At 43.0% G+C, this 112904-nt stretch overlaps 5 protein-coding genes and 1 long non-coding RNA gene across 10 annotated transcripts; 1 reads left to right on the forward strand and 5 right to left on the reverse strand.

The window, feature by feature from the left end:
- The first annotated feature begins 31023 nt into the window (after nt 1-31023).
- LOC112842953 (uncharacterized) lies at nt 31024-33203 on the forward strand. Its single transcript, XM_025900607.1, has 2 exons — nt 31024-32719; nt 32985-33203. Exon 1 carries the CDS (start codon nt 31324-31326, stop codon nt 32305-32307), a length of 984 nt encoding a protein of 327 aa, XP_025756392.1. The 5' UTR covers nt 31024-31323; the 3' UTR covers nt 32308-32719; nt 32985-33203.
- Nucleotides 33204-37578: 4375 nt separating this feature from the next.
- On the reverse strand, nt 37579-77504 carry LOC100703580 (fibrous sheath CABYR-binding protein). 5 transcript variants are annotated; one of them, XM_019348096.2, is made up of 12 exons: nt 77318-77504; nt 58431-58592; nt 57743-57787; nt 56876-56944; nt 46217-46306; nt 43983-44066; nt 43791-43849; nt 43627-43704; nt 41053-41821; nt 40185-40220; nt 40022-40069; nt 37579-39285 (listed from the first exon to the last, which is right to left on the reverse strand). In XM_019348096.2, exons 1-12 carry the CDS (start codon nt 77358-77360, stop codon nt 39278-39280), a joined length of 1491 nt encoding a protein of 496 aa, XP_019203641.1. In that variant the 5' UTR covers nt 77361-77504; the 3' UTR covers nt 37579-39277. The 5 variants fall into 5 exon arrangements, with proteins under 5 accessions (XP_019203641.1, XP_019203643.1, XP_019203639.1 ...); XM_019348098.2 differs by lacking the exon at nt 77318-77504 and adding an exon at nt 69125-69265; XM_019348094.2 differs by lacking the exon at nt 77318-77504 and adding an exon at nt 60009-60220.
- Nucleotides 47242-48583, reverse strand: LOC112842735 (cyclic nucleotide-gated cation channel beta-1). Its single transcript, XM_025900014.1, has one exon. The coding sequence runs from the start codon at nt 48121-48123 to the stop codon at nt 47728-47730; it is 396 nt and encodes a 131-aa protein (XP_025755799.1). The 5' UTR covers nt 48124-48583; the 3' UTR covers nt 47242-47727.
- An 8030-nt stretch (nt 77505-85534) lies between the features above and the next one.
- LOC106097132 (general transcription factor II-I repeat domain-containing protein 2-like) lies at nt 85535-88134 on the reverse strand. The gene is made up of 2 exons (XM_019348352.2): nt 86015-88134; nt 85535-85833 (listed from the first exon to the last, which is right to left on the reverse strand). The coding sequence occupies exon 1, from the start codon at nt 87842-87844 to the stop codon at nt 86033-86035; it is 1812 nt and encodes a 603-aa protein (XP_019203897.1). The 5' UTR covers nt 87845-88134; the 3' UTR covers nt 85535-85833; nt 86015-86032.
- A 5448-nt stretch (nt 88135-93582) lies between these two features.
- On the reverse strand, nt 93583-101786 carry ttpa (tocopherol (alpha) transfer protein). The gene is made up of 5 exons (XM_003459185.5): nt 100797-101786; nt 98260-98413; nt 97153-97346; nt 95284-95394; nt 93583-95190 (listed from the first exon to the last, which is right to left on the reverse strand). Exons 1-5 carry the CDS (start codon nt 100974-100976, stop codon nt 94957-94959), a joined length of 873 nt encoding a protein of 290 aa, XP_003459233.1. The 5' UTR covers nt 100977-101786; the 3' UTR covers nt 93583-94956.
- On the reverse strand, nt 98454-100790 carry LOC112842891 (uncharacterized). Its single transcript, XR_003214936.1, has 2 exons — nt 100520-100790; nt 98454-98618 (listed from the first exon to the last, which is right to left on the reverse strand). It is a non-coding gene; the product is annotated as an uncharacterized LOC112842891 (long non-coding RNA).
- Nucleotides 101787-112904: the final 11118 nt, after the last annotated feature.

Raw genomic sequence — 112904 nt, forward strand, 5'->3', positions numbered from 1 at the left:
GCTGAAAAGAGGTGAATGAGCAGAATTTCTGCTGAAAAGAGTTTTTTTTCTGAAAACAGCAGAAAAAACTGAAATTTTGCTGAAAGGGGGTAAAGATGCTGAAATTTGTGTTGAAAAGAGTTAAAAAAGTTTAACCTTGCACTGAAAAAATTGTTGCCATGAGCGGGATTTGAACCCCGGTCTCCCAGTCTGAAAACGGCTGTTCATCTCATACAATTTGTGCTGAAACATTATGTATGATTTATGATTTAGCAGAAACACTGGGACTTGGTAGAAATACTATGATTTACATGAAATACTTTGACTTAGCAGAAATACTATAATCTAGCAAAAAGTACTACAGCATAGCAGAAATTCTATCATTGAGCAAATTACTAGAATTTAGCAGAATACTATGATTTGGCACAAAAAATATGTTTTGGCTCAAAACTTATTTTGCAGTTATACTATGATTTGGAAGAAATACTATGCTTGGAAGAAATACTATGCTTTGGAACAAATACCATGATTTGGCAGAAATTCTATGAGCAGTAACAATATAACATAGCAGAAATACTATTATTTGGGTGAATGCAATTGCAAAACACTATGATTTAGCACTGTACAGAATGGTGTACGTCAGTTTAATGCTGGGTGGTGCTGCAACAGTAGCTATCCTCGGTCAGAAGGAGAGGCTGACATCCAGGAATTAGATTACCACAGGTGGAGTTTATTGGCAGTCAGATGGATGTTACAGGGAGATATGGCATACAGTAGGAGGATGTGGAGGGTGATATGGTGTGGTTTCTATGATTAAGAACAGGGTATACATTACAACAAGAATACGGATTAAGATTAAGAAACTGGCAACAAATTCCTCCACTACAAACCAGTCTGATACCACTTCTTGCAGTGTTCACATTTACTAAGCACTACCCAAAGGCGCCACAAGAGGGCACTCCAACACAAGAGATGACCTATGTACACTGATGCACTTAGTAACAGTCAACCTCCTACTTAGCCACTACGTAATACAGCGATATTACAGTGTACAAATTCACATAAATTTACAGGGGGAACAAACAAAGCAGGAACAAGCCCAAAACAATCAAATAACTGGGCTGCCATAGCTATCGCTAACTAGCACATACACTAAGGTAACTAAACCAATACACACAAGTAGCAGGGTAAACATCTTAAGCATGGAACATTAACTCACGTTATGTGACACACACCATCCCCAACAAATACAGGATGGGCTATTTGCTCCCTTCCCAGCAGCTCTCTCCTCAATCGTTAGCACAGGAACAAAGGAAGACCATCTAGCTCAGAAGTCCCATGAATCCCCTCACTGCTCAGAGGCTGCTGGGTAATGTAGCTCACACTAACACAGGCTTTTCTACAAGCACAAATACTATAACATAGCAGAAATACTGTGATTTGTTGAAATACTATGATTTGGGACAAATACTATGATTTGGCAGAAATACTATGTTTTAGGACATATACTATGATTTGGCTCAAATACTATTATATAGCAGCAATACTATGTTTTGGTACAAATGCTGCGCTTAGGCACAAAAATTATCATTTGGCAGACACTATGATTTAGCAGAGATAATATGATTTGGCAGAAATACTAAACTTTGGCACAATACTATAATTGAGTACAAGTACTTTAAGATAACAGAAATACTATGATTTAGCAGAAATACAATGTTTTTGCAGAAACACTGTAATTTCACTCAAATACTATGAAATAGCAGTAATACTATGATTTGGCAGAAATACTGCGTTTTAGTACAAATACTATGACAAAGCAGAAATACTATGACTTAGAAGTAATACTATCACAAAAGGGATTCCTCAAAATACTATGAAAATGCAGTAATTCTATGATTTGGCAGAAATACGGTACTTCATACAAATACAATGCTTTGGTACAAATACTATATTTTGGTTTGAATACTATGATTCGCAACAATACTATGATTTGGCACGAGTAGTATGATTTAGTACAAATACTACGAATTGGCAGAAATACTGTGACTTAGTAGTAATACTATAACATAACAGATATACTGTGATGTTGCAGACAGTCTGTTTTTGCACAAATACCACAATATGGCAGAAATACTATGTTTTAGCACAAATACTATGATTTGGTATAAATACTATGTTTTGGCACATATACCTTAGTCAGCAGATATCCTATAACATAACAGAAATTCTACGACTTAGTAGTAATACTATAACATAACAGAAATATTAATTGGGCACAAATACTATAATTTGGCACAAGTACCATGTTTTGGCAAAATCCCATAATTTGGCACAAATACTATGATATGGCAGAAATACTATGATTGGGTACAAATACTATGATTAGGCAGAAATACTATGTTTCAGTACAAATACTATGATTTAGCAGAAATACTATGTTTTAACATAAATATTATTTTTTGGCAGAAATTTCTGCTAAAAGGTACTATTTCTGCCTTTTGGCAGAAATACTGTAATTTGGCATAAATACTATGATTTGGGATAAATACTATGATTTGGCAGATATACTATATTTAGCATATATACTATAACATAACAGAAATACTTCCACCTAGTAGTAATACTATAACATATCAGAAATATTCTGATTTGGCCCCAAAACCATGATTTGGCACAAATACCATGATTTTCAAAATACTATGATTTACCAGAAATACTATGGTTGAGCAGAAGTACTAAGATGTAGTAGAAGTACTTTGATTTAGCAGAAATACTATTATGGAGGAGTAATACTTCAACATGGGAGAAATATTGATACACACACACATACACAGAGCGCAAAGTGAACAGGAGCTGTTAAGAGTCTGGGCTTGGTATATCTAGGTCAGTTAAATTAGCTGCACCTGCTGTAATCAGCCCTCACACACACAGACACAGAGAGAGGTATAAGTTTTCTGCAGTGTATTTCTCACATTCAGGATTCCCCTCGAACAAATGGCCATAATTTCCTAACCGTAGGGGCTAGAATGCTCGTTCTGACACCGTTTTGTTCAGAAGAGATGGGGGAATTTGCAGGTCTTCTTAATTCAGAGATAAAATATAAATTATTGAAGATATATGACTTGTAATACACTGTAACTGAGTAGAGGCGAAGCAAAACTGCCTTGACTTGCCCTCAAACAACGTTTTGTAACTCTAAATCTATATGGAGCATCAAAATCATTCTTTCACCGTAAGAAACAGCAGGCTTTGGTGAACAGTCATGGAAATTTTCAGGTCTCTGTGGAAATCCATCAAAAAGATATGACGAGAGAAAAAAGTGCCTCATTTCCAGAGTTTGAAATCTGAAGAGATCTGAGCAAGGCACGAATTTCCTACTCTCAAACAAGTGTAATTCATGGCCAAACGGTAATAGGTGATAAAAAACTTTTTGAATTGTGAGCATCAGGAGTGTCTGAAGATATATTTGCACAAGCCTCATGTCTCAACTTTGTTTCATTAAGGAGATATGACGATTTGAAAATGCCTCTCATTAGAGAAATACAGCGGTGATTTTGAACAAACTCTCCATTGACTTTCTATGGAGAATTTTCAGACTTTGTGTTACTCTGAGGAGATTTGCATAAAATCTATAACTCCCACAACAATGATAGTGACATTTTCTGAAAGCCAGCAAAAATACCTACGTTTTGATGTATAATTTGTGGAGCTTCAGTGGAAATTGGGCGAGTAGCAAGAAGTTGTTTAGACATGAAGAGAAAATTCAGAACGGACCAGCACTCACTCTGACTTAATTGCATAGCAACCATAGCAACGCATGTATTTTCTGAAAAATCACAATTTTGCAACTGAAAACTTAAAGAGGTATAAAATTAAAACGGTAGAAGATCTGAAAAAGCTGAATCAGACAGGAATAGCCCAATAATCTGAGAACATTTTAAAGTTTGAATGGAGTTTCTAGGTGATAGTATGAGAATGTAGTTAAGTTTCAAAAACAAGCAAGTTTTAGCAGAATTGCGGAAGTTTCCCATTCATTTCAATGGGACAAATTAAAGGAAAAAAGTGTAATATTTTAAAAAGTATAACAGTAATAAACACCAAAAGATATAGCCGGCATTAGCAGAAATAGCAGAACAGTTTAGAGTTTGAACGGAGAAAATCGGCTGAAAACTGAAGGAGTAGATCCACGGCGAAAAACGGGGGAGCAACTTGAAGAATAAAGTTTAAAGAGAAACAGGAACTCAATAGTGTGGATGCCTCCAGCATCCACACAACTAGAAAAATTTGCATTTCCTGCGAAAATGCTGTGTGGATGCCTTAATGCTGAAGCTGTCTGCTGAAAAGCTGAAAAAGCTGAAAAGTTGCAAAAAGTTGTATGGTAGTGAAAAAAAAACATGTCACCCTGAGCAGGATTCGAACCTGGCCCTCCTGGTCTCAAGGCAGAAGCTGCTGAGAATTGTGCTGAGAAGAGGTGAAAAGGCTGAAAATTTTGCAGAAAAGAGGTAAATCAGCAGAATTTCTGCAGAAAAGAGGCAAAGGAGCAGAAACTTGCGCTGAAAAGAGATGAATCAGCAGAGTTTCTGCTGAAAAGAGTTTTTTTTTCTGAAAACAGCCCAAAAAATGGAATTTGTGCTGAAAAGGGGTGAAAGAAATGAAAATTTTGCTGAAAAGGGGTGAAGAAGCTAAAGTATACCAAATCAAAGTATTTGTGCCAAAACATAGTGTTTCTGCCATATTGTGGTATTTGTGCCACAAAAGTTACTACATTACAACATGAATACGGATTAAAGATGAAAGAAACTGGCAACAAATTCCTCCACTACAAACCAGTCTGATACCACTTCTTTGCAGTGTTCACGTTTACTAAGGCACTACCCAAAAGGCGCCACAAGAGGGCACTCCAACACAAGAGAAGAGGTGAATGAGCAGAATTTCTGCTGAAAAGAGGCAGAAGGTTCTGTATGTAGAAAAAGAAACACTGTTGAACCATGTGTGAAATAAATAAAGAAATGAAATGAAAGAACAACCTGGTTCTGCTCAAATTAACCAACAGGCACGTGCAGAGGGGGGGGCGGAAGGGGCTTGAGCACCCGCCCCTTTCCTGATGGGTGCCCAAAGTGGCCTTTTGTTGAGGTAATTTTTAAAAAAAAATTTAATTGTTTTTTTTTAAATGTGTGCGTGCGTGCGGAGTCCTGTCTGTGCCCCTCAACAATAATATTTAACTATTAATCACAATTTGCTAAATAAAAGGATCTGGCTTGCATCAGTCACATGATCACCATTAACCAATGATCGCCCTTGACGGCAGAACGCGCTGGTTACGAGCTGGGAACGAGCTCACAAAGAGCACGCGCATTTTTTGCGGTCCGGAGCTGTAGGAATCTGAAGGCTAGACCGTCCCATTTCACAGCCTCGCACTTCCGGCCTTCTCGGACTTCGAAGGACCCGGCCCATGTAGACCGCGAAGGCCGGGTCCTTCGATGGATGCAGCCAACGTTTTGGGACACAGCTACAACTTACCTCAGACACACAGACTGATGCGACAAAACCAGTAAGTAGCTGTACAGCGCACACTGTAGTCTACAGCACATAGGAGTATTAGCTTATTACGTACACGTTGGTAAGCTGTCTTGTGACAACTGACGAACTGAAACAAACGAGCGTGCTGTGTGTGCAACAGCGCGACAAACTTTACCTGTCCTTTTATTAACTGCACAAGTAGTGCTGGTCATAGCTGCTGGCTCACTGGGTAAGGCTGTCATGGGTCTGTAGCTCTGTCACCGTTTTAGGGAACATATTTAGTTTTAAAGTAAGTTACAGGGCTTTTCCTGCCTTTCTGGAGGGCTTATATTTCACTTAAAACGATCTAATATGCATGTCCACATAATGATAGATTATTATAATGATAATATTTAAAAAAAAACACATGCTGTATTTTAAAGAACATACATTAAGAAACAGATTATATTAGATTTATATTTTAAATAAGACAAAATGCTGATTTTACAGCAGCAAAATTATTGTATCTCTACAGTTTAAAAATGTAATAAGCTTTCTGCCTGCACAGAGTGGATAGTGTAACAAATGGAATCGTCATAACTACATTATTTCATATTTATTACTTTTTATCCCTCATTGCTTTATTATTGTAGCTCTAGTAATAAATAATAAGGGAAGGATTCTGGATCAGCACCATGATGGAAACTTGTGCCCACAGTATATACAGTATTCTGAAGAAGGTCTAAAATGTCACTGTGTGTGCATGTGTGTGTTTTATGTATATGGATTTTTTAAATTATTACTCATAATATAACATTGTCCAGACATGGCTGGTAAGGACATGAGGGGGAAACAGTAGGAGCTGTGTGAGGCTACTAAAGGCAGTGGATCCCTCAGCAGCTGGATTACAAAGAGCACAGGTAACATTAACACATGTACCAGTTGTTGGAGAGGTATTCCAGTAAAAAAATAATAATAAGCACAACTGAAATGTTTTGCTTCTATAACATTTTTCTGTCATCATTTTATTATAGATTAAGTTTAAGAGTTGTTAAGTGTGGATAATTAAATAATAGTTTATTGCAATAGCAAGTTGTGCCTTGTTCTCAGATGGACAGCAAGTGGAGAGTGATAGATGAGATGAGGGGATGGAAGGAGGAAGAGAGGCAAAGAGTGATTCACAGGCAGAACCTTGTTTGTTTCTCAGTTTTTTGTTGCCTTATGGTTCCAAGCGCTGTCACCAATCTTTGCATTTTGTTATTATCTCATAACACTTGTTTAATCAGCTGCCATCTCTCCTATGGACTTTTTAATGTCTACAGTCTCAGATCAACACAGCCCTGCCCTCCAGTACTATCAGCAGCAGGAGCAGCAGCAATACAGGCTACGTTTGCTTTGCCTCACAACAGTGATATAGTATGATGCGATCCCATATTAGATTCTTGATGAATGTGTGTTGTTGTTGTTATTCAGCCTGGTTCAATGTGCCCCTTTTTAGCTTTGAGCACTTGCCCCTTTAAACGTCTCTGCACGGCCCTGTTAACCAATCAGAGGTACTGCCTCAGTCTGCTTCATCAGGCTGTGTACTTGTTTCTGCCATGGAGCGTTAACAAGAATCTGAGGTCCATATTAGAAAAGCTGCTAAAATCATAAAACTTTGCAGAATTGTAATAAATTAGCAATATAAATTACAGGTCTGTGATAGTGTATAAATTTGTAGTGAAAAAAAAAAAAAAACATGGACCAAGGTGGGATTGAACCCACGACCTTTGAGCTGCAGAGCCGTGTCATTACTGATTGCGCCACCTGGAAAGGGGGCGGCGGTCTGAAAGACAGATACTTGGGCAGTCAGAAAATAGATCGCGGTGAGAGGCGAAAAACGCCGTTTTTTGGAGTTACAAAACGTCGTGTAACTCAAAAACTAGGAGGGCTAGCAGCATAATTCTTGTACTGGGTGAATCAGCGGACTTTGGTGTATTTTGACTGCGATTTTCATAGCTCGTTCTACCTCCGTCGCGGAGATATGACGAGAGAAGAAACGGCTTCATTTCCAGAGTTTGAAGACTGAGAGAAGGACAGATTTCCACCCCTCAAACAAACGTAATTCATTGCTCAACGGTAAGATAATTGTAAAAACTGCTTCCACTGTGAGTGTCAGCAGTGTCTGAAGATATATTGGCACAAGCCTCATGTCCTAACTTTGCTTTGTTAAAGAGATATGGCAATTTGAAAATGCCTCCCGTTACAGAATTTCAGCTCTGAATTTCAAAACCTCCCCATAGACTTTGAATGGGGAGTATTGAGACCTTGTGTCACTCCGAGGCAAATTGCGAAAAAACGGTAAACCTCACAATAAAGATAGTGACATTTTCTGAAAGCCAGCAAAAATACCTACGTTTTGAGGTATAATTTGTGGGGGTTGAGTGGAAATTGTGTGAGTAGCAAGAAGTTGTTCAGACATGAAGAGAAAATTCAGAACGGACCAGCCCTCACTCTGAGTTAATTGCATAGCAACCATAGCAACGCATGTATTTTCTGAAAAATCACAATTTTGCAACTGAAAACTTAAAGAGGTATAAAATTAAAACGGTAGAAGATCTGAAAAAGCTGAATCATACAGTAATAGCCCAATAATTTGAGAACATTTTAAAGGTTGAATGGAGTTTCTAGGTGAAAGTATGAGGAAGTAGTTAGGTTTCAAAAACAAGCAAGTTTGAGCAGAATTGTGGAAGTTTTCCATTCATTTCAATGGGACAAAAAAAAGGAAAAAAGTGTAATTTTTAAAAAGTATAATAGTAATAAACACCAAAAGATATACCTGGAATTAGCAGAAGTAGCAGAACAGTTTAGAGTTTGAACGGAGAAAATCGGCTGAAAACTGAGGGAGTAGTTAAGTGCCGAAAAACGGGGGAGCAACTTGAAGAATAAAGTTTAAAGAGAAACAGGAACTCAATAGTGTGGATGCCTCCAGCATCCACACAATAAAGAGAAACAGGAACTCAATAGTGTGGAAGCCCTTTTAGGGCATCCACACAATAAACACCAAAAGTCATAGCAGTCATTAGCAGAAAGAGCAGAACAGTTTAGAGTTTGAACGGTGAAAATCGGCTGAAAACTGAGGGAGTAGTTAAGTGCCAAAAAACGGAGTAACTAGAAGAATAAAGATAAAGAATAAAGAGAAACAGGAACTCAATAGTGTGGAAGCCCTTTGAGGGCATCCACACAATAAAGAGAAACAGGAACTCAATAGTGTGGAAGCCCTTTGAGGGTATCCACACAATAATAATAAGAATAATAAATCCGAGGAATAGTAATAAGTGTGCCTCTTGGCATAGGCACACTTAATAAATAATAAAATTGTTTGATAGTGTTAATTGGAAAGCCAAAACTCTAGCGGGTCCACCAGACCCATGAACACTGGCTGAGTAACAAAAATACGAACACCACACAAGGGTTAATTGGCTACAGTTGCTCTAAGGCATTAGCTCCAAAGCAGGTCATCTTAGGAGGCGAGAACGACCCTATGTAGTTTGCACAGCATTGGGCTGGAGTATTGTAGGCCCGACATCATCTTATGGTGACTCTTCTAGCATGAGTACTGTGTGTCACAGAGTTGCAGTTAAAGAGCTTCCCCTAGTGACTCCAGCTGATGTGATCAAGCTCCTTGAGTCTGACTTTAAGGATGACAACAAGGATAACAAGTCAGTGTCTCAAGATGGCATTCTCTTTCTGAATATGTTAAAGGAAGGCATTTACAAAAACACTGAAGGACATTATGAAATGCCTCTTCCATTTAAGGAGAGACCCCTCCTACCAGACAATAAGCAAATGGCCACTGTGCGACTTCAAAGCCTCAAAACCAAACTGTCAAAAGACCGAAGGTACAAGGAACAGTATATAAAGTTTATGAGTGAAATATTGGAAAAAGGTGATGCAGAGGAAGTGCAGAATGAAGCTAAAGAAGGTGAAAGATGGTATATCCCTCACCACGGGATATATCACCCCCAAAAACCAGACAAACTCAGAGTAGTGTTTGACGTCTCTGCAAAATACAGAGGTAACAGTCTTAATGATCATTTGTTGTCAGGCCCAGATTTGCTGAATAGCCTTAACGGTGTTCTCATCAGGTTTAGAAGGCATCAAGTTGCATTATTATGTGACATTGAAAAAATGTTCCACCAATTTCAAGTGTATGAAGCAGACAGAGACTATTTAAGATTTTTATGGTGGAAAAATGGCGCAATGAACACTGAGCCCCAAGAGTTTCGGATGAAGGTGCACCTTTTCAGTGCTACGTCCTCGCCAGGGTGTGCAAATTATGGATTAAAGGATCGTGCTAAAGAAAACGAGACACAGTTTCCTCTTGCATCTCAATTCATAATGAAGGATTTCTACGTGGACGATGGTGTGACGAGCACTGCAAGCATCAAAGAAGCAATACAGCTCGCTCAGGAGGCTCAAACACTCTGTGCGTCAGGTGGCCTCAGACTACACAAGTTTATAAGTAATGAAAAACTGTTAGAAAGCATTCCAGCATCTGAACGTGCCTCCCCACAGCAAGCATGTGACCTGGCATTTAATGACTCTAAACTTGAAAGAGCGCTAGGCATTCACTGGCACATTGACTCAGACACACTCAGGTTTCGTTTTCACCCTAATGTTCAACCAGCTACAAGGCGTGGCATCCTATCTATGGTTGCATCCCTTTACGACCCATTAGGATTCATCTCTCCTTTTGTACTTACAGGCAAAAGAGTGCTTCAAGAGACATGCAAACAAGGCACAGGCTGGGATGACCCCCTTCCAAGCGAATTAAGGCCAATGTGTGATAACTGGAATAGTGACTTGAAGAAATTAGAGAAAATCGTAATACCACACTGTTATGTAATAATAATAATAATAATAAACTTTATTTATAAAGCACACTTAAAAACCAAGGGTATGCCAAGGTGCTTAACAAGTAAAATAGAGAGTAGGAGGAAGATAATAGAAATAGGACCAAAGCAAGTACTAGGTATGCAAGCAGGTAGCTGTCACTGATACATAGGAAAGCAACAGGTACAGAACAAACAAGAAATTAAATGAGCATAAAAGTGCATAATATAAAATCATAAAAGAAATATTAACTAGAGGGAAAGGCAAGATTGAATAAGTGGGTTTTTAGTCGTGATTTAAACAGTGCAATGGAATCAGATGTGCGGAGGTCGAGAGGAAGGGTATTCCACAGTACCGGGGCAGCCAGAGCAAACGCACGGTCACCCCGGGACTTCGGCCGAGATCTGGGTTGGGTCAGAAGTAGTTGAGTGGCAGATCTAAGTGTTCTAGCAGGAGTATGTGGTTTGAGAAGTTCACTAAGATAACTTGGCGCTAATTTATTAATAGTTTTGAATGTAAGGAGTAATATTTTAAATTGAATACGGTACTTTATGGGCAGCCAATGCAAGCTAGCTAGAACAGGAGTAATAGGGCAAAATTTCCTGGTACCAGTCAAGAGGCGGGCTGCTGCATTTTGGACTGTTTGCAGTCTAAGAAGAAGAGAAGAGGGAAGACCATAGTACAAGGAGTTACAATAATCCAACCTGGAGGTCACAAAAGCGTGAATAAGCTTCTCCAGGTCCTCATGTGGAACATAATGCCTAGCCTTAGAGATAAGGCGCAGTTGGTGGAAGCTAGATCTCACTACAGCAGAGACCTGCTTATCAAGTTTGAGCGAGCTATCCAGCAGCACACCCAAGTTACTGACATAGTCACAAGAGAAGCTAGCAAAGGTACCCAGGGCAGCACAGAGTCGGGCACGAGGGATTTTACTATTGAACATAGAGCTGGGCGATATAAGATTTTTTCATATCACGATATGTTTTTTTAATTTCAGGCGATAACGATATACAGGGTGGGCCATTTATATGGATACACTGTAATACAATGGGAGTGGTTGGTGATATTAAAGTCCTGTTTGTGGCACATTAGTATATGTGAGGGGGCAAACTCCTCAAGATGGGTGGTGACCATGGTGGCCATTTAGAAGTTGGCCATCTTGGATACAACTTTTGTTTTTTCAATAGGAAGAGGGCCATGTGACACATCAAACTTATTGGTAATGTCACAAGAAAAACAATGGTGTGCTTGGTTTCAACGTAACTTTATTCTTTCATGAGTTATTTACAAGTTTCTCTTTGTTCACAGCCATTGACATGTCGAAGAGGTTAACACGTGAGGAGCGGATCGAAATTGTGTTGATATCTGGTGAACGCATTAACCGGGTCATTGCAGCAGATTTCAATGCAAGACACCCTACGAGACCACCCATCTCCCATGCTACAGTTAGCAAACTGTGAGGGGTCTGACAAAATGCTTTTGCCATTATGTAATCTGTAACTTCCACATAGTAGGCTGATCAGTGTAATTTTCAATGATTAAACTGTAGTAGAGACGAGCAAACATATTGGCAGATCTGAGAAGAAAGAACCTTTGTTATGAAAATGATTTTAATCTTTTATACATGATTGCATTTGAGCTTATTAAAGAGCTGTGGCTCCTGGTCAACTGAGGGTCAGAAACTCTTGGCAGGCGTTAAGGATCAGCCAATACACGGTGAGGAGAACAGGAGCTCTGAAAGGAATTGCAACACACCTGCTTACATGACATACGCCTGGAGTTATTTTTATCTTTTATTACTTATATCCTTTAGAGCTAAGATTTAAGTTTGTATCATTTATCACTTATATCCTTTGAAGTAAGTTTTAAGTTTCATTTATGTTCAGTTTAAGTAAGTTTCTTCATGGTTTGAGTATCATCATTTGAGTGTGACATTTAGTCTAGAAGTCACACATAGTTCAGCTATGTATGAGCTCAGGCCTTATGTCTGGCTAGGACGAGAGGTGTGAAGTGAGACGGGGTGCAGGAGAGGTCATGACACATACATAGCATACACAGCAGGCACCCACACACTCACACACACACATACACACCATAGTAGATTCACTTTAGTAGGTAAGAAGTTAAGATGTATTTTTGCTGCAATTGCAAACTGCGCCGGCATATTGTCAGATGGTTACAGGAAGTGCACCTGATGTTCTGGGAGATAAGAAGGCGCTCATGGTGCGACACCGGGATGGAGATGAGACGTAATGTTCGTAAAACTATGTTAAAGTTAACGGAACATTTTGTGGTTTAGGTTGACGTATGTTGTATTGTGTCTGTTTTTGCAAAAGAGGGGGCTTTGTTGTCTTACCCATATAAAACCTTTGTCTAATTATTGTAAGTTTAGTTCGATTGCTGACTTTGCCCAGCGTCGGACTCCGCGCGTGTAATCATTAAATCTTTGCTTTGATCACATCTTCTGGACCAGAGTTGTTATTTGCTTGTGAGCCCTCCGTACTCCTTTTCTCCAATTTTTGAACCTTAACATTTGGGGGCTCCTTCCGGTGGTTGGAGAAGGAGAAGATCAGTGGAGGCGCTGGACAGGGTCCGAGGTGGTCAGGCGGACAGACGGTAATCAGTGGTGGAAGTGAGGGGACATTCGCCGGCGAATTAAAAAGGTAAGACACTACCTGTTGAATTGAATTTCCAAAAGGTGTCAAATTGAATATGACAAAAAATTAAAGTCTACTCACTGAAATTACTGGTGAATGTCTGTTTTGATTTTGGTGAAGTTTTCATGAGGTTTACCGGTTGAAGTAATGATAATGAAGTATAAGTGACAGTACTGAGTAATGAGAATGAAGGAATGAAAAGAGAAAACAGTTGGACTGTTAAGTAATTATAGTATGATAGGTAATTGGCATGTCTGTGAATATGCAGTTTTGATTGACTATAAAGCTGGGCTTGAACATTAATAAGATTACTTGTAATTTTATGTAGTGTTTTCAGAAGTTTTACTAAATTCTCTTAGGACAAGGAGTCTGGGACCCTTAAGAAGTGCATTTTCTCGGAGGTAACGCTCCCTCCTAGGTAGAGACCTTTGACCTAGCGGCGACTAGGGGTAGTACGGTCGACGGCCGGGGAGGACTGGGGAATCTCCAAAATCGCTAGGGGATCGATCGAGTCCCCTATTTGCGCTTTTTTGGCTACGATAAATTTGGTTAGGGCATTAGCAATCGGGCCACCGTCAGGGACGGAATACTGGCTAAAATTGGTCGCAAAAAAGTCAGGGACTTTATCGGTCGGACCGTTATGTGAAATTTGTCGAAACTTCGTAGGATTTAAGAGGCCTAAAAACCTGTGCAGTTGTAAAAATAAGACGTCTGTGTAATATAAATAAGAAATCCTCACGTGAAGGGAGTCTCTGCATCAGAAGCACTGCCTGTTGACTTCTATTGTTAGATGGTGTGTTCATGTAAATGAGGAGCAGTGACGCATAGTGATTGTTGCTTTCGGTTTCGAGCTTTGTAACTATTGTTTGAAAATTTTGCTAAATGCCTGTAACTAAGAGGTTGGTTTTGCTTATTACGAGAGGATAAATAGAGTTTGAATTAATTGCGGTGAATGTGTGATCAGTGACCGAGCTTAAGGGTCACTGTTTAAGTGTGTGAGTGCGTGATGAGTTTGACTGAGGGAGAGAATGCTGCAGGTCTGTGAGTTATTTTTAGATAACCTGTGTTTATGTAAATGAAGTGGCTGCTACTGTGAGTGCACAAAGGGGTTTTAACAGCTGTTTAATAAAGAACGTGGCTGCGAAATCCCTAGAGTTTTGGGGATTCTATAGAAACTGTTACGCATTGCTGAATGCCTGTATTTAAGACGCTGGTTTTGTTTATTACAATTTTGGGAGTAAAGCTTTAATTTTTGACAGAAGTGCATGACTGTTTCGCTGAGTTTTGAGATAGAATATATGAACTGTGATTTGATTTTTCTTAGATAAGAGGGATGTTTGTTTCTGGATCTTGTCAGATTGAATATTCACGTACAGGGAGTGTTATTCATATGACATGCATTTGTTGGGCTGAAACGTTGGAGAACCAGTATGGTTTTACAGTGTCTGCAGAAATAAGACGGTCAGAGTTATTTAGCTTTCTGTTTCGTAGTTTCCTGATATTCCGGTGCTTGGAAAAATACATTGAGAGACACGAAAGGGACCCACGTGAAGCTGCCAGTGCGTTTTCCTTGTTCTGCGAACGTGCCTTTAGTCCCTTTGACATAGAGTACCAGTGGACCGGGTAACGGACGGTGAAATTACGAGTATATGCAAATGAGCTGGCTGCTGTGAAACGCACAAGGATTCCTGTTTTGGTTTAAAGTGTTTTTGAGGTCATAAGCATGATTTACACATATTGTTAACTGACTGTAAATATTACGTTGTTTTGTTTGTTATGGGGATATTCATGGGGCTTTGTTTTATTGCTGTGATGAGGTAATTGATGAGCTGGGTTTGGAATATTGTTGTTGTGATGCAAAGCTGGATGTTTTGAAGTTTAAGCTGTTTTAATTTAGGCAATACATAACTGGTGATATTGACGTTTGAGTTTTCTTGTGTTTTTTACCTGAGGCTTAAATAAACAAATAAGCACCTCTGAGAAACCCGGCCAAATTTTACTGTGCATAATAACACATGGTGCATTTAGGTATAACTCACTGCGGCCTATGCTGTGGTTATAGGACTGATTATAAAAATTGATGAACTTTGGAGATTAAATTGTGGAGATAAGATAAAGTACACAAAATTTAATCGGATGATTTGAGTTTGTTAAGCACATGGCCATATAATAATGTCGACCTGTAGTATGCTGACATATCAATAGAGAACTGTTAAAGACGAATGAGCTGTCTTGATGCAGAGAAAATGGAGTGGTCGTCCTGTTAGGATCGAATGATGCTCCGGCTCGGTGGTCAAGTTCAGACATAAGCCTTAAGCAATCATGAGCCACTAATAAGCGAGACAGATTAACAGATATAAAATTACAGGATTGAGTTTTAAAAGATCACAGTGAAATGAGCACGCAATAAAGTGGACTTATTAGGAGTAAAGAATTATACAATAGAGGGGAGTTGGTGTTAATTTACCAGTAAAGTAAAAAAAAAACAAAAAAACAAAACAAAAAAAAAAACGGGTTGGTTGAAATAACAAGGTTTATAATTGAAGAGTGTTAATCTGGACTTGAGGTTTACATAGGGGACAATCAGCTGGAAAATAACCAAAATGCTGTTGGAGGCGTTCTGTAAAGTGGATATTTTGCTTGTGGAAGGGGTCTTTGAAGTTAACTGTGTTTGCCATGGAGAAACGGAGGACGCCCCGTATGATTTGTCCATATCCGCAGAAGCTGAGTTAGATGATTTGGATGAGTATGTAAATAAATGTTTGCTATTGTTTACGGGATTAATGGAATTGGCGGACAATGAAGATAACCCGGGGTGGGTGCCATCTAACGCGGCGGCGTTTCTTTTCTCCCTGGTAGAAGCGGCGGAGACGGGTTCCGATTTTGACATGCTTGGATGAGGGTGTGTTAAGGTGGAACCCGGGTCAGAACAAATGAAGTGTGTTGTGATGAACGGGTGGCCAAGTCACGGATGGCTTATGATAAGTTGGGTTAAACTGTGTGTCGCCAAGCAGGAGAAGACGAGGAAGTGGCTGACAGAGTGGTGAGACGGGTTGTGGAAACCGAAAGGGAAAGTACAACAGAGTGACCCAGGAGGAGGAGTCAGAAACGTCACTGGAGGAGGTAAGTGAGTGTGTGGCAGAATGGGTGACAGGGCGACCTCTGGTGAAATAAAAGGGTATAAGCCCTTGAAGGCTCAGCTTGAACAGCTGAAGAAAGCTGTTCGACTGGCTAATGCTGGGGCATTAAAGGCGGCTGAAAAAGAATGTCAGGTTATGGAGCTTGAGGTAAGTAAGCTCATCACATCTCAACAAAAGAAACTGAGTGATGAAATAGCTCTGAGCTTGGTGTTCCAAACTGAAGGAAAAAGATGTGAAGGACAACTGAAGCAACTGGAAGAGGAGTCTGTGGGTCACTCAGTGAATAGAAAGACCAAAGCAGCAATGAAAGATCTTAGAGAAGTGCATGACAAGTGCTCTAAGTGGCTGTTTTTGTGGAATGCCGCAAAATCTTGGATGAAGGAGGATGACACGGCCAGAGCAGGGGACATGGTGAGTATAATGGCCTCAGTAAAACAACTGAAAGAGGAAAATAAGAAGTTGGAGGATCAAATGAAGAACTGGACCACAAAAACAGAGGAAACTGCTAGACTCTCCACACCCAAAATATACCCATGGGCTACTTTAATGCCAAGTGCCCCACCCCCACCCTATGTCATGCCGGTGATGACTTTGGATGGAGGACAGGTTCGTGGGCCTGAAGGACAAACAGGAACAGTCCTGGGAGGAGTGGTGAATGTTGACTACACTGGTGGACACATAGGGAGTCAAGAGGAAAAAGTAAGAGCAGGGGGGCGTCAGCCCTTTAGCGAAGGTGGGAGACTGGAGGCCTCAGCTGCAGATGAAGGCCCAACCTGGCCACAAAGGGGGATCATGAGTGATGAGCTGACGCCGTCCGAGGAACACCTGCTAGAACAGCCAAGACAGGACAGACAGGTGGAGGGGACGCACACCCGAGAGGAGGGGCGGCCCATGACGGAGCTGGGAGCCCGGCCCAAGCACAGGGGATCGCCAGGTCCGCAGAAGGAAGGACAGACCCAGATGAGGAGATCGGGTGGAGCAGAAAAAACGCCCGACCGGGAACGCTGGGAAGGAGAAGTGCATGGTCCTATGTATGAGGAGCCTGAGGCATTGTTGAAAGTGTTCAGAGCATTGGAAATGGTGAAGCGGAAAATACTTAAGGACGGGTCAAAGGACAAAATAGAGGACGAGGTCTCCTGGAGTGATGAAGAGGAGGAAGGCGATGAAGAGGAAGCAGCCGAAGAGGGAGAAGTTGAGTCAGACCCAGGGCCAAGCATAATGCTGAGAAACCGCGAAGTAAAAAAGGATGAAGGTGGAAAACAGAAGCAGGTCACTGCAGGTCGGAGAAGATCAATGTTTGGGCAGTCAAAGGGAAAGACACAGGTGGTGAAAAATAGAAAAGTGATTTTTGACAGAGGAGTACAGGACGGACAACTGAATATGCCTCTGATGTCTGGTCCATGTGGTGAACCAGTGTATAGAGGATATAAAGTCAGAGATTTGGAAGCATTGGTTAAACAACTTCCACCCATTACAGAAGGAGGGGCTAGTTGGCTGAGGAAACTGACCACACTGACCGAAGGAGAAGAGCTTGCTATTGGTGATTTCCGCGCTGTGGCTGGACGCTGCCTCCTGGGGGGGGGATTAGCTGATGTAGAGGGGCTAGCACGTACCACTACGTATGCTAATGACCTACCTCTCTGTGAGGTCCAAAGTGCCCTATCTAATGCCGTTCGCGAAAAGTATCCAACACGCAACACTGGGACGATACCTAAAATAATTTGGGACCCTAAAGATACACCAGGGGAGTTTTTAGCCAAGGCTAAGGAGCAGTGGCTAACCGAAACAGGCATACATCCGGGTAAAGAGGGCGAAAGTAGAGCGTGGTTCCGTTCCGCCGTGCTAGCGGGGCTGCCAAAACAGGTCACAGCAGACTTAGAGAAGAATCCAGACTTTGCAGTAGCAGACTCTGCGCAGTGGGAAAGGCACGTGGCGCATCGGGTCCAGCAGGAACAGGATCTGGTGAATAAACAAAAGAAGGAGCTCGAGGAAGCACAGGCTCTGCTTGTCAAGCTACAGTTGGGGGAGGCTCGCGAAAAATTTAACAATAAGAAAAAGGAACTGAAAGAACCAACCAAAACAGTAATGGTGGCAAGGCCCGGGGCTGACCCGGTGCCTGACTGGCCGGATTTGGATCCGAATCTCTATCCTGATGACCGCTGGCCCGGCAATGCACCAGGGCAACGTAGACCCGCTGGGAATTGGGGGACCGGGGGATCGCAAAGGGGGCGTGGTGGATCCGGCAGGGGTGGATTAAGAGCTCAGAGTACGGGGTCTCCATACAACAATGCCAGTTGGGGCAGCTGCTTTATCTATGGAGCAGAGGGGCACTGGGCTCGTAATTGCCCAGAGGGTCCCAATAACTACCCGAGGCGGGGCTACCCACGCCAGGCACGTGGAAACATCAGAGGAGGAGCTGCGTACAGGGGGGCGCACCAAGCTCCGAATCCCAGTGCAGCGCCTGTCGCCCAGTATCCAGTCGCTGACTGGGGCTGGGACGGGGAGCAATACTGACGCCGCCCGGAGAGACCGAACAGTGTGGGTGTGGCAGAACCCATGCTGTCGATGACCGTGGAAGGTACAGAACTACCCTTCCTGGTGGACACTGGAGCAACCTATTCCACATTGAGAGACACACCTGACTGTGCAACACTCTCAAGTAGCACAGTTAGTGTTGTGGGTTTTTCCGGGATCCCGATGACTCTGCCACTGACTGATCCAGCTTTGACGCAGCTGGGAAAACAGACTTTGAAACACCAATATGTGGTGTCACCACAGGTGCCTGTAAATCTCATGGGCAGGGATCTGCTTGTGAAACTGGGAGCAACTATTATGTGTTCGGCAGACGGCCTGACGGTCACTCTGCCAGGAGGAAAAGAATTCCCGTGCCTGGGATCGCCTTCAAAGACTCAATATCTGGTCAGAGACTCTGAGCAGTCCACAGCAGACATATACTGGGGACGGCTGGTGGAGGAAGGCATTCTGAGAACATACCAGCAATGGAGACCCTGGATAATGAGCTTGGCCGTCTACTCTGAGCCTAGAGATCCTTACCACGTCACCCTTTTTTATGATAAGGAAGAAGACGACACCTATAGGGAACAATTTGAGAGTGATCTAGAGGGAGAAACTTGGAATGTAAAAACACACAATATTTACGTTGGACCAGAAGGTGTCGCCGCGGCTGTCAAATTAACGGATGAACAATTGCCCTGGTACAATGTGGGAGAGGATTCAGCCCCTCACATTACTTTGGCGGTCCATGTTGGTCATGAGGCACGAGAACTAGGGCCAATGGTCAAGCAGGCGCTGGACAACTCTTGGTGGCAAGGTACGCAAATTCCAAATGTTTGGTATGCTCCTAAATGCAAAATCTATCGTATACTTTGTTGGTCTAACGATGCTGTGATTTTAGAACATAAAGAAATTTCCAGAACACATGGCAGAGAGAAAACAGATCATCCAGACGCGGTGGCTGAACTCCCCAAACTGCCTGACACATTGTGGTCCAGAGGGCCCACGGATGTTGGTTTAGCTTCCTGTTCACCTGTTCTGTTTGAGCTGAAATCGGATGCACCCATCAATAAACCACAGTACAGGCACAAGCCGGAGGCTGACGCAGGTATTGCAGAAACCATTGAAGGGCTGTTGCAGGTAGGGGTGTTAGAACCATCACACTCATACTGGAACACACCTATTTTACCAGTTGAAAAACAGGGCACGGGGAAATACAGAATGGCACATGATTTGAGAGCTATTAATGCCATACTACGCACTGAAACTGTTCCTGTGCCTAACCCATACACAGCTCTTACTGCAATTACATGGGACCAGAAATGGTTCACGTGCATTGATTTGGCTAATGCCTTCTTTTGTCTTCCACTGCACGAGTCACTCAGAGACATTTTTTCATTTACATACAGAGGCAGACAGTTCAGATACACAAGGTTGCCACAGGGCTTTGCACTGTCACCAGGCATTTTCAATCAGGTGCTGAAAGAAGCTCTGTCACAATGTCAACTGCCTGAGGGGTGCACACTAATCCAGTATGTTGATGACCTCCTAATTGCAGCTCCTTCCGTGGCGGCGTGTACGGCAGCCTCGCTCGCAGTGTTGAACCGACTGGCAGAATGCGGCTTCAAGGTCAGTAAAGAAAAACTGCAGCTGGTCCGACCGGAGGTAACTTTTCTGGGCCGGGTGATTGCACACAAATCTGTGGGGTTAATGAACACACACAGAGACCAAATTCTCACACATCCCAAACCGCGAACTGTGAAAGAATTGCTTTCTTTTCTAGGTTTGACAGGTTACAGCAGACAGTTCATTCCGAACTACGCAGGTAAAACCGCCCCTTTAAGGGACCTGATTAAGAAAGTCGGCGCTCGAAACCTGAAGGCTGAGTTGTCTTGGACGCCGGCCACAGAGTCCGTGTTCATTTCGTTGAAGCAGGATTTGTCGAGGGCCACTGACTTGGCCACACCAAATTACGATGAACCATTCTACCTGGATGTTTCTGAAACAAATGACATTGTAAATGGTGTATTGTTTCAGAAAAAAGGGGGGAGTAGAGATGTGCTCATGTATGTCAGCATAAAACTGGGCCCAATAGAAGCAAGACACCCAACATGCACACGACACGCAGCAGGGGTCGCAAAAATCATCCAGAAAACAGCACACATAGTAAGGGAACACCCACTGAAAGTGCTCACCACACACAGTGTAGTGGCTTATGTGAATTCACAGGCGTTCACAATGACCCCACTGAAACAACAGAGGTTGAGCAAAGTTCTACATGCACCTAATCTGACATTCACACATGAAGGGATTAACATGGCAGATTTAATGGGGTCAGGGGAACCACATGATTGTGTGAAAAGAGCCCAGGTTGAAGAGAAAGTGAGAGAGGATCTAAAAGCGGAACCCATAGCAGGAGCAGAGGAGTGGTTCACAGATGGATGCTGCCACAGAGATGAAGAAGGACTTAAAGCAGGGTATGCTGTAGTTCGCAGAGTAGGACAGGAGTACCAGGTAATAGAGGCAGGAAGGATTGAGGGACAGCAGTCAGCCCAGAGAGCTGAAGTGATAGCCCTGATCCGAGCTCTGCGGTTGGCCAAGAACCTGAAAGTGAACATTTACACGGACTCAGCATATACGTTTGGAGCCGCACATGTGGAACTGGCTCAGTGGAAGAGAGCTGGATACAGAGCTGGATACAGAACCGCGACCAACGCACCAATCTGCCACAAAAAGGAGATGGAGGAACTGGAGAAGGCCCTAGAGGATCCAGATGAGGTGAGTATTGTAAAATGCAAAGGACATTCACAGGGAGACAACCCGGTGGCAAGAGGAACCAGACAGCTGATGAAGCTGCAAAAAAGGCCGCAGGTTACAAAGGACAGAGACAAATGGTGCAGGTAACGGCAGAAGAGGAGGTGAGCACCAACACCTTGGAGGAGGTCAGACAGGCTCAGAAGGAAGCAGCCCCAGAGGAAAAGGGGGTGTGGCAGGCTAAAGGAGCCTGGCAGGAGGAAGGTCTGTGGAGGAGCCCGGACGGGCGGCCAGTCCTAACGACCAAAATGGCAAAGCAAAAGGTAAGTGAAGCTCACGGACTGGGCCACGTGGGTATAAAACAAATGGAGAAAAACTTGTGTCGGTGGTGGCACCCGGAATTAAGGAACATGGTACAGGAGAAGGCCAGAACATGTCTAATCTGTGGAGCACACAATCCCAAACCAGCAGTGAAACCAGAGCCGGGTAAGTTTTTGATGCCTGAGAGACCAGGAGAGGAGATTGTTATTGATTTCACTGACATGATTGAGACAGGCCCCGGTGGTGTGAGGTATTTGTTGGTGTGTGTTGATGCCTTGACCGGCTGGCCCGAGGCTTGGCCAACCCGGAAGGAAGACGCGAAGAGTGTAATAAAGTGTTTGATTAACCATTACATTCCGCGACACGGGTTTTCCCGAAGGATTAGATCAGATAATGGCACACACTTTAAAAACCAGGATCTGCAAGAAGTAGAGAGAATGTTGGGAGTGCAGCATAAATCTGGGACAGTGTATCATCCCCAGTCTCAAGGAAAAGTAGAAAGAATGAATCTGAACTTAAAAAATAAGATGGCTAAAATATGCGCACAAACAGGGTTAAGTTGGGTAGCTGCACTCCCCATTGCTTTGATGACCATACGATGTTCTGTGAATCAGTCAACAGGCTTTACCCCGTACGAGCTGCTGACCGGGAGACAGTTTCCAGCCTCTTGGACAGTGGTCTCGGCGGAGCAGCCCCAGAAAAGGAACAGGTCTCACGCTGAATATTTTAACGAGTTGAAAGCCCTTGTGTCCAGTTTCACAAAACAGGTGACGTGTGAGAACCCCAGAGAGAAAGGAGAGGTCCCGGACGCCAAGGCGGTGTGGCTAAAGGTCATCAAACGCAAGTGGAAGGAACCCCGGTGGACCGGCCCATACGAGGTGACAGCCCGGATGGCTACAGCGGTCCAGCTGAAAGGGAAAGGCGACACCTGGTTCCATTGGACGCAGTGTGCGGCAGCCGACGAGAGCCTAGTGGACGAGGACCCGGCTCCACCGGACACGGGGGGCAACAAATCTAAGAGGCAAAATAAATCCTCTCCCCTGTACAACGGGCCGATCGGTAGTCTACCCGAAAGGCCGAAGCAAGAAGAACCGCTGAGGAGGAGGTCGCCGCGCCTGCAGAAAGGAGGGACCACTAACTGAGTGGCCAGAAAAGGGTAGCTGAAAAAGAGGAAAAGCAAGCAGCAAAGAGACACAGGAAAACCACGCTTGGCATTCTTTTATTTCTTAATCATTAAATACACGTTGAAAATGCCACGCCGTGAATTAGACCCTCATGAAGAGAGGGCACAAATTAAAATATTACTTGTTATAGTGAGTTTGATGTCTGTGATGATATTAATCATGGCCGTATGTTTGCTCGTTTATACTTTGCAGAAAAACCCAAGCGAACTGTCCGGACCCGGAGGCCAGCCCACTCCAGCACCACAAGAGGGATCGTTCACTGAAACGGGGCCGAGGGTGAGAACAAAGCGTGAGATCTCGGTTACAAAGGATGGGTGTCTCAGCAGATATAAGGGGCTAGAGTTGGACTACGTTAAAGGGTCCACAAGTGCGTATACGTTTGACTTATGTGAAGTGATAGATTGCGAAGGGGTAAATAGCAGCTGGAGGGGATATGATGTGTGGATTTGTAGTCACCCTGACATATGCACGCGGGGAGGGAGCCCTCACTCCAGCCGGGGAAGTCACGCTGTGCTGGGGTCTTATACTGCAGGGCAGTGGTGTATTCCTGGTTGGGGGAATGTGGTAGGATGGACCGGAGTGGGGTGGCAGCCGCAAGTGCCTGAAGGGTTAAAAGGGATAGCAATTCAGAGGGATTTTTCCACTTCTCAGAACCCCATCACCCTTTCCCTGGGTCCCTGGAACGCTCTCCCTAGGTCAGAAAGTCCGGGAGGTGTGTTTTACCTGGTAATCGGGGTAGATATGTTGGGAACAGATCCAACAGGGGTAATTAGAATAAATCTTGTCAACCCAAAACCCAAGCCAGTAGGAAACGAGTCGTCCACCGCAGCACCAGAGGAACGGGAACCAAAAGCCAGGCGAGTCCTGATGGTAGATTATACGAGGTTAAAACCGAAGGATTTGATAGAACGCGCCACCGGGTTCAGTGACAGCAACCTGTGGCTGGACTGGATGGCATTAAATGCCGAGGAACAGCAAGTGTCAAATTGTGTGGCTTGTGCGTCGGCTAGACCACGTTTGTTCACAGAACCGGCACCACTACATCCAGAGGATCAGTGGGGCTATGACTGTATGCTGCAACTGACTAGAGGAGCGGTAAACACTGGAAACTGCACGGTTTTGTCCAGTTTATTTCCCCCGACCGATAAACAGACGAAGGCAGGACCATTTATGCCGAAAAAAGATAACTATACGTGTTTTAAGTTCTCCACAGATCACGCGAAATATAAGGTGGGAGAAATTGACCCAAGTTGGTGTTCGGTTACCAAAACAGGGAGAACCACAAACAATGTAAGTGATGCAAACATGTTAATTGGGACCTGGGCTAGAAGTGGGCTTTATTATTACTGCGGACACAAAACTCTTTTGGCTCGTGTTCCTCTGGGAAGCGTGGGGACGTGCGCAATGGTGAGGCTAGGTGCGCCACTTATGTTAATAGGAAACCGGGTGAAGGCATTCCCAAAGCACGACACACGCACACTGACAGCTAGGCGAAAGAGACACGTTCTGGTAAAGAGAGGGTCTGAGGGAACACATGCTTATGATCCTAGGATGGACTCGCCGACCTGGATAGACTCAATAGGAGTGCCCAGGGGAGTTCCAAATGAGTATAAGCTTGCGGATCAAATAGCAGCCGGGTTTGAAAATATTCCGATAATCGCTGCTCTCTTTCCTGTGACCCCAAACAAGAATGTGGATAGAATTAATTATGTTCACTATAATCTGCTGAGACTCTCTAACCTTACCCGAGATGGGATGGAAGGGCTAGTGGAGCAATTGGGTCCGACCTCGTTGATGGGGGTGCAGAATAGAATGGCTCTAGACATGCTGTTGGCAGAACGAGGCGGTGTATGTGCTATGTTTGGTGAACAGTGCTGTACTTTTATTCCTAATAATACGGCTCCAGATGGGTCAGTCACCTGAGCTCTAGAGGGGTTGAAAACGCTCTCTAAGACCATGCACGAACACTCGGGAATTGAGAATCCGCTGGAGGGCTGGATGACCTCGGTCTTTGGACAGTGGAAAGGGTTTGTACTTCCAATTATGCTTTCATTAGCTGTGTTGGTGGGTATTTTGGTGACCTGTGGCTGTTGTCTCATTCCTTGTGCCCGAGCTCTGTTAGAGAAGGTGATCACGAAGGCAGTGGATTCGGGAGCAGAAGCCCACATGCCCATGATGCCCTTGATGGACATGGGAGTCGCGGTGTGGGACGAGGAGTGAAGCACCTGAAAGTATGGTGACCTCTGGTCAGCCAGAGGTCAAAAGGGGGAATGAGGGGTCTGACAAAATGCTTTTGCCATTATGTAATCTGTAACTTCCACATAGTAGGCTGATCAGTGTAATTTTCAATGATTAAACTGTAGTAGAGACGAGCAAACATATTGGCAGATCTGAGAAGAAAGAACCTTTGTTATGAAAATGATTTTAATCTTTTATACATGATTGCATTTGAGCTTATTAAAGAGCTGTGGCTCCTGGTCAACTGAGGGTCAGAAACTCTTGGCAGGCGTTAAGGATCAGCCAATACACGGTGAGGAGGACAGGAGCTCTGAAAGGAATTGCAACACACCTGCTTACATGACATACGCCTGGAGTTATTTTTATCTTTTATTACTTATATCCTTTAGAGCTAAGATTTAAGTTTGTATCATTTATCACTTATATCCTTTGAAGTAAGTTTTAAGTTTCATTTATGTTCAGTTTAAGTAAGTTTCTTCATGGTTTGAGTATCATCATTTGAGTGTGACATTTAGTCTAGAAGTCACACATAGTTCAGCTGTGTATGAGCTCAGGCCTTATGTCTGGCTAGGACGAGAGGTGTGAGGTGAGACGGGGTGCAGGAGAGGTCATGACACATACATAGCATACACAGCAGGCACCCACACACTCACACACACACATACACACCATAGTAGATTCACTTTAGTAGGTAAGAAGTTAAGATGTATTTTTGCTGCAATTGCAAACTGCGCCGGCATATTGTCAGATGGTTACAGGAAGTGCAACTGATGTTCTGGGAGATAAGAAGGCGCTCATGGTGCGACACCGGGATGGAGATGAGACGTAATGTTCGTAAAACTATGTTAAAGTTAACGGAACATTTTGTGGTTTAGGTTGACGTATGTTGTATTGTGTCTGTTTTTGCAAAAGAGGGGGCTTTGTTGTCTTACCCATATAAAACCTTTGTCTAATTATTGTAAGTTTAGTTCGATTGCTGACTTTGCCCAGCGTCGGACTCCGCGCGTGTAATCAATAAATCTTTGCTTTGATCACATCTTCTGGACCAGAGTTGTTATTTGCTTGTGAGCCCTCCGTACTCCTTTTCTCCAATTTTTGAACCTTAACAACTGCTTGCTAAGTTTCGTGAAACTGGTTCAGTGTTGGATTTGCCAAAATGTGGATGCAAGAAAACTGTCACTAATGAAGAAACATCAGTGGCTGTCCTAGCTTCATTCAGCAAGAGCCCACAGCATAGCACTCACCGCATGTCACTGGACAGTGGCATTAGTCGAACATCCCTTCGGCGGATATTAGCTACTCACAAATGGCACCCTTACAAACTCCAGCTACTGCAGCATCTCAACGAAGATGACCCAGATCGGTGCACAGAATTTGCAGAATGAGCAAAACAAAAATTGGAACAGGACCCTCAGTTCACGCAGAAGATTTTGTTCAGTGATGAGGCAAACTGCAGCACCTGAAACTACTGATACTGGATGCCTGTGCTGGCATTTCTCCTGCGGTGTTGCTATCAGGGTGTGAAGAGTGGGAGAAGAGGGTTGCATTGACAATCCAACACAATGGGCAGCACATTGAACACATTTTATAAGTGGTCAGAAACTTGTAAATAACTCATGAAAGAATAAAGTTACGTTGAAACCAAGCACACCATTGTTTTTCTTGTGACATTACCAATACGTTTGATGTGTCACATGGCCCTCTTCCTATTGAAAAAACAAAAGTTGTATCCAAGATGGCCGACTTCTAAATGGCCACCATGGTCACCACCCATCTTGAGGAGTTTGCCCCCTCACATATACTAATGTGCCACAAACAGGACTTTAATATCACCAACCATTCCCATTTTATTACGGTGTATCCATATAAATGGCCCACCCTGTATATCACGATATAAGCCAAATAACTATATTTGTAAGATTTAAATGTGCCGTTGCTCACAAGTAAAATGTGAAATAATTAGCAGCTTGTTTTAATTAAAATATTCATTTCCCATAATAAGTTCAACAGGGTAGCTGTACTTAAGGAACATGAGACTTCAGTTTCAGATAAATAAAGGCAAATATTGCAAACTACACAAAAGGCAGCCGCTAAAGCGTTTAAGTTTCAAAATAGAACAAACAAAACAGACCACTAAATTGTCAATTCCACTTAGAAACCAAATATTAATTCTAAAAATAAATCTTAGGTCGTTTTACAGAAGAACAGACAAAATTGACTAACTTTTGTCAATATCAAATAAACTGAGAACTAAAAGGAAATTCTCAATCTCTTGTTGTATAGCTTAGCTTTTCAAACAGTTTTAACAGTTACTTTAGTCTGACAAAAGCCGAATGACGAATTAGCGCTTTCAGTCAGAGATTGAGCATGCACCGCTTTATTGTATTTCCAGACTTGCTTTCGGCACAATTTACAGTGCGCGCTACTCTGTTTTTTTCAGACTTGAAATAGCCGAAATACCTTCACACTACGGAACTTCTGTGGCCCTTCCGTTCGACAAGCTCTCCGGCATTGGAACCATCATCTGTTTTTTCTTCGGTAACCTTCGCTCAGGCTCTCGGTTGATTTTTCTCTAGTTGGCAAACTCATTTCCTTCATTACCCGGGCAGCACGGCTGCAAAAACAAATACACATGTGCGCCTTGGCGCTTGTGCTGTACGTAACAAGTCATGTGACGTGACTCTGCGGCTGTGATTGGTTCAGCTCTGCGCTACTTAATTTGGATTGGCTGTTCTTTTTTTTTTTTTTTAAGAGGACAAGAGAGATGAGGCCTATCGCAATAGTTTAATTTTTCTATCGAGAAGAAGTTATTTCGCAATACATATCGTTATCGTTTTATCGCCCAGCTCTAATTGAACACCACAATCTCAGTCTTCTTATCATTTAACACAAGAGAATTGCTCAGGAACCATTCTTTGACCTCCCACATGCGTTCTTGAAAGTAGTGTAGGGACACAGCAAGGTCGTCAGTAAGTTCAAAATAGATCTGTATGTCATCGGCGTAACAGTGGAAGGCGATATTGTATTTTTCAAAGATTGCGCCTAGGGGGAGCAAATACAATGAAAAGAGAATAGGGCCTAAAACTGATCCTTGAGGCACCCCACAACAGACCGGAGCGGAGGAAGAGGAGAAGGTGCCTAAGTTAACTGAAAAGGATCTATCAGCGAGATATGATTTAAACCAGTCGAGGGCAGTGCCTCTAATACCCACAGTGTGCTCAAGTCTTAGTAATAAGATGTTATGGTCCACCATATCAAAGGCCGAAGAGAGGTCCAGTAAAACTAGGACCATAGGGCGTCCAGTATCAGTGACTACAAGAATATCATTAAGAACCCTAACTAATGCTGTTTCAGTGCTATGCAATGGCTTAAAGGCAGATTGAAATTTCTCAGCAATATTGTTCGTGTCCAAGTACGCCTGGAGCTGGGAGAGAACTAGTCTCTCCAGGATCTTGGACAAGAACGAAAGCTTAGAGATTGGTCTGTATTTTGACAGGTCATAACAGTCAGAGTTTCTTTTTTTAAGAATCGGGCGGACTACAGCATGCTTAAAAGCCAAAGGAACACAGCCTGAGAGCAAGGAAAAGTTCATAAGAAATAGGATACTAGGTCCAATTACATCAAAACAGTCCTTAGCTATGCGAGATGGAAGAATGTCAAGCACAGTATTGGTGTTATTCATTTGAACAACTAGCCGCTTAAGAGACAAAAGTGACACAGGCTCAAACTGGTGGAAAGTTGAAGTGCACTCGGGAATGGGGAGAGGACATAAAACAGGGGGAAGGGAGGACTTAAGAGATGTGATCTTATCTAAAAAGTGAATTTGAAATCGCTCACAGAGAGCCTGAGAATAAATTAAAGGCATGTCCGGGGAACGGTTAACCACAGAGTTAAAAATTTTAAATAAGGTACGGGGGTTATGGTCATTGGCCAGGATGATTTTAGACAAGAAGGACGCTTTGGCCGTTTTAGCAGCACTTTGGAATTTTAAGCGGCTAGTCCATAGCATGTCGAGGGAAACCTGAAGTTTATCTTTTTTCCACCTTCTCTCAGCGCGCCGACACACGCGACGTAAAGCGCGCGTAGTGTCATTAAGCCAACACTGAGAGTAGGTTCCAGGGCGCTTCATTTTAATGGGGGCAACAGTATCAAGGATTGAAGAAAATAGTGATAACAAGGTATTAGCACCGTCATCAACCGAGCGAAGAGAACAACAGTCAAGAGTGACAGATGCAGAATCCAAGAAAGACATAGAGAAGTTTGACACCGCTTCAGCATTAATTACACGTAGCGGGCGAAGGGGAGCCGCAGGATGTAGTTCATTAGTGTATAAGCCAGTATCAAATATAACTGGGAAATGATCCGAGATCCCAGCGTCACTTATATCCTTGATACAAATGTCCAGACCATATGAGAGAACCAAGTCCAAAGTATGTCCTTTAACATGCGTTGGGTCATTAACCCACTGAGCCAGGTTAAAAGAGTCCGTTAAAGCAAGGAAGTCTTTAGCAAGTGGGTCATCCTTACAGCAAGTGTGTATGTTAAAATCACCGACAATGAGAACGCAACCATACTTAAAAAGAACGGAGCCATGGTCAGTGTTCATATTTAAGACACGTAAACAAAGATGATAAAGTGCATTGTGCTTTAGTCACAGCAAAGACCAGAGTTGCTCCCATCAAGGTAACAACAATACCGAGACTTGAACTGACCGCTGCTGTTGTCTCCATTGCTGTAAGTAACATGTTAAAAGATGAGCTTGGATTGACACAGATAGAGGAGTATTTCTGGATGGACTCTAAGGTAGTTTTAGGCTACATTAAAAATGAGGCAAGACGTTTCCACACATTTGTCTCCAATAGAGTTCAAAGGATAAGGCTCAACAGCTCTCCCCAGCAGTGGAGATATTTCCCTTCTGACGAAAATCCTGCAGACATTGCCTCTAGAGGTTCAGGTGCAAGTGAGCTCATCATATCCGACTGGTTCAAAGGGCCACAGTTTCTATGGGAAAAGGAAATACCTCCACCTGTAGACATCGACATGAACATACCACTTGGAGAGCCAGAGGTTAAGAAAGTACATGCACTGAACACGCTCACAGAGAAAAAGGGTTTATCAGACAAGTTAACCAAGTTTTCCTCATGGTACAAAGCAACCCAAGCCATAGCTTGACTCATTCGCTGTGCCAAGGGAGACAAAACAATAGGCCACAGTACAGTACAAGAACAACAAAATGCGCAATGTGTTATTGTAAAGGACATACAAGCAAGTGAATATGCAGAGGAGATAAGATTGCTAAAGAATGGGAGACCACTTCCACACAAAAGTAAACTGTTTCAAATGGACACTTTTCTTGATACTGATGGACTCCTTAAGGTGCGAGGAAGACTTAGGCTACGCCCACACTAGCCCGGACAGATTTGAAAACGGCGTTTTCATCTGAAAACGCTCCGCGTCCACACGTTTTTCAGTCGTTTTCACAGAGGTGTGCGTCCACATCGAAACGGATGAAAACGCTTACATTCCAGTCCTGCGCGTGCGTGAAAGCGAGTGAGAATTAAAGAATTTGAAGAAAAGCTATCTGCAGCATGTACAAACTGATATTCATCTTTTTTAGGGCTCTCAAAATTGAGAGCAATCAAAACAACTGCTGTAAAATGCCCTCCGCTATCGTTGTTTATTTGGTCACATGACTGCATCACATGACTAAAATACGTCATCGTTTTAGAAAGTCTGCGTTTTCGAGTGTCCACACTGCGACGGGACAGCTGCGTTTTGAAATGTATGCTTTTTCGAGAGCGTTTTCAAAACGCTGCATTTTTCCTTGAGGAAAGCGCCGTCTCAGTGTGGACGGGAGGTCAAAACGGAGAGAAAACGATGCGTTTTCAAACGAAAACGGATTAGTATGGACGTAGCCTTAAAGATGCTTCATTCTCCTCCATACTGAAACACCCAGTGATAGTTCCAAAAGGTCACCATGTCACTCAACTAATAATAGATCATTTCCACAGTAAGGTGCAGCACCACGGGAAAGGTTTTACAATCAATGAGATCAGATTGAATGGATTTTGGATTCCAGGCATCAACAAGGCCGTGGCAAATTTTATACACCAATGTGTGAAGTGTCGCAGACTCAGAAGAGGCACAGAGGGACAAAAGATGTCTGATCTCCGAACGCAGCGCTTAGATCCATCTCCACCGTTTACATTCTGTGGAATGGACTGTTTTGGTCCTTTTCTAACCAAACAAGCTTGCAAAGAGCACAAGCGTTATGGACTTCTTTTTACATGCCTTTGCTGCAGAGCAGTGCACATAGAAATGTTAGACAACATGACTACAGACGCCTTCATCAATGCGCTCCGCTGTTTTATAGCCATAAGAGGAGCAGTCAGTGAGATAAGATGCGATCAAGGAAGCAACTTTGTCGGGGCTAAAAATGAACTACAAGAAGCTTTAAAACAAGTGGACTCCAACCGCATTACCACATTTCTTGCAGAGAAGCAGTGTGACTTCAAAATGCACAGTCCTCATTCAAGCCATACAGGAGGTGTATGGGAAAGACAAATCAGGACAGTTCGAAACATTCTGCGCTCTACAGTTTCACTTTCATCTGGCAGAATGGACGACGCATCATTAAGGACATTCTTCTATGAGGCAATGGCAATCGTCAACAGCAGGCCCCTTACGGTGGACAACCTAAGTGACCCAAGCAGCGCAGAGCCCTTGATACCAAATCACCTGCTTACTATGAAGTCAAAGATATCCCTGCCCCCTCCAGGCACATTCGTCAAAGAGGATATTTATGCACGTAAAAGGTGGCGGCAGGTGCAGTACTTATCAGAACAGTTTTGGTCACGTTGGAAAAGGGAGTATCTATCCAACATCGCAACAAGACAGAAATGGCACACTCCAAGGAGAAACTTGAAAGTTGGAGATGTTGTCATGGAGAAGATGGATGATCTACCCCGCAATGAATGGAGATTAGCACGTGTAATGGACACAGTAACTGACAAAGACGGACTTGTAAGAAAAGTAAAGATTTGCTTCGGAGAAAAGAAGACTGAGAAAGGACAATGTCCTAGTAAACGTTCTGTATTGGAACACCCAGTGCAGAAACTGGTTTTGCTACTAGAGACTGTTTAACTACATTCCAAGGTTTAAGGTTCACTCTTTTCAATGGAACTATGTGTTATCATACAGTTTAATGGTTACACGTCATTTCTTCATTAGGAAATCATTATCGCTTAAGTTGGTTCCCAGTTAAGCTCTTAATGATTTGGTGGGAGTGTAAATGACCTCATTATTATTTTGTCAAGTGGTTTATGAGTGGCTATTATTTTGTTGCAGCTTGGACCCAGCTGATGCTTTTATTTTGAAAGTTCTAGAGCGACAAGGTGCCGTAAATCAAGTGGTGTAAACAAAAACAGTAGAAGCGCGAGTTTTAATGCACAGAGAGAAGGTGTGCTCAATGGTTAAAGAACGGGACAAAACGGCTATTAAGGTGCAATTCTGAGTTGTAAGCAGTTCCTTAGCACCTGGTTGATGAGGGAACAAGGTTGGTAACAAAGTTTGTCCTGTAAATATGTACTTTGTTATTTTGCGGAGCATATAGCTGCTGACCGATACTGAGGGTAAAGGCTAAGTTTTCACCCACTAGAGGGTGCTAACGTACCTCGTCGTGTTTAGGCAGCGATTTACAAGTTTCACTGTTATATATATGTAAGGTAAAGAGAGTTAATTTGTGATTAATGAATGAGGCAAAAGGTTAAAGGTAACAGACTGTTTGATTTACTAATGGTCCTTTATTCTGTATGTTGTAGCTCTTACAGTGTGTTCACATACACGACTGTTTAATAAAAGGATTGTGAACCATCAGTTCGAGAGACCATCTTTTCAATTTGGGATGCTACAGTGATGACGGAGCTGAACTCCCTTAGGGTGGTGTCTGAGAGGCGGCTGCTGTCCCAGATAAGGACGATGCTGGATAATACCTCCCACCCACTACATGATGTGCTGGCTAGTCACAGGAGCACGCTCAGTGAGAGACTGAGATTACCCATAATGCATCTCTGAACAACACAGGAAATCATTACTACTGTAATTCATTATTATCAGGATGTCCTAAAAACTCGCTGAAAAGCCTTCAGTTAATCCAAAATGCTGCAGCAAGAGTCCTGACAGGGACTAGAAAGAGAGAGCAGATTTCTCCTGTTTTGGCCTCCCTTCATTGGCTTCCTGTTAAATCCAGAATTCAAAATCCTGCTCCTCACATACAAGGTCTTAAATAATCAGGCCCCATCTTATCTTAATGACCTTGTAGTACCATATCACCCTATTAGAGCACTTCGCTCTCACACTGCAGGCCTACTTGTTGTTCCTAGAGTATTTAAAAGTAGAATGGGAGGCAGAGCCTTCAGTTTTCAGGCCCCTCTTCTGTGGAACCAGCTTCCAGTTTGGATTCGGGAGACAGACACTATCTCTACTTTCAAGATTAGGCTTCAAATTTTCCTTTTTGCTAAAGCATATAGTTAGGGCTGGACCAGGTGACCCTGAATCCTCCCTTAGTTATGCTGCAATAGGTGTAGGCTGCTGGGGGATTCCCATGATGCATTGGGTGTTTCTTCTTCACTCACTATGTGTTAATAGACCTCTCTGCACTGAATAATACTTGTTATTAATCTCTGGCCACGGATCCTGTGGGGCTTGGCGGTGCTGCTGCCGTGAGCCCCAGTCTGGATGGACCTGGGCCCCTGGCCTTGGTAGGTTCCAGTGGGCGGGGGTGCCTACTGGGGTCAGCAGGGGAGCTGACCCCAGGGAGGGGCTACTTGCCCCTCCCTTATTTCCCTCCCCATCCCTGAATGCCAATGCAGGGCCTTGGGGTGCAGGTGTGTCGCAGGGCATCCCCCCCCCGCCCCGGTCTTCTGGCCACCTGTGCCTCAATTTTATTCCACAACTTAGACATCCACATTACTCAAACTCTCATAAAACATACATATAGGGCCTTGGGGGTGGGCACGTTACATGGCGCCCAGAGGACGGTCTGTGTATTCAACCTCACCTGTGTGGTCAGTGCCCACCTCTCAATTTTAAATGCATGCAGACATTGAGGGCTCTCAGGAGGGGCCGTGCTGACACCTGCTGCTCTCTGGCAGCAGCACCATGCCCTCCCGTGTTTTAAATGCACTTTAGAAAAACACGCAACAGCACCACATATGAGCGGGCAGAGGGAGGTATGGGGTCTTCACACACTCCCGTTCTCTGTTCGCCATCGGGGCGGGGGGGCTGGGAGGAGGAGATGCTGGGTTTCCCTGCTGCTACAGGACCGGGAACGGTCTGCCTGTCTTCACCCCGGGGGAAAGGGTAACATCTCCTGGGTCTAGGGGCGGATTCCCCCTCTGGGGGCGAGGGTACCTGGACCTTGGGTATAGAGTATGTTTGGGGAGTGTGATTGTGTGTACAGTGTCCATTTCTGGTTTTCTCCACGTTGGGCGAGTGACCAGTATTTGTATATGTGTGCATGAGGGTGGGAATGCACGCTTGTGTCTGTGTGCGCCTGTTCGTCTGTGTCTATGTCAGGTCGGGTCTTAGACTCCACTCCTCTGGGAACATCTCAGCCCCCCCACAGGTGTGGAGGCCTGTCTCCACCCACCACACTCCCTGCCGGTGGCTGATGCCCTCAGACATCGGTGTGTTGGTGGTTCTCAGTGTCCAGGGCTAGGCGCTCAGGTATGTACCGACTCACTCCCAGTGGCTGCTTGGTGGGGTCTGGCGCCTGTGGCTCGGTCAGTCAGGCCCCTTCCGGGGGGTGGGGGGCCCTCAGGCCTCTGGCCTCGGGGCCTGGGGCTCGGTCCACTCTTGCACAGCTGGCTGCCGGCAGAGGGGGTTGCCGTCACTGCAGCCCCCTCTGGCTTCTGCTCCGTGGATGCTGGGTGACCCCTCATCTGGGGCTCTCCTCAGCTCTTCCCAGGAGGGTGCCACGGATGCCCCTCCGATGGTCCTCCTTGGGCTCTCGCACTCTGGGGCCTCTGGATGTCTGGGGCCTGGATCTCCTCCATACCTGCTTCATGCCCTGGGGGACGGGGCTGTGGCTCCCCACAGTCCCTAGCAGATCGTTACATGGAGAAACCTTTGGAATACAAGCGCACTGATCCACACAGGTGTTCACACAGGTGTACACAGACACAAACTATACCTTTCTTGGCTGCTACCTCAAAGCACACTGTGCGCTGTCAGTCCTGCGTGCTGCACAACAACATTCAATATTTACTGTTATTTACACTTAGCTAGATTATTGCGATGGTGTTGTGTTTATTATGTTGCTCTCTTTTTTGTTTGTTTTCTTTTCTTTTTTCTTCTCTCAGCAGGTGATCCAGGAGATGTTTTAAGTGCCCTCTCTCACTGTCCCTCTTCCCCTCTGTTTTTCTTTCCCTCCCTCTCTTTCCTTCCTCCTCCCTTTCCTATCCCCCAGTCATGTCTGTCCCATCTGTAACAAATGAAAATAAAATAAAATAAATAAATAATAATAACAAAGGTCAATCAAACGGACCAATACGGCAAGGCCGTGATGATCCACTTGGTATAGTAAATCCGTTGGGCATCTTTCTTTGCCTTCAGACAGTAATTCAGATGGCAAAAGAACCAAACAGGACAGGCAAAAAAAGTAAATAAATCCCTGTCTCTCTTCCACAGCATGTCTTTATCCTGTCTTCCTTCTCTCACCCCAACCGGTCGCAGCAGATGGCCCCGCCCCTCCCTGAGCCTGGTTCTGCTTGAGGTTTCTTCCTGTTAAAAGGGAGTTTTTCCTTCCCACTGTCGCCAAAGTGCTTGCTCATAGGGGGTCATATGATTGTTGGGCTTGTCTCAGTATGTATGATTGTAGGGTCTACCTTACAATATAAAGCACTTTGAGGCGACTGTTGTGTTTTGTTGTGTAAATAACATGATTTCATTACAGATCACAATGTCATCTTGATTGATTGCCAACGTATCACCACTGAACAAGATCAGGCTCAGAGCTGATCCCTGATGTAATCCATCACATTCTACATCTACTGTTTTGCATGTCCTGCACCACCCTCACATACTTATCTGGTTTTCCTGAATTCCTCATACAAAGACAGTACAACTCTGTTACCTTCTCTATACTCCTCCATCAGCAAACATCACATGTGTAGCACTATTTCTTGGTATGAACTCATACTGTTGGCGTGGCTCATCAACTTTATTCCTTCTGTAGTTGCTGCAGTTCTGTCCTGTTTTTAGAAATCAGCACCAGCATACATCCTGTCACTCTCCAGGACCGTGTTAAACAATCTGGTCTACAAAAAGTCCGCTGTCCCAGATTTCGCCACAGATATGTCATCTGGACCAACCACCTTTCCACTCTTCATAGTTGTCATCACTTGTTCCCCTGCACTTTCATACCCACCATCTTTCCTCCATCCTCTTGTTCTTCATTCATCGGCTGCTAAGTAGTCCTTACATCTTCTTAACATCCCCTCGTCACTTCTTAGTAAAGTTCCACCCGTCCTTAATCGCCCGAATCTGCTAGAGAGCTTGATCTGCTTAGCCAACTGATACAAGTCATTTTCTCCTTCCTTCCACAGTTCGGTATAAGCCTTTCCCTTTGCTAGCTCTTTTTTGCTAGACTGCACCTTCTTCAGCTCCAACCAACCTTTTGAATACTTTCCCATACTAAAACTAAAAACATTCCCATTCTTCTCATGAAATAAAAAATAATTTTAAAAAATTTACTTTGCACCTCAGAGAAGTCTGATTTATATGTCCACTTTGAATCATTTTCACTGGGTAAATTCTGTGCACAGTGCTTCCAGCAGTGTTTTTGGCTTTTGGCCTCAGCAAGACTTAGTTTGATTACAAAAAAAATATTAACCAATTAATTATTTTACTTTTTTCTTTATATCTTATGTATTTGCATTATTTAGTTTTGATGTACAGCACTTTGCTTCAGCTGTGGTTGTTTTAAAGTGTGTTATATGATGATGATAATTACAGAAATGTATTCTAAAATTCTTGTTCTTCTGTTTTTAAACTAATTTCAACAACATGTTTCTGCAAAAAAAAAAAGAAAACTGAACATGGAGAAAAAAAAATTGAAATACTGTAAAATAGCCATATAGCATAGAAACATGGATTTGTTTCTCCTTGACAGGACAGTGGGACATAGAGCTCTGTGTCAGTAATCACACAGTGACCCACTGTGGCCATTTCACACACAGCAATCTGACAGTGTTGTGCAGCTCGACGTCACGTTGGAGGATTTTCTGTACCATCACAGCATCGATTAGGAATACTAATTAATGTCTGGGATGAAGTTAGTCTTGTGTTGTGACGAGGCTCCACACAGGTAAACAACAGGTAAACAACAACAACTAAAAAAAACAGGCACTGCTGTGTTGTCCCAAATCTTTTATTATAGCTCCCAGAACAGAAAAACTTCCCACTTCAAATCTCCGTCAGTACTTCATGATCATTTAGTCAGCACAGTGTCACACCTGCACACTCAACCATAATCTGAGGGTTATGACTCAAAGACAGCATGTCATTGATGAAGATGGCCACACCCCCCCTCCCTCTGTCATCACTGATACATTGTTGCATCGTGTTCATCAGAAGTGGCCTCTGTTTAGAAACAGAGCTGCCTGTGCGCCACAACCCTCTGAGACATGAACGTGACCTGTGATCAAAGCCGAGTACTGAAAACTCAACAGTGTTTCTCTTGTTTGTGCTTCACAGGACAAAGTCAACAAACAGCTTATGGCTTAGTACAAAGCACCGCAAGCATCTTCTGGAAATAAGAATTCTTCTCATCTCTCCAAATTCTTTTTAAAAAATCTATTAAAAAATCTAGAAGTTGTCTCTCAGTAAAGATTCTACTTTTCAATGTTAAAAAGGTTCGGTTCACATTGACTCACAAAGTTTCAGCAAACAGAAAACATCAGCTAGTGTTACAGGAGAAAGAAAAATCAGACATATTCACACAGCGAGGTTGCATCCCTAACAAACAGTTACAGTAAGTGAGGACCACACGTAGTGTTTACTGATTCCTACAGCATTTTCACTGCCAGTCATCATGTATCATGATCCTTGAGTGAAACAAGGTGATTTATGTTTACAGGACAAACAGAAACGATGTTTGGCTCTACATCTGGCCTTCAAAATAAGATAGTAGTGCTCTTATTTGACATTATTGTTTGTGTGTGACAGGGTGGCGTTAAGCCTCTACAGAGAGGCTGGATTTCCACAGTAATGAGCCACTGTTAAACGTGAAGTGGGGGGGGGGGGGGGTGTCACTGTCCGTGCTGCCCTCACAGTTCAACAAGCTGAGGTCACAACTTCAGTTCAGTTGTGCAAACAGAAGATCCAGCTCGGAGTCTACAGGATACAGTTTGATGTAGTGAGATAACAAAATGAAACTAAACTACAGCTCACACAACAAGAAGGATTAGCAAAGATCTCTCAGCACATAACAACGCATTACTCACAAACACACACAGTTCATGTGCTAGTGTATGGCTCATCCTGGAGTCGACACTGAGTGGTAAATTCACCTGATGCTAAGGAGGAGGAGGAAGGAGGTGGGTGACACGCGTCACACCTTTGCATAGAGTCCTCTCTACACTGAGCAGCAGCTTCTGCTCTGAGTGGGGATTTGATTTGGTTGCTCCAACACTTTAAAGTGTGAAGCTTCTTAATGTGCAGCTAGTGTGCAGCTCCAGCGAAGATTTGGACCTCTTTTTGCTGAGAGGTACAAGACTGTGCGAGTGCACCACACACTCGTACGTCACAGGGAGTGGACATGTGCCCCAAACACACTGAAGCTAAAACACCCTGAAGGAAACAGGAAAACAAAAGAATGAGCCAAAACCTGAAAGGAAACACAACAAGGGCAAAGGAAGCATATTAGTGAACATCTCACACTTTGACACTAAAAGGGAAATTTAAAGGGAGGGATGAAAATGGGGGGAGAGGGGCGATTGTTGCCATGACAACTCAATCATTTCTCTGGAGAGGGGCATCATCATCTGAGCTCAGATGGTGCTGATGCAATGTCAGTGGGTCCCTGCTCCATCACAGCGGTGACCTCCGTGGCCTACGTTTCTGTGGAAGCAAGAGCAGAGAGACGATTGGTCAGTGTTCACAGGTGACCTGTCCTCACGCTGGATTCCACCAAAGTACGCCCTGAATCACTCCCCCCTCTTATGAAACGTATCCAATAAGGAACATCTGCAGTCACACATCTGTCTGCTCCCAGCTGTTGGCGGCTAATCTAAGCTTTACATCACTTCCACTTTCCCATGCCGTCAGGCTGATTGTGACATCACTGGTCTAGTCCCATTGGCCTTCTTCACGTACTTTAAATTTCACTGTGCATCTGCTATTGTTCCTTGCAGACACCTTTGTGGAGCCCACCTCCTCCCCATTGCTCCATCTTCATCTCCACCCCAGCGTCTGGACTCGGGGGTCCCGCCCTAATCCTCCTCACGTTCTGCTGTGATGGTTCGCTCAAGTCTGACCGCCTCACCTCAAACTGAACTATGTACATCGATAAGTCATGTTTCATTCCTGCTAATGATTGCTCCTTACTGAAATGTGAGTCGGCTTCAATATTGCAACAGATAAAATCAGTAGCTGCCGATCGTCTGATTGAAAGAGCACACAGCAGCTCTGTGACCTTTCACTTAGCTGTGCTAACAAAGGCTGATTTTCCCTGTTCAAACTACAACTGCAGGGAGTTGGGCAGAGATGAATTTGATCAGTTCAATTTAGGGAGTCTAATTCTTCAAATCTTCTAATGGGATGTGTGGAAGCCATGAAACTCTCTGAAACTGGTTACCTGTAGGCTCGTCTTTCCACAGTTCCTCCATCTCAGGATCCCTTGCTGCTGCAAAAACAGAAACACACATGCTGAAGTAGAGCGAGAACAACAGCACTGAGTCACAGCTCTCTAAAGGCACAGCAAAGTTCAGCTTTCAGGAATAAAGTGTGTACACACTCACCACCACCATGTGCTGCTTCTTCTTCTGTGTTTGTCACTGTGAAAAACAAATATTTTAAACAACATTATTCTCCTGAAAATGGAAATCACTGTGACTCTGCCTCAGCACTGTGTTAGTGCTGGCAGTAACACACTGGATAGATCACAGGAGTAAGAGGATGAGAAGCTGTTGATTCCCTGATCAGTGCTATTGGTCAGCTAGCACACTTGGTGTGAAGCACAGGCTCTCATGACGTGAGCTTCCTGGACTTTGGTCCTGAGGGCTCAGCTGTCAGTGCTGAGTGGACTGGCTGATGGAGACATGAGACAGGCTCAGGCAGGAGTGGAAATAGATTTGTTACAAGTGACCTCCATGACCACTCAATAGTTCCACTGAGTTTAAACTAGATCCCACAGACAGTTCACTCTGACTGTCAGCACCCACACTCTTCCACTAATGAGCCATGCTGCTGATGCTACCTTAGGCAGCATCATTAGAAGACATAGCATACATTTTCTCTGCTATGCAGATGACACGCAGCTCTATCTGTCCATGAAGCCAGGTATCACAGACCAATTAGTTAAACTGCAGGAATGTCTTAAAGACATAAAGACCTGGATGGCCGCTAACTTTTTGCTTCTTAATTCAGATCAAACTGAGGTTATTGTACTCGGCCCTGAAAATCTTAGAAATATGGTATCTAAGCAGATTCTTACTCTGGATGGCATTACCTTGGCCTCCAGTAATGCTGTGAGGAACCTTGGAGTCATTTTTGACCAGGACATGTCCTTCAATGCACATATTAAACAAATATGCTTTCCTGTGTTGGAAACTTTACTGATACGTGTCAGTGTGTACCATCTCTTTTTCTCACAACCTTCAGTCTTACCTGGTACTGTCTCCTCCTCAGTTATTTCTTCCTCGGCCGTCTCCTCTGGTGCCTCTTCTGTAGGAGCTTCCTCTACTTCAGCTTGCTCCTCAACAGGTTCTTCTAAAGGAGCTTCCTGCTCCTCTACAGGAGTTTCCTCAGCAGCTTCTTCTGCATGTGCTGCCTCCATTTCTTCTGCTGCAGCCTCAGATTCTTCTGCAGCTTCTTCCTCCTCAGCAGGTTCCTCTGATGGAGCAGCCTCCTCCTCCTCCTCTACTGCTGCAATCTCCTCATAAGCTTCTTCCAAGCGAGCTGCCTCCTCTTCAGTTCCCTGTGCAGGAGCAGCCTCCTCTTGTTCAGGTGGCTCCACAACGGCTTCCTCTGTAGGAGCCGTCTCCTGAGCCACCTCCTCATCTGTGTCCTCCACTGAACCAGCGAGAGACTCTTCCACCTCTGCTGCAGCTTCATCCTCGGCCTCTTCCACAGCCTCCTCCACGGTCTCCTCTGTAGCCTCCTCCGTGTCCTCCTCCGCGGTCTCCTCTGTGGCCTCCTCCGCGGTTTCCTCTGTGGCCTCCTCCGCGGTCTCCTCTGTAGCCTCCTCCGTGTCCTCCTCCGCGGTCTCCTCCGTGTCCTCCTCCGCGGTCTCCTCCGTGTCCTCCTCCACGGTCTCCTCTGTAGCCTCCTCTGTGGTCTCCTCCGCAGCCTCTGTTTCTGTTTCCTCCTCCTCCTCCTCTGCAGGTTGATCTCCCATCATCTCCTCTGCAGCTGGCTCTTCTTCAGCTGGAGCAACCTAAATCAGCACAGTCACATTAAACCATATTCAGACGTTACAGTTTTGCTGTATCTTAACAGCAGGCTTCAGTAACTATAGAGAGGGATTCCTGTCACTACAGTGTTATCGGTTCTTTAACCTGAGCCATGTCTTTATCTTACAGGCTGATGTGGACACCATGCCTTCACTGCACACGGACCAATCAGGCTTGGCGCCGTCAGCACAATGACCCTCGGCCATGCTGGATGTCAGACAGTTACAGAGTGGAGCACAGAGCTTCTGTTTATGCAGGGAAAGTCGATATAGTAGTTCTCAAACGTCTGTCATCACAGCTCAGCTCACATGAGCCGGTGAACAAACGAAGAACATCACATTCCCATGGAAGGATGAACTGAACAGAACCTATAGGACACTGGGATTGATGACCAGTGTTTGTGAGGAACACAGACGTGTTACTATGTGCTGTATGTGTGAGGATGCTTCTGTCAGACTGGTTGGGGGGACACAGACAGACACTCTGATCATCAGAGACACACAGAGACAATAAATGACAGCTTGACCCTGACAGCTACAGAGGAGCACAGACTGTTTGCCGTTCCACCTTAAAAGGTTTTCCATGTGATCTTTAACAGAGCGTTGTGTGTCCTCTTTGCTGGACATCAGCAGACTTTTGTTGTTGTATCAAGTCACATGCACACCTGCACAGGTGAGAGTCAAGTCAGGCCTTTGTGTAAGCCTCTTAGTAAGGCTGGAGGTGGGTCTTCACCAGGAAGGACAAATATCTGGGTGACTGTGGTGCTGGAGGCCAAAGCAGTGACCTCGACCCTGTTCAGTTGTTTGAGGGTTTTTAAATCTTCACATATCCGTCTTTTTCATCATACTTTCCAACTCGACAAGATTCCCAGTTCCAGATGCACGTGAGCATCCCCACAGCGTAACCCTCCCACCACCACGGTGGTCTGTAGCTGTACACCTCTATCTTCCTTCTGCAAACATAAGTGACGAGTTTGTGGCCAAAGAGCTCGAGTCTGTTTCTCCAGATCGCTCTGAGCATGCTCCAGTCTGGCCTGGACGAGGCCTACAATTCCCGACTCATCCCAGCCATTCACGTGATTTCAGGTCGTCACCTCTGAAATCTTTCCCTTCATAAATGATAACTGTCACCCTGATGTGCAATATTACTAATATAACAATGTTATTCTATTCTATTCTATTGTTGATTTTTTTTCTTGACTTGTACTTTCTGCTGTGATGTTTCCCACCTGTGGGACTAATAAAAGTTCATCTCATCCTCCCGCCTCGCCCAGCCACGTTCTGCATGACGTGGCTCTGTTTCAGTTTCTGTTTCCTTCAAAGTTCCCAGAGCCAGGCCTGCCCTGTCAGATACTGTGGCCCACCCAGCAGCTTTGGAACACGTGAAGACACTAATTTTGGACTTTTTACTACATTTTCATAACTTTTAGAACTTTTTCAGTTAATAAAAACATCCCCGGGTCCGTTCATACTACGCCAACGCAATTAAGTCAAACACAAACAGCTAAATGACACAAGTTCTTGTTTTTACTATCTATCATAGAAACATGGATTTGTTTATATCCAAAGACGTGTTCTGTGGATTAAAGAAACAAAGTATAATCTAAAAGTTTCAAACTGGAATAAAGTCAAATAAAAGTGTAAAAGAAAAAAATAAATGAGCCTTTTCACCAAAGTGCAGCTCAGAAATCAGAGTCTGGAGTTTCATCAAGTGCAAGTGAAACACTCTCAGCTCCCTCTACTCCTCGACACACTGACATGGCCGCACACTAATAACAAACACACATCACCTCCTCTTCCTCAACAGGAGCATCCTCCTCTTCTGCAGCAGGCTCCTCCTCCAGCACCTCTGGCTCCTCCTCAATCACCTGAAAAACAACAGATAGACCACCAAAGTGTCATCAGCAGGTAGGAAGCACGACAGAAATAAGAGTGAAAGGTTTGTCAGTATAACCTCATCGGCCTCAGGAGGAGCCACAGGTGCTGATTCTGATGCCGCCTCAGCTTCAGGCTCTGCAGAAACACAAAGCTTTACACTGTCAGACTCTTTAATCACTGCCTGTGACTGATGTGTCTTTACATATCCACTGAGTATATTTCACTATAAGCAGACGTAACAGCTGACTCTGCTGTCCACACGGCATACCTGGTGGTGAGGCTGCAGCTGTGTCCTCTGCCACAGCAGCTTCAATCACATCTTCCACAGGAACAGGGTCAGGCTCCACAGCAGCTAAGGAAGCAAACACACACGTGTAGATCAAACCAGTGGCCTTCAGCTTCATGTGTATCCAAGGACCCTGTGAAAGTGTCCTTAGTGTTTCACTCATCGTCGGTCACCTTCAGGCTTGTGTTACCGCACAAAGGCCAACACAGACACTTACTTAAAGCTCTGGTACGTCCGCTGAGCCCGACACAACGAGGTCCCGAGACAGCAGCGTGGTTATTTTTGCAGCTCTCAGTCAGAATGCAGAACGACTTCACTCCTCACTTACTTGCCTTGATTCAGTACCAAGAGTGCAAGCAAACGGTCTCACTCCCAAAGCGTATCATTTTACGCTCGGTGACAAATCGTCGCCATATTACGCTCCCGGGCATCAACACGTCCCAATGTTACGAGATTGGGAAAACGAGGAAAGATGAGAACCGTTTGGAATGAATCTACACGTGTTTGTTTTGTTTTACTTAAATTACGGTTAGGGATAAGGCTATGGTCAGGGCTGGAATACATGGCTGGGACCTGTATTACAGCAGGACCGTCATTCTACTGGATTTCATCCATAAGCCGGTGCATGGCATAAGAACGCAGAAGGTCACCTTTCGCGTTCCTCAGGAACGCCGCGGGACGTGACAATCGTCGGGATGTTACGCCTCTGGGGTGAGAACGGGCTGTCACTCTTTTGAATGAAAAGCAATCTGAGATTGTGGTGTTTGATAGGCATATCCCTCAGGACCAGTTAGCCGCTTGGCCCCCTTGCCAGCTTCCTCTCTGACACTGTGAGCAATCTCTGTGTTTGCCTGGACAGTTCATTTAAGCTCGATAACAAGCGTCCTCAGTAATCTGGCTTTTACCAGCTGTGCCAAATCTCTAAAGCCAAACATTTTATACACGCAACGATCTTAAACACTTATCCCTGCTTTTGTGACTTCCAGATTAGACTACTGCAGTTCCCTTTACTTTGGCCTTCAATCCGTCCATCTCCATAGACTTCAGCTTGTTCAAAATGCTGCTGCTCGTCTCCTAACCGGAACTGGAAAGTTTGCTTCCATTACTCCAGTTCTTGCTGACTTACACTGGCTACCCATCAAATATCGTATTGATTTTAAAATCTTGTTGCTTACCTTTATAAAAAACATTGCGCCTAGCTATCTTGCCGACCTTCTTAGCTTGTATACTCCTAGTCGAGCCTTAAGATCATCTGGTGAACTAGTCTTGGTCCAACCCAGGTCCCGCCTGAAGCCCAGGGGCGATCGTGCTTTTGTCTCAGCCGGACCTCTGGAACAGTCTTCCTGTTACTATTCGTGCCTCGGACTCTATTCAATCTTTCAAAGCACGGTTGAAAACATACTTATTTAATTTGGCATTCCCCACTAGCTAGTGCCCTTATTTCATCTATTTTAACACTTCACTGCATTATTCCTTATTTTCCTAGATAATATTTTATATTTATGAATTGAACCGATCTCTGAACTGAGGCCCGATATCTATTTTATTTAGCCCACACTCCTGGTTTAATTAGTACTTCCCATCTGTTAGTATTAGTACTAGTGTTTGTTTTTGTACTCTGTTAATGTTTGATAACAATGACTTATTGTATTATTGCGAAACACTTTGGTCTACCTTTGGTTTTAAATGTGCTGTATAAATAAAACTGTATTGTGTATTGTATTGTCAAAGGTACAATCAGTGATGCAACGAGCATGTGTAAATTTACAGAGTGCGAGTAGGAAGTACAGCCGTTTATATCCACATACTAACGCACCTGACTGCACAGGTGGACTAGATAACGTTACACTGGTAACAGCTGTGTGTGTGCAGCCCAGCTCTCCATTCAAACCATGTCAGCTGTGTCCTCCACGTGTTTGCATGGATCCAGCACAGACCATCACTATCAGATGAATCGGATGCCATGTGGGACTTTGGAATAATGTTGGAAATACATAACAAAACCTTTGCTCCACATTTCAGTCACATGTCTACAGGTGAGTGAGGCCAAACATGATTGGTGCTGTGTGACCATGTAAACTGGAGGACACACCTCACAGCTGTCACTGTGTCTGTCTGTGCCCATAAACATGGATGATAATCAGAGGATTTCTGTGAACTTGTATAATTCTCACTGTGCTCACAGTTGTACTGTTGGTGTGTTCTTTGTGCGCTACCTTCAGGTGTGGCTGCAGGATGAGCGGTCTCCACTGGTGCAGCGGCCTCTGGGCTGCGGGAAGTGATGACAACATCCTTCTCTTTCAGTCCTACGTGGGATGATGCACATGTGGTTTGCAGGAAGCATGTGTGTGTACAGTGTATCACAGGACATATACTGAATACATATGTGTGCCCTTTAAATGCAGATGTAGTGGGGTACAGTCATGTGTCCAACACATGTATGCATGTGTTACAGTTTGATCAAAGCGTGCTGTGACAAACTGTAGAAAGGTTTGGGTTTCATTTGCTGACATATTACAGTTCATCTTAAACTGACAAAAAACTCCAATAATGACCTTTGACCTCGAGGTGTGTATATAAAACAAGCATATCTTTATCCCCAACTTTAAGTGGAACCATCAAAGCTAAGAAGTGAACTTTAAATAAAAACTAAATGTTTAGAGCACAGCTCATCAGGAAAGTGTTTAACAAGGTCAAAGGTCACAGCTGTTAACCACAGACGACTCATTAGAAAAAAACATGTAGGTTTAAGTGTGTTTAACCCTGAAAGCCACGCCCATTATTCCTGTACAGCCTGTGGTTAACATGCTACATCAGGGGTGTCCAGCTCCAGGCCTCGAGGGCCGGTGTCCTGCAGGTTTTAGATCTCACCCTGGGTCAACACACCTGAATCACATGATGAGTTCATTACCAGGCCTCTGGAGAACTTCAGGACATGTTGAGGAGGTCATTTAGCCATTTGAATCAGCTGTTGGATCAGGGACACATCTAAAACCTGCAGGACACCGGCCCTCGAGGCCTGGAGTTCAACACCTGTGTGCTATATTAATGACAATTTAGACACACTGTCGGTGTTTCTCATCCACAGGTGACAAAAACTATCAGTGGGAAACATGTAATCCTTTTTGAGCACACTTCTAATGTGTCCTGTACTCTTTCCTCACGCTGACTTCTTGACCTTTGACCTCTTACAAAGCCACAGACAAGCATTTGCTTTTACCCTTAAAAAAGTGAGACCCTATAAGGACCCAGACTCTTTATTGACCAAAGAAAATAACATGTTTGTCACAGTTACACACAAACGTCTCTAAACTTAGAGGAAACTTACATTTTGCAGTACGTCACACACAAACACACACACACACACACACACACACACACACACACACACACAGTGTCTATATAACTCTACACTAACCTACAGAGACTGTGACAGTGAAATAATGGCTGTCAGCACCTACAAACATGTATCTGCACTGCGTGATCTGATCACTGCTCGTCTGTAGAGGACCAGCTAACACACAGTATGTCATGATTCTCCTTATTGCAGACAAACAGATGAACTATGGGTACATGAAGTTAACAGTAACAGTACAGACTAAACTACAGAGCACACGGTCTGATTGAAAAACAACTCGAATAAGCAGAAGAAGCAGTGAGTGATGATTGTGGCTCCAACCTTCAGTCCATGAGCAGATACTAAGCATCATGTGACTGGGTTTGAGCACTACTCTACTTTTCCTTTGTCAGGTTTCTCCGCCTTAGTCTTCTTTCTCTTTTCAGCAGCAGACTCTTTGCCTGTCTCCTCCCATTCTTTCTTTCCCTGCCCCTCCTCCTTTTTCTCAGACTTCTCGTCTTTTTCCCCTCCTTTCTTTATTCTCTTCTCCCCTCCCTCCTCCTCATCTGTCCCTTTTCCTTTTTCTTTTCGTAGCTTCTCCAGAGCCCTCTCCATCTCTTCTTTCTCCAGTCTGTCCTCCTCCTCCTTCAGCCTCATAGCCACCCTCTCCTTCACCCTGGCTGACATCTCCTTCCTCCCCATCTCGAGCTCCTTCTCCTGCTCCTCTTTGGCTAGGAGCTCTCGGACTTCAGCCAGAGCCAGTTTGGCGAGCTTCTTGGCCTCCATGCGTTCATGGATGATGGCAACCTGCTGCTTTAGAGCCTCTCGGAGCTTCGAGCCCACATTCTTTGGAGAGCTTTCTGGAGTAGATGATGGTGATAGTCATTAAAAAGTCATTACAGGAAGAGCCATGCTCAGACTCACTCTGTTATCAGAGGTCACCACACAGCAGGCCAACACGAGCACGGCATGAATTAGGAACATCTGTCTCAGGCAAGCCGCCTCTCATGCTCTCCTCCGAGGAACGAGCAGACTCATATTCTTTGTTAATATTCAGATGAAAAGAGGAACTCCAGCAGCTTCTTACAGATGCATTACTACAGGCTAGCTTTGATAATCAAGCACCAACTTATCAACACATATCTGCAGGATTTTAGTTTGTTAATCCAATAAACACATTCTCTAATGACCACAAACAGCTGAGTAGCTCAAATTTCATTGATCAGTCCGACGCACACTGCAACACAGCGCAGCTTCATGCATGCGGCTGCACATCGATACCTTTCTTAGCTCCTCCCCCAGGTGCACATCCAGGTTTTTCATCTGATGTTACACACAAACAAGATCAAAGTCGTGGTGCTGTAATACTTTTAATTGTAACAGTTTAAGTTGGAACTACAACATTTGCACTTTATGCACCGGTTTGAAACGATCCACAGCCAACCACGCCCACCAAAGCTGCTTGAAGCACACCTGACCTCACCTGCCTTGCAATTATGCTAGACATCAAAAATAGATTAAACTTTATCTAACTTTACTATAATCAGCACTGAGTGTGAATTCACAGCCATGCTATAAAAGTAACACTTTCATGTGCAGCACAGGGAAGACCAACAGGTGTAGTGAGGACCAGTCTGAATCTGTTCGTAGATACACCTGTGATATCAGTTTCAAACTTCTACACCCAGTTATCGCATTCACCAACGTGGGCGTCAACAGCTCCTGCCTGCCCTGCAGGGTGACAACGATACCCCAGGAGCCTTTGAAACAAGTATCAAGTATAAGACTGACACAAACATCACAACAACCCTCCAAGTAAGGACAACATAACAAACACTGACAAGATATTGAAAGTATGTAGCAAGAGACAACATTAGCAAGCAAGCTAACCTTAGCCAGTTATCTACAACACTGAGCACGAACCAGTTTATGAACATTACCTAGTGAGCTCACGTTTACAGCTAATTCACCCCCAGGCTGGACTCCAGGATAGATCTGGCAACGTAACAAACGGACAGCTAAAGCTAGAAACACACTGACCATCTACAAGCTAAGTTACTACTAGCCAACTAAATGTGCCCGGCTTGCTAACATTATTGCTAGCCAACAATCTGTCTGGAGCTAGCTGATATGCTCCATGATACTAACTTGTGTATAATGTGTAACAGTACTGATGTTAGCCAAAAGTCAAGCATAAAGAAATGATGTTTAACCAACATTAGCATTCTACAGCATTGCCCAAAACAGGCCAGTTATTATAGCTAACAGTGATATACTAAGTCTATTCTGATGTAGACACTGGAGCAGGAGTGAATACTTACTTCCTGACCCAGTAAGCACTGAGGGAGTGAACTGGTCAGAGTGGACATGCTTCAGTGAAAACAAACAAAGACTGAAATCACAGGTCACTCTATACTGTAAGGCAGTGTAAGAACAACAGCTGGCAAAAGAACCTGCTTATGTGCACATATCAGATTATCTCAGTAGTTTTTAATTTATTCCTACTGCTGCCCAGACTGACTCACAATGTACAGTCTGAAAATCACCCAATAGCACAGAAAAAGGAAGTGTTGGAAGTAAACTTCCTGTTACTGATTATTTTGTTTGGGTACCCGAAGTTGTAAATGCACTGACATCGGCACAAAGTCACGTATCACACAGAGGACTACTGACTATATTCTGACTTTTAGGTTCACTCGTTACAGCAGCGGTGGACACTTTCTGTCAGAGACCAGACCGACTTGGACGTATTAAGCAAAGGGCTGCACACCGAATAACACGATAGAAAGATGTGCTGAAATCCATGAATGGATAAATTCATTCACACATAGAAATGTACATATATACATATGTTCTAATTCATGAATATTAAACTCCACTTTCCTGTTCTGACCTGCGTACCTGAGTGAGACAGCTGTAGCTCGTCACCTTATTTCCAACAACATCACTGAATGGAACAAAGCTCAGCTCATATTTATCACTTATGAACTTATTCTGCATATACACAGTGTTTATAATTCACTTAGGTGGGCTAATATATTACTGACTGCTAAGAATATTTTATAATTTATTATTTTTAACCATTCCACACTTTTATTTTGAAAATTCAGAAACTGTTGAGCTACAAAAAGCAGATGAGTCAAATAATGAGCAGCACTCCAGGTGCCCTGCTGAAGCTCCACATTAGTCATCTTTAGCATGTTGGTGGACACACGGCGATGGTTCCAGGCCTGGGGGCTAACAGCAAAGGGGTGAGACGCTACCTGCTCTGCAGTCGCGTCTGGGTCACAGACAGTTTTTGTGCTTTGACAGCATTGTGGATGTGAGTTGGTCTCACATGCCAAAGTTGAAGTCTGTCCCACCCGAGCCTGTTTCATTCATCATGTTCAGTGCAGGCGCGTTAACACACTTACACACACCCTCTGTCACATGCACGAGTCGATACAGCCAATGTGGGTTCACATGTCGAAGCTTGTAGCTGATATTAGTCGATTCAGCTGTAAATAATTACACGTTTGCCTGCATTAGTCACACAAACTGTTACCTACAGCATAAACGTGTACACTGTCCCAACAAACGCTTTATTGGTGTTAACTGACAGCTGCTGGTCGCTGAAACACTTTTCTTTATTATGGAGTAAAGAACACGAGGAGTTTAAGGTGGACAGAACGAAATGTGACACTGCTGAGTGCAACAAGGCCTGAAAGACAAACATGGCAACCTACAGTTGGACAAAGGCAGTTGAACAAACGTGTAACTACCATGTGATGGGTCAAAATGTTCTTACTTATTAACATGTAATCTGGATGTGGATATATGATGGAGTCAACAACATCCAATGACGAGGCTTTTATTTCATGCACGTGTGTCTTTAATACGTCTGAATGTGTCGAGGCAGACGTGGCTTCATGAAGAAAGTGCACTGCAGTCCAACCAAAGGCTCTGACTGCATGGAGCTGCATGTTTCATGTCAGCTGAAGTTTGACATCTGCACAGATGTGTACCTGTTACACAGCTGGAGTAACTGCTGGAGGTAGTACGTCCTTTAGTCCCACTAACTGATAGAGCTGAGTGTGTTCTAGATTAAAATTCAAAGTTGGAATTTCCCAGTTAGAGTTTTTATCTGGACTATTCCCTCACCTTGGATTTCCAACTCGGAGCAGCCTATGAATGTGCTGAAGTGATGCTGTGATACTGAGCGTGGCTGCACTGCAGCTTGAGGACAGAGAACGTGGGTGTGATGATATCTGACAGCTACAGTTGAGACGCCATGAAGACACAGTCAGCAAACGTATGACACCAGCAGGATGATTTCTATCAGACTGTGGCTTAAGATCAACTGATGACGTGTCATTGAGATGGATTCTTTCTGCACTTGCTGACAGCACTCTGCAACCATTAACACGTTTGTGTGTTGAGCAGGTCCAAAACCATAACGAGTGTTTTTGTTGGTTTAGATTCATGCCGTCTAAATTAAACGAGTGAATGTTTTCAGATCTGAGGGACATGTGAGCTACTGTCCAAGTGCATTTTGTGTAATCTCACACAGCCATTGGCTGCTGCCAACAGTGCTGTGCACTCAGTGTACTAGTTCATTCTAAGAAAGGTTCAATAGAGAACTTATAAAAGTGTTCCTGAGTATCCAGAAAACCAAACAACATCACAGAAAGAGCTTCTCCTCAGTTTGTTACAGACTGAAACAAGAACAAAGTTTGACGTTCACAGAGGATGAAACCTGGGTGTGGACACAGCTAGGCTGGAGACCACCGTATCCAAAGTTTTCTGGCTGTGTAAAATCTAGCAGAGCAGAAACATGCTGTGCAACATTTCCACCTGACACCATGACTCTGGCTTCTGGATGCGTCCTCAGATCAGAGATTAATACATTTATCAGGAATCCAAGGCTATTGGTTATGGAGGCCAACAATCACAATCTTCTGCCCCTGATTTCCATCATCTTGAGTTTGTCGTCTTCCTCTGACCGCTTCCTCGTTCTCATCCTCCACATCCTCTTCCTGCACATCCTTTGCTCTTCCTGAGGCAGTGTGTTCACCCTCCTCTTCCTCCAGCGGCTCCAGCGGATTTATCAGTCCATACAGGAACGTGAAGAACCCGTTTAACCAATCAGAGCCGCCCTCCTCCACTTCTTCTAACCAATCCAGAACCTGGGATTCACCCTGACCATCGCCCTCACTGGACAGGCCTACGCAAATGAGGGGGACGGGGAGGGGGTGGTAGGGGTGGATGGAAGGAAAGTTGAGGAGCAAAACGTGGAAGTGAAGGAGAGAAGGGAAGTAGTGACAAAATTAAGAAAAAGGAGAGTGTGAAACAAAAAAAGATGTGCAGGAGGAAAGAGAGGGGAAACAACAGGAGAAGGTCAGAGAAGTTTGCAGGTTAGACTTTATCAGCAAAGCCAAGCTGTCTGCACATGACTGGAGAACAACACGGAGCCATCATCTACTGATTTAGACGTGTACTCTTTAAAAATCATAAACGCCTGCTGCGTGCTCATCATGTGCAGATAACCCAGAGAAGAAGAGGAAGCACTGACGCTGGCTTTCTATTAGACTGTTAGAAAGCTTCTCTAATGAAACAGCTTCAGCTTTGGTACCAGGGTTGTCACAGTGCTGCTACTCCAACAGCAACACAATAACCTGAGACATGTCTACGACTACAGGAAATATAAGAGCACTGAGCAGAAGTCATGTGGAGGTAGATGAACCTGTGAGGCCATTCAGTTTGGCCCAGGACCATACGGCGATGAGACAGCTGTGCTCTGAGCCTCTGCAGCTGCAGTGATCACCCCACACAATAACACATGTTTAAAATGTGTTCGAATACAGAAAAGACATGTGTAGGGCTGTCCCCCTCACCTTCTAATACTGTATACATGTGTACTAATGAGCGAGTGTTTAATGCACACAGCAGAGGTGAGAAACGGGAAGACTTTACCACAATCACCTTCATTTAGGGTTAGACAGCATTTAGCCACAAACAAAGGCAGCCATAGTTTCAGAGACTAGTCAAGTGTCACATATGCATTTGGTGTCCTGGTATCAGATTCCTGTTTTGGTGCAACACATGGGAAAAAAGTCATATAAACAGATCTGATGTGGATTTAATGTAATCCTTAGGATGACTCCCCCACCCCGAACTATCAGGAAATGTCACTTTGGTCAAGTCCTGGAAATCAGGGGACATAAAGTAAGTCCACACATACATGTTGAAAACACGGGGTGAAGGTGAAGTCCAATGATCACTGATAACTCTGAGGGGACTGATCTGACACATGGAGGATTTATTTCCAACCAGATAAAAGGGGGATAAAAAATCCCCATGAAGAAGAAGGATGGTCATCGTCAAGGTTCTGGTAGTTTTAACAGCTTCAGATGAAGTAAACTGAACCTGGAGATGTTTCACTTCTTATCTGAGAGACTCGTTCAGTTCTGAAACCAACAGTGGGAGCCCGCGGTGGGTAGTGGGCATCGTCCCTCAGCAGGTGGTCATCGGCCCACTATTAGTCATGTGCCTCATCACATGAGCCAAGATGTGGAAAAAGGTTTGGGTCATTACATCCAGAGGCTTTGGGCGAAACCACTGTGAGACCTTGCCCCATCCTGTCACGTGACCTGTTGAGATCACCTGACCAAGATGTGAGTGAGGGCTGAGGCTGCAGTGCAGGCGGCAGGCAGTCGCTGTGATAAACCACAACCATGGTCGTTCACAGTGGACACAGATGTTCTCTTTTACTGTGAATCTGTGAACACTGGCATCCTCGAAACAGTGACCTTTGACCTTTAGGTGCAGATGTACAGCCGAGTCTTGTCCTGTCGAGGTGGCTCTTCTATGTTGTGCCATGCATTAATGCAGTGGCTCCATTACAGAGGTCTGAGCACTCCTTCTTAGCTTGTGTTTGGGATGAACCAGTTTGTGTGTGAGTGTGTGGCTTGGTCTGCAGTACGCTGGGATGTCATGCTTGGAGAAGACTCTCCTGAGCTTCTCTGATAAACCTGCTACATCAGGATTGTTTGTCCTGCTGATTCTCCCTCCTTGGTGTCTGAGCTTCTTTACTCTGCATCTGTGCTGATTGGATGAAGGCCCAGCTGGGATAACCACATGTTTTTTAAACTTGTGTGTTTTCCTTTTCTGTCCCTTCTGCCCACAAACACACACCACTACCACATTCTCTTACATTTTCAAAATCCAGTGAACAAACTAGAACGTGTCTCAGATTAGTGGAAATGTGGATGGTGGAAGGGCGTAACAGGGGAGATGCTCTAAAAAACATTAAATATGGGTTATCCCAATGTAGTGACGACAAAATGCATTATGATTTCCAAAAGACTGGAGCGGGGCACATAAGATGAAACATCTTAGTTGTCTTACATTGTCTTGGATGTTTTCCTGCCAAGTGCTCCAGAGGCCAAAGCAGCACGAAGACTCATCTAGTCAGTCTTCTGACATGATGAAAGTGCTAAAATCCCAAATTCCCTTTGAATATTATGCACTAGCTGCAAAATCTGTCAAGCTGCTCAGAGACCAAACAAAGGGATTCAGATAACCCTGAACTGTCTATAGATGATTCCTGACAGCTGAACAGGGGAAACACAGGCACATCCTGCCCGTGTCCAGGCTGAGTACCACAAAAGCTCCTTAAAGGAACCTGTTGAGTGAGCGAATAAAGAATAGTAACGCCCTCTGAGATACCCGACGGTGATGAGCCTCCATCCATCCCCTACTGATTGGCCGAGCTTTAGACTGCATTAGGGATGGGTATTGATAAGATTTTCACGATTCTGATTCCATTTTCGATTCTGTATAACGATTCGATTCTCTTATCGATTCTCTTATTGATTCTTTTTAAAAAAAGAGAACACTAAGGTCGATTAGCTTAGAACTTTGTTTTATATCTTCTCTTTGAACAAGATAGAAATTTAGGAGTAACATGGCCTTACAAACCCAACAGTGACATCTTAAGAGATCCACAGCCTACGGCTCTTCAATGGGGTGTCACAGGGTCCCCGGGAAAACAAATTGTAAATGTAAAATAATAAAATAAATATTCTTCTGTAGCATTAACAAAGTATAACATAAATTATTCTGTAGCAATTACACAAGAATATCCAGTAATGTCCCTGCCTACAATTAAACACATTCACTTACTGAAAATCGGGGGCATCTGCTGTGGCAAATGTGTGGAAGCCTTTGACCACAAACTTAGTCACTGCTCGGTGACATTCGTCTATCCTGGCCTGAAAGGAGACGCTACCGGTAGACTGCAGCGAGAACTGCCAGCCAGACTCTGTCTGTCTCATCATGGTCGCCTAAATGCACAGTGATGGCAGGTTTTGTAATAAAGCAGATCGCGCTAACATAATATGCACTGTTAGCTGATTATTTACCTGCCGTATAGGGCTGCCACAAACGATTATTTTGATAGTCGACTAGTCACCGATTATTTTTGCGATTAGTCGACTAATCAGATCATGCATCCATTGGACGTAAAATGTACACCTGAAAATATGTTAAACGTTTATTTTGTGACCCAGAAAGAATAATAATTGTAATATTAAAACTAACTAGCTGCCGCCATTGTTGACAACTGCGCTGGGCCGCGCTATGAATTCTGGAACACAGTTTCTTCTTCTTCGGGGTTTAACGGCAGCTGGCATCCTTGTACATGCAGTGCTGCCATCTTCTGTTTCAGTCCGTTATTACACTCTTAAATACTACTACTTATTCCTGCGTCTTTTGGGATCTTACAAAGCTTCAAACGACGCGTCGACTATTAAATTAGTCGTCGACGATTTTAATAGTCGACGTAATCGTGACTAGTCGACTAATCGTGGCAGCCCTACTGCCGTATTAACGGGAGAGGACGTGCAAACGTTACCGCTGCTGCTGGGTTAAGATTCACGAGTCCGGAGCGGAATTAAAAACACGACATTCATTTAAGGTCATCGCGTGTTTTGTGAGCAAATGCTTTTGCATATTCGTAGTGTTTCCTCCCTTAATGAAATATCTACTTTGCAAGTATTGCAAGTTCCCCTGTTGTCATCCGTTCCCGTAAAATATAACCAAACTTTTGAGCGTTTGAGCCGCTTAGGCGCCCTGCCAGGTAAATGACGCTCCGCAACGTGGTGACGTCATTCGGGGCGACTGGAATCGATAAGGGAATTGTTTGCAAAAATGCCAAACAATTCCAAGGAATTGAAACAGTGGGAACCGGTTCTCAACAAGAACCGGGTTTGGATACCCATCCCTAGACTGCATATAGCCAACGTTTTGGAGGCCATTCAGATGTTCATGTTAGAATAAAACCCAAACGGGGAGCTCTGCGTTCTTGTATTATTTCTAATGAACACAGTCGGCCCTGTGATTGTTAGCCATGCAAAAGAAACCCAAAGTAGCATTTTGTCTAATTCACAAACACAAACCCATCACAGGTTTGCAGATGTTGTGATGATAATATTCTTTTTGTTGTAGATGTGACAACAAACAGAGACAACAGCTGTGAATCGTAGTTTGATCAACTTGCCTAGCAGAACTTTTGCGTCCTCGACATCGAAATCTCCGTCGCCGTCTGTGTCGTACGCCACCAGTTTACCTACAGCGGCAGCAAACACAGTCATAAAGCCACACTTAGACAAATTCACATGCATCGTTCAGTACAGTCCATGCTGTCTCTCATACATTAAACATATGTGCTTACTGTAATTATTCTAAATTTATATCATAATATAAAAATTACTTTTAAAGGCAAATGTATTAAAAGACAAACATGGGTGTTAAAAATGTGTCCTTTAGAAAAAGACAGCTCCTGGGAGAGCGTTGCACTGCTCCTACATGATGCCAGTGTTTATAAGATCATACATGAACACTGCAGCTGGAGAGGCATGAAGGTCCTCCAGTCTAAGGACTGGTCCCAGTCCTTAGACTGGTGTGGTCACAGCAGTTGAATCTAGCACAGACTCAGGAACCAACGCTGCAAGGGGAAAGTGTGCTCTCCTCCACCGACCACAGCCTTCATATGTTGCTTACATATGTGTCCTTGGTGACCAAGGGTTGGGGACGAGCCTCCAGCCTGTGTGACTGACACCTCAGCAGCTTGGCTGCCTTCACTCCACCTTTCTCTACAGCTACCAGCTGCTGATTACTATACTCCTGTGGCTCTGAGTGCTACATGAAGGGTGTAACTGTACACAGAGGTGTCAGTTTAGGTCGGCTATAAAGGGCGTGTTGAATTTCATACGTAGTGTTTGTGGACATGTGTAGTTTATGTTCTGTGTAGTGTTGCAGATGTTCCTGCCAAACACTAAATGGACTCGGGGCTCTGCAAACAGTGTGTGTGACAACAACAGGCATTTTTGTTCACATATGCAGAATATACATTATGAGTTTTTACCTTGCAATGCTTCAGACAGGTTAATTTGTAAGCCCTTAGCCTTATCTGCATGCAAAACAAACAAATAATAAAAACACTCATAATGTAACAAAGACAGGGTTAAGAGATAAAACACAATCACATTTCATACATACACACACAAGAATGTGCCATTTATCATTAATGCAGGCAGCTGTGATCAAAGATAGCACAGGCATGCAGCAGCAGCAGGTCGGCCGTAAAAGGACAGCTTCAGCCTTTCTCTACAGATTTGGGTCGACATGCAACAGGCTAATGAGTCTGCACCTACTTTTTAGCTAACTTATATATATGCTACTGTATTATATGTAACCATCACAAGCTACAGTTTAATCCCTTCATTTAATTTGACTGACTTTGATGTGATTGGCAGGCTGTTTACCAAAGTATTTGGTTTAAAGTGTTGAGACGGCAGCAGAGTGAGGCTCACTAGTAATAACTGCTGGTCTGAATTTAATGCTCTGATAACGACAGTTAGACTGGTTCTTATTCCAGGTGGAGGTTTGCTTTAGGGACAGATGGAAGGCGTTGTCTGTGGACAGATGACAACAAAAGCCAAACTGGTTACTGCCACACCTTTCCAGGAAGTTCCTTTAGGCTGAATCAAGGTGTTTAAATTCTCTCAAAGCCAAACCCACACGTGTGTGTGTGTGTTGCAACATGTACCCACCAAGAACTCCCTGATAGTCAACCAGGTCAAAGTAGACCACAGCTACAGACGTCCAGACACCCAGCAGGGCCAACACGATGAACCAGGTGAAGAAGCTGCTGCCACTGGACTCAGAGTCGGCCTTCTTCCCATTCTTGTTAGACGACTGGCTTTTAGCACCATCTGGAAAGACAACACACGTGATGTCAGTTTTCCTTTACACACTCAGTACATTGAAATAGAAGTACATTGACCTTAATGCTAGTTTAGAGTTATAAGTGTAACTAATGATGAGAGAGTCCAACAAAACAGCAGTGAACACAGTGAGAAGCTTGAAGTCCTCCTGTGTCTTCATGAAGCCCAACTACACGGAGTGAACACAGCCTGCAGCCTCCAAGTTCAATTCAATTCAATTCTCAATTTTATTTATATAGCGCCAAATCACAACAGAAGTCGCCTCAAGGCGCTTTATATTGTACAGTAGATCGCACAATAATACATACAAGTTATTAGTTATAGAACAAAAACTGTTCAAATAAATGTTGAGGACAGTCTGAGCTGTGGACCTACGTCAATAAACTGCCCTCATTTTGAAACTCTGAGCATACTTAATCCCAGAAGACATGCCCCCAGAGGATGCCCACACTGGGCACCACCCGGCCCCCACACACTGCGGGCTGCTGTGGATCAGAATGTTGCTTTTAAAAAAAAAAGAAAAAGAAAAAAAAAGCAGATTTTAGCTCCACCCTTATTTCCAGGAGGTCACCACATAGTTCAGGGGATTTTGACACCATGCTCTTTCACCCCTCCCACCACTGTGAGTGCACTCGGCCTCAGAGGAAACAAACACCAGATCTGACCCTTCAAAGAAAGCTTGTCTAAAATGGAACAGGGCCTGATGGTTTTCACTTCTGGAGCTGTTCTGCAGTAAATCAGTAAGATTCACAGTAACTTCTCTCTTCCTGAGGTCGTGAATCACTCGCCTTCTCGCACCAGATTTCTGACAGTGCATTTTCCACAGCAGTCACATTTCCCTAAACGGTGTTTCCTTATAAATGATCTGAAATCATTTGAGGACATTACTGTCCCAGTCCTGTGTATGTGGTGCTGGGACAGTAGAGTATAGCCAAGAATCTATTCTTGGAGTGACAAAGACATGCTCGCTGTGAGAACATGGCAGAGAGAATGAACAGGTGCTAAAGTCCGCTACATGCTAGGTCAAACCTCAGACACTTCCTCTGCACACCTGAAACATGCCAGGTCCCTAAATCATCAAATCTGTGCTGTGACATCACATCATCTTTTCCTCTGCAGACGTTTGTGTGTCTTTTTGTTTTTGGATTCATCCATATATGCGCATGAGTGCAGCTGGGAGTGTATATCTAACTCAAACAGCAAAAGCACGACTACATGTTACAAGACATAATCTCTTATTCTGTCACACATCTGGATCACAACTGTAATTCATCTTAACGCCCTGATGACATCACTCACACACTTGGACACACTCGCTCCTCTAGCAGGTATTTAACACTCAAACAGCCGTCCACACAGGCCATGCTGTTTGGTGCTAGGATGCTTTTGATTTGATAGCCTCACCTTGGTTTTCTGCAGCTAGCACTGTGGGCACTGCTGTAACACCAGGAGAGGCAGCAGACTCCAGGGTCACTGGATCACCCATCTATGGCGTATGGTGGACCAACAGGAGGTTAACTGGCCAAAAAGAAGCGTGCAGCCCAGTGACGGCGAATATCAGCTCAGCCTCGCCCTCTGTGTGGCCCCGCCCTCTCTCTCTGTTTACTGGCTTTCTTTCTGTTGCTCATCCAGCCGTCATCATGTGTGCCATTCTTTTCTCTGAGACGATATGGCTTCTAGAGGTCATACACAGCTATTAATAGTGCTGTTAAACCAGCTGGCCCTCGTACAGAGAGAGAGGGGAGGACATTATGGGGCCATATTTAAAGGCTCCTCTCCTCCCTGCCTGATATTGTGAACTTTAAAATCTTCCATGTTTACTTTGTAGAGTGCTACATGAACCTGCATGGCACCTGTCTACCGCATGTTCAGTATTCTTACAGCAGCAGTAAAAAAAGGCCAAAGAAGCGATCTCAGAGCAGACAGCTGCATCATGTCAAACACGTAACTACATGAAAATAGACATTTGTAGCACTGCATGTAACCGAGAACACACCACTTCACAAATTACAGGCTTGTTGGTTAAAATGAGGCTAAACTCCTCATAGTCAGTATGGACTCAGATCAAACATCTCTGCCATTAACTGAATCAGGGGGTTACAAATGCTACAGATAAAAAACAGCGTGCAGCATTAGGCACCATCAATCATGACGTAATAAATTGGAAACTCTCAGTTTCAGAGACAGAAAATAAAGCTGCAGCCAATCATCTGCCCCGAATCCAACTGAAAATGATGATGATGGAAGTGATGAGTTTCTCCGTAAAGGAGCCGTCATCACCAACAAATGCTTTTTTACAAAGTATGAAATTAATTTCAGCTAACACGTAACTCACTATTACACGTAACCTATTTATGCAGCAATAAGGTTGTGAAGGTGTCGGAGAGAGTAACACCTCTGTAACGACACAGCTTTTCATAGGCACGTGTGACTGGACGGGTTCTTATATACACACACACACTAGAGCATGTGATCAGGGCTCGCAAAATTACAAAATCTCTTCAGTTTTTGGTAGCCCAAAATAAATTTAAGTAGCCCGAATAAAAAAGAGAGCAATTTTTTAATGTTTTGTTTCCTTTACAATATTATACATTAAAGTATAATATTGTAAAGGAAACAAAAATTAATCAGAAAATTGTTAAATACAAATCACAACAACTGTATAAAAATTACAATCATCAACTCAAATACTTGGTTCTAATTGAACAGAAATTTCTATGAACTTGTAAGAACTGTGTAGAACATGAATCAGTCTGTGTCAGATCCTGAATCTGAAATTTCCACTGAAGTCAAGGGTAAGAGGTAAGTGGAACCAAGATCGAGGCCATTTGCTTTTTGAAGTTTGCAAAGACTGCTAAATTTGGCCAATGGTGGTTCACTCTTTGCAACATAGTACGCTTTTGAATGATTTTTCAGGACTTCTGCTTGTGCTTGTTTTATTTTTAGTATGTTTTTTGCAATTGCTGTTTGTTCTGGGAAAGATATTGCAGACTGGGCAATAATGCATTTCTTGCATTTCTCATGGGTTCTGATGGGGTCTTTCTTAAAATTACTGGTCCCAGTTACAAAGGCGCTTGGCGACTCAGATATCGAGGGAAACTCACGACACACCCGGCAGAACATCATGTTATTTAGCTCGTCATATTCCAGCCACATAAATTCTTTTGTCCATGAAACCAAAAAAGCTGAGCTTTCTTTTTGCCTCATAGTCTGATTTGTCATAACTTTTCCGTTTTGTGGTCGGCTTTTATTTGGCTGTCCCTTCTTCACCCTGACCTGTCTTATTTGGCTCAGCAGAACTAAAATACCGGCGTAAATCCTGCTGCTTTTACACACGTACTTACATAACGGTCAGCGATTCTCTGCGCAATCAACCTCTCACATGTTTAAGCTTGCTGTGGGAGATTTCACTTGTCACGTTTGAATAGTAAGCTAATGAGTGATAAGACGATGTCAGAGGAATTGGTGCGCAATTAATCTTCACTCACCAATCAGTGCTGCCGCTCTCTACACACCGTTCGCGCGATCGCAAAGTGAAAGTGAAAGCAAAAACCAAGCGCAAATTCAAAGGTTATTTCAATATGTCACAGATTGACAGTGGCTCATCGATGCCAATGACATAATTACTCAGCTACATTTGCGAAAGAAAATGCAAAAGCATTGACACATAGTTTTCCTTCCTATGATAGCCCGACGGGCAGGGCTGAGATAGATTTTGGTAGCCTGACTGGAAAAATCGCTAGCCCCGGGACGTTGGGCTAGCGATTTTGCGAGCCCTGGTGATCATAGCCGTGTACACTGTTAACATTTGTAAATATGTACACCTCTCTCAAATATAAACTGTAATGTATTACAGCACATATGAATAAACAGGAATGTAAAACAGTGATTATTGGTTATTATTGTAAATACTGGACATTATGATTGTTTTTCTTACAAACTGGTTTCAATTGGTTTGTACTACTGTGACATGTCCAAATAAAGCCCTACCAAATACTAACTATGCTTTTTTATGTCTGAGAACTTAAACATTGACAAATTCAAACTATAATGGATCCAAACTCGTGTGGCCTCCACAGTTTCTGCTCTGGTCCCATGGGAAAGTGAGCTGCTGCCTGAGCTAGAGCCAAGTTAATGAAACACCATGTTGTCAACAGCATCTATCAGGGAGCGGTTACATTTGTCAAAGGTTTCAATAATGATCAGGCTGTTGATAAAAAAAGCTTCATTTAATCCAGACGCTGCAGCATATTAGTCTCTCCTCGCTGGCTTTCTGTTAGAGTTGAATTTAAAATCCTCTCCTTACATACGAGATGTTGAACAATGAGGCCCATCACATCTAAAAGACCTGCTGAGGGGCTTCCAATGATGGCCATCACTATAGTGCACGCCATGATTCTTCTAATGCTTTGTTTGGTCCCATGCTCTTCTCTTTTCTCTGACAGAGCGTTTCCTCTGCTCCCTTTACTTCCCGTGTGCTTACACACCATTACTGCTTTTAATCATTAGTAGTTATTAAACTCTCGCACTCTTTCCCATAATGCATGTTTTGTCTTGTCTCCCGTAGTTCTTTTCTCCTCACCCACAGCTGGTGGCAGCACATTACAGCCCCTCCCTGAGCCTGGTTCTGCCTGAGGTTTCTCCGCTGTTGTCCAATGCTTCTTACAGGGGATTGCCTGATTGTTGGAGGATGTCCTTACACTACAACTACTATAGGCCCAGATCCCTACCACATGACCCTGTGTCCCCCTTTATGCCCCCTGCTCCAATGACATTTGAATGAAATCACATCATTATTATTATTTTTAAATAGTTTCCTATGTATGTGGGATAAATGAAGTATAGGGTGGGCCATTTATATGGATACACCACAATAACATGTGAATGGTTGGTGATATTAAAGTCCTGTTTGTGGCACATTAGTATATGTGAGGGGGCCAACTCCTCAAGATGGGTGGTGACCATGGTGGCCATTTAGAAGTCGGCCATCTTGGATACAACTTTTGTTTTTTCAATAGGAAGAGGGCCATGTGACACATCAAACTTATTGGTAATGTCACAAGAAAAACAATGGTGTGCTTGGTTTCAACGTAACTTTATTCTTTCATGAGTTATTTGCAAGTTTCTCTTTGTTCACAGCCATTGACATGTCGAAGAGGTTAACACGTGAGGAGCGGATCGAAATTGTGTTGATATCTGGTGAACGCAGTAACCGGGTCATTGCAGCAGATTTCAGTGCAAGACACCCTACGAGACCACCCATCTCCCATGCTACAGTTAGCAAACTGCTTGCTAAGTTTCGTGAAACTGGTTCAGTGTTGGATTTGCCAAAATGTGGATGCAAGAAAACTGTCACTAATGAAGAAACATCAGTGGCTGTCCTAGCTTCATTCAGCAAGAGCCCACAGCGTAGCACTCGCCGCATGTCACTGGAGAGTGGCATTAGTCGAACATCCCTTGGGCGGATATTAGCTACTCACAAATGGCACCCTTACAAACTCCAGCTACTGCAGCATCTCAACGAGGATGACCCAGATCGGCGCACAGAATTTGCAGAATGGGCAAAACAAAAATTGGAACAGGACCCTCAGTTCACGCTGAAGATTTTGTTCAGTGATGAGGCAAACTTTTATGTGAATGGTGAAGTTAACAAACAAAACCACCGCTATTGGTCTGACACTAACCCACATTGGATGGATCCCTCCAAGACTGTTGGAACAACAAAAGTGATGGTTTGGTGTGGTATATGGGGCACAACGATAGTGGGTCCATTCTTCATCAATGGAAACCTCAAGGCCACTGGATATTTGAAATTGCTACATGATGATGTGTTTCCCTCTTTATGCACTGAAGCTGGCACGTTCCCTGAGTTTTTCCAGCAAGATGGTGCACCACCACATTATGGGTGCCAGGTCCGAGCATTCCTAGATGAACAGTTTCCTGGAAAGTGGATTGGTCGTCGTGGGCCAGTTGAATGGCCCCCAAGGTCTCCCGATCGGACCCCCTTAGACTTTTATCTTTGGGGTCATCTGAAGGCAATTGTCTATGGTGTGAAGATACGAGATGTGCAGCACCTGAAACTACGGATACTGGATGCCTGTGCTGGCATTTCTCCTGCGGTGTTGCTATCAGTGTGTGAAGAGTGGGAGAAGAGGGTTGCATTGACAATCCAACACAATGGGCAGCACATTGAACACATGTTATAAGTGGTCAGAAACTTGTAAATAACTCATGACAGAATAAAGTTACGTTGAAACCAAGCACACCATTGTTTTTCTTGTGACATTACCAATAAGTTTGATGTGTCACATGGCCCTCTTCCTATTGAAAAAACAAAAGTTGTATCCAAGATGGCCGACTTCTAAATGGCCACCATGGTCACCACCCATCTTGAGGAGTTGGCCCCCTCACATATACTAATGTGCCACAAACAGGACTTTAATATCACCAACCATTCCCATGTTATTACGGTGTATCCATATAAATGGCCCACCCTGTAGATCTTATGTTTAAATGGAATGCCCCATAAAGACTCCTTTATAAACTTTAGTAAATGCACGTTTGTTAATGAATATTTGTCTTTAATAATGAAGTCTACCAAAATAAAAGAATGTTGGGGCCTCTGTTTGTTTTTAACCAAGCAGGCATGCTGCATTGTGTCTTTGGAAAACACAGCCCTGTTCCCAGCTGCACAGTTAAGCTATGTCAGCAATTTATCCGATCGCTTCTCCACGCCGAGGCAGGAGCAACCCCACATAACTTCACCGAGTGAGCCACAGGTGCCACTCTCACAGCTAACACAGGAAAAACGAGCTTTCACAAAGGCTTCAACTTTGACACAAATGAAGTCCTGCTAACGTGGTGTTACAAAACTGGCCTCTTTGAAGCTTAAAGTTAGTGCACGTACCAGCAATTACACACATAACCTTAGAAATAAGAGGTCAGCAATATACTGTAATAAGATGCAAATGAAAACTGGTTTAGGGCTGAGAAACTTTAAGCAGCAGAATGCAAATCAAATGAACAAAGAAATCCAGTAATTGTTGTATTTGGCAAATGTGTTGAAAACTGCCATGACACCGTGTGGTCCTTACCCAGTAACTGTAAGCAGAATAGAATAGAATAGAATAGAATAGAGTAGAGTAGCCCTTTATTGTCACTGTGTTTTGTTTTTTCTTAGAAACAGGTTCTAATGCTATATTCTGTACTGGTAAAATTGCACAACAGCATTGCTACAGGCAGCTGTGTGGCAACATTGTGAACACAGCGAGTATTTCAGGTTTCCACAGCCGTGTTCTCCTCGTTGGAGTTAGTAAGACTTCCAACACAGGAGGAAGAGAATGAGGGCTGACGGCCTTCCTTAGTCTTATTGACCCAACTGACACTGGATATTTAAACAGTGTGGCAGAGTCACTGTTGGACAGCACACCTCTGTTTGCTCACTGTAATGTTACTCTGCCAAAACATTATGTTCAGTCCATTCCATTATGTCCACAAGACGGCAAATGAATAATATGAGACAAAACAATTACATAACTACATGTTACAAAATAAACATCAAAACATGTAAAAATAAAGAAGTGGCACTGAACGACCTCTACAGAACAATTATTATCTGATCCTCAACATCAAACAGGAAACAATCCATGAGCTAGCTCACATACATGTGCACGTACACTCTCACCAGTCTGAATCCACAGGCCCAGCCTTTTGAGCTACAACAGCTTCAACGCCTCTGAAAAGGCTTTCCACAACATTCAGACGTGTTTATGGACATCTTAGCCACTCTAACAGAAGCACATCTGTGAGGTCAGATACTAAGCACACGTAGAGAAGAACCAGTCAGCTCCCACAACGTCTGGACCGTGAAATGGTCTCTATATGCTGAAGCATTGAGAGGTCCTTCACTGGAACTAAGGTGCTTAGCCCAGCTCCTCCCCAAACCATAAACCCCCTCCACCAAATTTACACTTGGCACAGTGCAGACAAGTACCAACTCCCAATCCCAGACTCATTCGATGTGTTCTCAATCCAGAGGTAGGTAAGGTAAACTTTAGGCAGGGCTCTAGACTAACTTTTTGCCACGGTTGCACTGGTGCACCTAAGCACAAAAGGCACAAAAGTTAGGCGCACCCAAATTTTTCAACCACAATGCTTAACACCGCAGTTTTACATGTGCACCTTTTTTGGGGGAAAATTGCTGTCCATACAGTCAATATTGATTTGTAAATGATTAACTAACAATCTTGTCAACACAAAGTTCTTTATTTGGAGCACATTTCTACAAGAAAGATAAGTTACTGAAAAACTGCTTAAAGTGCGTTGGCACTCTTTGGTAATATTGTAGGCAATGCTAAACTTAATCATCACATCGGCTCCTCTGATGACCTGTTTGCTGCTGAAAGGCAGTGGGGGGAGGGGACACTTGGGCATTTATCGCTGCATATAATGTGTTGTCTGGATACACTGTGCTTTTTCAGCATTCAGAGATTGATGGCTCCGTGTCAGAGCTGCCTATGAATTTCAGACGGATCAGGCCTTAACGAAAAAGTTATCAATAGTTCTTTTCATCTTTCCTCATTACCCACAGCTACATCCACTTCTGTTGGGCCTAGGCTGCTCACTAGGGCTGGGTATCAACACTGATTTCTATAATCCATTCGATTTCTATTCACGAGGTCCCGATTCGATTCAATTTTGCTTCAGACAGTCAGAAATATTATAATTCTGATCATTTATCAGCACTGATACATGTGAGACTTCATCAGAGGTGTGAGCATCACAGCAGATGCCTTTGTGTCAAAGTAACTGAGAATAAAACAGAAAAACATGAAGCAGATTTTCCTGGTCTGGCTTTTTATAGCAGATAACCTTAAAAATATTCTGCAATTTTGCATAATTTTAAAAACTATAAATTTCTTCAGTATTGAACAGCAGAAATTAGGCTTTCTTGTCTGAGGTCATTTAAGTTATAAAAAAAACTACAGACAGCGGCCGACAGCGCTGCAAACAGCGGTAGACTTTGGGGTAATAAGCGAATGGATAATGCAGAAAACAGATTTGAGACGGGAAACTGTTCTTGAAGTACAGAGAGAGAGAGAGGGAGAGAGGGAGAGAGCTGTGCATGAAGTGTGATTTTTATCGTGGTGGAAGCAAAACAGCAAAAGTCAGAGGGAATTCATGACGACATTGATCAAATGTGAAGCGTAGTTTGCTGCTTCTTTTGCTGCTGGCTTGGTGATTTTTGGTTGGACAGACACAAAACCTGCAGCTCAGAATCAGCGCAAAAAAGACGTAAAGACAGAGCGGACCCGACGCACCAGAGTCAGCGAGCTGTCGGCTTTCAGCCCTGACGGCGTGTCCGTGTACGGGCCGTCGGGGCTGAAAGCCGAGAAAGACAAAGCTGATTCTGATGCGTCGGGTCCGCTCTGTCTTTACGTCTTTGTGCAGAATCTGTTTTCCTGCTCTCATTTACTGTTTGTTGAAATAGTTTTGTGAGCTTTAACCTGAGATTCTGGCGTTTCTGGCAAAATACATTTATATTTAAAAGTCGATTCATGATTTAATGAATCAATATCACTTTATTCAAGCTACTCACCTCCCTCTATCCACCTGCACTTTCAAACGTACACACGAAGGACTACGGGACAACTACAGGACCACGGCCAATCACAGAGGTCCCGCCCCTGACTATCTCTGATTGGGACACACGATAGGGGCATGATGTGTGTAAGTTGTTGACCACACGGAGACTTTCAGAGTTGCCGAGACTGTTTTTGTCTTTTTTACTGGAACAGCTGGTCGCACCAGTGCGACCACAGATTTTTTTTAGTCATACCACTGAAAAACTTGGTCGCAATCTAGAGCCCTGTTAGGTCCTGTGGTGATAACTGCAGAAGGCTGGTGACCACTGGGCACTCAGCACAGGGCTCTGTGACTTTATGTGGCCTACTGCTTTGTGGCTGAGCCGCCGTCATCCCCAACCACTTCCACTTTGTTATGATACCACCAATTTCATGAGTGGACTTGTTAGTGTCCTATCACCACGCTCGAGTTCACTGAGAGTGACTCATTACAAATGCAACCTGCATTGCAACCTGCTTGGTTTTATACACCTGTGGCCATGGAAGTGACTGAAACACCTGAAATCAATGAGATGGGTGGGTGAGTGAATAGTTTGGGCATCTTTCCAAATAACAGCGGCTAAATCATTCAGAGAGCTCACTTTAAAAATCTGATTATATGACCACAATTAACAGCCCTGGTACTCTGCTATGCGTGTTATGGAGGATAAAGTATACAATGATAGATACGATGAAGCGGTTCTCCTCGTGTCCTTCATGCTGTGACAAATCAAACTGGACAATCTCAGAGGATTACTTGTTGCTTTCAAGTATCCAGTAACACAATTTTACCCCTAAAAAGGACTAACACAGAAAATTGGAGGTATGTGTATTTGCTGGGATGTATCCAATAGCTCCACATGAAAAGAAAACATCAGAAAGCATGCAGTAACATACCACTTTGTTGTTCTGTAAACTCCATGTTCATATGAGCACGGCACAAACATGCACAGTGCTGTCCTCCAGATCTCTGCAGAGTCTCTGCTCTGTCACATTCTGTACACACTGTTCAGCCCAAGCAGCTCCTCTTAGCTCTTATATAAGGGCTGCTGTGCACGCCTTCTAACTTACCTCGATTCCCTCGAGCTTTTAGAGTGTGTCAGAGCTCATGCACGTCCACATGTGCACACAGCTTTGTATGCTTCAGAGGACATTGGAGCTCTGCACAGTCTCAGCAGACTTCTGATCTTTAGCCAGCTTTTACAAGGACGTTTTTTCCTCATTGGGGCAGAATGTTTTCAAACACACACATTTTAAACGCCACGTCATACAACTGCAGCTGCATCCACTTCCTCAGTGCAACAGGCTGGTTCGGTTTGTGGCGCCAGTATGCAACAGTACGCAGCACATTCCACTGATGGTGGCAGCGACCTATGTGCAGGAACCAAATCCCACGCCTGGCTTTGTTGTGACAGATCCCCAGAAAGTCACTAGCATTAGATCAGACTGCTGTTTGTTGAAGCTAGTGTCGAGCTATTTTGATTAGATCACAGGGACAGAGCAAACAAACTAGTCAATGACTTGAGCAACTCTGCAGTTCCAGGTGTCCACAGGTGTCTTTAAAACCTCTCTAACCCCATTTCAACTGGACTGGAAGACAAAACATCAGACTCAAAGTCAGCGGATATGAAACATTAATGAAAAAGATATTTGATTGAGTTTATTTATCATTTAAAGTTAAAGAAAGATGAATTGACTGTTTGTTCGACTTAATATTTAGTTTACTGCTTGTTGAATTCCTGTATTTCTTTGGTTCTTTGTGGTTTTCTCATTAACTTCCATTATATTCGTCTATGTTGAGTCTTCAGTAGGGCTGTTCGATATAACGATATATATCGGATGACGATATAAAAACGTCTATCGTTTCATTTTACGCTATCGTTTGTTTCGTGGTGTCGCAAAATAAACTGTTTACGGCAATATTTTTTCATTATTTTGATGGTCACTGTAGTGGCTATATGAATTTCCTAAAGTTCTCTCTTTCTCTTATATTTAATATAACCACACTACAGATGGGTTTTTATGCGTTGTCGTTAGCAACAACGACGGTAAAACCACCTCGTGTCCGCTTGTTTATTTTCCACATAAACCTTTCACAATAAAGCTCAAGATCCTGTTGAGACTTTTCAAAATAAACTGAATCACGTGAAAGATGCAGAGTATTTACGGATGAGAAGCAAAAAAGAGCCGTCAGGTGCTAAAAAATAAACCTTAGACTCAAACGTTAGAACAGGCTTTTCCCCGCAGCACGCCGTGTAATAAATACTCACAAAGAAAACGGCGGCCGTTACAACCTATGTCTAAAATGTATCGTTTCATGCATCAGTTAAAACACTCGACTCCAGGTACATGACGCCCAGCTGGAAACACTTCACGCAAGTCGAGCTGCCCGAGATTCACAGAATTTACAGAAAATGTTACATTTTTGTGATTTATATCGTTATCGGACGATAGATGTCTTAATATCGGGATATGAGATTTTGGTCATATCGCACAGCCCTAGTCTTCAGTTCTTGTTCGTCTTATTGGGGTTGCTTTTGCTTTTAGTTTCCTGTCGCGTTCCATTTCTGTGTTTGTCCTTCAGCTTCCATGTTTCCCTGTCTTATCCTCGTCTCCCTCCATGTGTCAAAGTAATTCCATTCCACTGTCAGTTATGTCTCCCTTCATGTTTTATTTTGGTAGCACCTCTGTGCCTTTCTCCTGTTCCTCACTGTGCCACAGCTGTGTAACCTCTGGGTTCCCTTTGCACCTACACTGTATTCTTGGTTTTGAACTTATTCTCTGGACATCAGCATTAAACGCTCATGTTGAGTTAAATTTCTGCATCACGCATTTGGGTCTGCAAAATTAATCACACAGCCTATTATGACAGCTCCAAACCAAAACACGATACCTGACACAGATGCACAAAGCGCTGTGCTCTCATGCAAGGTTACATGGAGCCACCGCCATGCTCAGGGTTGAATTTAGAAAAACAACACGCTCAGCAAATGCAAAGGACACAAAACATCACACATCAGCCCCAGAGGAGCAGACACAGCCATTACCCTTCCATCTGTGATGTACTCAAGCAACTCCCAGCCCTTTGGAGAGGGGAAGCAGCAGCCCTGAGAGACGATAATGTGGAAAAGTCAAGAAGGCATGTGACAAGGAAACATAATGATAAATGGGAAAGTGCACATTTTTCAGCAGAAATACACCAATGACAAAGACGACGAGATCTGCCATCCAGGTAGGCGTATGATCACATGCTCCAAAGTCACGACAAGCACTTTACGGTTTACTCTCTACTCTTTAATCTAGAGTCAATATTAAATGAGCAGCTGCCACTGTTTGATCACATGAGGTAACAAAGTGCACACGTCTTGCAGCCATTGGTTAGCTGTGAAAAGGACCTGCCTAAGTAAATTTGGAGGAAGGCATTTGTTCATTCATGGAGCACATTTGGAGGAGAACTCGCGGCTGACAGATGGGTGGCTGTGGCTCAGAGCTCGGTGGCTCTGCTCCAGTCTACATGCCAAACACAACTAGGCAAGACACGAACCCCAGTTTCTCTCTGATGCATCTACTGGAGTATGAAAGGCTGTGAATGGTTGATAAGCGCTTTATGTGCTCCAAGAGAACAGAAAACCAGCCCAGAACTCTTTCTTATAACCAAGCAGGTCATAAATACGGAGAAAACTGAGGAATCTGAGTGATTTTAACCAGGATATATCCTTCCTACACATATGGAACAAATACAACACTAATGTGTAGGACTGAGTTCTTGCATTTAAATCAATAGCAAATTGATCGGTTCTGATATATCACTTTTCTGCTCTACTTAAGAGCATTGAAAGTACATGATACGACACGCCTCATTCACCTGGTCATAGTTCTCAGGCTATCATGACTCTTCCCAATCTAGTGAAGTGAATCACTCTGAATGTGACAAACTGTATTTACTTACAGCTGTTAGACGCCTGCAGAGTCGTGGCTGTTTTTAATGCATTGAGTGTCTAAAGATCATGGACATGATCATTTGTGCCATTTTGAATCCTGTATCAGTGATGCTGAAAAAATACTTCATGCTTGTATTATTCTCAACTATTGTGATTCGTTACCATCAGGTTCTTTTAAAAACCTCCCTGAAAAGCCTTCAGCTGATCCAAAATGCTGCAGCAAGAGTCCTGACAGGGACTAGAAAGAGAGAGCAGATTTCTCCTGTTTTGGCTTCCCTTCATTGGCTTCCTGTTAAATCCAGAATTCAAAATCCTGCTCCTCACATACAAGGTCTTAAATAATCAGGCCCCATCTTATCTTAGGCTACGTTCACACTGCAGGTCTTAATGCTCAATTCCGATTTTTTGATCAAATCTGATTTTTTTGTCTGCTTGTTCACACTACACATAAAATGCGACATCAAACGCGCTCTAGTGTGAACGCTCAAAGCGGCCCGCATGCGCAAAAGAAGACGTCACACACAACGCGCTCTGTTTAGACCCAGACCAAACAGTATTGTTTGACTGATGGCCCTTAATATAAAGACTTCGGACTTTACGTTTCCAAATTTTTTGCTTTAAGTTATTTTGTTATTTACATAATAATGTAAATAACCTAATAATGATCCTTTTTGCTGTTTTAGAGGGGCGGTGCTTCTAAGGATAGCTGCAGGTTTCTGTCAGAATCTGCAGAAAATACAGTAAAAATAAAATGTTCACATTTCTCCAACGTTGTCTTCCCAACAGTTTCACCGGATGGCAAGAAATCGTTCGCGATGTCCTATCGGGCGCTTCTCCGGCGCTGATAATTGGCGTCTGTCTTGTGTCAGTGACGTAAAAGACGGATTTAATGCGACATGACCGTTCAAACAGCAGTCGCTTTCTAAAACATCAGATATGTATCGGATTCAGTACCACATACGAAAGTGACCCAGATGGGATTTGAAAATATCGGATTTGTGCCGTTCACACTGTCAGACCATGATCGGATACGGGTCGCATAGGGGCGAAAAAATCGGATTTGATGCGCTTTCGCCTGCAGTGTGAACGTAGCCTTAATGACCTTGTAGTACCATATCTCCCTATTAGAGCACTTCGCTCTCGCACTGCAGGCCTACTTGTTGTTCCTAGAGTATTTAAAAGTAGAATGGGAGGCAGAGCCTTCAGTTTTCAGGCCCCTCTTCTGTGGAACCAGCTTCCAGTTTGGATTCAGGAGACAGACACTATCTCTACTGGATTTCAAACTTGCCTTTTGGGTAAAGCATATAGTTAGGACTGGCTCTCTTAGCTATGCTGTAATAGGCTGAGTCTGCTGGGGGCTTCCAGTGGTGAACTGAGCATTTAAATTTGTCAAGTTTGATACAGTTTTGACTTTGTCTCTTTGTCTCTGGACAAGAGCGGTGACGTCCATGACACAGCCCACTGTTTGTATGTGGAATAACATAAGATTACAGAGAACCTGGTAAAAGGGACTACAACATTAGGAGGTCTGTTCATAGCGGTAATTGTATACTTGGTTAGACTGAAATGGAACAAATGGGCAGAGTTTAAAACCAATAGCTTCACAAATCTGTTACAAATCTGTTTAAACTCACTGAAATGAAGCCAGAACTAAATTTGGGATTGCAGTTATTTGTGTTATACACCAGGAGGCAGTGTGTAACTCGGTGCTAAAACCATGTTACTAATGTTATAAAGAAAATAGTTTACCAAGACAAAAGCACTGACACACTGACAGACGGGGTTTTCACTTTTCCACAACATGTTGACAGCCTGGGCAAAGTGCTAACACAAGGATTAGAGCACATTTGAATTTCTGGTTTGTTTGTTTTGTTTTTTTATGAACAAGTTCTCAGATGCATTTCTGCTTCAAACACTGAACATGACCTTAATGCATCTGTTAAAGCTCCAAAGAGACAATATTTCTCTCACTCAACAAGAAAAACCCTGGAAAAGCTGCAGATGGAATTATTAAACTACAAGTAAAATAGCAACAGCACTTTAGAAAACATTAAAATCTTTGAAGTTCTGCAAAAACTGAATAGTTTGTTCACGAGTGTTTTTGTCAATGCTAAATAAATAGTATTAAAATGTTAGCATTCTTACTATGCTTATTTCACAAATGCATTGCCTGATTCTATCTACTCTTATTAATAGCAGTTTATAAAGAGATCAGTTTATTCGAGCAGCTTTCCACGACAGTCCAGTTTCTCACGTAGCCCTCTGAGCCCACCCCTGGGCTACAGGGACCACTCCCCTATGTGTCAGGGATAAAAGCATTAACCACCAAACAAAAGTGGCTGCTTTTGGACCCAGCAATTCTTGGGATTACCCTGCAGGTAAATACCTGGACCTCACACGCATTCATGCGTTCATGTGTTCACATAAACAACTTAGAGCTTTGTTTGCACTTACCAAAGTACACCTAAGTTTCCCTATGCTGACAAAGTACCAACTATAGTAGCAGACTCTGTAAAAAAAAAAAAAAGACAGCGTAATATCTCCAGCAATTAGTCAAACTGAAAATGTTTTTGGAGACCAAAAGCAGCTATTCTACTCTGGGCCACAGTTTTTTCTAAACGTCACACACTGCCTTTGGATTTACTACAGCATGCAAAACTCTTCTACATGTCTGCTACATCTATGTGCTGTAAAATAGAGGAAAACGTAGTATTACCTGCTTTAATTACGTGAATTATGCAACAAAAGGAAGGATGGAGACTATGGGACGAAGCAGGTTGGACATGGAGTGTTTTAACAGTCACTGAGCTTGATGTAAAGAGACATATTACAGATCATACAGAAACAAGGGGGGGAAAAAACATCTGATTTTGCACTGCTCCAGTGGTGAGCATGCCGTGTCCTTTTTGAGATTCATTCACAGTCATTCTAGGTATAAAAAACAAACAAACAAGAGCGCTGGAGAAAAGTGGGGTAATACACCAAGAGTGGACTGGTTAACTAACAATGAACTAAACATTTTTTCAGAAATCTTATTACTCCATCTGTGTGAATTTCCAATGTTTAACATATTTTTTCAGACGTGTTATGTTGGTCTTGTTGTTCTTTCCCGATCTTCTTCTTTCTCCTCTGCTCTTCTCCCTGTACACTAACTGCTGCACCTCCACCCACCAGTCTGTCAAGCTAATCAAGTTTGCAGATGACACCACCGTTATTGGACTCATCTCGGACGGGGATGAGTCTGCCTACAGGAGGGAGGTTGAACGTCTGGTGTCCTGGTGCAGCCACAACAACCTGGTGCTGAACGCCCAGAAGACAGTGGAGGTTATTGTGGACTTCAGGAAGCACACAGCCCCACTCCCCCCCATCATCCTGACTGACACCCCCATCACCTTTGTGGACTCATTCCGCTTCCTGGGTACCACCATCACCCAGGACCTGAAGTGGGAGCCCACCATCACCTCCGTCATAAAGAAAGCCCAGCAGAGGATGTACTTCCTGAGGCAGCTGAAGAAATTCAACCTGCCAACACGGACGATGATGCAATTCTACACTGCAATCATCGAGTCCATCCTCACCTCCTCCATCACCGTGTGGTACGCTGGAGCCACTATCAGGGACAAACAGAGACTGCAGCGTGTTGTGCGCTCTGCTGAGAAGGTGATTGGCTGCAGACTCCCATCTCTGCAGGACCTGTACACCTCCAGGACACTGGGGCGTGCAGCTCGGATCACAGCTGACCCTTCTCACCCTGGACACAGTCTGTTTGACCTGCTCCCCTCAGGCAGGAGGCTCCGGTCCATTCGCACCAGAACCTCTCGCCATAAGAACAGTTTCCTCCCCTCTGCTGTTGGACTCATGAACAATAACCACATGACTGTTCCCACCACTAACACGTGACCCTACACTGTGTTCACTGCATCATTCCATGTTTGGCACTGATCACCACCTGCACTCATGTATATATCTATCTACTTAGCACTTTTAAGTTTTATTTTTATGTTTATTTAAGCGTTATATGACAGTATGTTTGCACTAAGTACCGCAGCAATTTCCTAATGTTGTAAACCTGCTCAACATTTGGCAATAAAACCCTTTCTGATTCTGATTCTGATTCTGATCTGTGCCAGCTAAACAAAGACATCTCACTATAAGCTGTTTTAGTGTTTACAGGTCTGCACTACACTAACCAGACGCTCATCTCCCGCTGTCACCACAGTGGAATCGTTTTCCATCCATCCGTTTGCAGAACACTGTCATGGACTCATCTGACCTGGTTGTATAGTTTCCTGTGCTAACCCTATCCCTGAAATTTGCAAAGGGAGAACAGTAAACGATGCGCAGTGGGGTGAGGACAGAGTGTACTCGGCATGTGGCTTAGTCGTTTACATCAGCATACACCACATGGGGCCGTCATCGGCCTTTGAGTTATCACCCTTACTCAATCATAAAGTACGTTAAGATATGACAACGAATATTTAATTTTTTTGCACCTCACATGTTATTTCCAAAAAATAAACAAAAACGGGACTGAATGAGATTAAAGAGAAGACTACACTGGCTCAGCGACGGGCCTAAAACTACAACCACCATGGAGGACAGCTTTTCTATAGGATGGAGGAGAGCCCCGCGAGCCACGTATGAGCCCACCGCGGATACTGACACGTGAGCAGAAAGTGACGGGGATAAACTGGGGGCGGGGTGCCCCGAGTCCACACTGACTGGCTCAACAGGCCTACCAACATCACTAACGCAACGCAATGAAGCCTCACGACAGACGGCTAACGTTATCTGTCGCGTGCGAGGCAATGTTGCCCGTTAATCCCGGGAGCTCGAGTCGCCATGGTGAACCGCCCGATCTGAAGGCTGGATGAAGCGGCCGTGTCAGGCAGACCTGCGCTGTTGCGATAATGTACGACTATCCGCACTGGAGGCAGGGCTAACCCACAAAAGCACTAAGGTGTCGCTTAGCTCGAAGTCTCTTTATAACCGCCGCCGACTCCTGAACGACGGCTAAACCATCCCCGTACGGAGCAGTTAGCCACAATGAAATAACAGAGTGACAGCCAATCAACTTTCAAATGCCTGCCAGTGAAAGCTGACGGCTGCGTCATCCCAGGCAGCGCTCTCGGGACAGAATCAAACCCACCTTTTGGTTTTGGGTTCCCTTTGCCGCTTTTCTTTGAAGCCATGGCTGAGTCCTTGGTTGCAGGACCGGAAACGTCCGATAGAAGACGGGAACGACCGGTGCTTGTTGAAAGGAGAAAAGAAATCAAAATTTCTGCTCCTATCTGATAAAACTCACAACCAAAGAAACCCCGCCCGCTTTACCACTGACGGCTCTCTCGGCCAATGAAAACCTTGTTACACAAAGATGGGCGGGGTTTGGAAATGTTATGACCAATGGGTATCGAGAAGCCTTAGGCTTATTCAGCCGTGTGGATAGTCTTATCTTTGCCCCTCCTCCCTCGCTCCTTTGGAACGTGGCAATATGGTAGATTCCCCCTCACTGCGATGTTTATTTATTCCACTTACCATTTAAACATCTAAATGTCAAAAATATGAGCATAAAACATTTCTCTTAACAACAGCGTAAAGATCCGTGGCTTTTAAAATCAGTGTTTACAAGCAAAACAAAGAAAAACAGCAGTAATAGTGAGGACATTCAAATAGTTTCTGCTGGATATTTGATCACAGTGCTAACATATTACGTTTTAAAATACACGATATTCCATAGTACTGTATAACCAGTGTTCTATCACATGAAGAAACCGTTAGTAAACAATAATACTAATAGTAAATAGCATAATACTACATTTACTAATGCAATGGTTTCAGTCAGCCAGATATTTTGCTAATAATTTAATTGGCCAGTCTATCCCCGGAGGCAGCACGAGCGATAACTCAGCGATAACTCATTGGACTCATTTCAGTTTTTGTCGTTTAAATGCACTGAATAAATGGAGATATTCACATATGTACCTCCTACCAGTGCGTGGCGGTAGTGTACCAATTCGTCGTTTGCCAACTGCCAATGATTTAATAACGAAGAAGAAAAGTCAGCCAATGAGTATCCCAGGTGCATCGCTGTTTATACAGGATGTGTGGGAGCAGGAAGAACACAGGAGATGCAGATGCATCCCTCAGCAAACCATCTCAAATATTTCCTTGTACAGGTATAAATCCACACTGTAACATGTATGTTATCACTAACATGACTGGATGTTGTGCTGCACAGTTATTTGTCAACAGAAATTCTTTGGATTGAGCAGCATTGCCACAGCCACACTTTTTTTTTTTTGTATTATTGTACAAACTAACAATTACAGCGCATATCTTACAAGTCAAAAAGATATGTACAAGTATAGGTGGTTAAGAACAAAGCAGCCATCGAACAAAGAACAAAAGAACAGTATAGGTCAGAGATAACATAAAGCAACATACAAGTACATTAAGTGACCTTCCATATAAAAGTAAAAAAGTTAAAAAACAAAAACAAAGAAAACAAAACAAAAACAAAAGTACGCACACACAGTCTAGCTACATCAGTTGAAAAGCTGCATCAAAAATTCAAGTAAGGAGTGAGCTTTATTTAAGTTACATTTGTCTAATGAAGCCTTCAATAGGAGGACTTCATTTTTAAAGCCAGCAAAAATCTGAGTAATTTTCAAGAAGCGACATTTGTGAATGAAAAATTTTGCAACAATAAATAAATTGTTAATCCCGAATTCTATTTTTTTTATTTTCTGTTTGTAGGCCAAATCTAATTACTTGAAAGGTTAGAGAAGGGCAGTCAATAGTTTTAGAGGTTAACCAGTACTGAAAATCATCCCAAAAAGATCTGGAACTTTCACATGAATAAAAAAGGTGCTCTGTAGTCTCAATATCAGTATTGCAAAAAGTGCATGCGCTCTTATCTATATTGAATTTCTTGTGAAGATAGTCATTGGACGGAAATATGGCATTTAAGATTTTTAAGTGATTTTCTTTTGCTTTAGGTGGAACTGGAAAAAAAAGATACTTAGTCAAAAACCTAATCTTTAAACAAATATTTTCTTTTTCATTGAGAAGGGAAAAGTTGTTTGGTGAGAATTGTCCTTAAAAATGTATTATTGCATGTCTTTCCTTTAAATTGACGATCATCAATAATTAAGGATGGTTCACGAATTATAGAGGAAGAATAGGTTATACTGGCTTTAGCCATGTGAATCATTGCAGGGGGAATGGCTTTCACAACTTTAGTGAATTTACTTTGAGTACATGATAAGACATAATTATCTATGAATTTATTATACTATAATTCATTGCCGTCATTGTCTAAAAGGTGTAAAAATTCCATGATCCATCCAATCCTTATAAAAGATGGATTTTCTTTTTATCAATATACATCTGTTGTTCCAAATCGAATTTGTATGTGGAGAAAAATTATGATTGTAAATCATTTTCCAGTACTGGAGAACCTGTTTATGAAAATTGGATAATTTGATTGGTAATTTGGAAATTTCAAAGTCGCACTTTATAAGAAATTCAATGCCACCAAGCTTCTCGAAAATTACTTTGGGGAAATAAAACCAAATACTGTTTGAATTATTTATGAAAGACTGCAACCATTTGAGTTTGATGGAACCATCCATTGCTTCAAAATCAATCGCAGTCAAACCTCCTTCTTCAAATGACTTCACCATATCATTCTTCCTAATATAATGTTGCTTGTTTCTCCAAACGTAATTAAAGTTAATTTGATTTATATTATCGATTAGTCTATTGGAAACATATAAACATTGTGATGGATAAATCAATCAAGAGATACCTTCTGTTTTAGTAAGCAAGACACATCCAAAGATGGAGAGGTCTCTTTGTAACCAGCTGATTAAAATCTTTTTAGATTTCTGGGTAATATGCTCAAAATTTAGATTTTCTCTATTATTTGTATTCTTTGAGATTATAATACCCAAATATTTAATTCAGTTTTAATAGTGTCACGGGTTCAAAATATTGGGGATGGATACAGGAGGAAAACCAAAATAACAACACTGGTCCGGCCGGGTCAAGTCAAATGATGATTTTAATGAACACACGTGTGGGAGATGAACACTGCACGCAGACAGCATCGATCTCTCTCCGAAAACCACACAACAATAGTTTTTATGAACATCAGGGTATTGGAACGCCCCCTCATGCGTAAAGTAGGTACAATACAATCAATGTTGACAACTTTTAACACATTAAAAGAACATCTTCTTCTTCCCGAGGCCAGATCCTTCCCAGTAATCTTCTAACTCTGCTTATCCCCTGGAACAAACAGTCTCTCCTGCAAGCATAATCAAACAGCTACAAGGCTTTGCAGATTGTTATTTAAATATTTGAACTCTCCCCTACACATGAGTTTAACTACTGCTTGTGTGTGTGCGTGTGTGCCTCGACCTCAGCATTCACTCTGTCTATAAGGACAGAGGCCAACTCTTCATGTGTGCAATAACCTAACTGAAACCATACATGTAGTCTGTTGAATAAATGTTCTAATCAAATGCCACTACTCAAAGCTTAATAAAAAGAATATAAATGAATAAAGGATAATGATGAATAACATGATATATGTGTTTTGTAAGCATGTTCTTTCTATAACTCAAGATCCTTAACACAATGGATTGTTTGGTCCTCGCGCCGAACAAAGTTTCCGACCCTCCACTAGTTGACCGAGCCCCCCTCTTTAGCAAGCACAAAAATACAATGCATGTGTATACAAAAGGATTATCACTGCACCTGTAATAGAAAATGTTAATATGGAATCATGACAATACCTGTAATACAAGTTGTAACATAAGGCCGACAGCCTAAAGAAATTCTCTAATGAAGTAACAATTAATGATGACACATAAATGAACTAATGAGTAATTATTGCCAATACACACTACTTAAAGGTCAACAAAAGATATATCTAAATAAAGGATCATAAAATAACATGATGTAAGTGTCTTGTAAGCATGTGCGGCCTTCTACGCTCTACGTCACTTCCCTCAATAGATCAGCCAGACATCCCGCTGACTGTAGCTTTTAACCCTTACTGACGTGAGCACAACTCCATAATAAGCACCAAGCGGCAATATGTATAAAGATGATCATGGTTACACCTGTAATGAAAGATTATATGATTATATCAACACCTGTAAATAGAAGATTAACATGAGGTCATAACAATCACTGTAATACAAACGTTAATGTAATGTCAATAGCTTCAATAAATGCTTTAATGCAATGCTTATTATATGATTCTGATGCAATGATAAAATAACAGTAAAATATCCCTTCTCAATAGCTATGTTAAGAGAGATACTGGGTTTACAATCATGAATAGTTAATAATTCGCATTTTCTAATATTCAGGTAGGGGAGACCGGGGATAGTTGTAACATTTTTGACATTTCTGTCTGTAAATTGGAGCTCTTTTAAGGTAGTGGATTGAAAATGTAATGCAAAGTATTTACATGTCTCGGCTATTAAATAGTGCAGCTATTTTCTCTGCAGCACAATTACCCATTGCATGGTATGGTCTCAAACACAGAGAGTGAAATGTTACAATTAACCCCATAGTCTGGGTTAGTTGTAACATATCCTGGGGTGAAATGTAACACAATGAAATAAGGGTACTGACAAAACATTAACATGTAATCTTTTTTATTCAACACCTGAATGCACTTAGAGCCATTAGTGTAGCTGTGTGTGTGACAGAATGCAGAAATCTAGCTTTTGAACATATTCCAACCCCCTAAAAAAGACAAATGATGGAATTTTCTGCAACTGAATATTTCATTAATTTTGGTTGGTCTTCCTTGAGTTTGGCCTCATTGGCTCAGTGGGCATTATAACCTACAACTCTTGCACCAACTTTTGAACATAACAATGAAGCTGAAAAATGTAGTTGTGCACCAGCATCGCAATTCCATTACTTTTTATCATGGCTGACCTTGGTGTGGTTTGCAAAGTGCTTCAGGAAGATGAGGAAATCTGTTTCTTGCACCCATCCTGATTTATTTCCACTACCAATACTTCCTACTGGTCCATCTCTGACACAGTGGTCTGCATAATGTATGTGTGGGAACACAAACAGTGGTTGTGTTGCCAATGGCATTAACTGCATATACAAAGGTGACCAGTGAACCTCTCTCTGCTGATGTCGTTGCCCCAACTTGTTTAATATAAGTTAAAGTAATAGTGTGGTAAGTTGTAACATCTGCATTATTGTTACAACTAACCCAGACTGTTGCTGTTACAACTGACCCAGACTCCTATAACCATGAACTAGCTAAGATTACAGCCAACGGCTAAAACATTAGCACTAAAGACCTACACAGAATATATCCCCATAGACATACAAATAACATAATTTAAGTTTGATGAGTTTAACTGTAAAGCAGATAATGCTATTAGAAATTGAATTAAAGTAGAAAAACTTACTTTTTGGCATACAAATTACTTTTTTTCGTGTTAAATTGTCTGTGTTTGACAAAATGTGCTGATTTTTCACATGTGATAGCAGAACTGAATTGGGCATGCACAGGATGAATCACATCATTTGAAACTTAGCCCTGATTGGAGAAATTGGAAGTGTTACAACTGACCCACGTTACAACTATCCCCGGTCTCCCCTACAAACCAGAAGCCTTTGAGAATAGTGAAATTTCATTCAGTGCGAGCGGAACATGTGACATGGTCTTTAAAAACAGTGTAGTATCATCTGCTAATTGACTTATGATCAACGGGGCTCCCATCAAATTCAGTGGTTGAATATTTGGATTGTGTTTCATAAAAATAGCTAAAAGTTCCGTTACAATAATGAAAAGTAACGGAGAAGCTGGACACCCCTGACGGATTCCTCGACTGACGTTAAATCGTTTAGATGTTCCAAAAGGTAAAGAAACAGAACTATTGATGTCAGTGTATAATAAAGAGATTAAATGTATGAATTTTTTACCAAAACCAAAATACTGTAAAGCTTTTAAAATGAAAGGATGTTCGACCGTATCAAATGCTTTATAAAAGTCTAAAAAAAGAATCACACCATCATCTTCAATTAAGTGATTATAATCCAGTAGATCTAAAACCAATCTAATATTATTGTGGATGGAACGATTCTTAAGGAACCCGGATTGTGTTTCACTAATAATCTGATGTAAGCCGTCCTTTAATCTGTTTGCAATAACATGAGCAAGAATTTTATAATCTGTATTCAATAGAGTAATTGGTCGTAGATTATCGATTAGTCTTTTTTTTTTTTTACCAGGTTTGGGAATAAGGGAGATAAGACCCTGTTTCATTGTCGTTGCTAATGTTTCTAATGATTTCCTTGATAGTTTTGAAGAAAAATTCTTTTATTTCTTTCCAGAATAATTTATAAAAGATGGCAGTCAAGCCATCCTGACCAGGAGCTTTGTCCATTTTCAGTTTGTTTAAGGCTTGATCTAAGTCATCCAGTGATACATCAGAGTCACAAATTTCTCTGAATACAGAATCGATTTTTGGAATACAAGGTTCAATCTGATCAAAAAAAGTTAATGACTCAGTAATTAAATATTTAGATGAGTATAAATTTGAATAAAATTTATGTATTTCTTCTGCTATAGTCTTATGATTTGTGCATTCTTCCCCATTTACAATTAATGTATTAATAGATTTCTTCTCTTGCCTCCGTTTCTCCCAACATGTTCTCAGTCCCAACTCGTCAAATGTGTGACGCGTGGTCAGGCTCCCTCTGCTTCACTTATCGACGCGCAGGGTCCTCCTATTGAATACTATGCTGCTCCCTAAACGTTGTTTATTGACGACAAGAGATTGCCACGGAAGAGCCTGTTGTCCGTCATGTGCGTTTTGCAAGTAAGAGCGATACGCGTTTTCATGTCAAGAAGTCATCATAAATAAGTCTCCAATAATACCAGAAAAAGTCGCCAGATTTGTCGCTAGTCGCTTTTTAGAAAAAAAAAGTCCCTAAGGGGTCTGAAAACTCGCTAAATATAGCGACAAAGTCGCTAAGTTGGCAACACTGGCTAGGCAACCTGAACAGCGCGACGAAGGGTGAACCATCGCATTTCACAAGCCTGTCACTTCCGCACTTCTCGTACTTATAGTACGCACCGTACGTAGTACGCGTACTGCACGCACTTCGAGCGTGCGGTCTCTTAATTGGGACACAGCCTTTGCTGCGACATAAATATGTTGTCATAACTCAGGAGTGTCCAGCTCCAGGCCTCGAGGGCCGGTGTCCTGCAGGTTTTAGATGTGTCCGTGATCCAACACAGATGATTCAAATGGCTAAATGACCTCCTCAACATGTCCTGAAGTTCTCCAGAGGCCTGGTAATGAACTAATCATGTGATTCAGGTGTGCTGACCCAGGGTGAGATCTAAAACCTGCAGGATACCGGCCCTCGAGGCCTGGAGTTGGACATCCCTGTCATATCTGCTGTAGGCTGACGAGTCAGATTTGGACATCTGTGATATCAGTGATTCCTGAAGAAGCCAGTCATGCCCAACGTACACTTCAACAGGATATCTATGTAGTAACCTACCCCGTGACCTACGTCGTGCCCTGATGTACACCCGAGAATTTTAAGCACACATCAGGTTGTTGCAGCCCACAGCTGTAGTGACTGGCCTGTGAAGTACTGTTGATTCATGCTGTGCATTTGTTCAACCCAGTTTTGGATTTAATCAGTGAGAGAATAACAATCATAACCTCAGTATAAAGAATAATAACATCAGTATAAGGACTCGGTAGATTCCTGGGTGACAGTGGTGAAGCCATCAAAATTCACTGGAGGGAACGTACAAAAACCATAAATCCCCAGTAAGAGGTTCTCCTGGGCACATGTGTCAGTTGTTGCAACAATAAAAAGTGGATAAGAACGATGAGGAATTCATTGATTAGCTGCTGAAAATGCCTTTTAAATATTCACAGGTGGGCAACATATACACCAGGGGTCCCCAAACTTTTTCCAGTGAGGGCCACATAACTTTTTCCTTCTCTGATGGGGGGCCAGTGTCAGTTTGTAACAGAAAAAGTGTGACGATCGCAGGTTTGCCGAAATGTAAACATTTATTGTTTTCCAGAAAGCCACACATAACCAAATATTAATAACCCTTTCCAAGATCAAATAACCCTCTCTGGGTTCTTCACAGAAAAAAATTAACGTAGGAAATACTTAATAACACTATTTATGACATCAATAATAACCAAATAACCCTCTCTGGGTTCTTCACAGAAAACATTAACGTAGGAAATACTTAATAACACTATTTATGACATCAATAATAACCAAATAACCCTCTCTGGGTTCTTCACAGAAAAAAAGTCAGGAAATATATAATAACACTATTTATGACATCAATAATAACCAAATAACCCTCTCTGGGTCCTTCACAGAAAAAATTAACGTAGGAAATACTTAATAACACTATTTATGACATCAATAATAACCAAATAACCCTCTCTGGGTTCTTCACAGGAAGAAAGTTTCTGTTGTTTCACAATCTTACGCTTCAGTTGTCAGAGCAGAATCTTAAATGACACATATGAGCAGTCTCTCAAAGTTCTTGTGTTCTTTCCTTATAATCCAGTTTTGTAGGGGTAGCCTAGTAGACACCACTGTTTGCTCTCTCTCATCAACTTCCCTCTGAAAACCACAAAGCAAGCAGGGTGAGAAACCGAACTAAGTGATACAGCACCTACACAGCACAAAACATTCTCACAAGCTTTTTTCAGTGGTTGTGGAGATGGATTTTATCCCAGTAGATTTTATGATTATATTTGTTTATACTCAGAATAACTCATTTAAGTCACAAAAGTGAGCTTACCTTATGTATGTATGTTCATCAGTGTGAACTGTGGGCCTGCATCTGGCCGGTGAGAAGTTGAATGTCTGGTTCCATTCTAGTCACAGCCACTCTCAAACACTGATGCAGATGTTCATCTGTCAATCTTGATCTCATCGGAGATTTCATGAGTTTCATGCGTGAAAAGGTTTGCTCGCAGATATACGTGCTGCCAAAAAGTGTGGACATCTTCATTGCGTGTTTTTTTATGTTAGGGTACGTGTCATTTGGGAGGGCGGCATAGAAGTCAACGAGACTGTTGGGCTTGAATGCATCTTTCAGAACATCACAGTTCTGTAACTCGGCCAGCTCAAACTGATAAAAAGGCTGGGCTTCATCGATGTCGGCAACAAAGGGGTTTTGGAAAAGACGGATTTCTTTTGCATGAGCATGTAGTTGACGGAATCGCACACTGAATTCCGCCTTCAGCATTTCCAGTGCTTCCACACACTTTTCAGCTGGGAACGGGACCGCTGGGTTCTCTGCAGAAAGGTTTTGGGTAGCAGGGAGATGGGTGAAGTTGTGCTTTTTCACTTGTTCCAAAAGCAGCGCTAGTTTCAACTCAAATGCTTTTATGTGGGAATACATGTCGCAAATGAGTTTCCCCTGGCCTTGTAGCTGCAAGTTAAGGCCGTTCAGCATTTCCGTCACGTCTGTTAAAAATGCCAGGTGCCACTTCCATTCTGGGTCGATCAGCTCTGGGACCGTTTTGCCTTTTGAATGAAGAAATGCGTTAATTTCGGGTAGCAGCTCGTAAAAACGCCTCAAAACTCTGCCGCGGCTCAACCATCGGACCTCTGTGTAGTACAGCACATCTCCGTACGCAGATTCCAGTTCAGACAGGAATTGTTGGAACTGCCTGTGTTTAAGTCCATTTGCTCTAATGAAGTTTATGCATGACACCACAGCCTTCATGACAGAATCCCACTTCAACACTTTGCAGCAAAGCGCTTGCTGGTGAATTATGCAGTGGACTTGTAGAGGGGCGGTGAGACCCCGTTCTTCCATCTCCCGGTTCATGCGTCCTATTAGGCCCCGAGATGCGCCCACCATACAAGGAGCCCCGTCAGTCGTGATGCTAGCAAGCTTTGCCCAGTCCAGATCCAACTCTTTCATTGTTTGACATACTTTGTCAAAAATGTCCTCCCCCGTCGTAGTGCCTTTCAGACTTTGGAGGGCTGCCAGCTCCTCACACATCTCAAAGTTTGCGCTGACTCCACGAATAAAAATAAGAAGCTGCGCTGTGTCCTGTACGTCCGTGCTCTCATCCAGTGCTAATGAAAAAAAGTCAAATTCTTTCGTCTTTTGCTGCAGCTGGGCATATACATTACCCCCTATTTCTTCCACGCGTCTGGTGATTGTGCTTGCCGATAGACTCACAGCATTAAAGACATCTTTCTTATCGGGACACACCTCCTCCACGACAACATTCAAACATTTCTTGACAAACTCTCCCTCAGTGAAAGGTTTACCGTAGCTTGCTATCAGTTGAGCAACACGAAAGCTGGCCCGAACTGATGACTGGTTTAGCTGAGTTTGGCGTACAAATGCAGTCTGCTGAGCTAACAGTCCACTTTTTAGCTTTGAGATTTTGTCTGTTCGCATTTGGCCTTGCAAGCTATCATACTTGTCTTTGTGACGGCATTCATAATGTCTGCGCAGATTGTATTCTTTGAATACCGCCACCGTCTCTTGACAGATGAGACAAACAGCCTTTTCTTTGCATTGAACAAAAAAATAATCATGTGTCCACTGCAGGTTAAATACCCTGCATTCTGAATCAATTTTTCTCTTACCTAACCTTTTTGCCATTATTCCGTTCTTTGGGGTCACGTTCACGTTCTGGACAAAGTGAGGTCGTAGTAGCAAAAAAATTTTTTTAGTGTGTTTCACAATTCAAATCAAATGAGCTTTATTGAAATGAGGAAACATTTCCTGAGATTCAGCCGGGCAGGCCCACTACACCCCAGTGTTCTATGGGTGCATTAGTGTCGATTGCGTGGCCAGACTGAAAAAATAATAATGCATCTCTAATATTGTTCAGGGGGCCGGGTCAAATGTGGAGGCGGGCCGTATCCGGCCCGCGGGCCGTAGTTTGGGGACCACTGATATACACATATAACATGTGTACATCCAGCCTGTCACAGCACCCAACTTTGCACTAAACAGTTTTATGAGATTTTTCTGGTCAGCACAGACAGAATAACCCAGACTTTGTATGTGCTCACAGATGTTTTCAACTTCTCTAGCCTCAATGTTTGAACACAGCTGTGGACTGATGTGATCACCATGTGGAGCAGTGATCTGTATCTGAGCACTGATCAAACTGCCTGAGTTCTGGGAGAAAGTTTTCAAACCATGAGTTCTTACATGGATCTCTCAGGTTTCACTTCAAATAACAAATTCAATTCAATTTTATTTATATAGCGCCAAATCACAACAAATGTCGCCTCAAGGCGCTTTATATTGTACAATAGATCGCACAATAATAACAAATGGAGGTTCTGAATTCATTTCATCTACCTGTCCATTTTCTGCCACAACTCAGGGTCTGGATCACAGGGGGAGCAGCCCATCTCACCAGTCACCCATGCATTCCCAGGCCAGAGGGTCTACCCTGGGCCTCCTCCCGGTAGGGTGTGCCTGCAACACCTCAGCCACGAGGCATCCTATCAGATGCCCGAACCTTTTAACTCGGTTCCTTTGGATGTGAGGGATTTACGGCTTTACTCTGAGTCCCTCCTGAATTCATGAACTCGTCAGCACCTTCGGTTCTACATTGTGCTCAGTGGAGTAGAACAGTACGGCCTCTCCTTTCAGACTTGGAGGTGGTATTTATCAGTCCTTCTTCAGGTCACCACCTGAAGAAGCAAAGTGAAGCACAGCATCCACAAAATGTGGCCCCCAGTTTATCCTGTCCATAAAAATGATGAGGAGCAGCCGTGGTGAAGTCCAGTGTCCATCAGGAACATGTCCATGTATGCTGGTTAGGCAAAATCCCACACTCAAATATCTATAAGGGGATAAGGTGACCTTCTATGACCACAATGAAAGCAGCTTTGTTCCTCCTGAGTGTGAGGTCTGGCTCTCCTGTATCCTGTCACAGCTTTCTCAGGGAGGTTGAGTTGGAATTTGCACACAAAATCCTTAAAAGCCCAGAACAGACTTTTTGTCAATCAGCTTCTTTCTCAAAAAACAAAAACCCAGCAGCGTTTACAGTTTCACATCAAATTCACATTTTAAGTTTAAGTTCAATTCAATTCAGTTTTATTTATACAGCGTCAAATCACAACAACAGTCGCCTCAAGGCGCTTTATATTGTAAGGTAGACCCTACAATAACACACACAGAGAAAACCCCAACAATCATATGACCCCCTATGAGCAAGCACTTTGGTGACAGTGGGAAGGAAAAACTCCCTTTTAACAGGAAGAAACCTCCGGCAGAACCAGGCTCAGGGAGGGGCGGGGCCATCTGCTGTGATTGGTTGGGGTGAAAGAAGGAAGACAGGATAAAGACATGCTGTGGAAGAGAGACAGAGATTAATAACAGATATGATTCAATGCAGAGAGGTCTATTAACACATAATGAGTGAAGAAGAAACACCCAGTGCATCATGGGAATCCCCGGCAGCCTACACCTATTGCAGCATAACTAAGGGAGGATTCAGGGTCACCTGGTCCAGCCCTAACTATATGCTTTAGCAAAAAGGAAAGTTTGAAGCCTAATCTTGAAAGTAGAGATAGTGTCTGTCTCCTGAATCCAAACTGGAAGCTGGTTCCACAGAAGAGGGGCCTGAAAACTGAAGGCTCTGCCTCCCATTCTACTTTTAAATACTCTAGGAACAACAAGTAGGCCTGCAGAGTGAGAGCGAAGTGCTCTAATAGGGTGATATGGTACTACAAGGTCATTAAGATAAGATGGGGCCTGATTATTTAAGACCTTGTATGTGAGGAGCAGGATTTTGAATTCTGGATTTAACAGGAAGCCAATGAAGGGAAGCCAAAACAGGCGGAATATATCATTTATAAATTCTCTATATTATCAAAATATGAAGATTTGTCAGCGTCTTCAGGTTCTGCAGTTACTCTGGGTTTCAGGAAAGACAAACATGATAAGTAAAAATAATTGTTGCTTGCACCCTACAGTGGAACAATCTGAGTTACAACAGGTAAGTAAATATATTTCTAAACATGCTATTGACATGAAATCATTTTCAGTTAGCTGCATGATTGTTTTCTAATTACTGGTAGATTTCAGCCGGTGTCAGCACGGTCCATGCCTTTTTGTACGCTCAATACTTTTTCCTTGTGTCATTTCTCACTATTGCACATAACTTTACTTATGGACATCTGTGGTTTGAAATCTGGTGAGAAGTTTTTTGATTAAAATAATGTTTTTAATTTTTAAGTCTTTGAGGCGTCTCTCCTGTAGCTCTCTTATGCCCCCTGCTGACAGCACAGAGAGACAATGTTCCAGGATGACCTGGATTTCCATGACCCACTTTACCTACAGCAGCAGCTGCATGACTGCAAGAGCCTTGTATTGTTTTTTCCTTAAACCACTGGAATAGTTGTTTGCTCTTTCCGGGTCTGCAAAGGGAATTATATCAGAAAACAGTGCTCCTAATGCAACTCAGTATGTGAGAACAGTTTACTTGGATCATTCAGTTCAAGTCAGTTCAATTTATTTATGCAGCAGCAAATCACAACAACAGTCACCTCAAGGCGCTTTATATTGTAAGGTAGACCCTACAATAATACAGCAGTCAGGTAGGTATCCACAATAAGGAGACACTGCCCCCCAGTGGACAGATCTGATTGACAATAAACATTTATTTTACATGTTTAATCTGCATGTACTCATAGCTCTATTGGAGCAAACATGACCACATTGTCTTCTTTTAAAGATGTGCACATGGTCTCAGTACTCCCTAAACTAGCTTGATTCTACGGATTCCCTCCCAGAATCAGATTTACACACACTGTCAGTGAAATCAAATTTGGATGGATTGAAACAACCAGTGCCAAGGATAATCATGCTGTTAGCTTCACTGTGATAAGTCAGACTATATGCTGTGTGTACAAATGAGCTGACCATATTTAGAGTCCACTAGCTCTGAATAAAAGCTAAAAGAAACAAACACATTGCACTGACTGAAAACGTCGAGCTCGGTCTTGTTTTTAGACTTTAAACATAATAAAAAAGCACATTACAATGCATGAAGTTAAAATGATGAACTTGCTTGGGAGCATGTGGTAACCCCTGAGACTACACTACCAAAACTACAGTCCATTCATTCATTTTAAGCTATGGGATTTGTCTACAGTGTAGGCTGATCCAAATAAAAAAGTTCTTGCAGCCTCTTACATTTGTTGAATTTGCAAAGTTAAAAAGTTTTCTTTTAGAGGCTAAAATGAGGTACGTGTGGTTTTCAAAATAAAAGCCCCAAGTTGTTGCAGAAAGTTAGTAGTATGCATAAAAGTATGATAGCCATAAAAATGTTTCCTGGATGTTACAAGCAGAAATATACTGACTTTCAAAATAAAACTGCAATGGATCTTAGGCTCTTTTTAAAATAATACATCTACCCTTCAAAAACAAAGTTCTTTAAAGTTTATTCTCACTGTATTTTTAATAAGACTGTTGTATTATTACCACCCTGCGAGTCTGACTGGAGCTGTAGGTGAGGCGACTAGCACACAGAAGAGCATGATAGCCTTTGTACCACATTGGAAAGTTAAATATGTGGAGAAGAGTGCAGTGGGAGCACAGGAGCTTGTTGCCATGACCTGAGACACATCAGCACACAGAGACATGGACAGAACACACAGGAACCCTAGACCTTGAATGTTCTTAAAAGGTCTTTAGCAGCAGCTGTCCAGGTGTTCCCCGGTCCTGGTACCTGAATATTTTCCTTGTTATTATTCCAGAAGGCTGCTTAGAGAAAACTTGCCTAATAGAGTTCAGAGTTCATGTGTTGAAGAAAAATACCAAATATTGACTTTCAGGCTTGTCATAACTGTACAAACACCGATTTGCCTTATGTGCTGTATTTCCATGTATGTTTACACATAAAGAATAACTGTTTCCCATGTTGTTGTGGAATGGGACGTGACAGCAGCACATGTGAAACACATCTGAAATTCATCATGGAAGATTTAATCCAGCTGTTAAGCAGGTTCAGATGAAACATGCCAGGCATGTCGGTCGCTCTGTGACGGGTTCAATCATTAACTCTTTGGGTGTGCACTTTCAAACGAACAGATATCTGTTTCATAGAGTTCTGTATTTACTGTGGGTGGTGTAATAACTACACCTTATTGCAAGACCACCTTAAAACAAAGTTAGTCGTTGAACTTTATGTAGTTAAGCTGGGAATGTTACTTTAACTTTAGCCCCCGATAAACTACAATCTCCTGCCAACAGATAAGGGCAGATAGGGAGGTCAGGGCAACCTGTGATAGCACAAAGACGAGGCCTGGGATTTATCCCAACAACAAGTTTTTGATCAAAGATGTGATAAAGAGCGTGCTGTAGATCCACTCCTGATTTTCACTATTGATTGGCTGCTAACATTTGGGTTTGTAGTGTTGGAGAGAACACAGTGTTCACTGAACTCTGCAGACACTGATATGCATGTTGACTGAATGCTGATCAAAGGTCTGTATGGTACGAGCACGCAGGGACACAAACAGGACGAGACACAAAAATCTCATATTTTTATATCGACAAAACTGCTCTCATAGCAACTGCTGTTTGTATGACTGTCACCACACATGACCAACTGTTGATGGAAGAAAACGTTCACAAATATCAATGAACTGGAGCCAAAGAAGACTCGACCAAAATCCCCCCACAACGATGTCACACTCATAATGTCACACAGAAAACAATAACTTCAAGTTATTTAAGCTAAAGTCAAATCAGCTCTGGACTCATAGTGTCAAAGCTCAGCTGATATCTGCCTACAGAGCTCATGTTTACTGAGAGAATAGAGTAAAGCTCTATTCTCAAAAGCACCCTAACCCAAGGGAGGGAGGCTTATCCCCCCCATCCAGTCTTTCTGTGAAGTTTGGCCCAGTGTCCACAGTCTGACAGCCCTCGGTTATTCTGACAGTTTCATATAGCGTGTTTCTCCAGGATCATCACTGGAATTGATCATTCAGCTATATGTGTGTGTGTGTGTGTGTGTGTGTGTGTTTGTCTAACACATATGCTGTATATAAATAATGGATGTCATCACCATCATGCCTCCACTGGTTTCCAGCATTAGCACTTTGGACACCACCATGTCTGATGACAGATGGTGAAGTTACCAGCTAATGCTAGCTGGAGCTTACCACAGAGCCGTTCCTGCAAACAGTGAAGACACTAACACAGAAGCACTGAAGCACAAACCAAAGGTACATAATATATCATTTATCAGAGAATGTCATTAAATGTGCTCTAACACCGGGCTGTCAAACTCATGTTACACTGTGGGCCACATACAGCCCACGGACCCGTGATAAAGAAAAAGCTGCTATGACAAAAAACGCTTTCAAAAATAAAAGTGTTAACCATTTATTTTCAAAATGCAGTGAATGAACAAAAGAGAAATTTAAATCACATCCATGTTTGGTGGGACCGCCCTTTGCCTTCTTCTAGGTCCACTTGCACACAGTTTGAAGGAACTTGGCTGGTAGGTTGTTCCAAACATCTCAGAGAACTAAGCACAGATCTTCCTCACATCCTTCTGTCTCTTCAGGTAATCCCAGACACACTCCATGATGTTGAGATCAGGATTCTGTGGGGGCCGTACCATCACTTCAGTACTTCTGGTTTTACACTGAAGAGAGTTGTTAATGACTTTGGCAGTGTGTTTGGGCTTGTTGTCCTGCTGAGGAATACATTTGGGGCTAATAAACAATCATTTATATTTCTGAAAGCGTTTTTTGTTTACAGCTGCCTAAAACTTTTGCACAGCACTATAGCTGAGAGCCATTAATACCTGACATATGAAGTTACCTCATATGTTTGACACCCCTGATCTAAAAGGTAACAAATGACATGAACATGTTAGGGATGTTCAGTAAGGCCGAGCTGGCAGCTTTCTTTAGATCTTACTACAATCTAGATGAGTGAGTTTGCTTAATGTGCCTTTGTTATAAAGCACAGAGACCAAAGCCGTCTATACAACATCCAGCATTTAACCCATGTATGCAGTGTGACTGTAACCTGACACAGATTTTGTCGCCCTACTTAGTACGACTTCCACAACACTAAGAGTAGTGCTTTCTTATTGCAGGATCTTTTGACTAAATATCACAACAGCGTGACTCATCGTTTACAGTGACGGTCCTGGAGCAACATTAATATGACGATGAAATTACAACACAGCACTATTCCCAGATACGTGACTTACATCAAGCTCCTAAATGTTTTCAAACTCTGAGTAAAACAATATGCATTCACTAAAAAGCAAAAATCACATAAACTAGAGCACAAGTGATTTATTGGTGGGCTCATATTAGCTCTTTGGTGATTTGTCCCTGTTGCCCAAAAGGAAGGTTTAAAATGTAAAAACTGTCTGGGAAACACAACAACCAGCTGATTATAGCTGAGTTGGGCAGAGGCTAAATAAATAAATAACTACTTATAACATAATGTGAGTAATGTAACAAAAAAAAATGATAACAGAAACTATCAAAAATATGATTTTAAAATCATGACATAATAATATCAGTATTATTATTGGTCTTAAAAATTCCAGATTGGTCGGGCTGTGGCGTAAACATGAAACAGCACGGGCATTAAGGATCTTGTTTTCAGCTCTCTCACTTCAGCCAACTTCCACAACAAGTACTGCAGAGATCTTAGACACGTGTACAAACCCGCCACATATATGTGAGTCAGCCACCCAAAAGTCCAATCATCATCTTTCAAAGAGTCCCGCCTTCCTCTGTGATCAAACAGTCATCAGGGGTCATTGTGACGTCACCCGTCGGGTGGGCAGCAATCTGCTGCAGGAGGTTCTCTGATTGAAGCAGGTGATTGGTCCAGTCTTGACACACTTGTGTTATTCCAGGCCCATGCCCTCCATATTCAGGAGGCAGAATGTGTGATGAGAAGAAGCCACTTAAAGAATCTCGGAAATCAGAACCGTGCATATGGATCTACAACAAAGAGGGTGAAAGAATGTTTCAAATCCACAGTTGTTATCTGTTATCTTCAATATAACCACTATGTGAGGTAACACGGGTACCGACCCTCTGCTTGATTTTATCAGGCAAGAAGGGACGAAGCATAGCAAAGACCGGACGGAAGAACATTGGTTCATTGACCAGGTGGATTCCTCTGACTTTCAGTGGGAAAGAGTCCTGAACATACACAAAAACAAGAATCAAAGAACATTTAACAAGTTGAAAACTTAAAAATATAAAAATACAGAAAACTCTGCACATCAAAGTTCCACCTCTGAACTTCCAGCCGGTTAGACGCGAGTCCCTTAGGGGCAAGGTTAGGACTGAGTTACAAATAAGCAGAGTTTTAGGAGCTACTTGGAGATACTACCTTTCAAAGGAAGTCTCTTACAAGCATTTGGCCTTCTGTTTTAAGGTTCGGCTATGCCTTAAAGAAGACATTTCCATAGAAAAGGGTCGCTGTACAAAACTGTCTTGAGTCACCTTTTTTTTACATTTTGCTAGGAAAATGAGAAATAGGTGCAGTCATTTGCTCAAACATCTTCACACACACAAATATCAGGCAAAAACAGAGTTTGCCCAATTCTAACAAGCTGCAAAGTCAAAGTTTGGTATGACCACCTTGAATTTTCAACACAACATGAACTCTCGGGCAGCTTTCTTGTAATTTAGCAGTCTTCAGGAATAACTCTCCAGGCTTCTTGAATTCTAAATCTCCATTCTCTCCCACTCTACCTCAGTCATGGTGAGGTCTGAGCTCTGGGGAGGCCAGTCCAGGACTGATCATGTTCCACTGTGTCTGTTTCTACCCAGGAATGTTTGCTTGGTACTGTGTTTGGAATCATCATCATGCTGAAAAATGAAACGGTTGCAAATCAGACACTTTCCAGGTGGAACTCCAAAATCTGACAGTAGCTGTCCAGATTCACAATTCCATCAGTTTTGACAGGATGCCCAACAGCACTGGCTGAAATACAGTCCCAAACCATGACAGACCCTCCACCCTGTTTTACAGACTGCGGTAAATACTCAGTATCTCCTCTGTTTGGTCCAAATATTTCACATTTGGGTTCATCACTCCATAAGGACAGTTGCTCCTGATTGTCATATCAGTTCTTGGGTAATTTGGCATAACTCAGCATTTTCTCTTCCTCGAGGATGGTTTGTTGACCGCCACACTTTCACTGGGACCAGTTGTGATGAGGCTTCAGCAAACAGTAGATGGTCCAGATCCATCTCTCAGGTACTGTGTCAGGTCTTTAATGGATTTTTCTTTCTTAAGGACCTGACTCTCAGATACTGCTGAGGAAGGTTTTTTAGGCCTTCCACTTCTTTTTGTCATCCACATGTCCAGTTTCCTTTAGGACTGCAGCTGCTCATATCCACCACTGTTTGTTTCACACAGCAGAAATCTACAGCAAAGTTACAGATATGACAGCAAAATATGAGCTGTTAACTTGATACAATGTAGCAGCTTGCTGAGGCAGCTGGCCCACTCTCCATGGCAACGATACCTGCAACAAGCAGGGCTGAAGCTAAAAGGGGCGTGGCATGTACCAGGCCATTTGAAGGCTTTTGTAACAATTTTGAAAGAATATAAAATCTTATGTTAATAAAACTATTAATATTTATTAGCTCATTCAGTCCCAACAGGCCAGTAAAACTCTGAGCCACCCAGCTGGGCTGTTAGGTTGAACACTGAATTATTATTAACATATCATTAACATGACAGTCTGCGAGAAGTGAGGGGTGACTCAAGACTTTTGCACAGTAACGCGACCCTGGGCTTTGGGTCATAGAAGGAAAGGAAAACACATCCGGTTCAGTGTGGTGCAGAGTTTTGTTGCACTGTAACACATATTCATAAAAACAGACGTTCTGTTTTTAAAGGACAAACGTTAGGTTGTCATCTGCACAGCTCGATCTCAGTCCTACCGAAAGTACAGACGATATCTTTCTGGCAAGCGAAGGGTTAATCTGCAGGGCATGACTTAAGCTCCACCCCGCAAGGTCAAATATGGCCTTCAGACCCTGCCTTTGTGTCTCGTTCTCCCTTGAGATGATCTCCGAGGTCATCAGGCTGACTCTGAATACCTGGAAGGCTGACCAGTCTTTTGGGTTCCACTGCCCTGCAAACAAACAGACATTACTCTACACGAACAAAACATATTTAAGAAGTCCTTATCTTCAAGAAGGACCACAGAATCATCCTGTGGAGCACAGTTAACATGCTAATTTCTGAATCGGTGTTATTTATACATCATGAACTAGCAAAGCCACTTTCCAAAACACACCAATGTTTGCCATCAAAATCTTGCTTAAAATCAACCAAAACCCTGAAATTTTGCTGGCAGGTCCTGGAACTGTGCAGTCATTGTGCTTAGAGACTATATAACAAAATGAGACACAGCACTCGCTAATAAATAAGAGCCAATAAACAGTTTTTAAACTGACACGTGCACAGTAGAAGTTTCAGCAGGCCTATGTCTCTGCTCGTTATCGTAGCACCGCACCGTTGAAACGCTCGTGAACCTCTACTCTGCACATTCAGTCATGTTTCCTTTTTGTATTGTTCTTGTTTATAATTGTGTGTGAAGGACATTTGATTATTTTGTATGTTTGAAAGAGAAAGGGAAGATTTCGTCTCCATAACATCTCAGCAGACTGCCTTTACTGTGTCAGTATGTTTAAAATGTTGAGAAACAAGTTTGAGAGTAGGTCAGTGATTATAGACATGAGGGGGATTTCATCTGTGGGGATACTGATGGAGCAGAGCTTCTGTCATATGGTGACAGTACTGAATGAGTTTTCAATGTTGACTCAAAGAGAATGACCAACATTAAGCAGCATCTTATAGTTTTATTTGTGTAAACACATAAAAATAGATAACAATTTAAGATCAGCTTCTTTTAAAACCTGTTAAATCACTGAGGAGACACAGACCAGGGAGGCTTTGCCTGCTTATCGTAGCTAATGTTGATGTCATTAGGGCTGCTCCTAGCAGGCCCTTTCAGTAATCCATCCACACCCAAGCATACTGACCAATCCTGTAGATGAGCACCCTGCTGCCTGTGCAGTCTCGCTGCGGGAGCACAGCGTGGTACGACGTGTTGAGGAGGCCGAGCACAGAGGAAGGAGACAGACAGCTGCTGATCTCAGGACTTTCCCTTCGCCACCGCTGGTAGTTGAGCAAGAGCTGTACAGGACACATTACAGAGGGACTCATTCTTATACTTTCCCCATTCACACACACACATTCATACTCTGATGGATGCATGGAGAGCAACTCTGGGTTAATATCTTGTCCAGGGATACGGCAGACTGGAGCAGACAGGGATCGAACCACCACTCTACCTCCTGAGCCACAGCCACCCCGGGGACATTAGGGAGTTCCTGGGATTCTATGAACATGGTTCAAACTCGTAGTTAAAAGATTAATACTTCATCATTGCATGCAAAAAAACCAACCAAAAAACCACACAACATAACATAATGAACACCGCTGCATTTGGTGTTTGCTGTGAGCTTGCAGGGCAGAGCACAGCCAACATCCAGATTACCAGTGTGATGGAGTCTTTTGCAGTTATCATAAGTAAAGGTGGGACTAGATTGGCAGTCTGTCACAGACTGACAGCTATCAACACCTCCAGTCATTTTAGGATCGCTAATAAACCTGAAGTGCATGGAACTGGGAGGAAACCCACACAGGAACATGCAAACTTTGCACAGAGAGGCCAGAGCCGGTTGTTAGACTCAGATGACCATGACCTCCTCGCTGTGAGTCAGCACTGATAGCCTTGCACCAATGTACAACAGTAAATAAAACATTTATGACCCGGCTGTTTATCTGAAACAAAGGCAAATTCAAAGAAGTGTTTATGTGATAAAAGTCAGATTGAATGAGAACAGCAGAGCTTTGACCCACTTGGCTGAGCCGCCTGAAATAACTCAACTATTCTGTGGAGCAAAGTAAACACTCTGTTTTTAAACTCCACTGATGTGAAGAATGATGGCGCTTTTTTTAACATGACAACAAGAGATCACAGCTCTGTAGCAACTTGGAAACAAGCAGACCTTCTTACATTTGTTCAGGGAGCAATCTTTAAAAGCCAAAGAGGACACTGGACACCTCAGAGGTATCAGCTCACACAGGAGCACGTCTGTATCTGCTGTCATTCTGGTACACTGCGGTCATACACTAAGTGAATATGAATGTAATGCGCGTGCAGATGAAAGGTGAGTACAGCACATGCAACAGTCAGGTGACAGTGAGATAAACAAAAATCAGGGCTGATAATTTTACTGTTCATGTTGTTTAAGGAGGAACAAACTCGGGCCTGAAAATGATCATTCAAACTGTTTTATAACAACATTGGAACCAACCCAGCAGAAAATTAGCATCCTGTTCAATATCACAGGCAATCAAGCTTGTGTGGACTAACACCTGGCCTCACTCAAATACAGTCATGTATGTTGGGAGCAAGTCAACTTTTCAAAATAGGAGCAAACAAAATAATGTGTGAGGCCACTTTAGTTTTACCATTGGATAGGCTAATATAGAACAAGGCTTCATATTATTTTAATCCATATGTTAAAGTAAATACATGTAGTTTGGTAAGAACAGTCCCAACATTGTCCATATTAAGTGATTTGTAATTTGAAACAACTGTGCCTGGACGACCAACGGCTTCCCACGAGCCCAGTTCATACAGGTGCAGCACGTTCATGTGCTCATCACCTGAGAACGGATCCTGTTCACCAAACAAATGGAGGAATGAGACAACACACCTCTGACCCTGATAAACTGATAGCTGTCAGTGACTCCGTTTCTCGTCTGTTCTTGGTTTTCTTTAAATTGTGGGGCGATGCGTTGTTCTGAGATCTTTTAGCCTTTCTCACTTTGTGATTTCTAGATTGAACACGTGTAGCTACTGAAGCTGTTTACCTAAAACTGTGATTAATCACATGGCTACTGTATTTTGTATTTACTCGGGGTATCTTTGTCTAATGTTAAAATGTAAGTGTGACCAATAAAATACATTTAAAAAGGGGACAAATAGTATTTCACAGTATCAAACCCAAGGATGGATTCCCAACTTCATTATTTAGACTTGGACACAAGAGCTTATCACAGATTAAACAGAAAATGGCACATTTAATATCAGCTGTACAGTGAGCTCTAAGTGTTTTCAAGAAAAGAAAGAAATACTGTTCATATATGTGCAAAAGCAGAGGAGACTTTATGATTGCGAGGCTGTAATGGTGAAAATATTAATAAGTTATAAAATAAATAACAACTGACCTTCCTTCTGGTGCTTAGAAAAAAGAAACTAAAATGTGCATCGTCTGGAGTCACTACATGAGTAAAACATAAATCCTCTTTTATCAATCCTTCAGAAACAATGAACAAACACTCAGACCGAGAAAATCGACTGAATAACTGCTCAGCTCAACATGGGTGAATAATGATGATGATGATGGTCACCACCGAACTTATTCCTCACGTGGTTTCTGTGAGCTCTCCTGGACTCTCATAAACTTCAGCATGCTTTTCCCTGACTCTCAATGACGGCTCTTACCTTGAGGGAGAGCTCCATGTCGAAGTCTCTGGCCCGCAGAAACCTGAGGAGAAAGCCGCTGGATAAGCTCCTGACAGCGGACAGCTCGCCGGCCTGCAGCGCTCGCCGCCTCAGGCGGCTGATGTACGGCCTGAGCTGCTCCGAGTCGTCCGGCAGTTCGCTGAGCTGAGGTCCGTTCATGCTGCCCTCAGGTCTGCTTACATTTCACTGCTGGAGGCAGCCATCAGCCAAAGACAGGAGGAGGAGACAGCTGTGACGAGCAGCTGGACTTTGAGTGCCTTGCTCAGAGGCACCGCATTGCGATACTACTGATGTTGGTATCGATCCCAAACCAAGAACTACAGGACCAGTGATACCGATACTTTGCCCTTTCAAAGGCAGCGCGTGCAGCACAGAGGTTGGGATGAAGCTGCAAACTAAACGCTGGGATTTGTACAATAATGAGCTAACATAAGAAAACACACTTTTCATGTATTTTAAAACAGAGTTTTTTGGAGACCTGGAATGTAAATGTGCTCGTCTCTGACGTGTGTTTAAATGTGTTTTAGGCTTATAACATAGATGTGACAGCTCAGCCATTTCTCACAATGTTTCTTCCTAAAAACGAATTAATTTAACATCAATCAGTGGGCTACATACTCAACTTAGAGGCTACAAACAAAGGATCGATCATAGTATAGATCCAGTACTATGCCAGCGCTGGTATCAATACTGTGGATATCATTTAAATTAGGGTGAGCAACCGTCCTCTTTTCCCCGGACATGTCCACTTTTCACGTTCTGTCCGGGGCGTCCGGGGGGATTTTCGAGATTGATAAAAATGTCCGGGTTTTCCTATATTCCGACAGAGGACCCATGTGTGAGACGTCATCCCCGAACTGCTGCTTTGTGAGCGCTTGTTCTGCGCTCACAGACCGGACAGACAGCGCGCAGCAACGCGCCTAATGATGTTTAAAAGATCCCAAAGCGCAAGTGCATCATTCAGACGAACTGCAAAAGAAATTTCCCTCGTACCGACCATAGCGGGACTGGCCATCGGGCATACCGGGCAGAGTCCGAGTGGTCCGAGTGTCAGGTGAACTGAACTTCAGGTAAGAAGTTATGACCTGCAGTCTATCTGGGTCAGATATAAACCAAGTTTAGGTGGAGTTTATTTTCGTTGTGCTGACTTTTTACCGTCAGTTACAATAACTCTTACTGCGTACTAGCTAGCATGATGGAGTTTCTACACAGCTGGGCGGGTGCTGTGATGTTAGTGATAGTGATATGATATCGGTTTGGATATGTGGTGAGAGGGAAACATGAAGATGAAACCAGGAGATGTCCTTACTAAATCATCAGAGCTGAACAGGTGATGGAGAAACAGGTTTACCTTTTAGGTGACATGAATGAGTTGAAGTTATGAACTGTTTCTGAGAGACAAATAACACCAGGATCCTTTTCTAAGTAGCTGACAGCTGGTAACTGTGCAGGGGCGGATCTAGCAAAGCTTTGCCAGGGGGCCAGGTAGGGCATTAACAGGGAGAGGGGGGCACAAAGAAAAACTTTCTTATTCTCATTTAAAATATCTGGCTTTTATTAAATAATTATCTGAATCTTACAACCAAAGTTTTCATCTGATGTAAAATGTATAGAAATCATACATATACCAACAAGACAGTGCACATCACTGTCACAACAGCGTTTGTTTTCATTCAAAGGCTTTAAGGATTTCCCTATAATACCTGGTGGGCTGATTTTTTTGTCCCAGTCCAGACCTGGTACCCACCCAGTACTGGTAATTTTTCTTATGCAGATGAGGCATTATTTCTGTACCATTATTTAATTCCATAGGTTTTTTAGTTTGGTTTTTTTTTTGCACTTGTTGACTTGTAAAAGCCTATATGACATATTTTATTTCACAATTCATTAACCGCACAGAGAAGGCATCGTTTAAATATGTTAAATATGTTTCTTTAAGCAAGTTCTTCATGACTGAGCCAAGTGTCCTCTTTTTTGGAAATCAAAATATGGTCACCCTAATTTAAATCACTCAACAGTTATTTTGCAACTCCTTGTGACTATGCTGACCTGGGTTTGTATTGGAGACTGCTCAGTTGTTTAATCCTTTGTCCACTCGTCCCATATTTTAATTCAAATTATGAATATTCAAATATCAATACACAGTCTGTCATTTATCCAGTGGCTGTGACGAAAACAGAGAAAGCTGACATTATGGGTTAAGTCCAGGTGAACATGTCCCTGAGCTGTGCCCTTCAGGACACTCAGAAAAGCCATCCCATGAAAAATAAGTGTGTGCCATCCACCCATCCATGCAGTTACTTCAACTGATTCTACCGATCCAGGCCTTATTCCAGGTGAATGTCGGGATCCAGCCTGTACAGATCATCAGCCTGAGGAAACCCTAACAATCAGCTGATTCTTAGTAACCTCAGCTAATATGTTAATGAAGCACCTTTAACCCATGAGAGCCCAGACTGTCAGGAAAACTATGGGAGAGTTAATGTTGAAACTTTAACAGGGTGTGGGTTAATATGGGTTAAACTATTTAAATCTGTAACCAAATCAATAAAACACCAATAGTGACGTTTCTCTGAGCTTTCTTGTTTTGGGAGAAAATGACAACACTTCCCCCTGCTGGTTAAAAGCATTTACTGCATTAGGCAGGAGGGCACCTGTAATATGAACCACCCTAAAGCCTCTGTGTATCCTAGATGGGCAAAACTACAATAGTATTACTCTGTGATACAACCAGTAAATAAAAGTAGAGAGAACATGATCAAATTAAAAAAAGATTAAAATGAACATAAACACATGAAATATGGAACAAAGTGAACTGAAAGAATAAAAGATCATTTTGATGTTACTGAAGATTTGTTTTTTCACTCATTTACTCAGATGTTGTTCATATATAAATGTATTTACAGAAAACGACGCATAAAGTAAAGTGTCTTTACTTTCCTAATAAACATGGCATTTCTAACAAAGCTCTGGAACTTATTTCAACTTACATATATATATATATATATATATATATATATATATATATATATATATATATATATATATATACTGTGACTCAGATAACTGAAGGGTGAATGGAAAAATGTCCTGAGAGAGTCTTGATAAAAACCTGCTGCCACCTACCAGGATGATGAAGATGAAACGAGGAGGACACTGATGCCAAACACAGCCAACAAACTCGGTTAGTTTCAGAGAAACAAACTAAAGCTGCTAGAATGACCCAGAACCTTCTGGACTGTGTGGAAGAATGGGTAAAATCACACCTGTCAATTCATGTGACTAGTTTCAACATACAGGAGGCGTATTGAAGCTGTCATCACCAACAAATGCTTTTGTACGACGTGTTGAATCCATTTCAGTAAACATGTTCATTTCCTCCATAAACTGCTACCTTATCATGGTGGAGGGGTTTGTGTGTCCCAGGGATCCCAGGGGCTATGTTGTCTGGGGGCTTCTGCCCCCTGTCAGGGTCTCCCATGGCAAATTGGTCCTAGTGAGGGACCAGAGAAAGAGCAATTCAAAAGACCCCTATGAATAGAACATCAAGGGAACAGTTCACCCTGCCCAGGATAGGGTTAAGCTGGGCATACACTGTGCGAGTTTTTCAATCGTGTTATTCAGCTCCTGCTCAAACTGTACGATTGACTCGCAGGGGTTAGAAGTTCGTAGGTCACGATGCAGGGTCTCACACTATACGGCCCGATGCTCTGTGCGACCTGAGTGCTCAAACTGTGCGTCCATAGCATGAAGGTTATAACACAAAATCTGTCGCTCGCTCTCCCTCTCTGTCTTTCACTCAAACTGACACGCACACCACCACCATCAACTTTGCTAAATTGCTAATGAAAAACATTGATCAGGCAGCTGTGATTGAGCAGCAGTGTAAATCCAACTATTTTCACGGTTGTTGCGGTCGTGATAATTTTGTGAGGCCACATCGTAAAGGCTCAGATGAGCTTTCCAAAGTTCTACAAGTTGTGCCTCCATCGCTTGTGTCCAGATCACACGCTGCACTGCCGTGCTGCTCCATTTTTCACCTTCATTTCTGTGTTTGCGCGTGCGCAGTGTGAGAGGCTGCGGTAACACCCTCACGACGGCCGACAGGATTTCAAACAGGTTTGATTTTCTTACCACCAAACGATTGATGATTGGGAGCTGGTTGTGAGGTGTTAATCGCTTCTCGTTACCCCATGTATACCATACGATGCACGACACACGATGAAGGCGAAACTCGGGCCGATCACCAAAACGGTCGCACGACTGAAAAATAATCTCAAAATGGGCCAAAAATCGCACAGTGTATGCCCAGCATTACTGGGGCCCCGCCCTGGAGCCAGGCCTGGGGAAGGTCCCCGAGGGCAAGCATCTGGGGGCTGGGCCTTAGTCCATGGAGCCCGGCATGGCATAGCCTGAAATAGGGGACATGGGCCGATCCTCCTGCAGGCCCACCACCCACAGGAGGCGCCATAGTGGTCGGGCGCATTGTGTGCCGAGCAGCGGCCAGGAACAGGTCCTGGCCCTGGCAAAACAAACCCCGCCTACCAAGACTAGCAATTGGGACATGGAATTTCACCTCTCTGGCGGGGAAGGAGCCTGAGTTAGTGCATGAGGTTGAGAGGTACTGGCTAGAAATAGTCGGGCTCACCTCAACGCACGGCTTGGGCTCTGGAACCAGTCTCCTGGAGAGGGGATGGACTCTGTCTCAGTGTGGATTTGCCCCTGGTAAGAGGCGGCAGACTAGGGTGGGTATCCTAGTATCCCCTCGGCTTGATGCCTGTGCGTCGGGGTTTTTCCCAGTGGACAAGAGGGTTTGTTCCCTGCGTCTTCAGGTCGGGAAACGGGTCCTTACTGTCATTTGCGCTTATGCGCCGGGTGGCAGCTCAGAGTACCCAGCCTTCTTGGAGTCCCTGGGCGGGATGCTGGAAGGTGCTCCACCTGGGGACTCTGTTGTCCAACTGTGAGACTTCAATCCTCATTTTGGCAATGATAGTGAGACCTGGAGGGGCGTGACTGGGAGGAAAGGCCTCCCGGATCTGAACCCAATCTGTGTTTTGTTGTTGGACTTCTGTGCAAACCACAGTTTGGCCATAACGAACACCATGCTCGAACATAAGAGTGTCTATAAGCGCACATGAAACCAGGACGCTCTCGGCTGCATGTTGATGATCGATTTTGTAATCGTATCACCGGACCTGTGGCCATACGTTCTGGACACATGGGTAAACAGAGGGGCTGAGCTGTCAACTGATCACCACCTGGTGGTGAGTTAGATCAGGTGGCGGGGGAGGACACTGGAAAGACCTGGCGTGCCTAAATGTGTAATAAGGGTGCACTTGGAACGCCTGGCAGAGGCCCCAGTCCACAAGATCTTCAACGCACACCTCCGGCAGAGATTCAACAACATGGAGACTGGGGACATTGAGTCCGAATGGACCATGTTCAGCATCTCCATTGCTGAAGCTGCTGCACTGAGCTGCGGCTGCAAGGTGGTTGGTGCCTGTCGTGCTGGTAACAGACGAACCAAATGGTGGACACCAGAGGTGAGGGAGCCACCAGGCTGAAGAAGGAGTCCTATCGGGCTTGTTGGCATGCCTCTACAATGTTGCGTGCAGATCAGGGGTGGTACCTCTGGATTGGCAGACTGGGGTGGTGGTTCCTATCTTTAAGAAAGGTGGCCGGAGGGTGCGTTCCAACTATAGGGGGATCACACTCCTCAGCCTCCATGGGAAAGTTTGTGCCAGGGTGCTGGAAAGGACAGTCCGTCCGTTAGTCAAATCTCAGATACAGGAGGAACAATGTAGTTTTTGTCGTGGTCATGGAACACTGGACCAGCTCTTTATCCTCTCAAGGATACTTGAGGGTGCATGAGAGTTTGCCCAACCAGTCTACATGTGTTTTGTGGACTTGGAGAAGGCATTCAACCGTGTCCCTTAAAGTGTCCTGTGGGAGGTGCTCCGGGAGTATGAGGTGTTTGGCCCATTGCTACGGGCCATTTGATCCCTATACAACCGTTGCACGAGCTTGGGTCGCATAGCCGCCAATAAGTCGGCTATGCGATTCTGTTTATAATGTTTATGGACAGAATTTCTAGGCGTAGCCAAGTGGCAGAAGGCTTTCGGCTGGGTAGTGTGGAGAATAGAAATATTTTCCTGCTATTATTTGCTGCTATCTCTATAATCATCATTATCATTTCAGTATTAATAGTGATGTTGCTTTCCCAGATGCATTCAGATGTTCAAATATATTGGTATTATATCAGTCTTTATTACAAGTCCAGCAAGAACTACTTTAAACTGTTGAGTTGAATCTATAATGTAAAGGTTTTTGAATGTTTTATATTCTTATACTGAAGTCTTCAGTGGGTGAGAAGCTGACGGCAGGCTGACAGGAAGTTGCAGGCTTTTGCAGAAGTGTAACGGGTGAGATGTGAGAGCATTTAAGGGCGAGACACACATACAGACACAAATAGTGAGAGGTCATGACACATACTTAGCATACACTGCAGACACATACACACCATAATAGATCTATTTTGGTAAGCAAGAAGTGAAGATGTATTTTTGCTGCAAATGCAGAATTGTGCCGACGTACTTAGAGGAAGTGCAACAGATCTCCCACAGGGAAGCGACAGCGAAGACGAGCTGAGGGGAAGCACCGACCCGAAGACAATGTTCTTTAAAAATATGTTAAAGGTTGTTGACAGAACATTTGTGGTTTTGAGTTGACGTATGCTGTATTAAATCTGCCTAGCAACAGAAAAGGGGGCTGTACTATCTTAACCCTATAAAACTGTTGTCTGAATATGGTAAAGACAGTTCAATACGGATTGGGTTGTTGAACTCACACATGTGTTCATTAAAATGCTGTCTAATTGCACACTGGACCGGATCTGTGGTTATTTATGGATTCCTCTCTCAACAATGAACCTTAACATTTGGGGGCTCGTTCCGGTGAGAGAGGGGAATGGTGTAGACGGAGAGATCCGGGGTCTGTGGTAATTGGACGGGCAGACGGTAATCAGTGGTGAAAGTGAGCAGGCATTCCCCGGGGCATTTAAAGGTAAGACACTGCCTGTTGAAATATATTTCCAAAAGGTGTCACATTGGGCATGTCAAATTAAAAGCCTGGTCACTGTAATTACTGGTGAATGTCTGTTTTGAGTTTGATGGGAATTTCATGAGCATGCTGGTTGAAGTAATGATAAGTGATAAGTAAAAGTACTGGGTTCAAGTCCCAAAGAAAAGGAAAAGAGTTAAAGTGAGTTCAAGTCTCACGTAGAAAGTAGGGAAATTGGTCATTTCTGTGGGTTCAAGTCCCGCTGGACATTGGGTCTATCTTGTGATGGTCATTTTGTGGGTTCAAGTCCCCTATGTCCACAAAGGTAGATCTGCCTCAATCTTAATCCTGTTTTGGGCTTAGATTGTTGTTTCAAATTATTCTAAATTTTTCTAGAACGACAGCGGCGTCTGTTAAGAAGCGCATTTTCTCCTTGGTAACGCTTGCACTAGGGCGGGACGCTGACCCTAGGCCTACCAGTAAGTAGGGATAGTACCGTCGACAGCGGGGGAGAACTTGGGAACCTCCGAAATTGCTAGGGGTTCAAGTCCTCTATTTGCGCTTTTTTGGCTACCTGTAAATTAAGTTAGGTTTAGAAAATCTGGACAGAGCAGTTCGAGTCTGGTCTGGTGAATTGGTCGCAAAAAACCTGAGGTTTGCCCGTTCGAGTCGGTTATGTTAAATTATCGAAATTATATAGGTTTTAAAAGGCCTAAAATCTGTGCAGTTGTAATTAAAGACGTCTGTAATATAAAATATGAGATCTATGAGTAAGATCAGTCTCTGTGTCAGCAATGCACAGCCGGATGTGCACTGATGGTGTGTGTAAATGCAAATGAGGAGCGGTGATGCGCAGAGAGGGTGGTTTCAGTTTTGAGACTATTGATCTTTATCTGATATTGCTAAATGCCTGTAAGTAAGATGCTGGTTTTGCTCATTAGAATTGTATAAATACAGTTCGAATATACTAGTGTGGATGTATAGTAATTGACTGAATTTTGATAGATGTATATATCTTGAGTAATAAATGGTGGTGTGTTTTATTTTTAGTTATGTGTGTGTGGGGAGAAGCTGTGAGGACGATGAGAGGTTTCAGTTTTCTTTTTCTTTTTTCTTTTGACTTGCTCTTTCTGATCATGGAAGGCATGTTTAAGATACTCGTATGAAAGCGTATTTCGAGTGATTTTAACCGTGTGAATGCTGTCAGTATTTGATTTAAGTGACTCTGCATGATTTGTCTGAGTGAGTGTAAAATGGAAGTTTGAGAGAGAAAAGGCAGTGCGTGTGAGACGATTTATGGCGTCTGAAAGAGGATAGAGCATTTAAAAGGGGAGTATGAAATAAAGGAGTGTGAAATATATTTCTTTTGTGATGTAAAATAGGATGCTTAAAGTTTGCAAGTGCTTTTAATTCAAGAAACGCATGAGTGAGGGTATGAGAAATTGAGTTTATTTTTCTGATGGAAAACACATAAGTGTATACGCTACAAACTGATCTAAAGAAGGGTGAAGGGTGATGTGTGTGGAGAAGTGTTAGTTGTTCTGATGTGTGAAAGAGCTCTATTTAAATGTGTGTGAGTGACATGAAGGTGTATTGTTTTTTAGATCAAGATTTAGTAGAATTAAAGAGGGTTTTTAGACTATAAATACAAAGAGAGACAGACTCTGCAGAGAACAGGAAATAGTGAACAGGAACTCTGCATGCCCATAAAAGGAACTGAGTGTGTACAGAAAGAACACAGAGAGATAGATGAGGCACATGAAGCAAATGAAGCCTTTAAGAAAAAATGAATATGATACTAATTGTATGCTTTAGTGTGTCAATACAGGTGGACGTCTCTCAACTTTGGAACCTTGAGTGCAGCACCAGAACAATAGATTAATAGAATTGGGAGAAAATAAGCCAGGCTTTGGCTCGAAATTGTGCAGCTTGATCTCTCACTTTGTCTTTGACCCTGAGAAGAAGCTTAAAGGCCAGTCAATCGCCTGATGAAGACCGACAGAACATCGTGGACTTGAATACAGCAGGCAAACGGCAGTGCCACTGATCCATTAACACTGATGACGACTGACGACCAGCAGCAGCATGTAAGATTAATGCAACATGTACTGTGAAAATACAGGCTGGGCAGTTGAACAGTGGGATAAAGAATTGTGGAAGAGCACTGGACATTGAGTGATATTTTGCCATGCTGGGACTTAACCTAAAAGAAAAGACTGTAAAGAAACAGAGAAGAAGACAACAGCTGAGTTGAGACTGTGTTTGCTGGAGCTTTGAAGCACGAACAGGACACTGTGGATGAAAAAGAGACCGGTGAGAGATGAAGCTGGACGAGTTTAATTGCGAGAATACAGGATATGTTTGGATTGAAAATTGAAGCCTGAACTCATGACTGTTTAGGGATGTCCACCACCGCATAACAAAGAGGTAAACATTAGAAAAGGTAAGAATAATGAAAGAAAATAATTGTCATTACCTTAATGAATAGAAAACACATACAAATGGTTACATGTGAGATTATTTTTGAAATGAATCAGAAGTGAGATAGTTTGAATCTAAACCTCAGTGAAAAATGCATGAAGTAAAACTGATTATAATTTAAGATGCAATGAAGAAACAGCTTACACGTAGAGTACATGGACATGAATACATAGAAATGCAACGAAGAACTCAATGAACTAATTCAATGAAGAAGCAGCTTACACTCAATTAACATAAAATGCAAGGAAGAACACGCTTACATGCATGGCATAATTGGTGTTTCTGATCAGAGATAGAGAAATGGGTCATTTAACCACTTGTGATAATAATGAAAATGTCTTAGTTTTGTTATTTTCAGGAGTAAAGCAGACTTGGACCAACTCTCCAGATCCAGCAGTCGGAAGAAAGTTAGAGGTTAACATCAATGGATAAGTTAAGGCAAGTTTCTGGTTGAATTGTTCACAGCATGATGTGTCCAGGAACCTGAAAAGCAAGCCCTAACACCTGGCTGAAGACCAGGAGGGTGGTAATTTAAGGTGGGAAATTAAAATTGTGGGTTAGTAATTCGGGGAAAAGAAAACTGACTGCTTAACTGGAGAATTGGGAAGGAGTCTGGGAGACTGTGAAGCCATAGATGCAAAATAACACATACACATACACACAAACAGAAGATGCATTAACCTTACCAAGACAAGCTCCTGAAGCTTAATGCATAGAGACATTGATTAAAAACCTGGCTAAGAACACAAGCATACGCAATGAAGATCAGCTTGCTACTTGTATGAGTGATAGAATGGTGTGAATGTTTAATAAAATAGACTTAAAGCTTGAAGTTGAAGTTGACTCAAAGGAGCTATGGGAATTAACAGAAGAAAAGGGACTAAAGCAGTTTAAAAAAAAAAAAGTGACTTAGGAGTGCTCTCGTACTGAGTGATTAAAGCAAGTGATTATTATAGAAAGAAAATGAAAATAATTCAATAATGTGATAAGGTGTAAACGTGTATTTTTCTTGTCAAGTTGGCTGTTGAGCTGTGAGTCTATGAGCAGAGACACTTCCCGTGTGCGTGTGTGTCGGAGGCTTTCAGTTCAAGAGAGAGCGGTGGCTGTGAAGATTATTTGGCGAAATATATACTGGTAAAGTATCAGGATATTTGATTACGGTGGTCAGGTCTGCTCAGAGGGGCAGATTTGGACAGGAAATTTATAATTTAAGGATGATACGTTGTTGAAATTGGTTTTTATCTTGTGCTGAATGAACACATGGCAAAGTGAGGAAGGGAGACATTGTGCAAACGGTCTTTGATCGTTTGACGAGGTTTTCGGTGTGTTGAAAGGGTGAACTTTGAGATTGTTTCTGATTTTGGAGGCTGTTGTTTTATTTCCAGAGAGGGTGTTTGATTAAGACATGGATATGTCTGAGAGGGGCCCCAAAAATTTTTGTAGTAGTGCACTCGGGAAAACCTGTCAGGTGATTTTGTTTTGTACTTTGATGAGCTAATAATCAGCTCTCTTTTTTCATTTTTGTTCTAAGCAGGCCTGGAAGAGAGTGAACGGACGGCGCTGACAAAATTACCAAGTACGAAAATCAGGTGGGCATTACAGAATTATAATTGATTACAATCAGAGACTGATTGGCGGCAAGTCTCTGTCTAAAAATGGATTGTATCGATTCAATCCAGTCAAAAGTATAGCGAACTATTTTCCTAAAAAGGAAAACGAAATAAAACAAATGATTGAGCTCATTTTGCTGATGTGGAGCATTTGATGACGTGCGCAGAAGGCTGCAGTATCAGCAAAAATATCATGTGAGAATGCATGTGAGTGAATGCGAGTGATGGGACCAAGAGGGGAAATAAATAAAAGGTTGACAAACAGGAGGAGTGGGAGACTTAAATCTGGGGATGCTGATTTTGGGATGCTGATGTTTGCTTTGAGAAAATTTCTTTTTACTGGGGTTAGATTAGGGGATTACATTATATTGTTGGGAGAATGCTAAATGCTAAAAGGGAAACATTGGTTGAGGTAACTCAAGTTACCATTAACTGAGGTAACTCATGATTAATAACTGTTCTGTTTAAGTCTATTTTGTCATGACACAGACTGGATCATAAAGGGGGAGAGTTAAGTACAGGTTTTGTTTCCAGGAAGTTCCAAGGATCCAGAGTTCGATGGAGCAGGAGTTTGAGAAGATTTGACAGGATGATGAAATTAATTTTGTTCCTTAAACACAGGTTTTCAGGGCTGGAGCAAAATACCGGAGAGGAGGATGGCTGAAGTGTTCTGAGAAATGATATGATATGACTAACCTTTTTTCCCTTGTTAATTTGTTAAGCTTGGGTGAAGCATGTTGAGTTTTTTGCCACATGAGATGTGTCAAAAAAGAGAGGGATTTAAGATTTAATTTGTTTAATTTGAAATGGGTTTTAGTATGATTTTATAACTATTGGGGTTTTTTGATAATTTAGAGATGGGAAAATTCTTTAAATTCTTTAAAGAGAGGATTAAAATGAACTGAATTCTGTTTAGAAGATAAATTGCTGGTGTTAA

The sequence above is a fragment of the Oreochromis niloticus genome, linkage group LG18 (assembly GCF_001858045.2).
Source record: "Oreochromis niloticus isolate F11D_XX linkage group LG18, O_niloticus_UMD_NMBU, whole genome shotgun sequence".
NCBI classification, from domain to species: domain Eukaryota; kingdom Metazoa; phylum Chordata; class Actinopteri; order Cichliformes; family Cichlidae; genus Oreochromis; species Oreochromis niloticus.

Bases quoted from the DNA above. Each gene is read 5' to 3' on its own strand.
- LOC112842953 (XM_025900607.1), top strand. From the start codon at position 31,324: ATGTCTGATCTCCGAACGCAGCGCTTAGATCCATCTCCACCGTTTACA.
- LOC112842735 (XM_025900014.1), bottom strand. From the start codon at position 48,123: ATGGAGGCCAAGAAGCTCGCCAAACTGGCTCTGGCTGAAGTCCGAGAG.
- LOC100703580 (XM_019348094.2), bottom strand. From the start codon at position 60,090: ATGGGTGATCCAGTGACCCTGGAGTCTGCTGCCTCTCCTGGTGTTACA. The intron at 44,067-46,216 runs GTAGCGCACAAA...TTGCTTCCTTAG, and splicing joins TCCTGCAGCCACACCTGAAG to CTGCTGTGGAGCCTGACCCT. The intron at 43,705-43,790 runs GTTATACTGACA...GTTGTTTTTCAG, and splicing joins CTCCTCCTGAGGCCGATGAG to GTGATTGAGGAGGAGCCAGA.
- LOC106097132 (XM_019348352.2), bottom strand. From the start codon at position 87,844: ATGGCAAAAAGGTTAGGTAAGAGAAAAATTGATTCAGAATGCAGGGTA.
- ttpa (XM_003459185.5), bottom strand. From the start codon at position 100,976: ATGAACGGACCTCAGCTCAGCGAACTGCCGGACGACTCGGAGCAGCTC. The intron at 98,414-100,796 runs GTAAGAGCCGTC...TGTCCTGTACAG, and splicing joins ACATGGAGCTCTCCCTCAAG to CTCTTGCTCAACTACCAGCG. The intron at 97,347-98,259 runs GTCAGTATGCTT...GTTTGTTTGCAG, and splicing joins GGTGCTCATCTACAGGATTG to GGCAGTGGAACCCAAAAGAC.